Genomic DNA, 107,083 nt, shown 5'->3' on the forward strand with positions numbered 1-107,083 from the left:
AATAATAACGGAATGAGGTCACAATTTAAGACTGAAATTCTATACTACAATGAACTACAACCACACTCTTGAAAAATATAAATATAGATAGTATTTATAACAATAATAGGGTTTTACCTGTAAAATATTTTTAAGAATCCAAAGAATGAGCATCATTTTTGCTACAGCACTGATCTAATGTTATGAACGCAAGGCTGTAGTTGCACATGTTCAACTGTAGAGGGCACTCAATCTCACCTTTGTCTTTTCCCAGCCTGCTGACAATTAAGTTTTTCACCACTGAAGAAGTACAGACAAAAGTATTTGTCATCAACATATGTTTAGATGGATGGTATTTCTAAATTCGTTCATCATTGTACTCTGCTTATGGCTGTTTATATTCAAATATCACTGCATTTTATGTGTTGTTTTAGTGTATTTATTACATGTTTCTGGATATGACCTTTACATCTGCGGCACATCTACACATTGTGTATTGCATTGCATATTTACGTAAATCAGTTGTAGTGAATAAACATGACAGAATCATCTGCATCCTAACAAAGACTTTTAATAAGAGTCGCTAATAAAATAACCCCACCACCCATATTTTACATATATGTAGTATGGTTATTAACCACTTATGTTCATGCATGTGTCAGTATATGACGTCACAGAAATGCTGTCAGAAAAATTGGCAAATGGAGGAAGTGAAACAATTCTCGCGCATGCGCAGAACTGATTGCATTTCCAATATGGAATGCGTAATGACAGACTGGCTAACTTCCTGGTAGCTTGGCTAGGCAAACTTCGTGTAGCTAACTTCTTAGTAGAATGGCTAACTTCCTGTTAACCTGGCTATAGGTTAACGTACTATTCGACTGGCTAACTTCCTCTTAGCCTGGCTAACTTTCTGGTTTCCTGGCTAGCAAACTGGTAGCCTGGAAATAAGCTAACGTCCTAGTAGACTGTCTCAGTTCCTGCTGGCCTGGATAACAATCTGGTAGCTTGGCTATAGGCTAACTTTCCCGTAGACTTGCTAGCTTCCTGGTAGCCTGGCTATAGGCTAACTTTTAGACCGTAGACTTGCTAGCTTCCTGGTAGCATGGCTAGAGGCTAACGTCCTTGTAGACTTCTTGTTAGCGTGACTAACTATCTGGTTGCCTGGCTAACATCTTGGTAGCCTGGCGAGGCTAACTTCCTGGTAGTCTCGCTACAGGCTAACTTCTGAGTAGACTTGCTAACTTTCTGGTAGCCTTGCTAATATCCTGGTAGTCTGGCTAGGCTACAGTACATTTTTTATAACACCAGATGAGCATTATGATGACAAGTACATCAACAGTGCTGAGCAGATAGTTACATCACATTAAATAGGCCACGTGCCCCCCTCTTCCAACCTGGTCAAGTATGGTTCCCAGAGTGTACAGAACTCTTTTGGCCTTTGTGCATCATGCTAACAGCAATGCTAACTATCATACTAATAAAAATGCTCACACAGACAGTGAAAGACGAGTGAGCTATGGCTTGATTGACTGTAAGTAGGCTTGAGGACATGTGAGGACATTAGAAGTCAAGAGGGGAGGGTGGGGTTACAGAAAGAGATGTACATAGACCAAACATGAGGCCACCTCCGAGTGGGTGGTCCCTTGGCATCATTGCAGACTGTCCCTTGAATGCGTCCCAGTAACACTCATTGCGTGTACTTTCTATTCAATGAGAATGACTGGATTCTTCTGCGATGAAAACACTATTTCACCTGTATGGATATTATGGAATTTGAAAAAAGTCCAAAGCGTGCCATCTTGTCAGGAAATCACGTTTTTGTTCATGTTGCGTACATTTAACAGCAGATATGAGCATTCTATCGGTGGCCCTTAATCTGTTCTGGGGGGGGAGGGCACTTTAATAAGCGTGCATTGAGTGGGATGTATGGGAAAGTGTGGAAAAAGAGCCTCTGTATGCAAAGACAGTGGATCTTGACAAAATGATTTCTCAATGGAAGAGGCTCTCATTAGCATAACAATTGTGGGAACTGCATGGCTCTACTTTTTCATAAAGAGGACTGTACAAAAAACCCTATTATGCATCATGCATAAGGGAAAGGGCATGTTAGGATCACCCACATGGGTTAAAAAAAATATGTCAGAGGTGAAATTGTATTGTACACGCAGCAAATTCAAACATAATAATTACTTATTTATTGAACAATACAGTGATTTTGTTGTTGAAGTGAGTTTCTAATATTTATATAATATACAACAGCTATCACCAAATGGCGGACCGCGGTCCGGATACGGACCGAGTGATGGCCCTTTAGGGACCGTGACCAATTGAAGTGACTGGTAAATATAATCAGTGTTGTGCGAGCTATTAATTCTCATGAACTATACTTCAAAGCTCACTTCACAGAGTATAAATATGAATACCTTGCCTTCATAGATCATGAAATTGTTCAGTTCATTTCATTTTTTGAAGTGAAACATGGGAATGAAAAACTGACCACCAACAATTGATGTATTGTCCTTGTGAATTGGAGAACAATATTGAATAGAAAGTGTTTTTTTGATTGATGCTTTTTAGCATAACTGATCGTGTTCAATTAACACAATTGCAGCAGCACTTCGGTTACATGACAGCAAATGATGACGGTGAAGTCATTCGAAATACTGTAGTTTGTTTACTTGCTGAAAGGTTGAAAAGGAGGCGTTTTGCCTTGTCTCGTCCCTGAGCACATTCCAACAGTAGCCAGCAAGGTTAGATGGATTCCACTTTCCCTGATATCTTCTCTCCATGGCTTCCATGTCCTGGTGGAATCCTTTCCCTGTGCCCATCACTTACTTCTCCACACTTCAATGGGAAGAAATCAAGATGGGAATGAAAATTGTGTTTCTTCAGTGACACATTCCAGCCAAGGTCTTTGTAGGACTTGAGGAGGCTTGCCACCAGCTGCTTATAATGATCTGCCTAGTCGAAATTTTTATACAAAAGTAATTTTTTTGCTACCGTTGATGAAATGTCTCTCTATGCATCTGATAAACTACCCTTTTTGCTTTATTTTGCATACATTTTCCCATTATTACTACTACAATTTCCTATAGCCAATCACATTGCAGCCAAGGGATTTGTAGGACTTGAGGAGGTTTGCCACCAGCTGCTTATAATGATCTGACTAGTCGTTTCAAATAATTTTTTATGCGAAAGTAATTTTTGCTACCGTTGATTAAATGTCTCTCTATGCATCTGATAAACTACCCTTTTTGCCTTATTTTGCATACATTTTCCTATTATTACTACTATAATTTCCTATAGCCAATCTGCACTTTTAAGTTACTTTCTCTTTATTAGTGACCTGAACCAAGAAAAATGCCACTACAATACTTTTGTTCCGAAGCATTTGGCTTGTAGACCAGTGTAGTGCCCAGTATGAGAGTCATAACATGAATTTAAAGGACAGCAGCGTGAAAATGAGTGTTCACTAAGGACTCTATGGATATTGGTCTTTCACTTTCAGGAGATTTGTGAAGGAGTTCAGAGGTCTTACTCAAAGCTAAACAAAACGAGGACAAATTCAGGCAAATTCCACTGGCAGCTACAACAATAACAAAAACTTCTGAAACTTTAAGAGGGTGTACTGCTGCAGTTTTTTTTAATCAAAATGTTATTATTTCATATTATTTTGTATGTTTGATGCAATTTAAGGCAAAGGATTGGTTCCAAGGTTCTGCCCTTTGCTGTGAAAATAATGGCATAAAAGTCCCTGGGTGTATAGTACTGTATTTCTCAGTGTACTATGGTTTACTATGTTACTTTGTGATGAGTATTTATTAGGCATTGTTGACACAACACATGTGGCATATTTGTGGCTCACTTGTAGACGAACATTGACTCCCCCAGGAATACCATTTGCATACTAGTTACACCAAATGCTCCACGATGAGGTGAAGAAAAAAAAAAACGTCCTCGGCACATGTGCCCGAATACAGTGTACCTCATCAGGTGGCTCCTCCCCCTGTATATTTGGCTTCATGATCATTCATTAGAATAAATCAACAGGTACACTTGGTCAAATCCTCACCTGTTCCAGTGTGCACGAACTAAAATATAATATGTTTTTAGGCCCGTTGTGTGATTGCTGTGTGGGGCGGGGCCGTGCTAACCACTCGACCACTGTGCGTTGTGTGCTACAATTAACAAGAATATGTTAACAATATGCTAACATTATTATATGTATTATATATGTGTACATTTTAAATACAAATAAATATAATATGTATAGTAATAATTCATAAAAATATTTCTACTAATGAAATTGACTGTTGACAGTGTTAGAACTCGTTACCAAAATGTTGCTCAGTGTTGAACTACTGAAATAATGAAGTGAAGTCCGAGCCACCCCCACGAACCCCCCCTCGCTCGCGCTGTGCCTTTAAAAGCCCCTGTCCCGGTTGGAGGCGAGCTCCGCCCCTGGAGACATCAACTTTTTCATGTCCTAAACTTGAATAAAGTCCACAAAGTGAGCAGCAGAGATTTATCCTGCCAGCGATGATCCGCTAACAAGATTCCCTACACTGAAAAAAACATCTTTTTTGGAGTTTTTTTCTGATTATCGTTGGACGTTTACGGTGTTTTTTCTTGTTTTTGTGTGAAGTTTGCAGATTGGTTCCAGTTGTGGAATGATTTGCTTTGTTGCTTTGTCAAGAATGCCAGAAAGAAACAACTTTGACCAAACGTCGATTTAGACTGCAAACTTGCTAGCAAAGTTTTAGTGCGAGTTTAGGATGAGTCCGGACAACTTTTACTGACTGGCTTAGATTTTCGCATTTCCTGCTGCGCCAAAAAGTAAGGAAAAACAAGTTCGGGATCGGAGAAACTTTTTTTTGTGTTTTTTTTTCTGACTCGCAAAGTTGGAGACACACTTTTCTCGGGACAATGGATCCGAGCCAGCACAACCCTCCAGCCGGACACCAGATCGTCCACGTCCGGGGCGACTCGGAGACCGACCTGGAGGCTCTGTTCAACGCCGTCATGAACCCCAAGAACACCATCGTGCCCCCCTCCGTGCCCATGAGGATGAGGAAGCTGCCGGACTCCTTCTTCAAGCCGCCAGAACCCAAGTCCCACTCCAGACAAGTAAGTCCGGCCTCGGCCGCCTGGTTCCGACCCAGACAGCAGGCCCCGTCCTGTGGGGGGTGAAAAAGGGAGGGAGGGAGGGGGCGTCCCATTTCTCTTGACTTTACAACTTCACTTCTTCAAAGTGACGATGGCACCTGTACGCCACCTAAACTTGTTATTTCAAGACAAGGAAATGACGTCATCAAGAACCAGTCATTAATTAAAGAGGATGAGTCAATCTGCACAAAATGTTTCTTCCAACAGCAAAACATCATAAAAGTCCCATTTGCAGCACACTTCCTAATGTTTTGTCCTATTTTTCTTTCTTTTCCTCCCCCACCCTCCTCCTGGCTTTAGTCGCAAGTGCGCATGCTCTGACAGCCCCAACCCCCCAACATCCCTCCCCCCCTTTTCCTTCCAGAGGCCTTGCGAGCTTGCCTCCACACGCACAGCCTCCTAACTCCTAAGAACTTGTAATTACAACGTAAAGAATGTCTCTTTTTTCCACCACATTCTCCAAAAACAAATACAAGCAAGCTCTCGCTTGGCTTTTTGTCTCCGTCAAGCAACATTTTTGGTGCTTGGGATGCAAATGGACAATGTGTTTTCTCCCCAGGACAGAAAAAAGTGGAAAACTATGATGTCACGTATCAAATTGTGTCCCTGCTAAATAATGTCTAGCATTTTACTCTGACACTTGAGCACCCACAGTCACCCAGGACCCTTGTGGACCCCCAAACTTCCACAGGCATCTCTTTCAAAGTACCAAAAAGTAGGGGTGTAAGCGTCTAATATTAATATTAATTATATTAATGAATGAAGATGAAGTGGCTAATCAATATATTACCATGTGCATGTGTGTCCATATTCCTCGTCTCTTGCTTCCACACAGGCAGTAAGAGGGTTCACTCTGTGCATTGCTTCCAGCACCTTGACACAGAGTGCAGAAGAGTGTAACATAGTAGACATTCAATTAGTACATGGCGAGATATTCTCTTATCTTTGTCATTGTACTTGTACTTCAAAGTAATGTAAGTCTTGCTCCTCTAGACTCCATCTTGTATCATTCCGTCTCTGAGTGTCTAATGACACCCTAGCAAAAAGGTAATAAAGGTTTTTGAGGTTTGGTGGTGCACCTCAGTACGCTTATACGGGGTGAGGGTAAACAGTCCCCGTCAACTGGGTGGTAGAGAACCTTGAGAGCCAATGGAGGCGCACCCCAAACTAGCGATGTTCTTGGACTGTTTTCACATTGAGGAAACCTTATGGTGCATCTCGTTTTTTGTCCACCCATCCAAGGCGAGCACGGATGCAGGGACTGGCAGCACGCTAACCCCCCACCACGTCCGCGCCCACTCGTCTCCAGCCTCCCTGCAGATGGGTGCCCTCTCCGGGGGCTCCCTGCCCGGCATGGCGCCGTCGGGCGCCTCTCCGCAGCACCTGCGGCAGTCCTCGTATGAGATTCCGGACGACGTGCCCCTACCCCCGGGCTGGGAGATGGCCAAGACCACCTCGGGCCAGAGATACTTCCTCAAGTAAGAGCGTCACTCTCTTTACTGTCTTTGGATAGACCTGATGACAATTTACATCTTTGGCACTTGTCTCTATAAGGATGTTGTAGCGCCCCCTGTGGCTTGTGTTGAAAATGCTTTGTAAGACATGCTAGCTTATATGTAATACACATAAAGTTTTATCATCATTCGATAAATTATTCATGACTTATGGACAATTAGTCGCTAAGTCCCGCCCATTTGATGTGCTTGTGAGGGGTGTGTATCAAATGTCGCAGTGATTGGGCTAAACGATAAAGTTACATTGGATGTTTTGTATAGCTGTGTGAGAAATTTCAAGTCAATTGAAGTTATGTGGTCAAACATTAATAACAGCACCACTATGTGGTGTATTTGTACTAAAAAGAATAGCAGGGTGCATGTTTTCATACGTGTTCACTCTTGTGTGTGCAGTGCTCCCGGAGTAGAAGACTAGACTTTCATGAGTGTTTGATGATGTCTTTCTGATAATGCTCAGGCTATTGTTTCTGCGCTACCCTGCTCTGTGGTAATCTTGTATTGACCCAACAAAACCAAGCAAGGCGAGTTTTGGATTTGTGTGCACTGCTGCCGTACACGATGTGGACGGTCCACTTGCAGTCCTGCTGCACAATGCGCACAATGACCTCAATTGCAGCTTATTACATTTGCGAGCGAACAAGACCGGGCTTCAGTGGGCCGCATGTAGCGTTCCTCAGGTTTCAATGGGAAACAAAAGGTCCACTGTGGCCTCAGCAGACATCTCTGCAAACTTCATCTGCAAAGTTGAACATCTCTGAGCACCACAGAATGAAGCCAGGTAGCTTCAAGCATTTCGTTTGGCATCTAGATCAGGGGTGTCCGGAGCTTTTCCCAGTGGGGGGGGCACTTGTTTTGTAAAGGTATGGTAAGAAGTTATATACATTTCAGGAAAAAAGGGCCTCTCAGCTTTGTTATATAGGTGAAAAAGTGAAAAGCCTATTATTAATATCAGCTTCACTTTTTGCTCCTTTTGCCCATTGTTTTTATAGGTTCTAAATATTTCAACTTTTCTCATAAATCATCTTCAGAAATGTTCTTCTTAAAATATTTTGACATCATTCCCACAATAAAGCCACAGCCTCATAACGTTCCCACTATCTAACTATTTTAACATTGTTCTTGTAAATCTTCCTCTCATAATATTTTCATTCCAGTCTCATCACATTATAACTTTTACCCAACAAAATTTTCCCAAAAAATTATTGCGTTATTTTGCCATGATATTATGACTTTTAAAAATCCTGCTGCTAAAATATCACCAGCGTATTCTCATAAAATTGCAACTTTTTTTCTTTTAATATTTAGACTTTATCCTTGTAAAATTACAGCACTTTTTTATTTTTAAAAATGTTCCAAATATTTCAACTTTTTTTTTGTACATTTTCTACCTGTAATGATGAGGTTATTTCCATAATGTTTCAAATCTATTCCCGTAACACAAACTAACTTTATTTGTTGTTTTGTTTGCTTTTTGTTATGTTTATTTTTTCATATTTCAACTTGATTGGTTATTTTTTTGTCATAATATTTCAACTTTATTTTTGTAAAATTATTACTTTTAAAATACAACATTTTTCTCCTAATATTTTGATTAAATTTTTGTGAAATTACTGCTGATTTTTAAATTTTTGCTGTTTTCTTGTTAAATTAAATTTTTGGAATCATCCACAGGTTAATAAAAGTTCCCAGTCCCAGGCTGCACTCGACACCACTGGTCTAGATTGGTTTAGGTTTTTGTTATGAATGTGTTCCAAAAGTTCAGACAAAAGCATAAAGTCTGTCATCTTCCACTTGGCCATCTTGTCTAGACTTAGGATAAAGTGGAATTACTTCTGCCAGTCATTTTGCAGTAAAAGACTAAAATATCAGGAGATTGTCCACTGGGTTAGTCATGCTGGTCCAAATATTCCGATGTAATGTCGGCTTGTCCCCAAAGGTCACTTCTGGTCATGTGAATGGTGACAGTGTGGGAAACGGGCAGTGATGTCATCCCTTACAAGACACCATATACCTGTTAGGTGTACATATATTGTACGTAGTATTGTAAATTGGATATCGCCAAATGGGCTGTGTGATACAACATGGCTGAATAAACATGCAGTGATGGATCGTTCACTTCACATCTAACTTTTTAAACTTAATTTTGAATCTTTGACAGCTCTTTTTGACGCTGGAGGTTCACTTTAACAAACACGATCAATTTAGTTGACATTAAAAAAAAGAGATTTGAATGGCAGATGTTGGAAGGGTTCACATCTGGACGACATCTGTAGCGTTTCAAAGAAGCGTGCGTGTGCCTGTGTATAGCAGACTCTCCCAGGATCGTTGGCGTTGTTAGAAAAGGGACAATTATGCAATTTGGTGAGAAAAATGAAGGCTTTAGTGGAGTAAAAGCCAGTCTTGTTTTTAACGTGTTCTGCCCATGACAAAAATGCAACTCCCACGTGGAGCCAAATAAAGTTTTGCTGCAGTAAAGACAAAAAGAGGAATGTTCCTTTGGGTGCATGTCTGATGTGGCTTGTAGGAGGTTCTATCAGTCCAAAAATGTCACACAAGTGAAGGAAATGCGCCGACATTTGATCTGCAGCACAGACGGCCTTCGGCAGAGCTGCTGGAAAAGACACTCCCCTATTTATAAACACGCCGAGTCTGACACAGAAGTGTTGAGGCAAAGCCCGGTGAGGGAGTGTTTGGTGGACAGGCAGGCGGGGGTTGGGATGATCGGGGTGACAGGCGGTTGGGCGGCGGCTCGCATTTCATTCAGTTGTCCTGACGGCCATATCAATCCCCACTTGAATGCTGTAGTCAGGAATTTCCTCCTCAGTTGTAGCACACTTTGGGATGATGGCAAGAAGGCGGGGGTCAGGGGGTGACGGGGCTCTGAGTCATCACAAGCCCACAGATGCCGATGTCCCGCTCCTGTAAAGAACCAGATCGGGCTGTGGCATGAATGGAAACGTGGTAAAATGGCAACCATGTGGAGACCAGAAGAAGAGCGACTCGGGCCCTCCCTTTGTCCCAGCCCTGAAACAGTGATCTTTATTCAGACCGCAGGCTCATGTGAGCCTTCCTAAAATAGACAAATGGCTGACATGGAGTTTGAAGATGGCGCTGAGGAGCTCCGCTTGGAGGCACTGGTGTAAATCCAAGAGGTGTTGCTTCAGTTGTCTGTTGCGTAGTGTACAAACTCCCAGTTGTGATTGCTTCTTTCAGAACCTCCCCTTCAGACCTGGTAGAGCAGTGTTTCCTTAACGCTTCACTTTTATAGATCTAACAATACTCGCTCGGCTGATGAAAAAGTACTGCGTGGAGTTTGGCCTCCAGAGTGAAAACAGTGCTTGATGAATCATGAGGAAGCTCATTCCAAAAGCAATTATGTTGCAGATAAAGTTGCACAACTGTTGCATGAGAAACACATTTGAAATGTAAAGACGGCCCCAACGTAAACACGGTCTGTTGACCTTTCCTCCTCTTTCTCCCAGCACTTTGCTGTGGTCTTTGATTTACGGCAGCGGGTCACCTTGCTTGGTGCTGGTTGGCTCGCTGGGTGGGGGGGACTTGGGAGTCGGGGGTGTCGTGGCTGCGTCATAAACTAATGTAGGTTTCTAATGTAGGGGCTACTAGCCACACTGAAAGGGTTCTCGGGTCAAAAGGGTAAAGTATTTTATGGTTTCAGCCTTTCATCCACACGGAAACAACGTCCTGGGTGACCTGAAACGCTATTTTTTGAAACATGCGGGAAAATGTGAAAGCGCCTGCTTGTCATTTCTGTGTAGACAACAGCCCATTTCGAAAACAATGATGTCACCGTGATGTTTTATGCCCAAATGATTCACAGAAGTAATTCTACTGTGGACTTATCCATATGCGCTCTTTCTTCTATAGTTTGTTGTGTCATGTGCTTCTGTATGCGTATGTGTTTACAGCGCCACATATTGGTGTGCCATGTGAATTACAGCCTTTATTTATTTGTTTGTTTATTTATTATTATTATTATTATTATTATTATTATTATTATTATTATTATTATTATTATTATTATTATTATTATTATTACAGCCAAATTTTAAAAATAAAAATAAACCCAAATAAGTTTGTGTGAGGACAGAGCCTCAACCCTCCCAGGGGCGTTGTCAGCTGTATTCTTCATTTGCTAAGCTGTATCATCCTGTAGTACCTTGATATTATGGTGCAGTGCTCTATTTTCCTCCCTAAGGTTTTTGACTGCATCATGGATCTAAGAAAATCTCCTGAAGCTGTCATTCTGTGGTTGTACTTCCAATCTGTGTTTTCAGGCCTAAGATTTTTGCTACAGTTTCTGAATGTTGCTTTTTCATGACACCCTTAAAGGTGCCACATAATAACATTTGCCTTTATTCGTCCAACAAGGGGAAATGTGATAGTATCAAATCCTTGTCACTCAACAGCATATTTGGTCCTATTTCTGATTGTAGACCCCGAGGGCCAGTATCATTTAGTTTTTTGCGTGGCATTGTTGCTAGGCAAAATGCAGCTTTCAATGAGAGAGTCAGCCTGAAGCTGGAGGGGGCTCTGGTGGGAGTAGTTCTGGTCTGCCCTCAGGGGCAGGTAGCGCCATGTGTTAATGGCCACTTTTGTCTCTTACCAGTTGGATTTCAACCACACTGGAAGGGGCTACATTTTCCCGCGTCCACAAAGTGTAGCTTGCTTTTCGTTAGGCGTCACTAAACAATTAAACATTAGGTTGTGTTCTGCTTTGAGGCGATCATTACTGACTTTTGTTTCAGGATGTTGATGAGTATCGTATTGGTGCACAGAAGAAGACAGACAGCTTGATGGTCGGGCTGCTTTGACCCCATGGCTTCTCGGGGCACAAATGGTGCTCGGGGAAGATGGCGTTGTGGTCCATGTGTGAAGAGCTCATTTGGGGCAACTTTGTGTTTGACAAACTTTTGCTTTATTGACCACACACAGACAAGCCCCTTCCTGTTCAACTGGAGGCCCGTCAGCTCAGTACACAAATGGGACTGTGAGAAAGTGGAGTGCTTGTGTTGACCAAAGTCTTGATGTAACACCTCCATCCCAGACATCAATGCCTCCACTGTCACTGCCACCATCTTTGCAGGGATGACGGGATACACGCAGGTGGGATCAGGGGTTAAACTCACACCAGGAGCTTAACTTTTGTCAGTAGAACTGAAACCTTACAAGTCACCACAATTCCTGCCAGAAGTTGCTTAATGCAATTACAAGTCTGTTAGAGTGGTCATAAAAGCATATTACTAATCTTTCAACTTACATATGAGTAAGTCAATACCTTCATGTAACTTTGTTGAATAATCTCTATTTGATTTATTTAGACCAAAGTCACGTTTTCAAAACCACATACAGTTTAAGTGAAGGTCCATAAATACTTGGTCCTGTTACGTGTTATTCCTCGCTGTTAGAACTGGGCTTCCATGTGTTGCCAAAAGGTTTTAGCTTTCTCGCGAGCACTGTTGTGGGTGGACACGTAGAGTGGCACCAAATGTGGAGACGTGATTGAGAAGGAAACAGGAGTGCAGGATAAGTGGCATAAAGCAACAAGCAACCACCAATGAACAACATCTCAATTGTTAACAACAATCACGTAAATGGAATAATAACAGAATAAAAGTTTTTTCATTATTTATGTTGCCACTTGAGTGCATCTATGAGCATGTTGCTTTGTTTTTACTAAGATAATATTTATGGTGTTGTGACATTAGGTGCAGGATGAACAACATCATTGATGAGTACATTTGATTTCTAAATGATTCCTCAAGAGTTCGGTCACTTGGTGTTATTATCAATACATACGTTCCACTTTCATCGTTATATTATATGGTTTCAAAATGGCTGTTTTGACTTTTTTCTTTTCAATAAAGATATTTCAAACTAACTCACCACATTTTAGAGCTGTAATTCTAATAGCGGGAAACAGTGAAAACGTGATATTTTTATTATGTTGTTGAATAAGCTTTATTGGAATAATACATTTCTCATGACTAGGGCTGTCACAACATCTGCCAAAGTTAAAAGACGATGACATCACCGACCCACTACCGTCACGTGACCAGAAGTGAGAATTCCCAAAAAGCCAACATAATATGGGAATATTTGGACGGGCATTCTCCTGATATCTTATACTCCTTAAATACTTATTGTTTCTTTTTCTATGGCTGGAGTGCCACATGGTTCCATAGGAGTGTCTGTTCACAGCGCCACACATAGGTGTGACTTATGTATTACATCGTTTTCACTCAGTGATGCGTCCCCGTTTGGAATCAACTGCAGTATTTACTAATGTGGCACAGTGACAAAAATTACATTCCCGTGTGGGCTGGGCCTTTAACTGCGTCTTGTCGCTACAGACGCCCCTTCAAAGGGAAGCTTCAAGCCACAATGGGGTCATGAAGGTTGCCCCAATAATCTCTCTTGATGATGTCCTGCTGATTGAGAGGCGACCAGGCATCCCCGCCCCACCACAGCCGAGGGGGTCATCCTCATCTCAGGGGCCTGATTACATCTGGCCCCCCTTGGTGGGCTCTTTAGCCACTGGCTTCAAGCGCATACTGAGCATGTACACCCCCACAGGGGGAGCTCCTTAGGACACCTTAGGACCTGACAGGTCATCTATGGGGGTATCAATTGTCTGGCTGGTCTGATGTTTGTCATGTCATTCTCAGAGGTTTCAGACTAGACACTCGCTTATTTTTAGCAGGATGAGCTCCGTGGTTATAACGGTGTTCCATTTAGATCCCAGACTTTTGTTTCCTGACCACCACTGAATAGCAAATATCCGCCAGTAATTGATACGTCCTTAAACACACAGCTCACTCCTCCCCCTATAAACCCTCCCGCGAGCTTGGTGTTGGCATTCTCCTTCAATTTCAGATCAACATTTACAATAAAGTCAGTGTTGCAATGATTAGATTAAATTCAACTCCAGAACCCTTCCCTTCTCTCTGCAATTTGTCATTGTTGATTTGTGACAGTATAGTATAGTGTGTATGTTTTTTTAATATTAGGTGAATTATTACTGTGTGGGATGAATGAAGTTGTTATCTTAGCCATGTGAGAAGAGAAAATGAAATACATAGTTTTTGGTTTTATATTAGTATTAGTGCATGTGTGATTGTGTTGAAATGAAGTACATTTACTTGTATTCACTTACATTACATATATTCAATATGGCGGCGACGTTGACATACATACACTCAGTGCTACATAGTATATACGGCGCTTCCTGTTTGCCAGCGTGCTTTGCTGTACAGTTGTTGTAAATATGGAGCTCACATAGGTGATGTTTATGAATTATTAGCTCGTGTCTGGTCTGTTCTTATCTACCTGTTTTGTTGCTGTGTGTTATTTTCTTAAGCTCCTTCTTTAAAAACACTGTGAGTGATGTTTAACCACACCCGTAATTTCTATGCAGCTGGTAAATTCATAGAGAGCTCTGTTATTATGTTGCTGGCTAAGTAATGTGTTACCTCTTCCACGCGTTCTTGTGTTAACTACAACATGCAGCAATTTAAACAATGTCCGCCACCGATTGTCATTGGCCGATATCGATATTGGCCCATATTTGCTTTAAAACACTGATCAGCTCCGCCCCTTGCAGCATCCAGAACAAGCATGTCTGCTGTGGGTGTGATGTCCTGTCTTTGTGAGAGAGATAGAAGTTTTGCACACTGCAAAACATGCCTCAGAAAAATAAAATCTTGGTGAGTTTGAGGCTGGATATGTGATCATCTGTCAGGTGGCAGCTGTGAAGCTCCGGTCCCATCACGCTGTACTTGCAAGTGTGGGCAAAATTTGGGGATAAGTATGCATGCAGACATTATGTAGCACTTTTAGTGCAGGAGGAACTTTGGTTGTGTGCAGGGCTGTGTCAGACGTGTGAGGACATTCACATCTGACTCTGTGAGCATGTGCATGGTGCGTGCACATCGGTCTCGGTACTTCCCCAGTTCGCGTTTGAAACACGTGTGATGCACACTGGTTTCAGCTGTGGTGCCAAGCTAACCAAAAACTGCCGTATATATTTAATATCATGTCATATAGTAAGTCGGGGTGCAATATGTAACACTATATTATCTATAGCTGCACACTTACGGTTGCCCCCTTGGTGTCCGACCTCCTTAGCTGCAGCTAGCTGCTGCTCATTCTGTGGTTGGTGTGCTCAAACTGTTTGTTTGCACTGCAGTGATTGAAATACTGAACTGATTCCATTGCTGTTTGCACTACTAACCATCCACTCAGTGGTGAGTAAACATTTATTTTTACACAAATATATTGTTGATTGGCTGCACATTCGAAACCCTATCAAGCCAACTGAATTAGATGAACTACAAACATGGTCGATGTGACCCATGTAATCGGCATATTTTGAAAACGGCCCCATCATTACAGCCCATTATATTGCTAAAAGACATAGAGTTATCATGACCATTTGTTTGGGAGTTTTCCTATTTTATGGGGGTTTTATGGTACTTTATTGATACCTCCCCAAACTGAAAGGTGGATTTGTGATCTTGGTCAAAGTGATTCATATTGAGTACATTCATATCGATGATGCTGTACAAAATGGACTCATCAACTTGATGTCACTAACCAAATGGATTTGTAATATTGATGGATTTCCATCTCCATTTATTTTCATATTCGTCTTACATGCCTTTAACATAACATTCATGCAGAGCTTCTGGGAATGTGAATTTCTCTTGGAGATGAATAAAATATCTATCTATTGTTATTTCTTTGTTACTTTGCTACTGAGGCTTTGTGGATGAGTCTCTTGAGGGACGCAAGGGTGACAAGGGGGAAGCTAAAGAAAGCAGTAAAAGAACTGTCAGAGAAGGCGGAAAAGGCCAGCTTTTGGCTCCGGTTGGAGGAGGGACAGGTGCTGGGGAAAGAACAACTAACCCCAACAACAGCACCTATTAGCTGCATGCAGGGACATAGAGACGTCCCCGTCACTGCTCTCCACCAGGAGAAGTTCCAGGATTAAAGGGGCAAAATGTTGAGGATTGGTGGTTCCTGACTGATGACCCACAGGCACCGGAGGAGTTGTGATAGGCAGAAATGCTCAGGAGGAAGTTCCACCCACCTGTACGTTTATTATCTGTTGTTAGCTGCCAGGGGACTTCAGATGGAAACTTGTAGTTGTGCTATAATCTGGCATATTGTTTTGCTTAATACAAATAATTTGGTTTTGTAGCTGGGATAGGCTCCGGTGTTTCATTTCCGAGCATTGATTCAATCCATTGATTACCTTTGAAACCATGTTAGATGGATATATGTCGTCTGAAATGGCGACTTGCTGAACAAAGATGGATGTAGTTGGATCATCGGAATAGAAATGCATATATAGAATGGATCATTGCAGTTCTAGTAGCCACTATTTTGACTTTCTGTGTTACTTTAGGAAAGCAAAACCAATAAAAACTCATGTCATCTTGTTTTGTCAGCTCTATAATTTCCGCAAAGTCAAGCTCGGATGAAAACAGTCCCCAGCCCTCCTCCTCCTGCTCAACAAGACATTATAAATAACACACGCACAATAAACGCCACCTTGATAAGTGGGCCATCCGTCAAGGACATGTCAGGACTTTGGGTGGATCAAGACTTGTTGCTCAGCAGTGGATGATGGCTTAACGTGCACACATGTTGGACCCATGCCCGAGACGATATTCCCTAAAATGAATAACACGGGGGGTCCATGTGTTAACAATCATGACTTGCTTGGTCCACAACAAACAGTCCTTTGGGTGTCCAGAAATAGCGCAAGGCCATCTCATCTGCCAGCTTAAATATGATTACCATTGTATGTGTAACATTTCCACTGAAAAAAAAACACAAATAGACGGGACTAAGTTTCCATCGATGCTCAGCTTCTAGCTGACTTTTCTCATACTTGTTATTAGTTACCAAGCTAACCTGCAAAGATGACTTAGAAAGTTATGCCGTCTTGGCATGGTGTTCAGACGCAGGACCCAATAGCATAATAATGAATCATTAACAATGAATAACAGCTGCTGTGCAGCGGCAGGGATCCAGCAAGAGACGCGCTACAAAGCACAATGCAGCAATACACTAAGATGCTCCCAGCCGAACTAAGTAGAACTCATCAGCACCAGGGGTGCTTCAAAAAGAAAATGTGATGACAAAAAGATGTTCAGCAGGAAACTGCTATACCAAAATAAGAGTAACAGTGACAGGAACTAAAATGATAGAAACCCAGGAAAATATGAATATATTGTACTCAGAGCACCTGACGAGGCTTAGCCATGCAGCATTAACCAGTTGATGCTAAGAGTAGATAGGAGAGCAGAGCCAAGGTATTAAACATTAGATTGAATCTTGACTGTTCAAGCTAAGGTAAGCTTAACTAACTTACGCTTGAATTTCCTCTTTTATGGCTGTATTTTCGTAGATCAGGTGTGCTACGCCTACGCCGTACCAACGTGGTGTGGCCAGCGCACTTTGCAATTTTTGTGAGTGGCAGAGCGCACCCACGCCTCCATCCCTCCCACCGGCACAAGTGGCAAAGAGGGAACAGAGAAGGCGTGAGAGGGTTTAACACAGCCGAGTGTAACCTTAACCAATCAAATGAACTCTCATTGCCTTTAAAGGTGCAGGGCCCACTGGACTGCACATCAGAGGCCATCATGCGTGTCACCATGTAGACCAACTCTGTTCCTGACAGTCGCTTGAAAAACAGCAGCAGGCTAATCCAGGCATCGTGCTTGGGAGCCGCCAGCATTCTGTCGTCACCAAACAGGAGAACCTTTGATGGTATACCCTTGGGATCTCCTCCTCATCATCCTTGAGAAAATGAACATTAAAAAATATCCAGAAGATCAAGATTATGAAAAAAATAGGAGACCTTTGCAATTTTCATGACAGGAAGTCAACAAATGAGGCTATAAACATGCCACAAACAACATTATATAAATCCAAGACACGGTGGAATCTGGAGTGTGCTAGCGGATTTGTTGTATCTTCAAAACCTATGGAACTAGATCCAGAAGAAAACGGAAAATAACAGTTTTATGAATAACTACTGAACTAATATTCATATCTTTTCAGGGGGGAACTATGGCGCTAGTCCTGTGCTCGCTGAGTGCTTTTCTAGTTCAAGCGAATAACAACTTCAGTCATCATTTCAACTGTTAAGTCATTACCCTAGCAGAGCTCGGCGGTTTGTCAACCAACAGCTGCTTGAGGTCTCCCGGTTCGATTACAAACAATGGCGTGATTTTTCTGTAGCTGGTCTCAGGCTGTGGAAGGTCTTACCTGTTGAACTGCGGACCATCAAAGACTTTTTTGTCTAAGGCAAAACTTAAGACTCATTTGTTCCAAACTGCATTTGGCATTATAACAATTTTATTTATTTTTGATTCTTCGATTCTTGTATTATTTTATTAGTTCTTTCAGCACTTTGGTTGAACTACAGCTGATGTAAAGGGCTATAAATAAAGTTTGACTCATTGATTGTCAATTGAAATTTGGAAATCAGAACTGTTATGACGGCAACTCTAGCCAGCATGTTAGCATGGCTTTGTTCAAGCTAAGAAACCTGGGAATGTTTTCATTAATCCATCATTGTATTCTCAGGGCGTTGCAACTGGACTGTGCAGGCTGACTTACACAGCCTGCATTAGTTCATGCTCAAAGACTAGATAGGACAGCTCTAGTGCTCCATTTATCTACCAAAGGCTAAAAAGAACACCACTAGTCTCATATCTACAGTAGCGATCTAAGACTAGACAGGACAGATCTAAATATCAAAGATTACACATTCTAGTTCATTATCTAAATATCAAAGACCAGATAGGACAGCCCTGAATATCAAAGATTACACACTCTAGTTCATTATCTAAATATCAAAGACTAGATAGAACAGCTCCAGGACTAGATTGGACAGCTCCGGTGCACTACTTACCTATCAAAGACCAGATAGGACAGCCCTAAATATCAAAGATTACACACTCTAGTTCATTATCTAAATATCAAAGACTAGATAGGACAGCTCCAAGACTAGATAGGACAGCTCTAGTGCACTACTTACTTATCAAAGACTAGATAGGACAGCTCTAGTCTTCTATGTATCAGGGACTAGACAGGAGAGTCCATTCTCATATCTACCTATCAAAGACCAGATAGGACAGCCCTGAATATCAAAGATTACACACTCTAGTTCATTATCTAAATATCAAAGACTAGATAGGACAGCTCCAGGACTAGATAGGACATCTCTAGTGCACTACTTGCTTATCAAAGACTAGATAGGACAGCTCTAGTCTTCTATGTATCAGGGACTAGACAGGAGAGTCCATTCTCATATCTACCTATCAAAGACCAGATAGGACAGCCCTGAATATCAAAGATTACACACTCTAGTTCATTATCTAAATTTCAAAGACTAGATAGGACAGCTCCAGGACTAGATAGGACATCTCTAGTGCACTACTTGCTTATCAAAGACTAGATAGGACAGCTCTAGTCTTCTATGTATCAGGGACTAGACAGGAGAGTCCATTCTCATATCTACCTATCAAAGACCAGATAGGACAGCCCTGAATATCAAAGATTACACACTGTAGTTCATTATCTAAATATCAAAGACTAGATAGGACAGCTCCAGGACTAGATAGGACAGCTCTAGTGCACTACTTACCTATCATAGACTAGATATGATAGTCTTCTATCTATCAGGGACTAGATAGGAGAGTCCATTCTCATATCTACCTATCAAAGACTAGCAAGAAGAGCCCTACATATCGCAGACTGGATAGGACATCTGTAGTCTCCTATCTAGTCGTTGAGCATGTATGAAGTGCTTGATCCAAACAAGTATATGAAGTAGAAGTCCAGTTGAGAATACAATGAGTGAGAGAATACAATATTAGCTTAGGTTATCTTAGATATAGGATCCATCAGTTAAGAACTGAGAGTCAATATGAAGACTAAACTATTGCTATGGAAAAGGCAAGCTAGCAGGTAAGATTCAAGCTAATATGAATATTGTGCCCTCGGGTGGGGGAATGGAGGTCGGGGGTAAAGACAACACCTAGCAGTTGCGTCCGCCGCTTTGGGTTTTGTGGATCATCAGCAATTCCTCACGGCAACTGGTGGCCCCCTCCAACCCCCACCCCGTGCCCCACCCGGGCTGCCTCCCCGACAGTTGCCGCCACGTTTTTTTGTTTCATGTGGGGCCAACAGGAAGCGGCCATATTGGGCTGCAGGCGGGTGGAGTGAAGGGATTATCTTTTTCAGCCTGCTGATGAATTACTGACCGCTGGTAACTCATTGACCCGTTCTCCGCTGCTCAGGTGGACTTCATCACAAACTTTGTGTTTGTTGCTTTGAGTGTAAGGAAAGTGCTTGATGGAAAAGTCAATATGATGCAAGGAGAAGCGCTAAAGTGTAACGTGGAAAGGAATGAATCATATCTGTACTTTTTGCTACCAGGATGTGCTTCTCTCCCGTAGAAATGAATAAATGTCACGCTTTCTATAGTGGGAAAGGGGCGGAGCATAAAGGACCACAACAACGCACGCAGCTAATCGGAAGACAGATGATGTTTTTTTTATCTTATTCGTTGTATCACGCCGCTCCCCGTGACCCGTCTTTCTCAAGGGGGCCCCTCAAGTCTGTGCGTGTGTGTGTGTGTGTGTGTGTGTGTGTGTGTGTGTGTGTGTGAGGGCCATGGGGGGGAGGTGGGTCTGGGGTCGGGGATTTGGCAGTTCCTTTGATCAGTAAAGCATAAACAAGAGGGGGGCTTCAAAATGGCTTGCATTGTGCAGGGGAGTGTTGGGTGGGTGGTGTGTGTGTGTGGGGGGGGGTGCTGAGTCAGGCCCTTTCTCAGGGACGTAGGGCCAAGCGGCAGGTTGGGGTTTGGACGGAGGCTAAAGAGAAAGAGGTGATGTCGCTTTAGGATCGACTTAAGTTAGCTTGTCCGCCATGTTGTAAACATAAGAGCTGCACTCCCCAACCCCTCCCAAGAATCCGCCGCTTGTTTTGTTTGAGGCGAGGGGTGTGTGTAAAAAAAAAAAAAAAAGAACAAGTGAATGGTGGGTTTTTAGGTCGTAGCTCAGTCTGCGCCTTTGTCAAGCAGGTGAAAGCTTTGTAAATGTGGCGCCAGATTGTTAAAGCCCCCGACACTCCACACAGTCCAAGGGGCTTCCAAGAAAGAAAAAAAGGGGGACCCCCTGCATTGAGCCCTGGGACTGACCCTCCCTCAATAGACAGAGTCCCGCTTGGGAGAGGAGGGCTTCCTGTATTAGCTTTCCATCTTAATCAAGCAACAAGGAGCAACAAAGCAGCAATATCAATGGAGGAGCCGTGGAATAACAACCTTGTTTTCAAAGCATCAGCTTCACCTGGGGCATGTTACCTCCACCAAGGCAAGACGGACGCTTTTCATTGACGTGTGGCTTTGTTACGCTCAATCACAACTTGGTGAAGGGGGGAAGACGCAATGTTTTGCTTTTCACTTTCTTTTTTTGCCACAATTGCAAGTCAGCTTGGGGGTCTTATCACACACATTCAGTAATAACACACATAATAACGCAATGCATCCATCCATAATCCATAACACCCATAATGTAAAACACAATATACCACTTAAAATCTAGCTTTTGAGGATCATTTGGTCTACTTGACTTTGTGTTTTAAGCGATTTCCTGATTGAGACCATGTGTGGCAGTAATCAGGCCTGAGTGTGGCGAGAGAAATTGAGGGTGGAGGGGGGACCACTTGTTCACATAGGGCCATAGAGGTTTGGGTTTTTAATAATAAAAGGTGTCGTTTGAAAAACAGTATTTTGTGTTGAGTTGTGTAATACTTCCATTTGTTTGATGCATGGGAAACATTGAAGTGTGACAACAAGTGTACATGTGTTGGCGAGCGAGTGCCAAGGCGCCAAAGTGTAAATTGAAGAGGAACAATGAACATATGGGATCCTATAATCAAAAACACATTTTCTTCACTGGCCAATGCAAGCTGACTTTCGGGTCTGAGGATTTTTGTGAGCCATCATCGACCTCAACTTTGAACTGATTTTCTTATCTTGTCTCCTTGCAGCCACATTGATCAGACCACCACTTGGCAGGACCCCCGCAAGGCCCTCCTTCAGATGAACCAGGCTCCCCCACCCAGCTCGGTGCCGGTCCAGCAGCAGAACCTGATGAACCCGGCCAGCGGTGTGTGCTTAACTTATTTCATCTTGCAGCATATGGTGCACATTTGGTGCACATTACCCCACATCCCACTCAGCTAGTTGCTGCACGTCAGCAAGGCTGTGCCGAGCTCGCTTTCAGTCCACCCTGCTGGAATTTGCCTCAGGTGAGGTGAGACTGAGGTAGAACGTGACAGGTCCTGTCTAACATGTTTTGGAGCGCTGCAACTCTCAGATTTTACACGTGAACTATCGTCATATATCCGCACAATGTCTCTGTTCCATTCTTTCTGCTGGTGTTGGCAGCTGACAAGGATTTTGGAGCTAAACATTTGTCTTGGACACCAGGTTCTCGTTTTGTTTATGTTGCTGGATGTGTGCGTCAATGTGCTGTAAAATAACTAGCGCCACTTCACCCATTTCAATTCACAACCCGACTGTGTGTACCAGCTCATCTAGTCCTATTCCACCAAGTCTGCGTGGACACACAGGAGGCACTCGGGTTACCGATGAGTTGCTTTCCTCGACTGTGACTGTTTTAGTGTACACTCCCGGTCAAAGGTTTTAGAACACCTCGGTTTTTCCAGTTATTTATTGAAATTCAAGTTGTTCATCGCTTGAAATGCCACAAAACTAAGTGGTGAAGTGCCAGAGGTTCAAAAAGGGGTAGGTTACCCAAAACTGAAAAAGAATGGAGATTTCAGAATGATACAAAAAGGAAGTACAAAACGGGTCGACAATTTCAAGCTGCTGTGCAGAAATGTAGGTTGATCAAGCCTTGGCAGTTGGTGCAACTCATTCCTCCAGGTGTTCCAAGTCCTGCAGCGCTTACGACCTCCTGTGTCTTCATGTGGTCCTATATCCTTGTGAACGTCAGGTGAACAGTATTATATATCGGAGAAAGTCATTTGTTGCTCCAAAAATGGAATTACCAATGGAAGAGAGACAAACCAGCTAAACATTGGAGACATTGGAGTGTTCTAAAACCTCTGACCGATAGTGTATGTGCTAAGTAGTAATATACTAAGTGGTAGTACACTGTACTCGCAACACATGAAGGATGTGTGAGATACACACAAAAAGATTAAATATAATAATCATCAGACCAATATGAGGAATTATGACAGCACAAATCCAATAACATTAAAAATTGAGGCGAGATTGCCCAAGCTGCGCTGAAGGTGACCTAAGGTGAACAAATCAAGTGCTCCTTTCCTCCTACATGGATAAACGGTCTGTCATAGCTTTCTCTCATAGCTCATCATAAACAAACATGGCGTCAATCATGAGGGACCCCTTCAGAGGAAGACATTTTACCAAATGCTCTGCAAAGGAGCTTGGACACTATTGCTAGGACGCCTGGGGCTTGTTCCTATCACCGCAGTGGTTGAAAGTTTGTCAGAGACAACCAGATGGATAAAGCCTGTTTTATGCTTTTTGCATGTGTGAGGTCCATACGGCTCCGTGCAGACAAATTACGTCATTTTTGTAGCCACGCCCCCTCCCCCACGGCCCCTGTCAGGCTGAATATTTCCGCTCTGCTCACCTTCAAATTTTTCTGTGGACAGAGACGTGGGAAAAAATGGCAGACAAGTAGATTTTCACAGCTTTTTGTTTCTTATTTTTGTTTGCTGCGTTCAGTATGCCTTTTGGAAGGACGAGCTGCGATTGCACTTAGTTTATCGCGGTAGATGTGTGTTTTCGAAACACTGCCCCGTGCAGTTTGGGACCAGATGCTGCACTGGGTATTTAGTATAAAGTATAAAGAAAGAAAAATAATATATATAAAGTCACACACACTGTCTCTTGAGCGGTGTTCCGCCTGGCTTGTTGGTGCAAACCTTAAAGCCATCTGTCTAAAGCCATTCATCATGGATATGAAGTTATAACATATTGTTTTAACATACTGTACAATGTTGTGCAGTAACAAATATGCACATTCACACTCAGTAAGGTCACCAAATCTTACCGTTATGCATTCCCACGTAGCATCAGGATTTGGGAGCAAATATATGGTGAAAGAAAAGGCTAAAAATACAGTAATGTATATCATTTTTTAAAATAAAATAATGGCCCGTATTTGCAAAAATGCTTGTACCCCCCAAGCAGCTGGAATAGGCTCCAGCACACCCCCCGCGACCTAATGAGGATGGATGGATGGACCAACACTAGACTAAAACATTTCACATATAGAAATGACTCAAATGTGACTACAGCAAAAAGCATTTTCGTCTGAAAGACTAAGACAAAAAATAAAATGGCTGCCAAAAACAACACTGAATGGATGGACGTTGATTAGACTTTTTCATATCCAGTTCTAACGTGTTCTCACAGTGCACAGAGTTGGCTTGATTTCAACTGGAATAAATAAATACAGATAGCACCGACAGGCTGAAATGTTAACAAGAAGCGAGGAACTGGTTAATACATCACAGCTTATCTTAGCAATCTGTAGATAGCACACAGACATGACACTTTAGCAGTATACAGGTGACATATTGGATGATGATACCTTGTTGCTTTTCTTTCCTTCATCTGGCAAAACAGAAACAATTTGGGAGCTTCTATTTTGTTGGGTGTTTCTGATTTTGAATCACTGTCACTTTCATTATTGTCTCAATATTGGACAAAAATGTGTAATTACCCGGACATACAACAAAGTTGACATTATGGGCTCTAATTTCGTAGACCAGGTGCTACGCCACGTCACCGGGGTGTGGCCAGCGCACTGTGCAAATTTCGTGAGCAGCGCAGTTTGGCGCAGCGTAGTTTAGCGCAGCGCAGTTTGGCGCAGCGCAGTCTGGCGCAGAAGAGCGATGAGTGGAGCTGTTGTTTTCTGGAGTTTTCTTCTAAAATGTTGATTTCGGGGGGAAAGTCATTTATTTAGTGGGCCTGCGCTTCGCCTGCGCTTCGCCTGCGCTTCGCCTGCGCTTCGCCTGCGCTTCGCCTGTGCTTCGCCTGCGCCGCAAATAGACCAGGTCGGAGTGGTCGAGCTTTTTCTGCACCTTTGGTACGCTGTTTTGTCAAGAAATTGTCACAGCGCCAAGCTGAAAATGTGGTGAACTCCTCCCCACGCCCATCTCGCCGCAGCCCAGTCTACCAAATTACTAAATGGCTGTGCACAGTGGTGCACATAACCAATTTACCACTGAGTGGGCTGCACCACGCTCCGCCACCCTGTGCAGTGGCGCACCCTGCGCTGTGCCACAAAGTTAGAGCCCTACGTGTTATTGCAGACGTCAGCTCATTTGCATATACAATTGTGTGTGGAATACGCAGCTTATGTTTCACGAGGTATAATGTTTCATTGGAGTTGCTGTTTTGGATGCAGCAAAATGCGTTTGGTGCACAATGGTGTTATACTTCACAACAGCTGGAACCTTAGTTGCAGCATTTTGCCAAGTGTGTGCTGAAGCTCGTAGTAGCTAGCCGCTGTGGTGTGGCGTAACAATATTAATAACAATAGTACCAATGCTGGTGTTGCTGTGTCACATTATGTTAATGAAGTGTTGTTGACTTTTTGGAGTTTTTTTCAGAAGGCTTTATAGGCAGAATTGGTGTGTCCCATTACGTGCATTCTTAGCTGCCTCTTTTTACCTGTTTTTATATCTTTAGAATGCACAGAAAAGAGAATAAGGATTGTGGATGATGGTGAAAATTAAGGAAAAGTGCACTTTTCCTTTTAAGGTAATGATGATTGTCTGCCCCCCCTCCCCACTCAGGTCCACTCCCTGAAGGCTGGGAACAAGCCATCACATCAGAGGGGGAGATCTACTACATCAACCACAAGAACAAAACCACTTCCTGGCTGGACCCACGACTCGACCCGCGTTTCGGTGCGTTGTTGCTGTTGTTGTCATAGAAACGTCCCTGCGATTTCATGTGATATTGAACCGCTTGTTTTTCTGAACTAGCGTACACTCCAAAGCAGCACCTCACCCTTTGTCAGCCATTTTAGCGTTGGAACAACAGCTGAGTTGGCCATTAACCCTAACACACACACGCACGCACGCATGCACACACGCACACACACCAACCCCCTTCTCCTCCATCCCGGCTTGAGCTAAAGTTTGACAAGAGCTTTCCAAAGGGGTTAGCAGATAAGTGACAGGATCAGGTAGGTGCAATAAGACTTCACAAAGAGTTTGCCTGAAGTAGTAGATCCTGACCTGGATGGGATTTTATACCAATATTAGGGGCTGAAAAAAGCCAATGTATGAAATAAGATCATTGATATACACAGGGTATATATATTGTACATCAACATACTGTAAATTCTTATAATACCCAAATTAGGATTCAACGCAAAGAAGCAGAAGACTACCAAATGAAAATAAGGAAGTTTAATTTGTAATTTGTATGTGTGTGTGTGTATATATATATACTGTATATATACTGTATATGTACATATATGTATGTATATATACACTGATAAACAAAATAATAGCATGGTGAGTGTGGCTCCACATCTTAAAATATACACATTTAGTGCAACATGCTCATTAGCATATAATTTGATATTATAGTTGAGCATTTTGAAATCAAATTAAGTGGCTGCATTGGGCTGACTGTAATAATACCCGTTACAAGTTAAGACATGAGTAAGGTATGTTGTTACATGTCTTACTTAATAACATCTTACCAATATCAATTGGTCATATTTGAAAGGTTCCATCTGCAGCCACTGAGTATTTGCAAACGAATGATTAATTAAACATTAAAAAGTGGGAGGAAAAATTCACTACAAACAAGATAAGAACCAATCAAAACATTCATAATGTGATGAGATTTAACACAAGGGATGAAAGTACTTTTATGTTACAATGTATCGTCGCTGCTTTCAAAACATGCAATACTGTATGTCATAATACAATGAAATACATTCATGGTTTAATTTATTTGGCACATGCATACAGTTTACATTGAATTCTTCACTATATAAAACTATCAAAAATTGCATAAAAAGCTACAAAGATTAAGCCATATCATAAATTACACTTGTCATCTAGCCTGAGGAGCACTTTGTTCATTCGTGGATTCTGATCCATTTCATCAATTATATGTTTCATTTGCTCAGTGATATTTTCTTTTGCTACTTTCTCCTCCTCAAGAGTGGAGTACAAGGCAGTATTATCTTCCAGTAATGGCTTGATATCATCCTGTAGAACCTTGATACCATATCATAATGCTCGATTCCCTTCCATAGGGGTTTTAGCTTCTTTAAAACTTGTGTACAAGGCGTCTTGTTGCAAAATTACACTTAGACCCCTCAACCTTCGAGACAGTCTTTCCCAACCCCCCACTCCCCCATCCATCCACTTCCACAAATAGATTGCAGTCCTTTTTGGAAACAATGGCATCCTGAAATATCAACCTGGTGTCACAGCAGTGGTTTGTGATATAAGCTTATTGGTCTCCAGACCAAAACAAAAGTTGTAAGGGAGCAGCTGGAAGGAGAGGACGGCTCTTTGAACATATCAAAGTCATGAACACACACACACACACAACATATGCATGGGTGCTAGGCGCCTGAAAGTGACTTTGACAAAGTCAGCCCTTCACGTGCCACCACACACAATTTAGCAAGCTAATTCCTATTCCTTTGATTGGAAATGCATCATTTTTTATATTATTAGCTTAGCCTTCTGACTGTCTTACTTGAAAATACTACCTGAAATATGTAAATATGCTGCATTACAAGCTACTTGAAATATGTAAATATGGTACATTGATGGCGCATTTTATAGGGTGTATTTTTTGACAATATTGGCAGGCATGTTGTAGTTGTTTCCCTTCTGTAGTTGGAGTTATGAGTATGAGTTATGGAAATATGAGCCAACATGGATTCTATGATAGTATGATGGTATTGCAGGATGATTTTGACAGGCTGAGGTGTGCTAAAAGTAGCAGTAAAAAGTGTTGTCGCATGTAGAGATTCTTTGCCATGCAGGATCTGCCTTCATAATGGAAGCTCATTTCAGCTTGGAGAAGAAACACAGGCCGGCTGCCTTACACATACACACACACACGCATGCAGCCCCACAACACTTAACCCCCCCCAAGTACACATAACACACCCCTCCCAGCCCTCCGTGAGGCCCAGTGCAGGCACGGCCTCGTTGTGCCGTCGCTCCAGACAGACTTTGAATCTCTGCCAGGCTTCTTTATTCTTAATCTCTTCCAGACCTTTTCAGTCAAACAACTCCAATGCGAGAGGGGGAGGGCGCAAGACTTGTGTGTGTGGGGGGGGGAGTGGGGTTTGAGAGAAGAAAGGGAAACTGAGGAACTTCTCGACGAAGCAAGCATGTATCCTCTCAAGGATCCATGAGGCGAGTTGTGTGTCTGCATGCGTGTGTGTGGACGTGTTCCAAGGAAGAGACCCGCACCGCCACTTGTAGCTTGTGGAGGCCGTCATGTTAAAGCTTGTCTTTGTCAAACGCGGCCTACGTGTCATGTGACGAGGAAAGTTGGTGGCTAGAATGATGTCATCTCCCAAACTCTAGTGGGATTTTCACTCTTTTTTTGTCATCAAATACTAAAGTATATTGACTACATAACAAAAATTGTATTCCAGGATGAGCAGGCTGCAATGGATGTGGAGTGGGCAACATATGACACATTATAAGTATTTACAAAGTTCATTCAAATAACATCATAGTCCAGTTCACCATTGGTCACCATGTAGCTCCGCCACTGCACCCAATTTATTTATGTACTGTGTATACCGGGGGTCTTCAGTAAAAAAAAATACTTGTCCAATTAAATTCCATTATTTGCTATTATCTGATGTTTAAAGTGCTCCTGAAAAAGGGACACATATAACAGATTGTATGATGCTTTAACAGATCAAATTGGACAAATTATCCATTTGATGATAATAATCATCAAATTGGACTGTTAGAATTCTCAGATTAATCGGGTCATCTCACCCCATTGGAGCTTATTTTTTACATGATCAATCGTCAGAGCTACTTTTAATGTTATTAGATTTCTCTGCATCAGACCGATAATTATCGTTCATTCCCAGTAAAAACATTCATTAATTCATTTTCTACCGCTTTTCCTCACGAGGGTCGCGGGGGTGCTGGCGCCTATCCCAGCTGTCTTCAGGCGAGAGGCGGGGTACACCCTGGACTGGTCGCCAGCCAATCACAGGGCACATATAGACAAACAACCATTCACACTCACATTCATACCTATGGACAATTTGGAGTCGCCAATTAACCTAGCATGTTTTTGGAATGTGGGAGGAAACCGGAGTACCTGGAGAAAACCCACGCATGCAAACTCCACACAGAGATGGCCGAGGGTGGAATTGAACCCTGGTCTCCTAGCTGTGAAGTCTGCGCCACTCGACCGCTGTGCCGCCCCCCTAGTAAAAACATCAATGAGAAAAATGTAATATATTTGAAAAGTTGAAAAGGGTAAGAATCTATCCATCCATTCTCTATGCTGCTTATCTTCATTAGGATGGCTGGGGTATCCTGGAGCCTATCCCAGCTGACTTCACCCTGGACTGGTGGCCAGCCAATCACCGGGCACATATAGACAAACAACCATTCACACTCACATTCATACCTATGGACAATTAGGAATTAACCTAGCATGTTGTTTTGGAATGTCGGAGAAAACGGGAGTACCCGGAGAAAACCCACACACGCACGTTGAGAACATGCAAACTCCACACAGAGATGCCCGAGGGTGGAATCTCCTCGCTGTGTGGCCTGCGAATAACTATGGAGGACATGGAATGGTTTGATGTGGAGCCACAGGTGGGAACAGATATTGAATGGAGCCTTAGCAAATGGCTCCAGAGTTCTTTGTGTCTGCTGTCGCTGGGAGTTGACTTGTCACCGTCTAGTCTAAAATGCCAGAGAGAAGAGAGAAGGTACTGGAGCACTGCAGGTATTTTTTATTGTCATTTATACAGTGGTGCCTTGGCATACCAGTATTGTTTAGATTCCGTCTAATCTCTGAAATTATCTGAAATTTGGGTTAGGAGCTGCTATTTACTGGCAGGTGCAGCCCAGGACAGCTATGTGGGGGCTTGTGTTTCTTGAAGACAATTTTATTTGAATGATGGACAGTTTACCTTACTACTGTCTATGTGTTGTACATTGTATGAGTGTGTATGGGTGTGTGTGTGTGTGGTGTAACATGGCTGCTGGGACTTAGTGTTGCTGTTGTTGGGGTTGTGTTGCTGGCGTGCGTGAAGAAGACAAAAGGCAGACGGCATTAACTTTGTGTCTTATCTCCTCCCCAGCACCTATAGATGCCTTCATATATTGCCAACACACACACACACACACCTCCTTGCGTGTGCTATCAGGCTGGCCCTGAAATGAACCTCAGACCCTGCTTCCATTTTTCTCATTGTTGGTTCATACTTGTTAGCTTTGCCGTACTGTTTGGTCTACCGGGGAAGCTCAGGCGTGTACGTTTGAACTCCTTTCATGACATTGTCTAGCTCGGAACGCACCATGATTGCTTGGTTGTGGTATTGCTGCAATCAAGCACCAAACAAATTGTTTCAAACAAACTTTCCTTTGTTCTAATTCCTTTGGCTCAGCACCAAATCGTGCTGCTCGGTAATGTCTTATGATGCACGCTTATTCACACTTCTCACATTTCTAGCAACACCTATGACACTTATTTACCATAAAACCCAGCATTCCAAAAGATTTCAACCCTCCTGTCACTGACAAAATATACTTCATCAAATCATGAATTTATATATGCTAGTTTTATTTAACTTCAATGGTCATACAATTAATTCCATGAAAAATCGCCCTGACAACCCATTATTTCAAAAGCGCTCCAGCAAGGCAAGATTACGCGTGCCGTGCAGGTGAGCAAATCAAGTTTCTGTCAGGTTAACTTCCTCTGAGCTCACTCGGAAACACACATTCACTTTAAGAGGGAGGACGTTGTACCAAATGCTCCAACACATCAAGCACACAACAAACCTTATCAACCACTTAAAACGCCAGCACTGCAGGGCTGGAAAAAGTACAAAGGGTTCACCAGAGACCTCCGTGGCGGCACAGCGGCTGCTCGGAGCGTGTGCCCGAATACAGTGCACCTTACTGGGCCACAGCTGATGGCCCCTCCCCATATACTCTGCTTCTCCTGGTAGTAGTCATGTTATGATATTTCATTAGGACTCATCAACACATCCTCATTTGTTCCTTCTTACCTCTAGCTTTGCCTTAACTAACCATTAACTAACTAGCTACACCACTGACTAACTAAGCCACTAACTATTTGCATCTAAATGGGAATAAAGTACATATAAAGAAGCTATTGATTATCAGTACCATATTGGTCATAAGTAGCAGAAAGTTGTTATTGGTTTGAAAATAAGATATTGTGCGTCTGTAATATCAAATTCCTAAATGATAACTGCTTATTATTAGTCCATAAATGTGCATATGTAAGCAAGGTGAGCTTATTCTTGGCCTAAAGAAGCATCTTGTATATCTAAACAGGTGTTCGATACCACAACTATGACAATATCCCATTTATGATTATTGAGCCCAACCCTACACTGGAAGCAATCACCACAAGGAAGGAGGGACTGTTGTTGTATGTGTAGGAGGGAGGAAGAACAATGGAGGATAAGTCAGTCGCACAACAAATTCACTTTTTTTTTTGTGCTACTTTTTAGCCTTTTGTTGTGAGTGCTTTCATACGGGGGAGGGGCTTAGCATATCTGATAGAAAGCCCGCAGTTGATACTTTTGATGTCTGTGTTTCACTGCTAATGTTTTCCATAGAGCATCAAAGGAAAAGTGCATTTTTTTAAATGTTGCCTGTCAGAAACAAACATTTCTTTTTTCTGTGTTGTGAAGATACCAAAAGAGGTAAAAGAGGCAGCTAATGAGTGCACGTCATGGGACACACCTAGCTCCAGCAAGGTTCTCTATCCATGCCGTAAGCATGTACAGCTACATTGACGATAATATGTCATACTTACTTCCTGGATGCATTAATTTCATATAGCAAGATATGTAGCATTAGCTTTGGTTAGTAGCCTAAGGCATTGGGAGCCAGTGTGTGCTGAAGCTAGTCGATGTGGTGTGACCATACGATGACATATGATGAATCCCGCACCTTTCCTATTGGGTATGTGGGGGCCAGAAATGGTCCTGTACAAGTCAGTAAGACGTCAGCCATTTTGTTTCTACTCAACTTCCTTTGGTTTCTTCTCAAAAGTGTGACGTTTCAGCAACTTCATGTTGATAATATGCATCTATGGTCACATGGGAGCGCTTCTACTTGGGGGAGGGGTTAACTGGCGTCTTAGCGGGCGGAGGTATACGTCCACAAAAAGCCTTCAGTGTGTGTGGCGCTGATAAGAAGTGGAGAGAAGCAGCACTCTCTCCCATGACTGCATGTGTGGGAGGGAGAGGAGGCGGCTCATGTGTAAGCTGGGGGAGGGGGCTGGCTCGGACGGATGGATAAGTTCTGGTCTGGCCCCTCCCAGCTTCCCAGGGAGCGCCCCGGGCCGCGCTCCATTCAGTTGCAGAGGTAGTGTAAACATTGATTGAATGGTGATGAGGAAGGTGCCGGGGGTGCGCAGGACAGCAGAGGGGAGAGTGACACACAAACACCCCCACCCCACCCCACCCCACACCCCCGGCAGGACTTTTGCTCTTACACCTCTTGTTGTCTTCCTGATAAAAACTCAAGGAAAAACTTAGCATGCATGCCCCCCCCCCAAAAAAAAGATGTGCCTCCCATACACCCTGACTTGTTGTCATACAGTATGCTAGCAGAAGAAAGGCTAAAAAACATCAACATCATAGGATGTGCTAGTGTGCCTAATGAAGTGTCCTCTGTGAGCGCTTGCGGCGTGAGCTTCCATAAAGACACAGTGGGTCCAATGAGATCGAAACAATAACAGGATAAGGCACGACTGATGCAACGCAGCAAACCAACAAAGCCGGTCTTAGTCAGCGTGTGGGAGGGGATCAGGTCTTACAGGAATTGCGCTTGTTCAGGACAGCGGGGACAAAACTTGCGTCGGGACTTCCTTTATGTGACACAACCTGCTGCACTGGCGCCGCTCCAGCATGCTTGCCTGCCAGTCAACTTGTAAGTCCTGTTGTCGCTCTTTTCTTCTTTTTGGTTAAACACGTCACCCAGCATTGCAGGCTGCACGCACACACACACGTGCACGTTGAGTGAAACAGTCTAATTCTGTTGAGCAGAATTAAGGTGTACGCAACAACGTGGCTTTGTTTACATGTCAATATTCACGATGTGCACGTTCTTCCTGTGTGTATCAAGTAACACTTAGCACAGTTATGGCAGGTGTTAGCATGCCAACATTTTCATGTTAGCATGGTAACATTAGCATAGTAGCATTTTTTGCTGTTTTTATAAGTAGAAGTCATAGAATTAGTTCATGCTCTCATGCTAAGTGTTACCATGTTAATGTTAGCATTGGTAGTAGGGTTGGGTGATATGAACTCAGGAAACCTTTAGTATGTATCACGATATGACGATATAAAATTAAATAAAATTTGAATTCAACAGTCTTGTATAAAAAGATAAAGCCATATAATGAAATACTCAAATTGTATTCAGTCGCTTTTTTTTATCAGTTTTATAGTTAAAACTCATTGAAACACTATCATGCTAATGTTAGCATGTTAACGTTGCTAGCATGCAAACTTGTTTCAACTCTTAGTCCCTTTTAATCAGACTTCATGCCTTCATAAAAATATGAAAACATGGATCAAATTAAATTCAGGTTTGTGTCAAATAGTACGAAACTCCTTGGGCAAAACAACAACAAAAACTATGTAGGCCTAAAGTTTCTTTTTTTAATAATGACCCATTTGCCAGGAATTGTGTAATGGCGGCCCTGGCCAATACCACCCATCCTCATTGTATCTACAGTTAATCCATATGATTGGGACTGGTGGATCTTACTTATGGATGATTGGTATCGGAATCAGCACCATAAAATCTTGATTTATAGCATCCCTAATAACAACAATGCATTTATGTGGTTTTGTGCATCTCATAAAGGTGGTGACCTGTTGAATTGACAAGACAGCCATGTAAAACTGCTGTATTTCAAACACATACCCTCCTTCTGTCTTTGCAGCACTGAACCAGCAGAGGATCTCCCAGAGTGCACCAGTGAAGGGCGGCCAGCTGCCCTCCAGCACCCACAGCAGCGTCAACCAGCTGAGGCTGCAGAAGATCGAGAAGGAGAGGCTGAGACTGAAACAGGAGCTGCTTCGGCAAAGGCCTCAGGTTAGGATTGAGGCCATAACGTGTTTTTTGTTTGAGACTAACTTATAGTATTCTCGGGTCCGGGCGGTGATGTAGGTAAGTCATGTGATTCTGTTGTGTTACAAAGATGACAACAGTGGTCGGCTATTGTTGTTGTGGTTGTGATGCACCCACACGCACCCTGAGTGTGTTGTAAAGACTGAGTGGTTCTTACAATGTGTTATTGGACACTTCGCTTGTAGAACATCTGGAATATACTTTTAAATGATGACTCATCTCTTGGTGGATTACACTTTCAACCCCCCCCCCATCTCCACCGCCTTTGATCGACCTTAGCTGCCATGAAGTCTCGTGACTCATCGGCAGTAATTATACCACTTCCTAGCGGCGATGTGTCACGGTGTGTGGGGGCGGTGCGGCCCGAGTTCAGGAGTTTACTCAAGGCTGCGTCCTCTTAACAGCACAATCACAGATTTATGATTATGATGATAAATGAGGAACTTTGTGTGCTGTGTCACTCACGCACCCATTCTTTAAAGTTCATCGGAAGCGAGCTGAGCATGTGCACACGCTGTCGTAAAATGTGTTTCTACATTTCATCGCTTCCACATGCTTAGAAAACTGGCATGCTAACACACATGAAAGATGTACACAACATACTGTATGCTGGTCATGCTAACAGAGCATGCTAACACAAAGGAAAGATGTACACAACATACTGTATGCTGGTCATGCTAACAGAGCATGCTAACACAAAGAAAAGATATACACAACATATTGTATGCTGGTCATGCTAACAGAGCATGCTAACACATATTAAAGATGTACACAACATACTGTACGCTGGGCATGCTAACAGAGTATGCTAACACATGAAAGATGTACACAACATGATATATGCTGGTCATGCTAACAGATCATGCTAACACATACGAAAGATATACACACTGTACTGTACGCTAGTCATGCTAACAGAGCATGCTAACACATAAAAAAGATGTACACAACAAATGCTGGTCATGTTAACAGAGCATGCTAACACACATGAAAGATGTACACAACATACTGTATGCTGGTCATGCTAACAGAGCATGCTAACACATAGGAAAGATATACACAACATATTGTACGCTGGTCATGCTAACAGAGTATGCTAACACATGAAAGATGTACACAACATGCTATATGCTGGTCATGCTAACAGATCATGCTAACACATAGGAAAGATGTACACAACATATTGTACGCTGGTCACGCTAATAGAGCATGCTAACACATGGGAAAGATGTACACAACAAACGCTGGTCACGCTCCATTTTCACATTTTCCAGGACACAATAACATCCCTTCATCATGTGCTCTTTGCCATCCACAGGATCTGGCTCTAAGGAACCAGCTGCCCACCAGTATGGATCAAGATGGTGGCACCAACCCCGTGTCATCCCCCATGGCCCAGGAGGCCCGCACCATGACAGCCAACAGCTCGGACCCATTCCTCAACAGGTTGGTTGGTGGCAAATGGAGAAAAGGGAAGCTGGGAAGTTTCAGAAGCTGCGGGTTGTCTTCCAAAATGAGCTGAGCACGTGGTCCAGTCAGTAGACGGCCCGACCTAATCTCCCCCTCGATACCCCCCGACCGGCCAACCTCCCACACTGCTCTCACAATGGCTTCATTCATGACGCCTCCGCTCAACTCTGCCGACATATTTTCCCTCTGCTTATTAGCACAGCTCGTCATATGTCATCTCTTCTTGTCCCGTTTCAACCGCTGCTCTTTTTTCCGATGATAGCCCGATACACAGGAAGTGACGCACTTTCATCAACACTGTTTCCTGTTTGTGTCCCTCAGCGGGACGTACCACTCCAGGGATGAGAGCACAGACAGCGGCTTGAGCATGAGCAGCTACAGCGTCCCCCGTACTCCTGATGACTTCCTGAACAGCGTGGACGAGATGGACACAGGTGAGGTGCTCATGTGATCCTTGCCAATCAGGTGGAATTTTATCTTGCTTATATTGGTAACCAGGCGGCACGGCGGTCGAGTGGTTAGCGCGCCTAGCTCCTCACAGCTAGGGTTCAATTCCACCCTTCACCCTCGGCCATCTCTGTGTGGAGTTTGCATGTTCTCCCCGTGCATGCGTGGGTTTTCTCCGGGTACTCCGGTTTCCTCCCACATTCCAAAAACATGCTAGGTTAATTGGTGACTCCAAATTGTCCATAGGTATGAATGTGAGTGTGAATGGTTGTTTGTCTATATGTGCCCTGTGATTGGCTGGCGACCAGTCCAGGGTGTACCCCGCCTCTCACCCGAAGACAGCTGGGATTTCCTTCATGAGGAAAAAGCGGCAGAAAATGAATGAATGAATATTGGTAACCATGGAAACAAAAAGGATTTCCTTTATCCAAAAACTGATGCCTGAACCGTCATTGGATATTGTTCTATGAGGGAAGGCGGATCATTGATTTTAGATTCCCATCTAAGACCTGGGGCAGACCCAGGGCTCGTTGGAGGGATTATGTGTCACAGCTGGCCTGGGAACACTTTGGATGGACCTGGAAGAGGTGGCCAGACTCTGGGAAGTCTGAGACTGGGACTATTGAGACTGCTGGCCCACCTGAATCTATTTTATTTGATATTTACATGAAAATATTGTTTCTTTCTGTCTTCCATAAATAAATCAGGAGACCCTCTTCCGACCTCCATGGGAACGCAGCCCAGCCGCTTCCCCGACTACCTGGATGCCATCCCGGGTACGGATGTGGACCTGGGCACCCTTGAGGGCGAGAGCATGGCGGTGGAAGGGGAGGAGCTGATGCCAAGCCTGCAGGAAGCGCTCAGCTCGGACATCCTCAACGACATGGAGTCCGTGCTGGCAGCTACCAAGATCGACAAGGAGAGCTTCCTCACATGGTTATAGACACCCACACAAACCCAGAGCGCCGTGCTCCCTCCTATTCCCCCCCCCTCCCCCGCCTCCCCCGACACGCTGAAGTGCGGCGAACGTGTGAAGGATTCCTCTGTGCTTTGACGAGACATTTCAGCTCTGTGGCAGTATTCTCCTCACTCTTCATGTTGTCTGTGTCTTCAAGGCTGGCCCATGAGCAGACAGTAACAAAGCAAAGCTTTTCACACACAATCTCGGGCGTCTTCACCCCACTCCTGATGTCCCCATCATAGCTGATCTTGGCCTCTAGGACACGCTAGCTTTATTTCTTTAACGAGCCTGAGAAACCAAAAATGATGTATTTGACGCATTGAGAACAATACGGATTTGGAGTCAAGGTATCAAGAGGCCCCCGCTAGGACAGGTGGGATTGGGTGGCGGTCAGGAGGGTCCTGGGGGGGGCCACCGCATCGCTGCTTGGCTGTGCCAGCAAGTCTAAGTTTTAACTAACTTTTTTTTGTTACTTCAAGTGCCTTTGGCTTTTTTTTTTTTTTTTTTTTAGAGAAAGCGAGCAACACGAACAAGTTTCTCATCCCGCCACGCTTTCTCTTTCTCATCTTTTTCTATCATCAAAATGTATTTTGGATTTATAAACACATTTTAATGGGATGTAGGGATTTGTTAGCCTCTTTATATCACAGCTTCTAATTCATCTTTTATCTCTTTGACTATTTGGACTTTTAGATAACACGTGTATGACGACTTTGATCAAAGTTGCTTATGTTGTTTGGAGTTTTTTCAATTGCATCACATCACTTCAGATGAAGAAAAGGTACAATGATCCACTTTGGTGGCTCTGTGGCCCATTTCAAAGTTTGCAGTCTGCGTCTTTCTCCGACGCGGCTCCTATTCCTGAACATGAACCAAAAAAAGCCAACGGATTATGAATCATAAATGGTCATCCCATCCAGATAGGAATTGATGACCGGATGAAAAGGATGTAATACACAAGTCATGCCTACGTGTGGCGCTGTTAACACACAGAGGGAACTACCTGACGCACCCATATTGTCTGGTTTCATCCTGGCATCCACAGGGGTGCCCTGAGAAGGTTTTTTTTTTTTAATGGCTGTAGGCGTGACTTGTGTATTACATCCGTGTTACCCTTCCGTCTGGATGCAACTATTTAGTAATCCGTGTGGACTGGGGCCCAAGATAAAATATCAGGAGAATGTTGACTGCAGTGAGTCATGTCAGTGGAAATATTCAGAATTGACGTCAGCTTCTGGTCACGTGATGGCGATGGGTGATGTCATCGTTTTTGAAAGTTGCGGTTTGCTTGTCTACATGGCACCGGAGCGCTGTTTCCGTGGGGATGAAAGGAAGGATGAAGTAGGGATGCTCCCATCAAGGTTTTCTGATGCCGATTAATCCGTAAGAGAAATAGGCTGCCATCGATCACTTCCAGTTTATTATTGATGAGTGTTAATTTTGGAGATACTCTTCTTCAAGGAGAGTCCGGTGGCGCTCCAGGAGGACTTCCAGGGAGCACGTAGGTGGGCTGCAAGTAAGAAAGCAATAGATGAACTCGATGTCTTCCATTGCTGCTCATCTCTATTAGCTTAGCCTTATGATTGCCCCGCACTTACGGGTGAGTGTTGTTCAGCGTTTTTGACTGATGATCACATCATTAGCCGTATTCAATGAAAGCTTTCTAACCCCCATTACGTATTCTTCATGGCATGCGTTGGTAGGTAAGTTCCCCATGGCACGCCTGCACGGTGAAGGAAAATGGGAGATTGCCTTGGAAGGCGTTTATCGGCACCACATGCCATCAAAATGTGCCGACAGATTAGAGCATCCCTAGCTGAAAGGATAAATACTTGAAAACGTTCCCGTGTGGATAGCCCATGAGTCTTCCTGAGACGTTTGAGGACAGCTTGGACGTGTTGAAGCATGTTTGTGGACGGGCCAAGGTTGGACACTTTGGAGTTTTTCTTTCTTTTTGTGAGGATGAATGAAGAAACAATCACTTGTTATATCATCAGGACTTGTTGTGGCAGATTCCAAAGATTGTACTTTTTTTTTTTTTTTGACTTCCAGTTTGACAGTCCAGGAAAGAAGGTGTGATTTCTTGTGTGATCAAAGTATAAGCTAGCGAGGAACAAAGTGGTGATGGGTGGTGACACCAGGAGAGCCACGTCTTCTTCTTCTTCTCCTCCTTGGACCAGGTTTTAGAGCAGAGAAGTATGTGATTTGAAAAGATTTCATCATGGCGCAGATCTCTCATGGTTTTATTTGGGAATGATGTTCACGCCACGTGATGTCGGCCCGCAGCAGACCCTCATGGTCGGGCGAGATGATTTGAACGCTAACTTCAGTATCTTTTGGTAGCATTAACTTGATGGAACAGTTTTTTTTCCCTATATTCTATATTGTTTGTGAGAAAGCTCCTTTTTAGATTGATGTGCTGATGACTTTGAACAGTGTTGGTGACAAACAAGAGTGGTACACTACAGTGCTTGTATTGCACGGCATTTTTTTTTGTCACAAAAAAGCTAATTTTAATGCTTGTTTAGCGGAGCACATTAGCTGTTGACCGTCATTGTAGCCGTAGAACTAATCACACCCAATTTTGTATTTAGTTTTTCTAAATGCACATGGAATGAATTTATATTCAGCGATGATCTGTTCATTGTGTCTTTTTTTTTTTATAGATATGTGCATGTGTTTTAGAACCATACAATCTGTTACATTATATAAATATATATCCCTTCATATCAAAAACTCTGAAATTGGCTTGAAATAAAGTATATACTTTGTGGTAAAATGTTGATTCTTTTGTTGCACACTAATAATATCACTTTTTGCAAATATTGATCTGAAATTGGAGAATCATGTAAAAAAAAAATCATGGAATGTCCCCAAGTTTAATGTCCAGGCTGGTACTGGTGGATGGTGGCTCCTTATTCATTTAGTGCTTTTAATTTGATGTTCTTCCTGTCTTAGTGTTACGCAACACATCATCAATAAGATCAATGACATGGCTCTGTTGTACCCATGTTTTGCTGAGGTGTTGAAAATCTTCCCCAGTGACTTGCTAGTGTTGCTAATGCTATTTACACCCATTCTAGTCAGTCATGCTAAGTTACGGCGCATGCGTGACGGGCCAAGCGGTTGCTGGTACCTCCTGTACATCTCCGCAATCCATTCATCTATGACGTCATGTCTAATTCTTATCGATAATCATTTCAATTATGGATGAAGTAATTTTTTGATATATTTTAAACTACTGAGGTAGCGGGATGATTTACACAGTATATCCAAGCTAATATAAATATCAAAAGAAAAAAAAACAGGAAAACATGTAAAATGTAAAAATTGTACTTTCAGGAAAAGTGAGAATTAGAATGAATTGAAATATTTCATGTTAATATTTCATACAAATTATTAGCAGTTAATATTTTTATATCTGGTTACATTGGTGAAGGTTAAGGATAATTAGGACGATATATAAATGTGTACTTACCGCTGCTTACCGCCGTTGGGCCAAGTCAATTATGTGACGTGACTATTTGGCGTCCTCTAGTGGTAGCAGGAAACTCGTTCAACCACTTCCGGGTTTAACCTTGAGCCCATGCAGCATAAAGAACATAAAAACGATAAAAAAAAATGTATTTACGCCAAAGATGTATTATGTTAATTATATATTTGATTGAAAGAGTGACATCTGTTGTCTTATTAATGATTATGACAAATACGTCACGTCAATCTTGACAAAAAATAAGATTTTGGAATGAGCTAGCTTATCTGACTCGCTGCCATTTTGGGAACAGATCCTGGAATAGTCACATGACTGTCACATGACAAGCACAGCCTTAAAAATAGCACACGCTTAAACACATTTAAATCTTGGAATAGGAAAAGGAGAAGAATAACTGCATTGGCAAAACAATGTCATCATTTTATTTATCGTATTATATTGTCTTGCTAATATCCCAATATTTGTTCAATTGCACAGAAAAGTCACATTTTAAAATCATAAAAAGAAGCTCATATGGAAAAAGACATGTGGAGGAAAAGAATGAGGCTGGACAGTGAATGCAACAGCACAGCAGCGTGTTCACAGTGCCAGTTGGTTTTGTGTTGATGTACATGAATCCTTTCACAGTAAACACAACATTGACGTAAAGATGGCAAACCGAGCATCAGCACGTTTCACACGCTCGCCACGTCCTTCATGCTTCAAGTGTGGTTCCCCAGAATCTCGTCCAGGTTGATATCTTTCATCCAGTCGTCGTTCCCCGAGCCCGACTTGAGCAGGGAATCTATGAAGTCTGAGTCCGTGTTTATCCCCGGAACCATGTTGTCTCCTTCGGGGAGGAAGTCAAAGGTCACGTGGTTGGGGCGCCCGCTGTGGTAGCTGCTACAGGCCGCCTCTGGGAAGTTTCCCGCCGGCACCCGCTGTTCTGGAGAGGACTGGTTCAGATTTGGTGCGGACTGGGAGCCCATCACTGGCTGCATGAGTCTGGAACCTGCGTCTCTTACAGACGGGTTCATTGGTAGCATCCTGATGTCCGGTGCGACATGGTTGGGAGGTCCTAGGGGTCTTTGAAGGTACTGATGCTTTGGCGGTTCCAACTGAGCTTGCCGTCTGAGTCCAGCCGTCCCGGGCTTGCCGGACGAGCACCAGCCCATGTTGGTCATGGTGCCCCCCAGGCCCTGCCCTGCTACCCCCGGAGAATGAGCGTCAGCTGTCGTTCTCGGGTGTTGCCCGAAGGAACTCCCTTGCGTGTTTGGACTCAGAAATCTGGGCTTGTTTGGGGAGATTCGGTTCTGGTTGTTGTGCTGTGAGAAATGTCCGATGCAGGGGGCGGTATGACCCTCGAACCTGAGGTCTGATGGCGACAAGCTCATCTCACCCGGAAGATGACACCGTAGGTCCTTCTCAGCACTGGAGGACTGGGATGAGGTTGGACCTGAACATTTAGACAAAACTGCATCATCATAAAGACATAAAAAAAATGAGTGTACAGTATATTTTTACAGTATATCTACGTTCCATAATGTCAATGGAAGTGTAGTTAAGCAACACCTGGAGGTAAGGAAGGAATGAGGATGTGTGGATGACAAGAAATACTATGACTTGACTACTACTACATCAGTACTATCAGGAATAACATTCACTTTAATTGGCCAACGATCATATCCATATATATAGAGTATACACACACAATGGAACTCACCTGGGAAGACGTTCCCGCCCACCACACTTCTTTTATAATCCGGTGGCGGCCTGGTGAGATGACGACTGAACTGATCCTGTGTGTTGTCTTTGTCCTGAAAGAATAAATACACATACTTACACACCACACTTACTGTATATATAGCAGGCTTCTTTTGTACTTACCAATTTAAAGAAAATACAAATATTACGATTCACATTTATTATTTTGTACAAAATAATTCATTCATTTTTTACCGCTTTTCCTCACGAGGGTCGCGGGGGGTGCTGGAGCCTATCCCAGCTGTCTTCGGGCAAGAGGCGGGATACACCCTGGACTGGTCGCCAGCCAATCACAGGGCACATATAGACAAACAACCATTCACACTCACATTCATACCTATGGACAATTTGGAGTCGCCAATTAACCTAGCATGTTTTTGGAATATGGGAGGAAACCGGAGTACCCGGAGAAAACCCACGCATGCACAGAGAGAACATGCTAACTCCACACAGAGATGGCCGAGGGTGGAATTGAACCCTGGTCTCCTAGCTGTGAGATCTGCGCGCTAACCGTATAAAATAATGTATGTGTAAAATTAACAACTTATGATATTCTCATTGTGTTTTTATTACTTTTTTTAGTGAATTTGAGTGTAATGTCACCGGGCAGGTCGATCATCAAAAGTCAGTGTTTATTTTTTTTTTTTATTTAAATGAACGATTCCAAAAGACTCACATGTTGTCCGATGTTTGTCCCAGTTCCTATCGATGCTCGATGCCCAAGCCTCAATCTAATGTATCTATATATATCTATGTCTAATGTATCAATCTAATGTAATTAGTAATCTAATTCCGTGCTAATTAATTCAACAAAATGAGTATTAAAACAATATATTATTGTACAATATTTGTAAATAATGTCCAATAATGTGAGTGAAAGGACCTAAAAATACTTCAAACATAACTGTAATGCCCGAGTTCAATTCCACCCTCGGCCATGTCTGTGTGGAGTTTGCATGTTCTCCCTGTGCATGCGTGGGTTTTCTCCGGGTACTCCGGTTTCCTCCCACATTCCAAAAACATGCTAGGTTAATTGGCGATTCCAAATTGTCCATAGGTATGAATGTGAGTGTGAATGGTTGTTTGTCTATATGTGCTCTGTGATTGGCTGGCGACCAGTCCAGAGTGTACCCCGCCTCTCGCCCAAAGACAGCTGGGATAGGCTCCAGCACCCCCGCGACCCTCGTGATGATAAGCGGTAGAAAATGAATGAATGAATGAATAACTGTAATAATGCTAACACGACAGAATGGTAACACAGCAGCAGTCACTATAAAGACAGAAAAGAACATACTGCATGGTGTCTCTGCATGGTGGGGGATTTGGCCGGGCCTTTAAGAGGGTGGGTGGGCGCTGGGGGTCGCAGCTGTCCAACACTTCCGTTTGCAGGCATCCTGGGCCCAGGAGGGACACCCTAAAACACGAAAACCTGCATTAGGGTTTGATTTTGCCCATTTTTCAACACATACAAGTGCAATGAACACATTTTGCCACCAGAGGGAGACATTCTACAAGACATTTCGGTGCAGGCATTGGTAACAGCTACTACCATCTGCGGATAAAAGATTTATTTTTAGAACGAGGTCCCCTCCTCATTTCTTAATTGGCTGTAAAGAAAGTGGGGAAAATCCCTGAGACAGCAAGAAAAATGTGACAAATTCCGTTTATTGAGCACACTTGCTCTTCTACCAGAACCCATTTGGTCCCTGACACTTTCACAGTATTGAAAAGCTGGAGTCAGCAGCCTTAAAATATTGCACTGATGCAAAAAAAATGGAACATTGTGTGTATGAAGTGTGGAGGGTTAATGTTGAAAGGTCATTGTTGTAAGAAGAGCCAATAAATGCTGTTTATGTTTGTACAACTGAGTAATCCTGATGTGTCATTAAGCTCTTTTCCATGTTTCCTCCCCCCTTTTTTCCACAAATGAAGACCACATGTGGCATGAGTGGGAGCCCAGTGATTCGTGTAGCGAGCGGTATACAGGCGCTGATCCGGCCCGGCCTTGCCCGCTCTCACACTGCACTTCCTCCACACTGGACGTCATCCCCTGGGAGCGGTCTTGCATCTGGACTTGGCCTCAGCTCGCTTTCCCAGGAAAAAAGCGCTCCCTTCACAGCCCCTGCCACAGCCACCAGGCGGGTCTTGGCCCGCCCCCTCCCCTCCCAGGGCCCCCGAATTTGATGCTAATTGAGGAGGGCTGTGTTGTCGAGAGTTCGCCCACAAACAGTCTAAGTCCAATGTGAAGATGATGCCATTGCCCCCCCCCCATAGCACAAGCATGAATTATGATAGGCGGACGACCCACGAATCCTAACCCACTAACCCAAACCTAATCTTACTTTGAAATCCCGACCCTAGTTTGAAACCCTTATCTGATCTTACTTTGAAATCCCAACTCTAGTTTTAAACCCTTCTTTTACTTTGAAATCCAGACTCTAGTTTGAAACCCTTACCTTACTCTGAAATCCCGACCCTAGTTTGAAACCCTTATTTTACTGTTTTACTTTGAAATCCCGACCCTAGCTTGAAACCTTTATCTTACTCTGAAATCCCGACCCCAGTTTGAAACCCTTATCTTATCTTACTTTGAAATCCCAACCCTAGTTTGAAACCCTTCTTTTACTTTGAAATCCCGGCCCTAGTTTGAAACCCTTATCTTATGTTACTTTGAAATCCCAACCCTAGTTTGAAACCCTTCTTTTACTTTGAAATCCAGACTTTAGTTTGAAACCCTTATCTTACTTTGAAATCCTGACCTTAGTTTGAAACCCTTATCTTACTTTGAAATCCTGACCTTAGTTTGAAACACTTATCTTACTTTGAAATCCTGACCTTAGTTTGAAACCCTTATCTTACTTTGAAATCCCAACCCTAGTTTGAAACCCTTATTTTATGTTTCTTTGAAATCCCAACCCTAGTTTGAAACCCTTCTTTTACTTTGAAATCCAGACTCTAATTTAAACCCTTATCTTACTTTGAAATCCCAACCCTAGTTTGAAACACTTATTTTACTTTGAAATCCCAACCCTAGTTTGAAACCCTTATTTTATGTTTCTTTGAAATCCCAACCCTAGTTTGAAACCCTTCTTTTACTTTGAAATCCAGACTCTAATTTAAACCCTTATCTTACTTTGAAATCCCAACCCTAGTTTGAAACCCTTATTTTATGTTTCTTTGAAATCCCAACCCTAGTTTGAAACCCTTCTTTTACTTTGAAATCCAGACTCTAATTTAAACCCTTATCTTACTTTGAAATCCCAACCCTAGTTTGAAACACTTATTTTACTTTGAAATCCCAAACCTAGTTTGAAACCCTTCTTTTACTTTGAAATCCCGACCCTAGTGTGAAACCCTTATCTTATCTTACTTTGAAATCCCAACCCTAGTTTGAAACCATTCTTTTACTTTGAAATCCCAACCCTAGTTTGAAACCCTTATATGTTTGTAACAAAAGCTTGTTATAAAAAAAATAAATCGTATGAGATTAGATCGGCAAGACTATAAAATAATTAGTTTGAAACCCAAACCGTAGTTTGAAATGACTAAAAAAACTCCAAGTCTAGTTTAAAAACCCAGTCTTACTCTGAGGCCCCCCCCCCATCACAATAAATGAAGTGATTCAACCTGGGGCAGCAGGCTAAGCCGATTACTGTCATTCCCTACCACTTGTCCCTCGCAGCTAACAACTTCCAATTAGCAATTCCTGCTGCACATATCAGCGCCCTGCCAGCCGACCGCCATGGAGAGTACGGCAACGAGACGACTTGCATGTTAATCTACTGTGTGCTGGCAATCTGTGTCATCGTCAGGAACAGAGACACTAAAAAAAGTGCTGGTCCAATGACAACAAAAAGCATTGTTACATTGTTACAGGACTTCCCATCTTCCAGTAAATGATGGAATATTGCATCCTGGTGATGCAACTAGGAATGGCGCCCTCACCTGGTGCTGTTGGCCCAACCTGAAGGGCAGCGCTCCGCCATGCAGGAGTGTCGTGGAGGTCTGGTGATTCTGGAAGTGGAGTGGCTGATGGTTTTGGGCGTCAGGAGGTGAATCCTGCTGGTTGGACGTCTTGTTGCCTGAGCTAGCCACCAAGGGCATCCCGTGATCCGAGGTGGCTTTTGGGGTGAAGTGTCCCCCGGGTTTGGCGGCGAGTGCCTTCATCTCCACGTGATGGCCGTTGGTCTTGAAAAGGCCATTGTTGACACCTTTGGTCTGCTGGGGTAGTCTTGGCCTGGTCCCTTTGTCCTGGGGGAAGGTGCTGGTGGAGGAGTGTGTGCTCATGGTGGGCGCCCAACTTGCCAGTCCCGCGGGCAATGTGTGGTGGTGATGGTGGTGGAGTAGCAAGCTGGGCTGGTGCTGGTTGGCCGCCATCTGCTTCAGCTGTTCCGCATGGGAGATCTCGGGCCAGCAGGGCATGGACCTGGGGGGCCCCACCTGAGTGTTAACCTTCTGTGTGGTGGTGGTGGACGCAGTGCAAGAGGTGGTCATTGTAAACGACGGGCCCGCTGAGGCCGGCCGGAGCTGCGAAGAGCCACCGTGGACCTGACCGTAATCTGGAGAGTGCTCCATCTTGATGGTCTTCTCCAGGGGGGAGCACATGCTGGCCACTGCTCCCGCTGAGCTGGGTCGACCCGGATCCAAACCAAAAGTGTCATCCTGCTTCAGCATCTTCTCAAACTCCAGGTCGTTGAGAGGAGGCACCGACTTGGTCAGCTCGTCAAAAAGATCCTGGAGCTCCGGGTCGATCTGACCTTCCTCTTTGAAATCAAAAATCATCTCCGCATGGGAACGCCCGCACGATTGGACCTCCACGGGTTCTTTCTTCATTTCCTTCAAGGTCATGCTGAAGACATCTGAGGCCACACCGTGCGGCATCATGTAGTTCTTCCTGTGCACCGCCATGGCCGACGAGGCTTGCAAAGAGTGGGCATGGCCTAAGTTGTGGTTGCCCTGGGCTCGCCCCATTCCACCAGCTTCTACACGGACTCGCTTGAAATCAGAAGTGGAGAAAGCGCAGGAGTTCTGCTTAGGCACATGTCCCTCCATCTTCCTCCGCAAAGACCCTTGAAGCTGGAAAACATAACGAGAAAACACTCAACACAAATTCCACAGACTTTTCATCTTCCTAAGACTCCATCTTACTTAAACCTCATATTCCTAAGACTCCGTCTTACTTAAACCCAATCTTCCTAAGACTCCTTCTTACTTAAACCTCATATTCCTAAGACTCCATCTTACTTAAACCCAATCTTCCTAAGACTCCTTCTTACTTAAACACCATCTTGCAAAGATTACATCTTACTTAAACCCCAACTTCCCAAGACTCCATCTTATTTAAACCCCATGTTTCTAAGACTTCAGCTTCCTAAGACTCCATCTTACTTAAATCTCATATTCCTAAGACTCCTTCTTACTTAAATCTCATATTCCAAAGACTCCTTCTTACTTAAACACCATCTTGCTAAGATTACATCTTACTTAAACCCCAACTTCCTAAGACTCCATCTTATTTAAACCCCATGTTTCTAAGACTTCAGCTTCCTAAGACTCCATCTTACTTAAATCTCATATTCCTAAGACTCCTTCTTACTTAAACCCAATCTTCCTAAGACTCATCTTACGTAAACCTCATATTCCTAAGACTCCATCTTACTTAAACTTCATATTCCACAGACTCCTTCTTACTTAAGCCCCATCTTCTGAAGACTCCATCTCACTTAAACCCTATCTTCCTAAGACTCTAGCTTCATAAGACTCTATCTTACTTAAACCTCATATTCCCAAGACTCCATCTTACTTAAACATCATATTCCAAAGATTCCTTCTTAATTAAACCCCGTCTTCCTAAGACTACATCTTACTTAAAGGCCATCTATCTAAGACTCCATCTTCCGAAGACTCCATCTTACTTAACCCCATCTTCCGAAGACTCCAACTTCCTGGGACTCAATCTTACTTAAACCCCATCTTCCTAAGACTCTAGCTTCATAAGACTCCATTTTACTTAAATTTCATATTCCTAAGGCTCCTTCTTACTTAAACCTCATATTCCTAAGACTCCTTCTTACTTAAACTCCATCTTCCTAAGACTACATCTTACTTAAAGCCTGTCTTTCTAAGACTCCATCTTCCTAAGACTTCATCTTACTTAAACTCTATCTTCCTAAGATTCAATTTTATTTTCATATTAAAATGGATTACAATTATTTTCTACTATTGTAGAAAAAGCTGTTTGATTCTCCATGTGGAGTTAGCATGTTCTCCCTGTGCATGCATGGGTTTTCTCCAGGTACTCCGGTTTCCTCCCACATTCCAAAAACATGCTAGGTTAATTGGCCACTCCAAATTGTCCATAGGAATGTGAATGATTGTGTGTCTACAGTATGTGTGCCCTGCCATTGGCTGGCCACCAGTCCAGGGTCACGTGGCTCCAGCATACGCCCGCCTTCCTAATAAGGATGAGCAGCATAGAAAATGGATGGATGTTATATTTAGCTATGAATAACTTGAAACCCTAGTTTAAAACCCACTTACTTTGAAACCTTAACCCGAGATTGAAACCCCAGTTTGAAATAACCCAACCCAAAACCCCTCCCCTGGTTTGAAACCCCAGTGTTACTTTAAAATGACCCAGAATGCTCATAATAGGATTATTTAGGCATTCATCAGGGATCCGAATAGTTATGTCAAAGTTGGGTTAGGTTGAGGTTTTGGTTTGGGTTAGTCTACTGCTTGTTTCAAATGTAACCACGCCCACACTGACAAGAGATGGTTTTAAAATGGTTTTTACCAAGCAGGAACACATTCAGCTGCAAAGCAAATGCAATTTCCAACGCACGCAAGAGGGTTATTTCTGATGTATTCTGGGCGCTGTGGATGGGCTCAGGCGATAACGAAGGAAGCTGATACTGTCGGCGCACCGCGGGGGGAGCACAAGGGGGCCTTTGTCTGCTCGGTTCATTTGCATACATTAAAAACCTTCCTCCATTGCATTTCTCCTCGCATGAACACTCATTTACAGCAACGGCGCTAATCACACCCAAAAGCGGATCCTTGCCTCTTTTGCATATTTCCAGCTGCAGATATTTCCCGCCATAGCAAGGCAGTAAAAAGCTGCTGGAGTCTATAAAGTGTTCACCCGTGGTGGCATCAAATGTTATCTGATCAAATGTAGAAAGCCTCACGCTCACGGTGGGAACAACATTCCCAGCAGCTGGCACACGTTACATGAACATGCGTCACCGCCCGCCGGCTTGAGGAGCCGCAGCTCTGTTTGTGCTCTTAACAGTTACTTGGAACCACATCCACACGTTTTAATCAAGGTGCAAGGTGACGCACCGGCAATCATTATCATCTTCTTCTCTCAGCTCAGCACAGCAGGAGAAACTACTGGAAGGGTGGAAAACTATGAAATATCCTCGGAAAAGCCAGCAAATAAAGCACTCCCGTGATGCGATGCAAAGGTATGAATGTGAGTGTGGATGGTGACCTGCCAATCAATGTGACCTGCCATTGGCTGGAAACCAGTCCAGGGCGTACCCCGCCTCTCGCCCAGATACAGCTGGGATAGGCCCCTTGGCTGTCTAACTCAAAGATCGTGACAACTAATATGTCCGGCCATAGTACCGCGGTCATTCCAGTACCGCACAATGCTAGTGAGGCAGCTAACAATATGCTAAAAAGTCTTTGCACCCTTTCTGATTTTTCCTTTTTTTGGATGTTTGACACACTCCAATGTTTCAGATCACCAAACATGTGAAATATTAGTCACTGACAACATATGGTTTTGGTCTGGCAATTTTTAAAGTGAGGCATGTACTTCTTTGGATGTTGTTGTGGGGTCTTTTGTGACCTCCTCGATGAGTCATGTTGCTGTTGCTCTCTTGGGGTCTTTTTGGTTGGCCGGCCACTCCTGGTGAAGGTTCACCACTGTTCCATGTTATCGCCATTTGTGGACAATGGCTCTCACTGTGGTTGGCTGGGGTCCCAAAGTTTACAAAGTGACATCTCAGTTAAGTTATGTTAGTTTTAATGGGGGGAATGTGGGAAAATCACTTTTTCTGTAGATATTTTCCTCTACTTCCACCTCAAAAGTGAATGTATTTTTAACTTGTGTTGTCATTGGCTGATATTTCAATGTGTTTGATGAACGGGATGACACAACAGTTTCATACCGTGGTTTACCTTGGAACCGCTAACCGGCCTGTGCCTGATTGTGATTACGTTGTTTTTCCTCATAATACTCATTGGAAAATCGTCACCTTCTTTTCAATTTCTGCTGTTATTATTTTTTTACATTTCCCCACTATTTCAAATTTCTTATTGTAATTAGAACTTCAATGCCATAATATTTGGATTTATATATTTTTCCACAACAATTTGTTGAAAAATGTGTGTTGTCAGAAAACAGCGTTTTGGAGCCACAAACAACAAGGCCAACTACTGGCCTGGCATTCGTATTCCAAATGTTTCCAGGTATTTTTCCAGGATTGTTTTTGACCATGTGGTACTTCCTGTCCACGGTATTCCCGTGTCTGGGTGTGCAGGCTTTTCCCGGTGGTGCTGGGAGAAAAGGCAAACATGAATAATGCAGGAGTGCATGTGTGGCAAAAAGCCATCCAGAGTACAAGGCCCGCCTCATAAGTCCAGAATAGAGCTCTCGGTCTACAATGACCACTTTGTGGATGCTATTTGGTAAGCTCAAACACAGTATGTGATAGAAAGATCAAACACATAGCTCCCGTCAATCACCAGAAACGCTGCAAGCCGTGTCCTCCTAGCCGGCCTCCAATCCTCAGGATAGATCTGTAATCTGAAAATAGATTTTTTTTTGATGAACATTTAATGAGCCTAGAAGCTGCAGCGTGTTCGTTCACTCTCTATACTCAAGTCCGCCTGTCTTTTATTCATTTTCATCAGTCATATTTTCCATACGCCTTCCGGTTGGGGAAAGGATCCTGACTGTCATTTATGCGTACCTGGCAAACGGAGGTACGTATGCGTATGCGGTCTTCTTAGAGTCCATCAGAGGGTGGGTGGTGGATAACGTGAGTGATGATGAATTATTGAAGGGAAGGAAAGAGAAGCCGAGGCCAAGCACAGTTTGTCCAATCAGATCAGGGACGATAAGGATGCAGATAGAAAGAGACGTATCATTATCTGTCTTTCCTTGGACTTTAACGTGCACAACATGTACCCCAAGATGGCTGCCATGTTCCTCATTTCAGGACACACCTTTAGAAGTTCTTGCTAGAGGCTTTGCTAATCAGGCCACGGCAGAGGTGGGCTACTTTTGGCTCATCAGCACTTTCTGACACATGAGGCGGCCTTCGGCAGGGAAGGATGAGCAGCGGCAGCGCAGCAAAAAAAAAAAAAAAGCGAGGGAGTAAGGCGGCTTTTCGCCAGCCTCCGGGAACTGGAAAGACGATAAGAGCGGCTTTGAAGAGAAATTGTGTATTATATTTACGGAAATGATGAAATATTCCGATGAAGAACATGGCTGACTATTTAAAAGGCAGCGTTCCAATTACAGTGAGAGTCTTTGCTGGGGGAGTTTACAGTCCCTGAAGCTTACAAGGGACCACATCAACACTGACCTTGTTTACCCGCGCCATCTGCTTTCACACTTACATGCTGGAGGCGAACGCTTGGGATAAACGCCTGCAACAAGCGTCTGACCTTTCACTCGGGTTGGAATTGAACAATTCTTTTTTAAAATTATTTTTTATCAATACAAAATGATTCCGGTTCTGATTTCTCGTTTTGATTCCGGTTTCTCAGCAGGGTCAGAAACGTTTCTTACAGGGCGTAGAAGAAGAAGTCCAGGAACTGGGTCTCGGCCCAGAAAACAAACTGGGACTCCACAGATGAGCGATCCACCACAGGTTGCCGGCACGGTGGCGACAAGCCGTCGCATCGCATCAAGCCGTTTTGCGGCTCCTGATGCCGAAGTCGCCTCTCATCTGAAGAGAAGGCCAGACGGCCACGTTTGTGCGACTGCAACTACAAGCTAGCATGACTGCACACGTGCCCCACACCAAATGAGGACGCCGTGTGTGAAACCATACACCACATGGTGGCGCTGTCATTAAAACACTACAAAACACTCACCTAACTTGGATCACCAGCAAATGTGGAGCATTTGACAAACATGGCCGCCATCAAGTACAACAACTAAAAAATATGACAATCATTCATTTCATTTCTACGTTACTCTATGAAAATGCTTCTGCACTCTATTGGTCTAATTGTCCCTGGGGTGGGTTTATCCCTGCCACAACCAAATGTCATAAAAAAAAAAACAACCACACACAGGCACCGCAAAACACAAGCTCCGCCCCCGGTCCAGAAACAGGACGGGGAGGGGGGAAGAAACTCCCTTCCTGTTTTCAAAGAATACTCCTACGGCACACTGACTGCCCTTTCCTGCTCGCTCGGCCATCTCCGAACATCTGTCTGCCGCTCCTCTTCGGTGTGCAGCTTTATGAGAGGGTGGGGGGGGGGGGGTAGAGTTTCACTTCCATGCCATCTTGGTTTTGTTTCCAAAGCAGGATATGAGCTCTTTAGGGCCCAAACGTAGATCCATTTGGAGTCCCAGGGGAGTCCCTGCTGAGTGCTTCATGCCGTGCTAATATGCTAATGCTACTTTTAGGAGATGGAATCATAGATGTGGACAGACAGCTCTGGGATGGGGCTCAAGTGTTGTCTGAGTTTGGCTCGTCGGGTCTGAAAAGGCAACTCCTGCAGCAGCTGGAAAGCAAAAAAGGAAAAAAAAAACCTTTGTTGGACTCCCACTCCTGTCAGTCCTGACATTCCAAATAAGGTCTGCAAGGAGCAGCGCTGACAGAGGGTCGCAGAAATTACTTCAGCACGCTTGCCGACTCACAACCGGGAAAAAGCAAAAGGGGAGGGACCATCTGGGATGGTGGTGCAGAAAATATTTGACCTCTAAAGATTCATCGTAGTCTGACATTTCCCACAGGCTAAAAGGCATCACATGATGCTAATGTACGCAACGCCGCAGCAACATCAGAAGTATAACGCTTCTCTACTAACCACCTGAATTCTGCTTCTTAACACTTGACTTGACCAAGACATGACGGACAGCCACGGAACGTCTTTCCAATAAAGTGTTAGTCCAGGGGGCTGATAAACTGGCTGATATTTTCCGTGCCATTCCTTTCCACGGCGAACACAAAGTACTCTTGCAGCATGCCGCCTGTACAGAGCGTTTCCCGCCCAGTTCCTTTCCTTCAGGCCGCGCCAAACAATCCAGTCTGCCGTGAGTGACATCCATTTTGCACCAGCAAAACATGCCATGTGAAACATCTGAGTACGGTTTGACTTTTCCAGACTCACGGTGTGATCAGCACTCAAACGGCAGCTAATGTAACGTTCAACAACACTCGCCTGTATGTGTGTAACACTCACAAGAACCGGGTTTGCCAACCGCTCACGTGGATATGGATATGGATATGGATATGGATATGGGTATGGGTGTGGATATGGATATGGGTATGGATATGGATATGGATATGGATATGGATATGGATATGGATATGGATATGGATATGGGTATGGGTATGGGTATGGGTATGGGTATGGGTATGGGTATGGGTATGGGTATGGGCATGGTTATGGGTATGGGTATGGGTATGGGTATGGGTATGGGTATGGGTATGGGTATGGGTACGGATACGGGTATGGGTACGGGTATGGATATGGGTATGGATATGGGTATGGGTACAGATATGGGTATGGATATGGGTATGGATATGGATATGGTAATAGATATGGGTACGGATATGGGTATGGGCATGGGCATGGGCATGGGCATGGGCATGGGCATGGTTATGGGTATGGGTACGGATATGGGTATGGGTATGGGTATGGGTATGGGTATGGGTATGGGTATGGGTATGGGCATGGGTATGGGTATGGGCATGTGTATGGGCATGGGTATGGGTACGGGTAAACTTTCTCTGTATTTTGTTTCTTATATTTCAACTTAAAAAAAAAATATGTTATATATATATATAGCCATTTTTCATCTATGAGTATGACTTTTTTTGTAAATATTACAGCTTTATTTACATTTTCTTGATAATTTCTTGCCCATAATATTCCAATGGCCTATCAGATCCAGCAGATGAAGACGTTCAAAGCTTGCTCTGCGTGACACTTGACACCCAGTTTTAAAGCACATGACCACCACCTACAGGACTGGAGTAGAACTCTATCTCTCTCTCAGCAGTATCTCTTAGTCTTTTCCAGGTTCTCCAGGAAGGGGTTCCCTATGAATTCAGAGCTCTTTGCCTGAACATCCAGCAGCAGAACAAGTCTCATCATGCAGGCGTGTGTGGCGTGTCTGCTAAAAACCATCTTCAGACCTCATAGGGAATGTGTGGAAAAAGCAGACAGGGAGATCATCCTCACCATAACAAATATCTCCAAGGCAACCAAAAGGAAGGGGTCTGTATCCAGTAACACCGTCCGTTGCTTGGAAGTAGACCAATAAAACATTTCTGACACCGTTGGTATCTTCCAATGAATTAGGAGCACAGAATGAGCAGTGTTGCTCCAAGTCGACAGACTGTGAACTCAACACACACATCAAAGTACTCTGGAGGGATGCAGGCATTTAAGTACTCCTGGAATTCTACCTTCCTTATCCAAGTGCTGGAACTTGCAACATTCTTTGGCCCCATGATGGGTTACTTTGTAGATGTACTCAATAAGAAAAAAATTGAAAAATGTTAGCATAAAATGTCTGATAATGTTAAAAATCATATTTAGAAGGTGGTAAACAGCTTGTCTATGTCTAATGTGTCCTATTTTCTTATTTCATGTCTACTATATTGGGTAAAAGGAGTGTAAAGATGATTGTAGGGGTGTTATTTTATGACTAGAAGGCTCTATTCGTGTTAAACAATGTAATTAGCAGGTCGTAAATAGGTGTTCTATGTCTAGTATGTCTTATTTTCTCTTATTATGTCTACTATATTGGGTAAAAGGAGTGTAAAGATGATTGTAGGGGTGTTATTTTATGACTAGAAGGCTCTATCAATGACAAACAATGTACTTAGCAGGTCGTAAATAGGTGTTCTATGTCTAGTATGTCTTATTTTCTCTTATTATGTCTACTATATTGGGTAAAAGGAGTGCAAAGATGTTTGTAGGGGTGTTGTTTTATGACTAGAAGGCTCTATAAATGACAAACAATGTATTTAGCAGGTTATAAATCGGTGTTCTATGTCTAGTATGTCTTATTTTCTCTTATTATGTCTACTATATTATATGATATATGATTGTAGGGGTGTTATTTCAAATCTAGAAGGCTCTATTAATGATAAACAATGTATTTATAAGGTTGTAAATAGGTTTTCTATGTCTAATATGTCTTATGATGTCTACTACAGTGTATTGGGTGATAGGAGCATAAAGATGACATAACGATGAAAGTGCTATTTCATAATGCATGGAGAAGTCTGATGACATCATAGACGTGTGATGGAGACAGTGATATTATGGTAAAGGTATTATGGACAACAACACCTTGTCATGTGGAATACTGGGGGAGAAGCGAGGCAAAGACTGTACCGGAGTTGCCAGTGTGACAAAAAGAGGTGATTTTCCAGCATGGAAGCAGGGTGCAGCTCACTTTTAGGAAGGAATGTTCCTGAAAGGCAGAAGCTGAAGGGATTATTTCTTGCTTGTGTGGATTTCACAGCTCAGCTGGCCTTCACTGACTCCAGCTGTTTCCCTCCTCCGAGTGACTACTTTGGGCAAAAGACATCAACCCACCGCCGCCGCCGCGCCAGCTCAACCCAGGCTGCGTGACTATGAGGATGATGAAGATGATGATGGGAAAATTCCTGCTTCGCAAAGGAAATTCGTACAGTGGGAAAGACTGTAAGGACAAGCATCTGTGTTTTCTGTTGCGATAGCATCGTGACGATGCTTGCTTGCTACAACCTGTCTATTAGGGGGCGCATAGTGGTGGGCAGAACCGGATCATTCCGGTTCATTCAGTAAAAAGATCAATTAATTTCGTTCATTTCGGTCAATTGGTCGTGATCTCCCCCTGTGTCAGCCGTGTCGAGTCAGTCCGTTCGTTCATGTTCACGTTCGTTCCGACTCAACAGCGCAACAACACGTGATGACTAGTGCTGTGTCAGTCATGAACGAACGGGTCAAAAGAACTAGTTCTTTTTTTGTGAACGAAATGTACAAGGTCATCGACAGTGTCGGTCAATCTCTCGGGCTCGGCCTATCAGTCAGCTAAACCCATCCACCCACAGAGCGAGACGCGACGATAGGATAAGACGGGCAAGCACGCAGATAGCCCCGCCCTGCAAAAGTCAGTTCAACGGTGAACTGACTCTCCAGCCAATCAAAACAAGCATTTGCAACTGAACGGGTATTTTAGGGGCGGTGACCTCGTTCATTCATGACCGATACACCACTAGAGGGGGAGGTGTCCACAGAGGTCAGGAACAGGTCTACCATGTGGTCTACATGGTAATGCGCATTGTGGCCTCTGATGGGCGGTCGAGGTCTGGGATGAGAATAAACAAATGAATCACACAATCAATGAAAATGAAGTGGATGATCAATATGTTGCCATGTGCATGCTGTCTGTCTGGACAGACCATTCTTTTTGTGCATTGCTTTGGTATGAATGGAGTGAGCCCTTTGTCAGCCATACAGTCTTTTTGTATGGGTGGGTGGAGGCGGGGCCACTAGCATACACACAGAGTACAGAAGAGTGTAATCTAGTAGAAATGAAATGATTAGATTTTTTCAAGCCATGTTAAAATCTGGTCTTGTAGGCCCAATCAGTAGGATCATCATCGTGAGGAGACGCGTGGTCCACAACAAGGTGGATCCCCTCATCAGCGCCACGGGGCCATGGCATGACTACCGGATGTGGGGAAAAAACATCCAATGGACTCTAAAAAAAGCACAGGAAGGAAACCGGGGGCGGGGTGGGGTGGGGTGGCAGAGAAGTCACACCGGGGGTGTTCTGCTGGGGGAGAGTGGGCGAGTGAGAAAGGAATGTTCTTTCTTTCTGCCTCTCGTTAGCGTGCACGCTCGTTCATAATAACCCCAGAGTGCACATCTCCTGTATGAAAACATGCAGCCATACGCTTATTTTGCAGCTTGCAGCTTTGACTGCACTTTTTCTGGGAGCTTTGCCCATCATCCACAATCAAACATCAAATCAAACTGAAAATCTATTGACCTAAGACTGGTTTCTGTGAGAGCTGAATGTTTCAGTCAGACTTGAAGTGTCTTCATCCAAGCAATGAGGAGGTGCGTTCAAAGACACCACCTTGACCAAAGACTTGACCAAAATCCATTAGCTACCGCCGTTAACATTAAATTTTACGAAAATTTAAAAGAGAAAATTTTGCAAGAAAGGATCTGTTGACTCCTTTTTGTAGATACATGGATTCTTCATCGACAGAAAATTGACATATTAAAAAGGAAAAGGTGTGGATGATGCCAAACTCTTTAATTTGGAAATCTCATGCAAGGATTCTATCTGCACCTTGTCTCTAGCCCAAAGTCAGCTGGGATAGGCTCCAGCATACACCCGTGACCTAGTGACCCAGCCATCATCCATTATCAATCCATCTCCATCCATCCATCATACACTCTCCATTCATCCATCACCCATACATCAATCTCCTTCCATCCATTATCAATCATCTCCATCCAACTCCATCCATCTCCATCCATCATCCATCCAGCCGTCATCCAACCTTCCATCCATCATCCAACTATCATCCATCCATCCATCCATCCATCATCCAACCAACATCCAACCATCCATCCATCCATCATCGTCCAACCAACCATCCAACCATCAATCCATCCATCCATCCATCCATCATCATCCATCCATCCAGCCATCATCCATCCATCATCCATCCATTCATTCATCCAGCAATCCATCATCCAACCAACTATCCATCCATCATCCATCCATCATCCATCCATCCATCCATCTATCCATCCATCCATCCATCCATCCATCATCATCCATCCATCCAGCCATCATCCATCCATCATCCATCCATCATCCATCCATTCATTCATCCAGCAATCCATCATCCAACCAACTATCCATCCATCCATCATCCATCCATCATCCATCCATCCATCCATCCATCCATCTATCCATCCATCCATCCATCCATCCATCATCCAACCATCCATCCATCCAACTATCCATTCATCCACCCAACCATCCAATTATCATCCAACCAACCATCCATCCATTCATCCATCCATCCATCATCCATCCATTCATTCATCCAGCAATCCATCATCCAACCAACTATCCATCCATCCATCATCCATCCATCATCCATCCATCATCCATCCATCCATCCATCTATCTATCCATCCATCATCCAACCATCCACCCATCCAACTATCCATTCATCCATCCAACCATCCAATTATCATCCAACCAACCATCCATCCATTCATCCATCCATCCATCATCCAACCATCCAATCATCATCCAACCAACCATCCATCCATCCAACTATCATCCATCAATTCATCCATCCATCCATCATCCAACCATCCAATCATCCAATCATCCAATCATCATCCAACCAACCATCCAACCAGCCATCCATCCATCCCTCCATCCAACATCCATCCACTTCTCATAAAATTATTGTTTTTTTCATATTTGGTGATGTTTTTCTAGTTTTCTTTTTTAATTGTAATTTTGGAATATACCAAGGGTCAATTAAAAAAGCATGCATTCATGAGCTGCATGGCCCCCAGTCCACACTTGAATCACCCCTGGACTAAAGGTTGCTAAAGAGCTAAACGGCAACGATAAACAAAGCTGTCAGTTTTGTTGTTGTACTCAAAATGCAAAATAATGTTCTGTACCCCCCCCCCCATTTATTCCTCTACTCCTCACACACAATGTTCCATTCCAGTTCAGCTTCTTTCCCAGCAAGATCCTCTCATACTTCTCATCTTTTAGCTTCAATGAGCGCTTGACACTCACACAGCATAGTGCTCACTAGGGATGAGCGAGTACACCACTATCTCACTATCTGTATCTGTATCTGTATCTGTATCTGTATCTGTATCTGTATCTGTATCTGTATCTGTATCTGTATCTGTATCTGTATCTGTATCTGTATCGGGATCTGCATCTGCATCTGCATCTGCATCTGCATCTGCATCTGCATCTGCATCTGCATCTGCATCTGCATCTGCATCTGTTCACCCATCCGGAAGTGGGCGTGGTTTAAAGGGAAATGTGTGGGGCTTACATCTGTACATGATTTTAAGTCTGAAATTGATTGATGAGAGGTTGTGCTGTGTATTTAGTATTATTATCCCGCTCTTTGTGTACTGTGTACGTGTGTAAGTGACCTGTAAGACATATTATTTAATTATTTTTTAAGTCGTTGATTCATGCAAACATGAAATGATGGCAAATAAGGGAAATAATCTGTCAGCCTTGTGAGCGTTCAGTACTTAAAGCAAACTTTTCCGAGTGACTTTATATCACCAGCCAAAGAAAGCAGCAAGCAGCGAGCCGTATACAGCTTCGCTTCCGAAACAAGTTTATGATTGCAGCGTGCATACTGCAACATAGCACTCCTGTTTTATGATGACTTGGTGGAATAAGACAAAAATACATTTCAAGGAAAATAGCGCTCATCTACCCTGATTGATCACACAGGCCTGCATACAAGCATACGTTAAACTGACAGAGAGGCGAGATGAAGAAACTCGGAAGTGGATGAAGTGTGACCAACGCAACACAAGTCCTTTTTAACTTGCCGAACGAGACGCCGCTCCTCTGTGACCACTGCTTGCAGTGAGAGGCGGTCGCTGTGTCTGACTGGCCAATCACAGAGCGTGAAGAGTGAATACATAATGAGCATTTTGTTTCAACACGAATACGGATAATGACGAAATCTACTCATTTCATACTCGTATCCGGTAAAAATGCATTATCTGTAACGGATACTCGTTTATAACGTACATACTCGACAAAAAGCAAAGTGTGATGGCTCCCATGGAGTCACGTGTGAAGAGAAGCCAACGACTTTAGCTTCCATGTGCATGAACTCTGACATGCAGCTCGGAGGCGGGAGGGAGGAGGGGACCAAAAAGCCTGGGAAATTGTGCAGCTTGGCTCTGAGAAATATCCTGATCCTGAAATGTAAACACGTCTGAACTCTGATCTGGCATCTCCCCCTCCCCCTCGCTTTTTCCCAGTCTGCATTCTGGGCCCTGCCGAGGACATCGGGAGCCCACCTTCTCATTTCCTTTTCGGGGGGAGCACATAGCTGCCTGATGGACTCCACTCCGTTTTCATGACGGTGTTCAGTGTAAAGAATGAGACGGAGGTGACTCCAACACCTACTACAGTCACATCTCTGATGGGAGAAGACTTGAAGATAAACTGCACGCTACTTTGCCTTCTTGCTGACTCATGAAAAGACAAACATGTGTGTGTGTGTGTACGCTGGTACACAAAACACACACCTGGTTCCCACAGGGTTCCGGTTTCAACCATGAGCAGCAGGACCGCTCTCGTGGAAAGACACCACCTCCAAACTCCACCAACGTTCCTCACACTGCCGGAAAAACCTGACATCAACTGTCCCGCAATGCAAACATTGACCTCAGCAGCCTCCAAAAGTTAACACACAACACACACCTAGCAGGTATCTTAACAAAAGTAGACTTCCTTCCTTCCTTCCGTCTGTGCCCTCTAAAGATAGAAAAACTGGTCTAAAAAGAGGCAGCTAGGAGAATGCATGTCATGGGACACACCTAATATTACATACTATCATAAAAGTACCTGTTACTACATGCTCACAATATGGATAAAAAACCTCTTTGGAGCTTTTTGGAGCTCTTTTCAAAGCGGCCTTTGCAAGTGGAATGGGTGTGTCCCATGACGTGCATTCATTGGCTGCCTCTTTTTAGGTGTTTATAAAACACAGAAAAGACAAAGATGTGTTCATGTCTCACATAAGGATTGTGGATGATAGAGAAGTTGCACTGTCCTTTAATAGCTGTGGCTGTAGGCGACCTCCCAATGTCATTTTTTTATGAACGCCATTCATTTTCTACCGCTTATCCTCACGAGGGTCGCGGGGGCGCAGGAGCCTATCCCAGCTGTCTTCGGGCAAGAAGCCAATTAACCCAGCATGTTTTTGGAATGTGGGAGGAAGCCGGAGTCCCAGGAGAAAACCCACGCATGCACGGGGAGAACATGCAAACTCCACACAGAGATGCGGGGACTGCAGTTTGTGGGGACTGCTGGGGTGCTGGACACTAGGTGGGTGCACTCAGGAGCTAGGGGGGTCGGGGCCAGGTGGGTTGGCTGGCGGGGTCGGCAATGTTCTGGGGTTTTGCTGGGGTGTCCGATGTTCCCACTCTTCTTTTGTTGTTTTGTCTTATGTAAGATTCTGTGATTATATGTGTGAAAAAAAATGACTTCTTGAATTGGTAACTGCTCTGGCGTGGAGAAGGGGTAAGATTTAATAAGCTTTGCTTCTTCCTGCTCCTTTTCAGACATGTGTTGTAATGACGTGTTGTGTATGTATGTATGTGTGTATATACGCATATGTATGTATATACGTATATATAGTATGTATATTTATGTGTATGTACTATATGTATGAATATGTGTATGTATGCTGCATGTATATATATATGTGCGTGTGTGTGTGTATATGTGAGTATATACGTATATGTAAGTATATAAATAGATATTGTAAGAGTATTGTATTGTAAGTGTATATGTGAGAAACATTAATGTAACATAGTATGCATGTCTGAAATAAATTAAGAAGAAAGAAAGAAAGAAAGAAGGAAAGATGCCCGTGGGTGGAATCAAACTTGAGTCTCCTAGCTGTGAGGCCTGTGCGCTAACCACTAGTCAACCGTGCAGCCCACCACGATTCAAATTATTAAATTTAAAAAATGATCCCCACTTTTTGTGGACATGTCCATAGAAAGAAGTTGGAGGTAAAAAGGAAGAAATGAGGATGTGTTGATGAGTCCTAATGAAATATCATGACATGACTACTACCAGGAGAACCAGAGTATAGAGGGGGAGGAGTGACCTGCTGTGGCCCAGCAAGGTGCACTGTATTCAGGCACTCACTCCAAGCAGCCGCTGTGATGCCACGGAGGTCTCTGGGAAACCTTTTGCTCTTTTCAAACGTTCCAAGTAGCTAATGAGGTTCTTTGTACTCCATGGGTTTGGTACAACTAGCACAGGAAAAGTCTCAGTGATGTCAGACAAGTGAGCTTAGGGGAGCTCAAGGTTATTAACATCATATGTATATTTTAGACTTTCTCACAGAAACGATGCTGCGTTCAAGGACTGGCCAACAATGTGTAAAAAGTGACAGCTTGATGAAAGCAAGATGATCAGTGAAGCATGTAGGAGTTAAGATTTGTAAGGGTACATGCATGTTTACTTGTGAGATGTGGAATGAGTGTTTGGGAACCCCCAGGTGTCAGGTGAGTGTGTGTGTGTGGAGGGGGGGGGGGGGGGGGGTATTGTGTAGGAGCACCTGGACTGTCTGTCCTAGATAATATCCCGTCTTTCCTTGAAGACGGAGAGCGAGGCGGATCTGCGACGCTTCAAAGACGAGCACAGCCATCCCATGGGCGGCTGAATAAAAGATGAACTGCAGGCTGTGAGGGAAGACGGTGGAAGGAAGGAAAATGACAAGTGGAGATATTGTACAAGTAAAACATCAACGCAAACCCTCACTGGCCTGCAGGATGTCTGGTAATATTTTGTACTTAGCATCCAGCATCTTTTGGGGAGGTTGACAAACATCCCACAACACTGTACACCCTGGACTGGTCGCCAGCCAATCACAGGGCACATATAGACAAACAACCATTCACACTCACATTCATACCTACTATAGACAATTTGGAGTCGCCAATTAACCTAGCATGTTTTTGGAATGTGGGAGGAAACCGGAGAAAACCCACGCATGCACGAGGAGAACATGCAAACTCCACACAGAGATGGCCGAGGGTGGAATTGAACTCGGGTGTCCTAGCTGTGAGGTCTGTGCGCTAACCACTCAACTACCGTGCAGCCCAACAGCATACATATATAATACAAATACACAAAGAAATGATAAGTAAATTAGCGTAACTTTCATTCATTTTCTACCGTTTATCACCACGAGGGTCGTGGGGGTGCTGGAGCCTATCCCAGCTGTCTTTGGGTGAGAGGCGGAGTACACCCTGGACTGGTCACAGGGCACATTCATACCTATGGACAATTTGGAGTGGCCAATTAACCTAGCATGTTTTTGGAATGTGGGAGGAAACCGGAGTACCCGGAGAAAACCCACGCATGCACGGGGAGAACATGCAAACTCCACACAGAGATGGCCGAGGGTGGGATTGAACCGGTCTGCACGCTAACCACTCGACCGCCGTGCAGCCCCTTAGCGTAACTTATATTACATAAACATAATGATGAGCCAAAGACACATTAAATACAGAAATCAACAAGGAAATTAAGTAAATATGAACAATAGTTGGTCAGACAGTTAGCTTGAATGCTAATGTTAGCACCAATGAACAAAAGAACCCATGGAGCACAAAGAACCTCATCAGCCACCTGGAATGTTTGAACCAAGTTTCCCAGAGACCTCCGTGGCGTCACAGCGGCTGCTCAGAGCGTGTGCCCGAATACAGTGCACCTTGCTGGGCCACAGCACGTGGCTCCTCCCCCTCTATACTCTGGTCTGAAGTTGTAAATGTAGGTTAGTGCTTCTGGTTCAGCAGATAACTCCAAGACCTGGTCCCTGCTGGGTACTGTAAGTGAGATGAGGCATCACATGATAGAATTATGGGAAATCATTGTGAGCACAAGCTCTCATCTCTCCTTCCCTGCTTCTCAGATTTCATCCCAAACAAACATCCTTTGTTAATCTGCGCTGGCTACTCCAGTGTGAAGCGTCAATACTTCCCGTTGCTTGCTCATGGAGGTGAAGAACTTCAAGAAAGGCTCAGCTTTATTGATCATTACCAAAAAGAATCATATCTACCTGGTAAATGTTGGATGCGTGACAGTGGCCAAATGGTCCAAACTTTGCCTCAACCGCTGGGTGTTGTTAAAAACAAAACATAACCTGAGGGCCTGACGACAACACGCACGCCAGCGGCTGCGTTCACGCTCACACATCTTGCTGCGCTCATCGCTTTTGCTGTCAACACAAACACGACACGACAGTGATGTTCCATGACCTCCTCTACGTTTCATCATCCATCCATCTTCTACAGCGCCTGTCCTCATGAAGGTCAGGCTACGCAGGAGCCAATCCCCTTCTCAACGTGTCGGGATGCCAAGCAACATTGCTGCATGTTGTCGAGAGCTGCATGGGGCTTTGTTGACAATAAATGAGCTGACAGCCACTTGCTTTCAAACACACACACACACACATGCACTCACACGCACACACATGGTGTTTATCTCATGTTTATGTCACCCTGCTTTCACTTGATCAGAAATCTGTTACTTCCTTTTTCATGTGAGGGTCATGTTGAATGGGATTGGATAATAAATGTACACAGGAAGTACTGATACTGTCACCTACTATCACAGTAGTAACAGAGGCAGGACAGCGCCTGTGTGAAAGGGAATACAGTTGTGGGAAAACCAGGGCAGGACTGTCAAGTTGATATGTCAAACCGGTACCATGGAGGGCAGACACTGCAGGTGTCTACAAATGGTTTCATCCACCCAGGCATCCACCCACCCACTCATCCATCCATCCATCCATTCATCAGCCCATCCATCCAACCACCAACCCACCCACCCATCTATCCAACTATCCATCATTCATCCATCCATCTGTCCCACCCACCCATCCAATTATCCATCATCCATGCATCATCCCACCCACCCAACTATCCTTCATCCATGCATCCACCCACCCATCCATCCATCTCTCCGTCCACCCACTCACCCATCCATTCATCCATCCATCCATCCATCGATCAAAATATACATCCATCTCCATCCAACCACCTACCCACATGCCCATCCATCCATCCAACCACCCATCCATCCATCCATCCAACCACCTATCCACATGCCATCCATCCAACCATCCAACCATCCATCCTTCCAATCATCCAACCATCCATCCATCCATCCATCCAACCACCTACCCACATGCCATCCATCCAACCACCCATCCATCCATCCATCCAACCACCTACCCACATGCCATCCATCCAACCATCCATCCTTCCAATCATCCAACCATCCATCCATTCAACCACCCATCCATCCATCCATCCATCCAACCATCCATCCTTCCTTCCAATCATCCAGCCATCCATCCATCCAACCACCCATCCATCCAACCACCTACCCACATGCCATCCATCCAACCATCCATCCTTCCTTCCAATCATCCAACCATCCAACCATCCATCCATCCAACCACCCACCCATCCATCCATCCATCCATCCAACCACCTACCCACATGCCATCCATCCAACCATCCATCCTTCCAATCATCCAACCATCCATCCAACCATCCATCCATCCATCCATCCAACCAGTCACCCATCCATCCATTCATCAATCCAACCCCACCCGTGCATCCATCCATCTTCATCCACCCAACATGCCCATCCATCCATCTCTATCCACCCACCCATCCATGAACAAACCCATCCATCAATCCATTCATCCATCTCCACCCACCCATCCTTCCATCCACACACCCACCCGTCCATCCATCCAAAACTGCATTGAGAGTATTTTATAAGTATTTTATGAGCACAAAGAAAAAGGATGTTTTTTTCCAAGTGGTAATATCAAAAAGAAGAAAGATGCAACGTTCAGAAAATCAGCCGGGATAAAAGTTGTATTGTGAGAATGAAACTGAAATCTTGAAGTCAAATGAAGTCATAACACAATGTTATGAAATAATGTTGAACGCAGTTAAATATTTCTATGCAAAATGAGCAAAAAATGTCAAAGTAAGCATCATATGGAGGCTGTTTTATATGTAAGCTGTATGATAGGTCATATATCAACGTGGCCCCTGCTTCCTTTCATATTTTAGGATGGGGGCCCTTTGTAGAAAAAGTTAGGGCACCCCTGGTTGATATGTAAGAAAGGAGGACATGGTCAGCAGACCACTTGCAGCCCAGACCTGGGGCATATTCTAAAAATATGATATCATAAAAGTGTAAAACATCATAATCCAATATCAAAATATCCTTTAATCTGTCAGGAGAACCTTTGGACAACATGCATGACCTTCAGATGGTGTCAAGTATCTCCAGTATCTCCTTGCACCAACCATGTGGGTCTAGCACATGTGGTTTTAGCAGGCACGCTGCCTGTGCTTCTAGCATATGTGGGTCTACCAGGTACCCTACCTGTGGTTTCAGCAGGTACCCCACATGCAGGGGTCCACTTGTAGAATGTAAGTGTAGGTGTGAAGTTGTAACTTGAGGTTAAGGATGGTTTTACTGACCGCCATGCGTGTGGACATCTTCTGGTCCCCCTCCAGGACCCTCTGGCCCCCGTTGGCCCTGCCGCCGTACTCCGGAGGCTGCTGGCCGGAAGCGCGACTGCCCTTGCTCTTGCGGTTCCCCGGTCCCTGCTGGACGACGTTGAGCAGGTGAAGCGTGCTCTCGTGCTCCCGGTCCGAGCTCTCGACCTGGCCCCTCTGGTAGCGGTCCTCACAGGTGGAGTGGTGCCGCCGGCAGAGCTCGATGCGGGCGCGCAGACGCTCCACGATGGCGCTGTGCAGCTGCGGCACCGCGGAGCCTCTGGAGGGGCCGTGCCCCATCGGTCCCGCGCCGATGGAGCTCAAACCGACACCCAGCATGGGAGCGAAGGCGCCGGTGGTGGACTGAGCCGGGGTGGCCTCTCCCATCCCAGCCTGGTCCCCGAGGTTAGGGGGGTTAGAGGCGGTCGGCACAGTCGTGGAACAGGACTCGGTTAGGATCCCATGAGAACGAATTACCAGGTATTTGAAAGATGTAATCCAAGTAGGTGACACACAGCATCCAAAGTGGATCCAAAGTGAAGTTCAAAAACGGCAGAAAGCCATCAAATGCGGACTTGTCTCCATCATAACGATGATTGGATCATCCCTCTGCAAACATTGCCCACAAGTGGACGGACGTGGGCTTAAGTGTCCTATTGATCGTCTCACATGACCACAAACACACAAAAGACTCACGAAATCCACTTGAGCTACTTCTTCTTGCTTCTTCCTTGTCCGTGGATTGAGGTCCTTCTCAAACAGCCCATTGACAGTGTGAGCGTGTGCGCGTGCGTGTGCGTGGCAACAGAGCTTCATTGTGCGAACATTCCTGCAAGGACGTGACGCACACTTGTTGGAACAGCTTCAAAGTGCTCTGGCGTCCTCTGGTGGATAGAAAGGGAAGTTGTTTTTTAATACTTCATGTATTGATTGAACTGACGTGTTTTATTTCGAGTAGAAACTTTAAATGAATGATTTTAGTCACGATTTCAATGAAGAAGGCCAAGAATACAGCAAAAAGTAAACCACATCATTCAGTACACCTACACGAGAAAAACATGCCTTGTATTTGTCAGTTTTATACACAAAGGTGTATGTATTGAAGTACAGGGGGCCTCATACAGGTTTAGATGGACCTAAGGAAGTACAGAGGACCTCGTACAGGTCTAGGTGGACCTAACAAAAAACAATTATATTTAAAAAAAAATGAAATATTAATCACTGGCCATTAAAAAAAGAGACTATTTTTTCTACTTTAGATTTGCCACTTCACTATCAATATACTGTTCGGGTAAATTAGACAACTTTCTTTTTATCTGCTTTTAAAAATGTAGATTATATTGAAGTGTAGTTAGTGCACAGCTGGACGGAAGAAGGAAGAAAGGATGTGTTGATGTGCCCAAATGAAATATCATGACATGACTACTACCAGGAGAACCAGAGTATAGAGGGGGAGGAGCCACCTGCTGTGGCCCAGCAAGGTGCACTGTATTCGGGCACACGCTCTGAGCAGCCGCTGTGACGCCATGGAGGTCTCTGGGAAACCTTTAGAGCTTTTCAAACGTTCCAGGTTCTATGTGCTGCATGGGTTCTTTCCCCTAATTTGGTACAACATCATTCCTCTTGAAGTCAGTGTTTCCAAAAAAGGAGCACTTCATTTGCTCACCTGCACAATACGGGTAACCCTACCTCATTTGGAGGGTGTTTTTCAAATGATGGGTTGTTTTTATTTGTATTGGTATCTTGATTCTCTCATATCAGCATAATAATTATTGGTCCAATAATTATGTTGCATGCCTATTTTACATATATATACATATTGGTGCATATGTAAACGAATAGTCTTAGGAGCACATACATGGTATTTCATTGCCCTGCAAGTGATGATCTGAAAGGATCTGCTGAAGAAGCGTTGTGTTGACGTGTTGGTTTATTCTACGTCCACAGTAGACATGATACAGGTATGACAAAGGCTTGATGAGCATCTTCTCTCATATTTCCTTCCACCATCACTGGACGCTTCATTAGGTACAGTGCACACAGTCAAACACCATGATGCCAAGACATGTCCCATTCAGCGCATGACGTTAGAGTGACAGCTGCTCCTAATATTTTGGCGCTTTTACAGTGTGCAGGTGTACCTAATCATTTGACCTGTGCGTGAGAGACACCTTGGACATTTGCCATGACGTGAATAAATTAATAAATAAAGACACAACTTCAGTAGTAGCAACAGCAGGAAACACAACACACAATCCTAACAACACAAAGTCACATCATCGCTTCACATCTGCCTTTTAGCTTTTTTCCTTCACGGCTTCTTTTGTCCTTTTGCTTCCCTCCTTGGCTGGCTCAGCCTCCTTTCTCCCTCTCTCTGACTGGCAGCATAAAACTCCTCCTACTGCATGGGAATACCACCTGCTGGCACTTAGGAGTACAAATGATGTCAAAAAATAGAAAAGCAGTAAAAATGTAGAAAAACATGAAGTGGAGCGGCTGGCCGGCAAAGGGTTCCAGTGGTTCCAGCCCACAATGAAATACTGGACTTCAGGCGTCCCACATGGCTCTTTCTCAAAAACACAACGGGACAAATTGCAATTTGACCAAGGCAACTCTAGTCTGACATGAGTAAGGCAATTACAACTCATGGACACAAGATGGCGTCAAAGAGGCAGTTAGTGCACGGTAAGGAAAAGTGCACTTTTTTTTTGGAATGAAGTCCATCTCCATCAGCCACGATACTTAAGTGAGACATTAACATATTAACACATTAACACACTTACTCTTTTCTGGGCCTTCTAGAGATGTCAAAACAGAACAGAAAAACAGAAAAAGAGGCAGCTACGTCATTGGACACACCTATTCCGCCTCCAAAACCTCCAACAAGGCTCAATAATGTCCAACACATCAGCTGCATATGAAGCACATTGTTATTATTATTCTTATGAACATTGTTACGCCTAAGAACTACTTTACCGGCGTATTGACACCTGGCCACACCACAGCTCGCTGCTAGCCGGCTAGCGCCTAGCGTCGGCACACACTGGCTCCCAATGCCTCAGGGTGCTAGCTAAAGCTAACGCTACATATTGGAGTTTTTTGTTTTTCACGCTAAGTATAGCCTTTCTTACTTACTACCTTCACAATAATAATATATGTTATTTCCTAGGTACCTAAAGACGTGTTACAGTAGAAGATAAAAGCTAGATAAGAAGCAGATGAAATGATTGCTAACTGGGTCATGTGAGGTCGTGCCTGTCTGCTGAAAAAATGACGTGTATGACTTTTCATTCTTACGGTGCTTGGTAGTAATATTGATGTTCATGTTTTGTTTAATACAAGACTGTCTTGTGACAGAAAGCGTGCGTTCATCGTCAGGATTGTGGAGGAGGGCAACATGTTAAAAAAAGTGAACTTTCATTTCTATTTCTTTGAAGTGGAAATGAAATAAGTGATGAAGAATGCTCCTGTTTGGCTTGGCCATCTTGGTGAGGTCAGTGCCGGCTCGCTAGCTTTGCAAGGCAACGTCATGGCTGCTTCTGCATCGTCATCTTTGGTGCCCTCCAGGAAAACTCAGAGTAAAACCTCTCCAGTGGCACATCTACTGTACACTCACATGCCCAGCAGCTCAGCATAAAGGGAGGGATGTGGCGCTTTATGGGGGAGGGGTGCCTTTTTCATCCCGGTAACAACAATGTCATAAGAGTGTAATAACAGTGTCATAAGAGCGGAATAACAATGTCATAATGATGCAAGGTCACAGGAGGTAATGGGTTAAGTTGCAAAAAATAGCTGCTATGGCTTGCTCATGGGCGCCTGGGTGGGTCACCCTTCAGTGTGTACCCGCTCATAGTGCAAGAAAAGAAGAGCTGGGGGCGGGGCGATGCTGATATTTGGTCCATAGATGCTTAAAAGTCACCTGTAAGTCTACTGTCAGAAGGGGGCTTGGATACGTTATGGCTTGGTCTTCGTTCTTGCTTTCTTTTGTGTGTGCGCGGGGTCAAGACTTGACCCCCTTGGCGGGCTCGGTAGACTGACGCACATCGGTCCACTCCTGCATGGTGTTCTGCAGCGCCTGAGTCTTCTCCTTGTCCACCAGCACGTAGTCCACCTTCTCGTCTGATGTCACCGACGACGTGGACGGCTGTGGATGCACAAGAAAACCATTCAACAGGACTGCAGTACTGGGGTATGATCCCACGGGTATTCAGACCTGCTGCCTTAACGTAGTGCCACAGGAACCAAAAGGAAAGGTAAACAGGAGAGAAATATCTGCTGCACAACTACTTTGAAGTAGAATATGAATACTGTACTAGTGGTACTATAGTAAAACTCATGAAGCACAGAAAAGACATCATCAGCCACCTCGGCGCATGTGCCTGAATACAGTGCACCTTGTTGGGCCACAATAAAAAATAGCCACAGGTCCGGGCCGCACAATCAGATGCCAGTTTACCTTTCGGTGTGCGCAGGGCGAGCCGGGCTGGAAGTCCAGCGCCAGGTAGTCCACGTTGCCGCACTTACGAAGAGCCGGGCTGCCGGTGCCGCTTACGGCCGGCGAGGTAGAGGCAGGGTTCTGCTGCAAACAAGATGGCTGCCAGTTAGCAACAAAGAGCGCTCCATGGCACAAAACGCCCGCAACTCGCAACTCTCACCATCGCCACGTAATTCTCCTCGCTGTCTGCCGAGTCGGTGCTGGTGATGCTTTGGGTGGAGATGGGTCGACAACGCTGTGAGGACATGGAATTCACAGCCGGCCTGCAGAAACGCCGGCAGCTATTTACCTCCTGACCTCAGGAGTAAACACACTGGTGTATGTGTGTGTGTGTGTGCAATGAGGCCTGATATGAGACTCACATGGGCCGGCTCCAAGACATGGTGACTGGGCTCTTAAATGGCAGCTCGTCAATGAAGCCGTTGTTCTTCAGATCGAGAGGTGTTGGCTTGGCTGGTGGAACACAAAGACGCACTGTCAGCACAAATGAAGTCAACAAAATAGACTACTGAGAAGGACGACACGGTGATGAAGTGGACTGTGCTGCTCAACAAAACTGTTGTGAGGTCAAAACCGGGTAATGCAGGTCAGGTTTTTCCATGTGTGGACTTCTTATTACATCGACATAATTTGTCTTCAAGTCCTTCTCGTCACACTCACATAGCACAATCACAGCTGTGTAACACTTTATGACAGATTTTGTTTTCAAAAATAGGCATGTTATGTTGATTAATGCTAAAGAAGCATGAGACTTGTTACAAAAATAGGCATTTTATTATATATGTTGATTAATGCTAAAGAAGCATGAGAATTGTTACAAAAATAGGCATGTTATGTTCATTGAGACTAAGAGGAAGAATCCTAAAGGCCTTTAATGTTTACAAAAACACGTATGCTATGTCTGCTGATGGATAAATGCCTTCAATGAAAAAAGCAAAATGCATATTGAGGAAATGGAATCTACGTTGATGTAAAGAACAAAGTGTTGGATTAGTTGAGCACACAGCTGCTTGTACATCCATCAAAAGTAAATCAAAGATTTTTTTAAATTTGGATTGTTCAATGTTCATTTATTGTATTCTATATTTACTTCATTTGACTTCTGATTTATCTATTCATTTCATATTTTTCATCTTTAACATGTCCATGGGATATATTTCATAATTGTATTTATGAACGAGTAAAACGTATGATTGATATATGATCTTTGTCTCCAGGTGCGTTGAGGAGAGTCTCGGAAGTTTCACTCACACTTCCTGTTGGGCTTCAGGTTGCGGTTGATGGGCGGCGGAGTGACGTCGCTGAGGCGTCCCGGTCTCTGACACGAGGAGGCGCCACTCCCCTTGCGGGCCGGCAGCGTTGCCGAAAACCCCGGGAAGTCAAAGTGGTGGGGGCCGGGGCTCATGGGGATGTAGACGTTCCTGGGACTGTCCCCCTGGGCGGCGCTCAGCGGCGACGAGCCGGGATTCATGGGCACGTAGTTGTCATCCGAGTTGCCGCTGTCCGAGCGGGTCAGCGGGGTTCTGGTCCTCTGGGGGGTCAGAAGTCCCAGGCGGTAGGAAGCAGGCGAGGATGTGAGGAAGGGAAGGAGGATATTAGGAAGGACAGAAGGACCTGAGGAAAGGAAGGCGGGGCAGGGCGACTCACCAAGTAGGAGCTGAAGCCGTCGTTGACGGACTCCACAGACTGGCCTGAGCTGCTGAAATGTAAAGGACGCTGGTGGCTGCTGGTCTGGAAGGAGGAGCCTGAGGGGAACAAAGAAGATCAACAGCGAAAAGCTAAAGAAAAAGCGCGGGCTAGTATGCTACCTCTGTGCAGCCTGATGTTCTCCACAGCCGGCAGAGTATTCCTTCGAGGGATGACTGTCACCGCTGCTGACGTCTCTCCGTTTTGACTCCCCAGCGAGTGAGGACTCCCCCACTGGCCATCCGAGCCGGGCTTTGGTGGTCTGGGCGGGGGGGCGCAGGATGACTCCGAACTGGATGGCGTCAGCGCATTGTGATTCTTATCAAACGTCCTTGGGATTTGGTAGAGGGATCCAGGCGGCGTGGGGAGGTCGTAGTTGTCGGTAGGCCGCTCGCTAGGGTGGGGGGCCAAGGTGTTGCAGGGCGTCTGGAAGGTGTATACCTCCTCGCTGTCCAGGTCCAGCTCAGCCGGGCCGCCGAGGGCCTCGGTGCCATAGCCCCGCGGGAGAACATAGCAGGCCTCCTCGGGGGAGTCATCGGGGGCTGGGAGGTGGTGCTTGCCGGGTTTAGGAAGGCTGTAGAAGCCGTGCAGCTGGGCCCCCATCCCGTTCAGACAGTGGGAGAAACCGTGGGACAGCTTCTGGACCGCTGAGTCGCTCCCCAGGAGGACGTTGCTTCTTGTGGCCTGAGAGAAGCTGGCGCTCCTGCAACACCCATGCATACAAATTTAGACATGCCCCAATGTCTTACTTGTGTTATTACTTCTCTAGTCCCGTAAGTCTGGTTGACTTGAAATTTCTCACACAGCGCCACAAAAAACGACTGTAACTTGAGGGTATTTTAACAAAATAGTGGTATACAAACGCCTTTGCAGGGACAGTGTACATACGCAGATGAAGACTGATGATACTAGCGTCACAGCGTTCTTCATCCGCTGTGGAAAACATACACAGCAGTGGACAAACGTATTACTCTTTTGAACGCATATTGTTTTGGAAGTCAAACTCTTTATTGAAGTGGAGCCACCGACTAACTGGGGGTATGTTCCACACCACCGAAATCCAATAGATTTGATAGACTTACACTGCTGAAAAATCTCAACTGGACAAGCATTAGGACCTAGCAGAAAGCGGCTGCTCATTCTGGACCACCCATACGCTCATCGATTGGCTCAGCTGATTAGGTGCTAACGTGTGATTGTGCATCAATGTTGTCACTCATTTTCTTTAGCTAGCTGTTAGCTAGCAAGGACGTCCTTGATAGCTAGTGTTCATCTTCCACTGTAAATTGCTAACGCTGCCTGAGTCAGCTAGAGGGATTTTAATATCAAATTAACATTTTGAGTCTGTGTGTGTGTGTGTGTGTGTGTGTGTTCCCCACCGCGCCCTGTGGATAACCTCCGTGGGAGGCTGGGAGCCACTAATGTCTTTTTTATGTAGTTACTCTAAAGTTGTGGGTACCCCAGCGGCCACTAGATGGCGCCACAGCTGCTCCAATAAAAGGGTCAGCTTTTGCTGCTATTATCGGGATGACTTGTTTATTTCCTGGTTGGGTCGTTACAAATAACGAGCTCCTCTGTGTTTTATCACCTTGACTATAAGATGTCTAATGTCTCTGTTTTTTTGTTTTTAGAGACTTCATGTTTTAGCGCCACGGCCGCTATAGGAATGTAAGGGTTTAACGCTGAGTCATCCATAATGTAACACTTTTAACATCCTACATCATCGTAACTCCCGTTTTATGTCAGGTTTGCCGCATGCCCACACGGCGGTAGGTGGGGGCACCTTTAGACATCAAGCCAGTGATGGAAATAATTTCAACTTCAATCAATCTTGTTTTGATTCTCATGGAATAAGCTTTCTGTATAAAGCTGATGAAACGACCTACGGCCACAGTCTTACTGATCATTGTTGGTATTTTAAATATTAACATCCCTGGAACATGCCGCCCTTTAGAACTAAACATAAAAAAGGTTCACTTCAGCGTTTGAAAAAAACACGACAAGGTGTTTAACCTCCTTTTATAAGATGTTTGGCTTACAGATGCCACATTTCCCCCTCAATTATCTTCCATGTTTGATGCAATTAAAACTCAGTGTGTTTAGGGTTAGCTTCCTTCAATCATCTGTGCTTAGGCGTGGCACCATAATCAATCATTCAATGTCCTTTGTGGATCAATAACATGTGTCTAAATGTAGCTGTGTGTGTGGAGCGCTACACCATGGAACACTTTCTCGGTGCCTGTGGTGTATGAAACACCATCAGCCTGTTTGTCATTCTTGACATGAAATGTTAGTGACAAGACAGTTATCGCCCAGCAAAACGTATTATCGTGACAGGCCTGGGTGTACTGAAGGTTGCACATGATCTTCTGTGTTTACAAAAACACCAATGTTGGCTTCATGTAAGAGCGCAGAAAGATCATCAAAAGAAAACATCCATGTTGAATTCATCCAATAAAAAACATTAGCTTCTTTACAAAAACATGTTGAAAAATTGTAATCAAAGAATAACTAGGATTCATCTTTTATGATGAAAAACATTCTACACTAGTCACCGAGTGTCAGTAATCTTAGCCAACAGAAACAGGAAGTTAAAAAAAAGAATAAGGAACTCTCCCACTGCTAACATGTGAGTATTATGTCTTATCAATCTCTTATTATGTCTACCATATTGGCTCATAGGAGTGTAAAGGTGACTATGGGGGTGTTATTTCATGTCTGCAGGGCTCTAACCATGTTTAATAGTGTATTTAGAAGGTTTTCTTTCCTCGCCCCCTCTCCTTTTTCTATAAAAGATGTTGAGTATTTACTGATTTTTTATGTAAAAAAAATGTTTTTAAATCATTGGCATGGTTGTCCCTATTTGTACATGTGTTTATGTGCTGTGTTTGAATTGAATTCTGTATTAAAAAATGTTTTTTCATATGTTAAAATCTATACACCTGTTAAATGAATGTTATTGCCCTTCAACAGGTGATACTCATCAAAACAGGTCGCCCTCTAAGTCCCCGAATTGGTCACCTGCACCCATCGGGGACATACATATACGTATGTGTGTAGGGCGGGGATGGGATAATATGTCTGATGAAGGTCAAATGGACCGAAACGTTATCTAAATAAACTAATGCATGAGAGCGACACAGTGTACGGGAACCTCTTTTTGAACACTTGGTTGGCTACGCCTGCTTCCTACGCACCTGTGTATCTTCAGGTGTGCTGAGACTCAAGCTACTAAAATATTACATTTCTAAATTAGAATCCTACTTTGCGGAAATGGACTAATCTTGGTGGAGCTATTATGATAAACATCACCACTGGGATTATTGGGGGGGGGTTTCAGCAGCCAGGAAGTGCTACCAGCCTGAGCATTGACCCCACCCGCTCCTCCCCAACAGGAAGCAGCACAGGACACATGCAAGGGTGGTGACCTTTACCGTGCGCTCTCGGTCTTCCTGCTCATGCACTGGTGGAGGAGAAGGTAGTCCTGGGGGGCGCTGTTGGACAGGGCGCTGTGGTGCGAGTGGCGAACCGGCACATCAAAGGTGAAAAGGACGGGCTGGCTGGAGTGGACGGGGGCCGATGACTTGCGATGACGCTCGCCGCCGCTCAGCGGGGCCACGGAGCCGCCCACTTCTGTTCCCACAGAACGTGGCAAATGTTGGAGTCGGCCATCTGCAGGCGGGAGAGAGACCACACCTATGGGTTAGTAAGTGTCACTTAGTCACATGACGTCCTTTCACAATAACAACACAATAAAGTATCAAGTTGCAACTTGATACAGTATGTATATAGTATGTGGAAATGTTTGGAAAAGTGCTGCTAACTAGCCACCTGAATGAGGGGAATATTTTGATGCTTAGGGTAGCGGTTTGATGTTGGAATGTAAAACTGGACAATGATTATGTTGAACGAGGATTGAACCAGCAACAATCATGTTGTGAGACGACCGACCTGAGCAAGGTCAGCCTGAAGGATTCTTTGAGCTGAAGAGTGGAAGCTTCCACATTCATGATTCAGCATTTATCACCCTGCAAAGTCACAGCTTTGGTAAAAAAAAATAATAAAATTAAATAAAGAGAAAGGCGGGGTTTGTGACTTGTCAATCACAGGAAATAAATGAGCATACTGGATTTATTGTGTTCTACTGCGATCTGGTTGGATGCTTGTGTGACCTTGGCGTGCATCAGTGTGCTGGATAATCAATACATAAGAGGGATGCGCCCCGAGGGACCACACAACGCCGCATGCCTCCTCCCCATGCTTTGCTTTTTAGGGGCGGGGGCTGCTTTCATCCTGAATACGCTTGCTATCTGGTAGCACTGCCTTCTGATACTGCTGTGTGATCGTATCTCCATCACATTATGCTGGCACAAAGCCAAGGGCAGCACGAGGGGGAGGGGGTGAAGGTAGGCGGCAGGACGATCCATCGACCCGTCCTGCTGAATGCAACTCGAGCCCAGGGGAACAAAAAAACAACTTATTTTCTTCCCTGATGCTAACCAGCCTCTGCTACTCAATCTACACTATTTTACTCTACTGTACTGCATTGTCCAGTTTGAGGTGTGGCGTTTATGTGCTGCAGCACGGTGTAAAGATTGGAGGCGGTGCCTGTGGGTTGTTAACTCCATGGTGGGATCTTCTGGAGAAGAGCATCCAATGGAGAGATGAATGTTGGATTCAGCGGGAGCAGTGTGGTTTTGTGGACCAAGTCAACACTCCCGGTAGGGTCCTTGAAGTGCATGGGACTTTGCCCAACCAGTCTACATGTGATTTGTGGACTTGTAGAAGGCATTCCACTGTGCAAGTAGTCTAGGAGTTTGGGTACCAGACTAGCTAACTCGGGCGGTTCCGTGTATGCCCGTTTTTTTAAATGTAGCTTTCATTGGAGAGAGAAGGAATGTTCTTATCAGCAACAATTGCATAACGTGATGTAATAAAACAATGTAGCAAGCTGGAGGGCAGGTGAAATGGTGGTGAGGTGCAGGACCTCAGGATCCATTGGGAAGAGCTGGATGAAGTAGCTGAGCAGAGGAAGGTCTGGGCCTCCCTGCTTCGGTTGCTGACCCTGGAATCCGACCTCAGATAAGTGGAAGAAGATGGATGGATGACACAGCTGGCCATTATTATTATTTTTGTTGAGTAAATAAGATATCCGTCTCTCTTCTTCCCACATGGAGTAGCTATGATTTACTCCAATACAAAGAGATCACAGCTCAGGTGTTTGCTTGGGGTAAGGCATTTATTTGAGGTGCTGACTTGATGCACATGGCAGCTCCTTGACGCAGGGTGTCGAAGATGACGCGTTGAAAAACACGAAAACATGACATTTGACCAAATATCTGCTTCATGTAGGACAACATAGTCAAAGCACAGCTGCTCTAATGAAACAAACAAGGGAGGTATCACTCTGCTTGTTTTTCATCCTCCCTTTACAAAGCCACTCAGAGGTCAAGCTGCTCTTTCAGAACACTCAGATGATGTCATGGTGTCGGCTCATCACACTAACGTGTGTGTGTGTGTGGAGGGGAGATGCATGCCTGAGGGAGTGAGGGTGGGATGTCCAGACGAGTGGACATCCAGACATCCACACATTCAGGGCCGCAGCACCCCCCTCCCCCAAATTATGCCATTGTTCTGAGTGATTCCACTCTCTCTGCTCCCTGCTCTCACCCCCTCCCCCCGCAAAAAGCTTTCATTCCAGACCTACTGGCATGGTTGGATATATTGATTGGTCATAGAGACACACTACCCCCCCCCCCCCCCCCTCCCCTCACACACACACAGAGGCAGAGAGTAGGAGAAAGTGAAATGCAATCTCAGCTGATTTTCCCAGAGTGGCGAAGGAGAGGTATGGCTAGATGAAAGACGGCCGGGTCGCTAAGATGGCCGACATGTTTCACGCCTGACGCTAATGGCGCTGATGATGGATGTCGCTGCTGGGATGCACTTTCATCAGCAGCACAACAAGCAGCAGCAGAGGGAGCACAGAGATGCCCGTGCACATACTGTGCAAAGTGGTGAAACAGAAAGTAGCACAACTATGCCATGAACACCAAACAAGATGATGGTGAGAGTCTGGGTAACAGTGCATCATATACAGCATTGTTTTGTTTTGACTAGGGGGTATATGCGTGAATGATGAATGTTGACAACTGACCTCACCTGGTAAAATAAAAGTGAAATAAATAACATAAAAAACCTAGGAGACCCGAGTTCGATTCCACCCTCGGCCATCTCTTTGTGGAGTTTGCATGTTCTCCCGTTTCTGCGGGGACTCCGGCTTCCTCCCACTTTCCAAAAACATGCTAGGTTAATTGGCGACTCCAAATTGTCCATAGGTATGAATGTGAGTGTGAATGGTTGTTTGTCTATATGTGCCCTGTGATTGGCTGCCGACCAGTCCAGGGTGTACCCCGCCTGACTCGCCTGAAGACAGCTGGGATAGGCTCCAGCACCCCCATGACCCTTGTGAGGATAAGTGATAGAAAATGAATGAATGAATGAAAAACTGAATGATCAATAAGACAAGATCACCCGTACTGCGCAGGTGAGCAAATTAAGCACTCCTTTTTTCTCCTGCCTGTGACGTTAATGGCCTGTCCTCACTTCCCATGAGCTCAGGTGGAAAAAAATGAAAGAATTCTCATAAGAATTCAGCATTCTCTAGGGGACGCCGCAGAGGGGGAAAGAAAACAAATAAGTTTACTAATGCTGAGCGCTCACCAAATCCCCCGAGTCAGCACATGGCAGACGGGCGCCCTCTACAGGCGTGATACTCCCAACCCCCGAAACGTGAGCAAACGTCCACCACGTGATGCAAATTAAACCAAGAAGTATAGCAAGGAGGCGGGTGCCACTGGGGTTCCACAGCATTGATCCGCACAGGTCATTATTCAAGCCAGAACCGCTACTGCTACTCCCCTGGGAAATTTGCGTCCCAGCGGCTGCTCGGAGCTTGTGCCTGAATACAGTGCTGGGTCACGACAGGTGCCCCGCCCCATACTCTGCTACTCCTGATAGTAGTCATGTCATGATATTTCATTAGGACTCATCAACATATCCTCATTTCTTCCTTCTTATCTCCAGCTGTGCATTAAGAACACTTCCTTCTACATTTAAAAAAGTGCCAAGGTGCTGAAAGAATGCACCGAATGAAACCTCTTCCTGCCTGACACTGGAACAGAGGAAGGCACATGGCATTATAATATATTGATGACCCTCTTCATGATCAATGATTGTGTGATTCATTCATTGATTTATTATCATCCCAGACCTAGCAGCCACCAGACAAGAAACCTTGTCACCTTTTAGTGGTGAGATGTGACAGCCCTACTAAATAAAGACCCGTCAGGCAATAAAGAGGGATTAGTGTACTCTATATGGTTATTTGCGATGATGCAGTGCAAACCATATCAAAGATATTGTTCAACATTGTCAACTTGAAAAGCAGCGGTCCTGCATGCATCTCCATTATTGGATGTCATGAGTGACGGTGTACCTAATGTTGTGGCCAAAGTGAATATATTCAAGAAGATTTTAAGAAAGATGCGGCAAAGTGTATGCGCCGTGTTGCCAGTTAGGCCGTGTAATCCATCACCTTCTGTCTCATCTGCTCCTCGGATGTCATCTAATAGAGCACGGCTGCTGGATCTCAGGGTTCCCAAAATTAGAAGCCAGCCGTTTGGCCGGGGACAGCGAGCGTCTTTGTCGCTTTGATGCTCATTTCCTCCCGGTCGAGGCCCGGAACTGGAGGAGGAAGACATGAAATAATCTCATCCGAGATGAGATTATTTCTTCTAATGAGGTATAAAAATAGAAGGAGGGAAAGCGGCTGGGAGTATCGCACAGACTGCAGTCACACTGCAGCAACTAACTTCCGTTTATACGCTAACCAGCTTCCTTATGCAAGCTATTTCCTTCATGCTTCCATAAGAGACTGCTTGTAAAAAGCCACGTAAATTAACGTCATTGGCCAAGTGGTGGTAGTGGTGGTGGTGGTGGTGGGGGGGGGCATGCACAAAAGCCATGCACACACACACACACCTGCAGGCAATCTGCCAGAGCAGGACTTACAGCAACACAGCATCCTCCCATTTGCATGTGGTCATTGGGGGAGAGGCTTGCGTCAATGTCATGTGTCACTCTCATAAAAGGAAAAAGAAACTTCCTGCTTCCCAGCATGCTTTGCTGGACTGCTTGGTAAACATTTGGTGGAAGTTATACGTCCTTTCCTTGTGTGTTCACTCTTCTTGCTGTGAAATCCTGGCAGCGTGATTGTTGTTGGTGCTCTTCCAAATGATAATTATCGGTACAATAAAATGAATGAAAATGGAAATGAAGTAGATGATCAATATGTGGCCATGTGCGTGCGTGTCTGGCAGGAAGAGGGTCCACTCTAGGCATGGCTTTCAGCACCTCAGCACCTGTGTTCCATAGAACAACGGCATGAATGGAGTAAGCCATTTAGTCAGTCTTACGGTCTTAGCCTGTGCCGGCGTCTCTTTCCAGTGGATATCACGTCCATCGGGTACGTAGTAACATTTTGGTCGTGATATTGATGCTGCCGTGTCCTCTCAACTGTTTTTTGTTTCATCAACACGACTTTCGAATTGTCTGATGGTGGCCGTAAGCAACAACACTCATCACTCCATCCGTGTGATCGGTATCAGTATCAGTGACCGGAAGGATGTCCCGGTGTTCTTGTGGATATGTCAGCTATTATGTACATAGGCAAAAGAAACGTGGAGCAAAGATAGAACAGACGAAGGTGCATTGATCAGACGCATGTGGTCACATGACCACCTCAGCCTGAAAGTATTTAGCGGGCTTTTTTTGCCTCATCAAGATGATGACTTCGGTTTGGATGAGTTTGATATGGAGGAAGGAGCTCTGGTTTCTCACAAGTCCAACATCTCTGACCTCACAAAGACCCCCCACGTGACATCTGGAAGATCTTCATCTTAAAAGGAGCACACTAGCGTCCTTGAATTTCCAGAGAAGCTGTGGGAAGTATGCTGGACCCATTCTTGCTAAAGGAAGCAAACATCATTCCAAATGAGCTCGTGTTTGGGCTGACATTTAGGGCTTTGCAGCAGGAGAGAGAAGATGGCATGATGGTGATGATGACGCTGGGGGCATGAGCGCCACCGAGTGAGGGACAAGGGAGAACAAAGGTTGTGATTGAGGAGATGACGGTCCATTCATTAGCTAGCACTCGCTGGTGGCGGGGGGGTTGGCTTTCCCCGGGGCATGGAAAGGCCCCCCCCCACCCACCCACCCGACATGACTGTGTGATCACAGCAGCGCACATGACGAGGACAAGGCGTCCTTTACTGAGTAATGTAGGCGAGTTAGAGGATGGGCGCCGGGCCTCCAGCGTTTACTGTCATACTTCAGTTGGTGTGGGGGTTGGGGGGGGGCAAAAGCAGGAAATGTCCATTTCTCTTGGGACGTTGGCATGGCAGCAGATATCTGACCTGCCACTGCCACTGTATCTTTACTTCAACTAATCAATGGCAACAATGGGTTGGGCAATGTATGTCCACAACAGCAACATCAGTTCCATATGCGGGAATTATGACGTCATAGCCATAAAGCCAAACTTAGCAATAGCTCCTACAACCCATCACAAGCACTCCTATTATTATTTATTCATTTAGCCTACTAAATATGGCTTTTAACATAATTAGAGCCCTCAAGACATGAAATAACACCCCTACAGTCATTTTTACACTCATGTTGCCCAACATAATAAGAGAAAATAATACTACATATTAGACATAGAAAATCAGTTTACCACCTTCTAAATACACTTAACATGATTAGAGCCCTCTAGACATGAACGTCACATTTACACTCCCATTAACCTATATACTAAACATAAGACATATTAGACATAGAAAATCTGCTTACGACATTCTAAACATGCTCTTTAACATGATTAGAGCAATGTCGCCATTAAATAACACCCCTATACTCAACTTTACACTCCTATTACCCAACATAGTAGACATACTGTAATAAGAGAAAATAATACAGACCCATGCATGCATGTGTTTGGGTGGCGCAAACAGGAAGTGACACTGCTACAATCACCACAACGTATTTGAATGCATCCTATGAATGCCTTATATTTGTACTTGACTTCATTTAGCCATTTTTTATGCTTGAAATGCTTCATTTAGGCAACAAGAATGTCAACCTCATTCTCTTTTTCGTCAGAGCCTTCCTCACTTCCACTTGCTCCAACCAAGCTTGTACTCATTACTGCCCTCTTCAGCATAACCTGTGAATGAACTGAAAAATATGGCATTTTGTCTATGACTTCCTTGAGAAATGGAAGAAACTTTGAAAATTCATTTTCAGTTCAGGTTTGCAGTGAGTGGTAAAAATCCACCTGCATACATGTTCTAAGAAATAAGAAATAAAGACATCTTCTATGGAATAAGAAATAAAGACACATTCTAATAAATAAGACATGAATGCATATTGTAATAAATTAGAACTAGAAGAGTGTGTATGTCAGGAAGTGAGACTTAGAGGAAGAAAAGTTGATTACGTAAGAATGAGTGTTCGTCATGTGCTGTTGTACTAATGCATGCCGTGGAAAATAATGTAGCGTGACGGGTCTGTTGCATTTATGGAAAAACAGGAACTAACTAAGTAATTTTTGTTGTTGTTTTCCCCCACTGACGAATCCCCCCCATGTCTTTCTAATGACAACAGCAGTTGCAAAAGAAGCCCAGTCTTTGTTTTGTTTGTTGTCCTTATGGATGAAGGCTTTTCATAAGACTGATTTTTTAAATCCATTATCAGCCGTGCATAAACATAAAACTATGCTACGTGTCTCATTAGCGCTTTTTTTTTTTTTACCAAGCGACAATACGACTCGCCCAATTGGACAGGAAAAAAAAGCAAATCTTTCCTGCCACATTGAGGACATGAAGCACTTCCTGGTTATGCAGCGAAGACGTTTGCAAGCAGGAAGCATTCATCACTTTTTCCATGTACTGTATCAATAATAGCTATGTGGCATTTTCAGTCCATCCTGGTGCGACCGCACCTGCTGCCACCTGCTGGTGGGGAGGGGCTTTGGCCTTCAGCCATTAATGAACATTTACTTCTCCAAGGTTTATGTTTCTCTTACACACGTGTTCTTCGGGCACTCTGTATTCACAGGAACAATGAGCCACACTCTTCTCATACTTTGGAGAGTCAGGTGTGACTTATACTGACATATGTTATAGCGAATATACAAGATGCTTTTTGTTTGGAGACTATGTGCCTGTAAGTCATGTGCAATTCCTTTACACAGCAGTGTTGTTTCAGTAGATAATATAGCTGCTGCGTCTGCTACTGCCTAACTATATACTCGAATATGACTGTCCCTCTATCTTCATTTTTTTTTCCAGTTTTGCTGTTCAAATGCGGCCGTTTGATAAAATATGACAATATATTGCAATCTACTAATTACATTTCTACTGCATGACAATCATCTGTACTCTGCATGTATGCTAGCTGCCCTGCCTCCACCCACTGAGACAAAGAGACTGGATGATGCTATGGAACAAAGGTGACAAGGTGCTGAAAGCAATGCCCAAAGTGCCAGAAACGCATGGACATGGCAACATATTACCCATCCACTTCATTGTCATTCATTTTGTGATTCATTCATGAATTCCTCAAAGGCAAATCTTTGCATCTTTTAAAACAGTACTATAACATACAGTACTATACCAGACCATACCCACACTATATACATAGTTGGTGTCCTTGCTGGTGTAAACATTGTACACAATTTTAGAGGGGAAAAAAATGTAAAATTTCAAATATCCCATACAAAACATCCCCCTCTCATTCTTTAGCATTGCATACAGTAGCACGCACATTGTCTTGGTAAGATTGTTATGTCTGACAGCAAACTAACAGCTGCTTTTTAGTTGTTTTAAGAAAAAGAAGAAAAAGTAAATATTTAAGAGGAAGACACGACCAGTATTTAGTTAGCGCTTCATGCTAACAAGCACAGGGATTCCCCTCGTCATGTCAACACCTTCACGCTATAAACGGGCTGCTGCTTTTATTTACACACCTGTACACGTTTCTTTTTTTACCCTGCATGATCAGCCACGCGGGGCAAACCATGTCAACAAACGACCAGATGGCAATGTTAGCATACATGCTAGCTAGCTGTACAGCAACTGCCTTTTCACCACTAAGACCAAAAGCTACTACTACTACTAATAGTAATACATTTGATTTATAATGCTAGCATGCTCGCTAGCAAGCAGCACAGCAACTGCCTTTTCACCACAAAGACCAAAAGCTACTACTACAACTAATAATAATAATAATGGTAATTCATTTGATTTATAATGCTAGCATGCTCGCTAGCAAGCAGCACAGCAACTGCCTTTTCACCACAAAGACCAAAAGCTACTACTACTACTACAACTAATAATAATAATAATAGTAATTCATTTGATTTATAATGCTAGCATGCTCGCTAGCAAGCTGCACAGCAACTGCCTTTTCACCACAAAGACTGAAACAATGTCACCACTCCTTCTCCTTTCCTCAGTGTGGCCTCCCCTCCTTCCTTCTTTTACTATTACTACTAGTATTAGTACTAGTAGTAATAATAGTATTAATAATAATAATAATACATTTGCACTAAGGTCGTTTTCCACATTATGGTGAAATATATCCAAGACAATTGTCTTTGATTTGTATTTATATTATTTATCAGGATGATAATTATGATCATTTTATCCCTGCTATTGTCAGTAACCGCTTATGTTGACATCAGTCAGCTAGTCCAGGGGGCATTAGTATACACGGTGTTATAATTACTACTATTATTAGATAGTAATATTTAGTAGATAACCATGTTCTCAAATAAAATAAACAACAAAGCAATACAACAATAACAAGCAGCCAAATTATGTAGGTGTATTTCTGATGAGTATTAGGATTATTAGGAGTTGTCTAGTTTGCTGTAAGATGGTGGAGATGAAGAAGTGACATTTGTATGTGGTTAAAACGCAGCAGGCGCCAAAGGTGAAGAGGAGGGCGGCCTCCTTACCGTGGTGGTTGTCGTCGGATTGGTTGAATCCGCACAGCTGACAGATGGAGCGCACCCACTTGTTCATGTCCTCCTCCGTCTCCGCCACCAGGTAGAAGGTCCGGTCCGAGGTCTTGATGTCGAAGACGAAGCTGTCCTGGAACTCCTTCCTCTTGAAGGTCAGGCCGGCGTCCACCTGCTCGCAGCAGTGTAGGTCAATGACCCGGATGGGCTTCTTTGCGTGGTCGTTCTTGTAGTACTCCAGTACATCTGGGTCGCCGCTCATGCGACCGCTGCGCAGGATGAACCAGCGCTTCTTCCACGCCTGGAACGGGAGATAAGAGCCCTGTGATGCAGTACTACCACAACAACGTACTACTACTCCTACTAGCGGTCCTGCATGTCACACATTCAGGTCAGCCTCACAGGAAGTTGACACTCAGCAGCTGGACTTTGTTTGTGGCGTCTTTGGACACTTTAGAGGCACTAAACTGCTTCCTTAAAACAACACGGCAGTGTGTGCGTGTGCATGTGCGTGCATGCGTGTGTGTGCGTAGCAGGTGTTGACACCCAGAACCAACGTATTTCCTGTGCTGCTATCTTCCACAGTGCAAAAACCAGGCTGAGTGACAGTTTGGGACCCACAGAAACCGCAGAAGCATGTCTCCACCACACATCACAGCATAGCATAGCAGTCCCTGAATGAGGTGGTTTGTGGAAACTATACGCCTCTTACAAGCTTCAAAGGCTGAATGCTTAGCTTTTTCTTTGGCTTTTTGGTGTCATGACACATCGGACCGACAGGCGGGGGTAAGCAACGCAGCATGCCGCAAGGGAAATCCTACATTTTTTGTAAAAACAATAAAAGATGGCCTTCTGCTTTGACCCTGGAACGGATGCGACATAGCGTTAGCGGCTAGCGCTTTGCTCAGGGACTCAAGAGGAAGCCCATGAAGGGAGAGGTTGGGAGGGGTGTGTGGGGGGGGGGGGTGTTTTGGAGGTCTGCCAGCGATGCACTTCCACCGGGCCGTGTCTCGCACATGCAGGCTCGCTGACACACAGGATCCAGCAGTCCCCCACCCCCAACGCCCACTCCCCGGCCCTCCATCAACAATGTGACCACGCCCCCAACCCTTCTTAGCCCCCCCCCGTAGCCAGACAACTGACACAATACAGAAGCAACTGACAAGTGTCCTGCTGGAGGTGATTCTCTGGGAAATGCTGGCATAAAAGACGCCGGAAGTACGGCCTACGACAGGATATGAATGGTTTCGGTTGCTGAACAAGTGGGTGAACGCAAGCCGAGAAAAAGTTTCAGCAAAAAGTTTGGATGTTAACCAAAACACACACTAACCGGGGTGGCTGTTAACCGAGGTACCACTGTATTTCATAGTTTTATATTTCAATATGAACTGCATTGTATTAATTAGGGTGCACATGAATTTAAATGAGGAAATTATGACATCATAGTAATGCTTATTGGCGGCACGGCGGTCGAGTGGTTCGCGCGTAGCTACCACGTAGCTACCTCCTACCTCACAGCTAGGAGGAACAGGGTTCGATTCCACCCTGGGCCATCTCTGTGTGGAGTTTGCATGTTCTCCCTGTGCATGCGTGGGTTTTTTTCCAGGCTTCCTCCCACATTCCAAAAACATGCTAATAAACATGCTAGGTTAATTGGCGACTCCAAATTGTCCATAGGTATGAATGAGTGTGAATGGTTGTTTGTCTATATGTGCCCTGTGATTGGCTGGCGACCAGTCTGGGGTGTACCCCGCCTCTCGCCCGAAGACAGCTGGGATAGGCTCCAGCAACCCCCGCGACCCTTGTGAGGAAAAAGCGGTAGAAAATGAATGAATGAATGAGTAATGCTTATTAAATCCTACCCCTAGATCTGTTACTTGAGAAGTAGAAAGTAATCACTATGTGTATTGGTTGGAAAAAAATATATGGTGCATCTCTACTGTGAAGTATAATAAATGTGTTTAGCATCCAGCAGCTTTAGATAGAGTGAACATTTCACATTTAGGAAAAAAGCAGCACTTGCTCGCTACTTCCTGCTTTCGGCTAAATGAAGGCCCGCATGAACTGGAGCATTTACGGTCGGGTTAGACTAGCAGAAAAGAGAAGATGAGGGTCTTATTAAGCAGCTCTTCGATGGTACGTGTCCCGTTGTCATGTTGTGCGTGCTGAGTGAACTATCTCTGAGTAAAAGTCTACTTCCTAGCGGCCGGCCGTGCTGATAAACGCTGGAGGCGGTAACCTTAATACTGTGGCGTGAGGAGGCGTGCTGCGCTGCTTGCTTGGAAGCAGACGAGTCAAGAAAGATAAGAAAGCGACTGTGGGAGATTTCTAGGAAAACACTCGTTCTCATCCAAAGCAACACAACTTCCTCAGAAACATGACTGCCTTTTTTTCTTCTTTAGTCCTCACACTACTGTAATACTACAACTACCGCCCCTACTACTTTATGTTACTTCCACTTATCATGGACGTCTGACATGATGGCTTTTATCTGGAATGAAAGTTTGACTGCTTGGTATTGCTATACTACTACTACTACTAACCACTGTCTTCTACTACGCCTACTACTAAACACTAACTACAACTGAGTACTACTCCTACTAACCACAAACTACTACAGTATGACTCCTCCTATTAATATTACTATTATATATTAATAATTATCAATTACATACTAATTAGATATTATCAGTGGCCCAATATTATCGGCCATCTTTAGTTGATACTGGTTAGTAGTAATAGTAATAGGAGGAGTCATAGTGGTTAATAGTTGTAGGAGTTTTCATATGATATGTGGTGTGTTATTGTATATACATGTTTGTTAGGTAGATTACTTTTCCTCTTCACTTTTACATCGGATTTAGACTCAGGGCTCTGCGTCACGCCTACGCCGCACCAACGGGGTATGGCCAGCGCACTTTGCGAATTCCGTGAGCTGCGCAGACTGGTTCAGTGCACCCACGCCTCCATCCTTCCCACCAGCACAAGTGGCAAAGAGGGAGGAGAGGAGGCATGAGATGGTTTAAAACAGCCAAGCGTAATCAATCAAATGAATGAATTTCATTGTCTTGTCATTATCTATATTAATCGTTGTTTTTAGTTGTTGTTAATTATTAGTTGTCTAATGGGTCACTTCCTACTAAAGTCCGTGCTGCGTGTTGGCTCATTTGTGATTAGATGGTTGCTAAGTGGAAGGGGAGGGTGGTGCGGTCTGGTGCGCATCCAGCACAGCCACGGAGCTGAGCGATGAGTGGAGCTGTTTTCAGTTTTCACTTCTAAAATTTTGATTTCGGGGGACAAGCCGTTTGGATCCCTTGGAGTCCAAAGAGCAGAGATGAAGCATGAAGGCATGTTGCTAGCTCGCTACAACCACAGTGGGAGAGCCAGGTGAAATGTGTAAACAAAGTGAGATTGTAGGGTGAGCAATGACGATGGCTGGCATTGATCATCGTCACTTGTCAACTACATACAGGATGCCTACTTTTCTTTTTCAAGCCAAGTTACTATCACACATTCTCCCCCTCACTTTCTTCTTAGGTACATATTAGGTGCATATGGAAATATCCATACCTTCAATATCCCATTTTTACACTTCGATTCTCTGTGTGGAGTTCGCATGTTCTCCCCCGTGAATGTGTGGATTTTCTATGAATGTGAATGTGACTGTACACATGTATGTGTCTTGCCATTGGCTGGCCACCAGTTCAGGGTGTACCCCGCCTCTCGCCTGAAGTCAGTGAGGATCAGAGACATAGAACATGAATGGGGGATTATAAGTACACCATGTTTCAAATTAGGTGTCTGCCTGAATTTTACCGAGTGTCGCATCAAAAAGAAAATCAGTATCGCACATCACCAGATTTTTACAGATGCAGTCTATTCAGTACTGTATTTTCTGGACTATAAGTCGCTCCGGAGTATAAGTTGCACAAGGCCAAAAATGCATAATAGGTAGAAAAAAACATACATAAGTCGCACTGGAGTATAAGTCATATTTTTTGCAGGTAGTTTACTTTACAAACCACTTGACCAAAACAGACATTACGTCCTCTTGGAAGGCAAGATCTAACAATAAAAGAATAGAGAACAGGCTGAATAGGTGTAAGATATGCTAACACAATGGTTATTCAGCTACACAAAAAATAAACAAAAACAGAAAAGGTGTCCAGTGTTTATGTAACATAAACAGTTTTTTCATGTATAAGTCGCTCTGGAGTATAAGTTGCAGTAACAGTCAACGTATGAAAAAAATGCAACTTATAGTCCGGAAAATACGGTATATATACATGTACAACTATCATGATAAGAGAGAGTATATACACAGTATATATAATAACAATACAGTTTAAGTACACAATGATGGCCTCATTGCAGCTTGCTTGTGTCCTTAACAGTTATGTAAGGTGTGTCTCTTGTAGAAGCAGTGTGTGTGTGTGTGTGTGTGTGCGTGTGTGTGTAGGAGTCACCCATAGTGTTTTCAAATGTGCATAAGCAAACATCCAAACTAAACACACATGAACACCCACTACCAATGAGGGGGAGGGTGGGGATGGTTGTTACCTGGGGCTAATACACACACACACACACACACACACACACAAACACACACACCTGGACAAACAGTGGTGCAGCATTAGCATTAGCATTAGCAGGTAGCTCCAGTGTGTGTTCTATTTCCAGCCGGTCTATCCCAGCGAGAGTTACCTCTGCAGATCAGGCTAGCGTTGGCAGCCGCGGGCTAAGAGAGTCTCGTTTGACCCCGGAGCGGTGGAACACAACTGAGCATGCTCACACGTGCACACACGCATGCACATGCACACACACAACACCCTGTTTTTATTTCACTTAGATGTGGGGTGCTTCGGCAAAGCTGTATTAGTACTGCTAGTCCTGATGATCTTTGTGAGACGACTTTCTTAACGAGATAGAGATAACAAGATTTGAGTGATGGACACATTATGTTACTAATGTCTACTTGTTGCTTCATACATTCAGCTTTAAAAGCAACAGAATGCAAGAAGAAACAGCCATTAGACAACCTTTAACATTTAGTCAACATGACACATGCAGCCCCGCCTCGCCTCTCGCACCAAGTCAGCTGTGATAGGCTCCAGCATAGCCGCATACCCCAGTGAGGATGGATGATGCATGCGGCCGTCAGTCAGTGCTGCTGGCAATGACTGATTGCAAAAATTCATTTCTCAATCCTTCGCTTTCCTTTCCCCGTGTGGGCGTTTTATGTTTATCCATCAACTGCAATTAAATCCGTCACAAAATATTTTCCAACACAAGCGGTGAGCTTCTCTGCCGTCACAAGGCCAATCAAATCACAGTCACATGATTTACATATGACATCTACTTTGGACCACCTGCTTGCAGACTCAATCGCACACCGCACCTTCCAATATTCTTTTCATACACTCACTCACTCATTCACTACAAAACACTGTTGGAATTACTGTACACTTAGAAACTATGATGGGTTACTATCACCTCATACCCACACATCCCATAATATCAAGTAAAAGTGCACTTTTACCCATCAAACACATTTTCACAACACCCTTTTCTGTGTGTTGTAAAGATAAAAAACAGGTAAAAAGAGGCAGCTGATGAATGCATATCATAGGACACACCTATTCTGCGTAGAAAAGTTGTTTGAGAACACAGCAAAGGCACAAGGTGACTGGCGTGCGATGACTAAAATATGTCATGGCCATGCTTGGACGGAGCATACTGAATTGTCATCATCACATGGAAGAATGCAAGCGGAACAAGCAGAAAAAAACGTCAATGCCTGTCAAAGCAGGAAGCGGGGAGGCTCACCAGCCTGACCTCCCAGGGCAAGGACTTCCCAACCCCTCCCCGTGCAAAACACGCTGGGAGCTGGCGGCTGGCAGCTGGCAGCATGACATGATCTGGCCGCCATCGTCCTTCCTTCCACAAGCACAGAAGAGCAGCTATGAACTTCCTGATAGCATCGGCGTGGAATGCATGCCACCACGCTTGATGTGAACAGACACGTTTATGATGTCACTTGGGGGAGGGGGGTGTTTTTTTTTTTTTTTTTTTTTGCCTACAGCGTCTGGATCCTGACGTGGGAACAGGAACAGGAGTGTTTACACGTATCATTCATGTGATACACACATCTTCACACTCCACACCTCATCAGCACACTTACTGACCTACATACTAACCTATCTACATATGTACTTACTTACCTACCTACATACCTCCCTACTTACATACTGAGCTCCCTACATAATGTACTTACCTCCCTACATATGTACTTACTTACATACTTATCTACCTACATACTTACTTACATATTTATTTACCTACCTACCTACATACTTATGTACCGACACACAGACTTACCTCCATACTCACTTGCCTCCCTACATACCTACTTATATACTTACCTACCTACCTACCTAAATACATTACATACTTACCGACCTACTTACCTCCCTTCATACATACGTACATTACTGACTGACTTACCTACTTACCGCCTTACTTCCACACTTGCTGACTGACCTCCATACTTACATACCTACTTGCATACATACTTACTGACTGACTGACTTACCTACCGACATGCTTACCGCCTTACTTACCACCTTACTTATATACCTACCTACTTACATAGAGTACTTACATATTTATTTTGACTACTTCAATTCTTACTTACCTACCTACATACTTACGTTCCTACTTCCATACTTATTTATTTAACAACTTACATACAGTACTTACTTGACTACTTACATACTTATTTGACCCATTAGCTAGTTAATACATGTAAACAGGAAGTAACAGTATGATGTCATCAGCTGTTGCCTGTGTAGTTCTTTGCTCGCTAATGTTACGCCACAAAAAATGTTTTTAAATGTTTTTATGGTTTTCCAGTGATAGTTCTCCATGCATAAAAACTCAAAGGCATATAAATGATATTTGAACATTTAAGGTTATTTTTACCTTCACTGAAGACCTGAAAGTTTTGCGAGGAGTGATTTTGTGAATGGAATAATAGTCTTTCTTACTGTCTTTGGGCAAATGCTGCCTCTTACAACTTTCCTTGGCTGCGTTTTGGCTTATTTTGCAGCCGTGATGAAAAGGAACGCAGAGAAACACTATTATTGAAGGGAAGAAACAATGGCCGTGCTGATATCGCTGCCACATGGTGTCCTAATCTTGCCAAGCATCACATCTTTAATAAAGGAGAAACAGTGTCCTGCATGTAAAAGTAAGATACAGATGTATCTGGAAGGGATGAATTTGATTGGCATGACTTGACCTTTTGTATTCATACTTTCATATTTAGTGTTATTTATATCCATTTATTCTGTGTGTTATGAACCTGTTTTGAGTTGTTTGTGTTATGTATTATCCCGCCCATGCCCATGGCAATTATGCAAATTAGACCATGACGGCACCCCAGCGCCACATGGGAAACCCTGCACATGACACATTCAGCTATGCCAACAAGGTGTTGTCAGCGTGTAGCAGCACTTCCCTGAGTCATTGTGTGTAGACGCATGCGTCAGCGCTGCTTGCTAATCACATTCGTCAACTGTTTGGAAACATCGGTGGCGGAGCGCCGCTCCAGCATCAACATGCCTCCCGGGCCTCAACGGCCGCGTCTGCCGTCTGACTTGCTTTGCATATTATTTGCATGCCTGACTTGTTATGGCACCTCCCGATCTTCGGCTACCGACCAAACCTAAGAAGGCCCCAAAACACCGGAGATGTTGAATGATGCTTTTCCTGCATCTCAAACCATTTTCTATGAAAGCAACATCTTGTCATAAATACATTGCGTACAGCTAACAGAAACGATCTTCCATTCCACAAAAGTGAACTTTGCCCACAGCTCTTATGTGAGACATGAACACATAGGTTTTTCTCTTTAATGTGCCTTATAGATATCAAAACTGATGAAAAGAGGCACCTTATTCATTTGGCCGCTATTAAAAGAGCTCCAACAGGATTTTGTGGTGTTCTATCCATGCTGTGAGCATGTAGTAACGGATACATTGACGATAACATGTCATACTTGGACTATTTTAGTATAATTTCCTTCCCGGGTGCATTGATTTCACATAGCAACATTGGAAGGAAGGCTACACCTAGCCTCCAAAACAAAAAGCTCCAATTTGGTTAGTGGCCTGAGGCATTGGGAGCCAGTGTGTGCTGAAGCTAGTTGCTAGCCGGCTAGCAGCTAGCCGCTATGGTGTGGCCAGGTGTCGCGACACCAACATTGTTCATAACAATAATAATAACAATGTGGTTTATATGACGTAAATGAAGCCTTGTTGGAGTTTTTTCCAGAAGGCTTCCTAGGTAGAATAGGTGTGTCCCATTATGTAGCTGCCTCTTTTTATATCTTATAACACACAGAAAATAGAAAGACGTGTGTGTTCATGTCTCACATAAGGATTGTGGATGATTTTTGCTTTAACATGAAATGTCCCCTAGGTATGACATCAGAGGAGTTGTGATGAGATGGATTTGGGAGATTCCAAATATTCCTGGCCAATCCTCCACTAAGTCAATATTTACCCCTGCCAGGGAGGAGGTAAGGTTTGTGTTGTTAAATAACAAAACAAGATATTTGGGGAGAGAGAACCAGTTCTATGATGATGCCTGATGTGAGGAAACTTTCTTTACTTTGGACTATCTTTCACACGGTACATCCGGCGTTTACTGCCCTGTGCATTTTATACAGTAAACAATGTGGTGGGGTGGGGGTGGCGGGGTCACGGGGCAGTTGGGTCACTAGATACACGACATTGGGTCCATGAGAATGAGACAAGGAGATGTTAATTTCTGCTAGCTTACACTGCTCTGTGGTCTATGCTAGCAGCCCCGCCCCCACCCACCCGGACAAAGAGATTGTAGGACAGACAAAAAGTCGCACACTGTTCATGCCGTTGTTCTGTGGAACAAAGGAGCTCTGAAAGCAATGCCCAGAGTAAATCCACTTTTTTACGACTTTTAGTAAATACAGTTTCTTCTTTCATATTCAACTTTATGCAACTAAAATTAAAATTGTCCTTGTGATTCTTTTTCAAAAACAGCTAAAATAATGCCGAAAGCTAACAATAATTGAAAAATACAAGGAAGAAGAGTCTTGAACGAGTCATGTTGTGTTTATTTGTTGTTGTATATCACTATTTTGATAATTAAAGTATCTATGATTATTATCTTACGGTTGTAAAGACATCACTATTATGTCACTACAGGTTTAGATCACCCTATAGTTCTGTGAGTATAAAAAGAAGGCAGTAAAAGTACCAGATGGAGGGGTAGGATTGAATAAGCTCTGCTTCTTCTTACTCCATTTGGACATGTGGAACTGTGAACTGATAATACGTATGATGCATTCTACTGTAACCTGATGAATGTTAAAAAAAATTAAACCATTGCCATTACCAAAATTGTCTCATTAGAACAATGGTTCTCAATTATTTTCCGTCATGCCCCTGCAAGGGACAGAACTGTTTTCACACCGCCCGATTAGAAACACTAGAGAAAGTGATACTATCTCGTCGTTCATCTGTACTGTACAGAACCTGAAAGCAGGAAAGTGCAAACTGGGGGAGTCAAACTGCATGTTGAATACCATGCATCCATCTATGCATCCATTAATCCTCCATCCATCCATGCATTAATTAATCATTCACCCATGCATTCATTAATCATCTATCCATGCATCCATCATTGCATCCATCCACCCATGTATCCATCCATTAATTCCCATGCATCATCCATGCATCCATCACTCATCCATCCATCATCCGTCCATGCATCCATCCAACCATCCATATTCCATCCACCCATCTATTAATCATTCATCCATCCATACATGCATTCATTAAGCATCCATCCATCCATCCATGCATTCATTGAGCATCCATCCATCTATTAGTCATCCATCCATCTATGCATGTATCCATCCATTAATCATCCATCCATAAATCATCCATCCATCAATCCATCCATTGATCATCAATCCATCAATTTTCTATGCCTCATTAGGGTCGCAGGGATATGCTGGAGCCTATCCCAGCTGATTTCAGGCGAGAGGTGGGGTACACCCGTTCTGGGTTGCTAGCCAATCACAGTGCTTTAGAACAAAAAGCTTTTTCCACTTTTCTGACCTATAAATGTAGTTAGAATGTAGTATTCTCGTGTTAAACCATGCCAGAGTTTCAGATAATGAGTTTTGCACATTTGGAATTGAGCCCTGAAAGAAGGGGGATGGCTCAAAACGGTCGGTTTCAGAAGGTGTGGTAAAACTGCCCCTTTGTGATGTCACAGAGGAGTGAATTTCCTCATATGGGTGTGGCTGTAAGCCAAATAAACTCTGTCCTCGCCCCAAGCGCTGGTTCTCTGTTGATGTGGCTAGCAATGGCTAGTAAGACACATTTTTTACAATTCCTAAAGATGCCACCATCAGGCACAAGTGGTTGGAGTTCCTGATTCCCTACGAGCAAAAGAAAAAGCGCTTGACTGTGCTCCTGTCAGCCAGTTTACCACTGCACAGGGTTTGCTTTGCCTGTACCAAGAATAGACCAAGTCGTTTGGCGCACTGGTTTGGCACGAAACTGTCACTATGCCAAGCTGAAAATGTGTACACCTCTCCTGGTGCGCCACCACGCCTATCTAGCACAGCCCAGTCTACCAAATTACCAAATTGTGCACAGTGGTGCGCTGGACCAAATTACCACTGCGCCACAAAATTAGAGTAGTAGGTCCCCTTTAAAATTAATTTAAATTACAGCTGTTTTCTGATTTTTTTATATGATATTATGGCTTTATTCCCATCACATTAGGACTTTTCCCCCAACCTATTTTTTCCCCAAAAATTAATACTCCTATTATGTCATTAGAATAGGTGCTTACTATTTTTTAAAGCTTATTCTGATCAAATTCCAGCATGTGGCGGCTAAATGGCCCCCATTGTTCCTGCTCTGACGTTTTCCAGGGGAAAGAATTCCAGGCGGTTAGATGATTGCCTCCACACGTCTACTCCTTGTGGACGTCTCATGACACTGTTTGCTGCCTGATGATGTCTGACTGCTGGGCTTATTGGATGGACGGATGTATACAGTATATGTATGCATGTATGCATCCATGATGTTGTTTTAAAGGGGAGCTAAGCGGGTGTCTTCCTGCAAGGACAGTGGAAGTGAAACGGTGGTGGTGTCTGTGTAAATATTGGCCAGCTCGGTGGAAGACAATGGGGAACAACACAGGATGAGTTGACAAGGGTGTATGTGGTGGGGTGGGCCGGGGGGCGTACAGATGACATCATGGCAAAGTCAGCTCAGAGGTAACACAACACCGTACATAAACATGGGCAGCTGTATTTATAGATTGTCTCATTGCCGTGTCCATAAATCCTATTACGCCAGTGGCAGCCCCCCAACCCCCCAGGCTTTATCAGGCTACTCAAGGCCGCCCCCCCTCAAAAAAAATCAACAGCGCCAGCATCCACTGTCCATCGCTGCTGTGACGTGGATGGAAAACTGCTCCCATCAGACGTGACCTCACTGTGATGGGATAACGTGCATGTAAGATGGTAGACAGCTGCAGGCCCGTTGTCATGTGACCCCCCCCCCCTTCCATACTGGGTGGCCTGTGTGAAATTTACATGTTTATACCTGGATGCCTCACTACTCCTGTGGGGATGTGGAAAGTGGTCCACATGTTTGTTTGTTTTTAAGTGTGTGTGTGTGTGGGGGCGGGGGGGGGGGCGGTGCACCTGCTACCACTTTAAATCCCCACCCACCAAAAGTACATAACATTAGGTACACCTGCATGATAGCATGATATAATGATCATCCAAGTAAGTTGAGTTATGTTGGCAATAATGATATATTTGTACAATGTGCTGACCTTATGTAGTGGCATAGAAATATGAGTCATGAGAAATATAGAAATATGGCTTTCTTGTTGTGGTTTGCAGTGGTATCCAAGTGCACCGCTTCATGCTTTCTAATATTTGGACTCACAAAGTTAGGGAAGTACAAGTGTAATAATGAACATTTCGTTAACCGAACAGTCTTTGGGGAAGTATGAAGTAGTGCACGTACATGTAGGACGTAATAATGTTGTTAGTGAAGATCTACTCACATATCTCCGCAGCTTCCTCTCCGGCGGGGACTTCCTCAGCCAGCCTTGCTGGATGACTTCTCCGCCGCTCATCTTGCCGACAAGTCCGTCTTCTGGTGGCCCAACAGGCGGCTTACAGTAGCAGGACACTCCCGGTCGGCGCGTGGCTCTCCGCCATCGGATCCGAGGGAGGGACGGAGGACAAGACGAGTCACGGTTCTCACGGAGACGTCAGCGGGCGATCCCTGGCTCCTCCGCGGGGGAAGCTCGACTGATGCGCGGCAGCGTCACGGGGCGTCTGTGGCTTGTTTTCCCAGCTCTACACCACGCCCACCGTCGGGAAGCTGCCTGCAAAGTTCCTTTTTTTAAAAAAAAAAAAAAAAAAGAACACCACAACTCAACATGTATACATCATACGAACTTTCATTTTATATTAATACAAGCACAAAAGTACAATCGTCTTTTAAATAACTCGACAACCAACACTAGTCAATGACTAGGAAACAGCACCATTTAGTGGCGGCTTGTCGTAATTGCAAGTTTCATTGCCATGTTTTTTTTTCAGACCGATACCAGTAACTTTTTATATGTCTTTTTATTTCAATTTAGATGTAAGTGTACTGTGTGCAAATGGAGATTCAAACCAGACTCATCCCAAGCTGCTAACATTTAGGCCACCATTGAGTCCCTGTGGCTGTGCTAATGAAATATGACATGATTACAGCACATCACTACTATCAGGAGAAGCAGAGTATAGAGGGGGAGGAGACACTTGCTGTGGCCCAGCAAGGTGCACTGTATTCGGGCACACGACCCGAGTGGCTGGTGTGACACCACGGAGGTCTCTGGCAAACATTTTGCACTTTTCAAATGCGGTGGTGCTGCCCAGACGCAATGGAAGCTCAGGATTAGGCATGAAGAGAAAGGACAGCATGGCACCTGGCCGGGATGCACTCTACTCTCATGCTGCTACATTGAATAAGGAAGTGCTGACCCACCTCGTCATGTGGCTCAATGAAATATGATATAAAAGTATTTCCACAGAGAAGCCCTTTGTGTCAGCTAGCATGACCACCAGCCGGCATCACCAGGCTTCCACGTCTACCTATCACATCAATGAACATGACAGCAGCAAACGACTTTTAGGACTTAAGATGGGGGTTTAATGAAGCAGCATCACAGGAAAAAGACCTTATCTATAGAAGACATGAGTGTGAACATCTGGGAAAAGGAATCACATCTTTGATGTTCTCCACTCCCAGAATGCACTGCAGGTATCGTTCAAAGCCCATGCCGAATCCACCATGCGGGACGGAGCCAAAGCGCCTCAAATCCAAATACCTGCAATTGAAAAAAATGTCATTGGACTGCGTCAATACGCTTCTTTAGACATGTCGAGAAAGCTTGTTTGTACCAGCTGTAGGCGTCTTCTAATCCAACCCTGGAAGAATGGAATTTCTAATTATTCAGGAGTTCTGAGGAAAATACTGTTTGAATGTGCCAGCATCAGGACATCATACGATGTGGTCCTAAACAGGTTCTTACTCCTCCAGGCGAGCTCTCAGCAGGTCCAGCCTCTCCTCCCTCAGCGAGCCCCCGCATAACTCCCCGACCCCCGGCACCAGAAGATCCACAGCGGCGGCCTGCACACACATCAACATTACACAACACAAGAGCAACAGCGAGGGCTACGTACTGCAGTCAAACATGAAAGGATGCAACCTTGATATAAATATGCTGAGATACTGTATATATTGTATATGTCAAGAAGCTTGTCATATCAATAAAAAGTTTAAAAATCATTATTTATTCTTCTTTTCCATTTTTCGACATTTTCCACATTTTCCACATACTTTTTTAAAGTATGAGACTTTGGTCTCAAAAAACTACCAAGTTTTTCTTGTTAGAATACAAATTTTTGCTCTTCATATTTTTTACTTTATTCATTCATTCCTTTCAGCTATTTTTCCCATTTCAGCTGTTTTTTTTAATAGTTCAACTTTATCCCCATATTATCTTAAATTTATTCTCATAACATTACCAAATTTTCCAAAAATGACAACATTATTTGTATTTAAAAATTTATTTTTTCTTGAACGTTTCAAATTTGCCACTAAAAACCTTACTAAAACTTTGTAAAACCTTATTCTCATAAAGTTCTGACTTTTTCTTCTTAGATTAAAAATGTTAAAATTAAATAAATAAATTAAATAAATAAATTAAATAAATAAATTAAATAAATAAAAATTATTATTATTTTTTTATTCGATTTTTTTTAAATATTTTAACTTTATTTTCCTGTTAAATTCTATTTTTGGAATGGGCCACTAAGAAAGACACCCCCAGACTAAATGACTGAAGCGACCGTGTGCTCAGGGCCGTCCTGGTTGTCTCTGGCGTAGAAGGGTTTGAGCTGGTAGGGGTAATCAGTGACGAAGACGGGACGCTGGCCACAATGTTTCACCAGGTACTTCTCATGCTCCGTCTGAAGGTCGCAGCCCCACTGGACAGAAGCAGAGCAAAGATCAAGGAGGCACTCAGGATGAACGACAGCAAAGGCGGCGAGGGGGCGCACATGTGTTGGGAAGGTGAACGTCTGGGAGCTGCGGTTCAGGATGTTTATGGCCTCGCTGTAGGTGATCCTGAAAGTGGAAGCACTTCTTTGAGCATTTGGAATATTTCACTTGGGATTTGATGAGGTTGAAGTCCCACATGAAAAAAAAACACACTTACACGTGGAAGCGCTCCTTCAACATGGCCTCCACGGCGTCCTTTCAGCAAGCCGGAGATGCGGTGGGAGCAACACAGCGAGACGATTGGACGATAATTTGTCAGGCGCACTTGAATGAATGAAAGACTCACCCTGTGACCCGCTGTCACGTGCTTATGGAACAAATCCACGTCAGAAGCACAGCGGTCCAACACGTGCTCGGTGGTCCACCTGAACACGTCCTCCATGACCTGAGGAGCATGGCACCGTCAATCATTGGCAGTGTGACTCGCTAACCGTGCACCAGGACAAGCACGTTGTTATCGTGAATAAAGTCTGCCAGCAACCAAAACCCAGACTGTACATTCTTGTCTTGATATGTTGATCAAACTTTATATCTACTCTTTCTATTTAAATTATTATTCTGTTTGTGTAATATTCTTTGACATGTTTGGTTTAGCATGGTTTCCGCTACATGGAATTGATCATGATCATTGGATACACCTGTGCTGCCTTAAACCTATACTCTCCATTTCTACAACAATATTTAATTTCTTGTATTTTGTTGTTCTCTTCAAGTAAAACATATATTATTGAACAACTAATTTCCAATGTATTAGTTGTACTCTAAAACAGGCATCAGATTAAACTGAGGTATGGGTACAAAATTTTGTACTTTTGAACTAATAGTCACATAGTACTACTATCAGACTTAATAGATCAAGTAACAAAGGAGGCTGCATATTTGACATTTTCACAGTGCCCTCAGCTACTTTGCCAGTCAATTAAGTTTTCAGTTAATCTTCTGCTGGTTGTTGAAAAAGGTTAAATAAATTAGTCAATAAATAGTTACTCTGGTTTCCTCCCACATTCCAAAAACGACCTTAGTGAGGGCACGCAGTATAGAAAATGAATGATTAGAAGACAGTAAACAACTGTGTATTACTGCCCTCTTCTGTCTGTTCTTGGTATTGCATTTTATTTCTATAATGCAGAAATGATGCTATGTTCGTTCATTTTTCTTCGGGTCCTGATAGATCATCAGGTTTCTATGCTAAATGTTGACATATAAACTGCTGCTTATTATTGTTAGTGTGCACTGCCATTTGAGGGTGTGGGTGTAATCACGCTGCTGTACCTTGATCAGGTCCTGGATGGACTCCGTGAAGGCCACCTCCGCCTCCACCATGTAAAACTCGGCCAGATGGCGCCGGCTCTGCGAGTTCTCTGCGCGAAAGGTCGGCCCAAAAGTGTAAACTCTGGAAAATGACCTGCGGGTGTAATTATGAGAGACATTTTTACGTGTGCATGTGGGATCTTCTTTTTGAATTTAATTTGATTTTGAATTAAAAAACTTTAAATAATTCAAACTAAGAAAAGGAAAAAAACAAAAAACAAGTCTGACCCTGACATGACCTCCAAGTGGAGCTGTCCAGACACCGTCAGGTAGGCCGGAACCGAGAAGAAATGGTGATTCTCACTCTCTGAGTCAGAAGGCTTGAGAGAAAGCAACAGCTTCCATTAGACACACACAAAGCAGACGCAACAGCAGCATGGTTGTAGACCACCACAATGCACCTCACCCACTTGGCTTTTCAGTAATTGTTCAGTCAGACAAGTACCTGACTTGATTGATGGAACAACAGGCTTTTATTGTCAGGCACACCCATCATCATCATATTAACATATGCTAATATTGCTCCCCACATCAAATCTTAAATGTTGTATTTCCTCTTCTTATGTCCACTATAGGCGGCACGGCGGTCGAGTGGTTAGCGCACAGACCTCACAGCTAGGAGACCAGGGTTCAATTCCACTCTCGGCCATCTCTGTTTCCTCCCACATTCCAAAACCATGCTAGGTTAATTAGCGACTCCAAATTGTCCATAGGTATGAATGTGAGTGTGAATGGTTGTTTGTCTATATGTGCCCTGTGATTGGCTGGCCACCAGTCCAGGGTGTACCCCGCCTCTCACCCCAAGACAGCTGGGCACCCCCCCGCGGCCCTTGTGAGGAAAAAGCAGTAAAAAATGAATGAATGAATGAATGAATGTCCACTATATTGTGTAATAAGGGTGTTAAGGTGACTATAGGGGTGTTATTTCATGTCAAGAGGTCTCTAATAATGTTAAAAAATATATTTGGAAAATTTTAAACAGGTTTTCTATGTCATAACCACATAAATATTCCACTTACAAAGAAAAAAATCTTACTTGAAGGAAATATTCTTATCACAGTTTAACTGCCTGAGTGCAGTAATCAACTCTCACCTCAACCTGGAAGAGCTCGCCTGCACCTTCACAGTCGTTGGAAGTGATGATGGGCGTGTGGATGTGCAAAAAGCCATTCTCCTAGTAGACGGGAAAAGAGCAAGAGCGAGTGTCACTCTGTGGCGTGATGGGATTGGGACTGGGCTCACCTTGAAATACGAGTGAACAGCTGAAGTGGCCTCGCTTCGTATCCTCAGCAGGGCGCTGAAGGCGTTGGTTCTGCTGCGAAGATGCGGGAACTGGCGGATGTACTCCAGCTTGTGTCGCTCTTTGATTTTAAACGGGAAATCCTGAAATGGGAGCAAGGCATGACAAGTTCCTGTGGGTGGGGGTGTCATAGTTGGGACTACATAGTGTGTAAGCATAGGACTTTCCTCACCACAGGGTTACATTCTCCAATGATGTGAATGTGCTCTGCTTCCAGCTCTACCGGCTGCTTTTGGTGCTGACTTTTCTTTAGTGTTCCTCTCACTTCCACGGCACTCCCAAATGTAAGCAATCTGCATTCCAGACAGGAATGTGCATAACACATGCTTCCAACAGTAAATACATTTCTTATAAGTTGTCATAAGTTCTTACGGGTCATTCAGCTCTGGACTGGCGACAATCTGCAATGACTGCAGGGAGCTTCCATCGTTCACATCCAGGAACAAATTTGCCTTCTGCGATCTGACAGAGCGAACCCAGCCCTGTAAAAATAATAATTTCTTGCATTTTTCCTCATGAATGTTGATGGCAGCATCAGTCGAAAGCATTGCAACCAGCAAAATTGCTGTGGGGCATTCAGGATGAATCGGAAATTTTGACTTTCTCGAGACCTCAAGAACATTCATTCATTCATTCATTCATTTTCTACCACTTTTTCCTCACAAGGGTCGCGGGGGTGCTGGAGCCTATCCCAGCTGTCTTCGGGCGAGAGGCGGGGTACACCCTGGACTGGTCGCCAGCCAATCACAGGGCACATATAGACAAACAACCATTCACACTCACATTCATACCTATGGACAATTTGGAGTCACCAATTAACCTAGCATGTTTTTTGGAATGTGGGAGGAAACCGGAGTACCCGGAGAAAACCCACACATGCACGGGGAGAACATACAAACTACACACAGAGAAGGCCGAGGGTGGAATTGAACCCTGAGGTCTGTGAGGTCTGTGCGCTAACCACTCAAGAACATTTACAAGACAAAATCCATCCATCCATTTTCTGTACCGCTTATTCTCATGTGGGTCGCAGGCATGCTGGAGCCTATCCTAGCTGTACAAGACAACAATGAAGGCAAAAGTTATCCCAAGTAACATGCTGGTTAAATTATATTATGGATTGTATGTATTACAATGGAAAAAGCAGTGAAGACTTATCTCAGCATTAGGCATCATGAGAATAATACTCCTAACGAGTCAAATTGCCTTCTTACACCCAATCAGTGTGTACGAATACGTTCTTGTATATGTCCTTCACCGTTGCACTGCACTGTTTGAGCTTCATAACCAATTTTGGGCCAGATTTAAGCGTTAATCCTGTATCGGCATCTTATTGAGATCAATACAAGCCAGGCTGCACAGAAGACGGCTCGTTTTGATAAAAACTGGGTTCCAGCTGTTTGTCTGTGTTGCCACAGCTGGAAAGAGTTGTGTTTGCTATGTAACACTAACAACCAGATTTTTGTGAATAGGCGGCGCCTGTAACCGGATGTGATGTCACATGAAACGCAACAATAATGTTTAGCGGGATTGTGCTAACATTTGAAAACACAATTAAAGGAAAACTGTGCTAACAAAAATAAATAAAGATTGTACGCGTTGCAGCTAAATTGAAGCATTCGCCATAGATAACAGTGCATGTTGGTGTTGGTGTTCATGTTGGGATATTTACTTACTAATACTTGGATATCGGCTCCCAGCACACAGCCTGAAATTGCCTCAGAAACTCTGAGCTTCCGTGGAGTCTTCTTTGAGAATTGCCTGAGAGTTAACAGCGTTCCCCTGGACACAGCGGTGACAAAAAGCGATTTTGCCGCAGCCCGCAGCATCTTAATAACATCCCGACCTCTAAATCTCTAAAATGCACAAGTGGTGCTAACTTGTAGAGACATAAAACAGGTTTAACTGCAATTTATTCGTCTACCGTGTCGGTCTTCTCTCAGTTGACATTCACGTTTGTGATACTTGCCCGGCTGTATTTACTTCCTGGTTACGCCTGCCTCCATTGGTTCGATTTGCTCACATGGGCGATGATAAGCCAATCACTGCTGAGCTTTCACAGCCACTTTGGCTGCTCACGGGAGTTGGAGTTTTCTTTTAAATTGACCAAATAAACAGGAAAACTATTTGTTCACATAACTGTTTATGTGTATATATAAATATACGGCAATAATAATAATATATAATAATAATAATAAAGTGTAAGTCAATTAAATTATTTTATTCTTAGTTGTTATTATTGTTATTACTATTATAAGTCCTGCTACTAATTTACCGCGATTATTAATATTACATATTGTATGATCAGGACGCTAAAGATTGGACAACATGAATATAATTTCATTAAGATATAATAAGAAACAAAGAGAAACCGTTGGTCATCTGCATTGGTTTATATGATTAACTCAATCAGCACCTATCCTACATAGACATTGATTTATGATATGGCTGAATGTTTTCATAAAGGCTGAGAACATTTCCTAGAAAGGCATCAAAAATGTTGAATGAGATAAACCACTCATATTTAAAGCTGTGAAAACCAAAAGTCACACAACCACATTATTTTGACTGCAAAGGGCTAATGTATTGTAAATACATTATTAACATCTGGGACAACATCCCTTCATTCATTTATTTCTACTTACCAGGAAATATACATCACTTTCTCTGTCATATTTCCAATCAGGGGGATGTGGAAACATTTATATGGAAACACAATAACTGGTGAACTCCTGGTTTATATACGTATACGTATATAAGTACAACATTGTTGCCGTTTGTGGAGATTTTTTAGGAAAGGAGGTGTGTCCCGTGTATGGTTAGCTCCCACACACCAGCCGTTTTTCTAAAAAGTCAAACACACGTGTGGTCACGTCACATAAGAACTCGGGAGGATTTTGCTGTCCACCCACTGAGGAGTGTTTTGACTTTCTTATGACTTTCTCTGATGGACATGTTGCCATTGGTGTCCGAGACTCTGCTTCCTGTGCAGACAGGATGTCAGTGGTGTGATAAGTATTGCTCCCGGCCTGTTATGTTGTAAGTTAAGGTGAGCAGTACACCGTGCACACAGGGAACTGCTTCCCCTTCTGAGGTGGGATAGTCTGCCGGAAGCCTCTTCAAAGCCCATCCATAATGTGCTCCAAACGGCGGCTGTCTTGCTGCTGTGATGAATGGCCGCTAGTGTGCAAACAATCATCAGGAGCCTGTCTGGTCACGCTGTAACGTAAACACTATCATCTCATTGTGCAGATAGGAGTGTTGAAACGGCATCATGAACCTCGCATGGTAAATTGGCCGCCAGCATGAGGCCCATTTGCACTAAAAGCCTGCCCATTCAGTACCCGCTTGGACGGCCGGATGGCCACCCTTGGGTGCCGTACATCAAGAAGCCAGCTTTGTAACAAGATGCCAGGGACAATCATTCACCTGGCCGGGCCCTGTCAGCTCTGCAGCCTGCTGGTCCCGGCCCAGGGAGAAGAGAGCTGGCTGTCAGGACACATCATCATTCCAAGCAATGTGATGCATCGCAGCTATTAATGATCTCCAGCTTGGAGGGGAGCAATTATGTATGCACATGCTTTCATCTAATGAGGAGCGGAACATTCATTGACCAAAGGACTGGAACACTATCCCAGGGGATTTGTCAAGAATGTCTCATGTGTCTTTATTT

General features: G+C 44.0%; 4 protein-coding genes across 8 annotated transcripts; 1 reads left to right on the forward strand and 3 right to left on the reverse strand.

Annotated features, from left to right (window-relative positions):
* The first annotated feature begins 4,448 nt into the window (after nucleotides 1–4,448).
* yap1 (Yes1 associated transcriptional regulator) lies at nucleotides 4,449–39,823 on the forward strand. 2 transcript variants are annotated; one of them, XM_058079135.2, is made up of 8 exons: nucleotides 4,449–5,109; nucleotides 6,391–6,626; nucleotides 21,753–21,871; nucleotides 25,569–25,682; nucleotides 33,964–34,115; nucleotides 35,470–35,597; nucleotides 35,943–36,055; nucleotides 36,776–39,823. In XM_058079135.2, exons 1-8 carry the CDS (start codon nucleotides 4,909–4,911, stop codon nucleotides 37,009–37,011), a joined length of 1,299 nt encoding a protein of 432 aa, XP_057935118.2. In that variant the 5' UTR covers nucleotides 4,449–4,908; the 3' UTR covers nucleotides 37,012–39,823. The 2 variants fall into 2 exon arrangements, with proteins under 2 accessions (XP_057935118.2, XP_078648820.1); XM_078792694.1 differs by lacking the exons at nucleotides 4,449–5,109; nucleotides 6,391–6,626 and adding an exon at nucleotides 21,143–21,682.
* Nucleotides 39,824–40,929: 1,106 nt separating this feature from the next.
* Nucleotides 40,930–67,639, reverse strand: maml2 (mastermind like transcriptional coactivator 2). The gene is made up of 5 exons (XM_058079134.2): nucleotides 66,818–67,639; nucleotides 46,211–47,341; nucleotides 43,560–43,679; nucleotides 42,225–42,318; nucleotides 40,930–41,957 (listed from the first exon to the last, which is right to left on the reverse strand). Exons 1-5 carry the CDS (start codon nucleotides 67,220–67,222, stop codon nucleotides 41,224–41,226), a joined length of 2,484 nt encoding a protein of 827 aa, XP_057935117.2. The 5' UTR covers nucleotides 67,223–67,639; the 3' UTR covers nucleotides 40,930–41,223.
* Nucleotides 67,640–68,291: 652 nt separating this feature from the next.
* On the reverse strand, nucleotides 68,292–98,387 carry gab2 (GRB2-associated binding protein 2). Of its 2 annotated transcripts, none has more exons than XM_058080207.2 (10): nucleotides 98,245–98,387; nucleotides 86,098–86,401; nucleotides 76,451–76,688; nucleotides 73,139–73,719; nucleotides 72,978–73,075; nucleotides 72,582–72,861; nucleotides 71,693–71,783; nucleotides 71,491–71,593; nucleotides 71,292–71,411; nucleotides 68,292–70,979 (listed from the first exon to the last, which is right to left on the reverse strand). In XM_058080207.2, exons 1-10 carry the CDS (start codon nucleotides 98,314–98,316, stop codon nucleotides 70,836–70,838), a joined length of 2,031 nt encoding a protein of 676 aa, XP_057936190.2. In that variant the 5' UTR covers nucleotides 98,317–98,387; the 3' UTR covers nucleotides 68,292–70,835. The 2 variants fall into 2 exon arrangements, with proteins under 2 accessions (XP_057936190.2, XP_057936189.2); XM_058080206.2 differs by having other exon boundaries at nucleotides 71,292–71,414.
* Nucleotides 98,388–98,449: 62 nt separating this feature from the next.
* nars2 (asparaginyl-tRNA synthetase 2, mitochondrial) lies at nucleotides 98,450–105,401 on the reverse strand. Of its 3 annotated transcripts, none has more exons than XM_078792696.1 (14): nucleotides 105,087–105,401; nucleotides 103,783–103,892; nucleotides 103,583–103,703; nucleotides 103,353–103,493; nucleotides 103,204–103,284; nucleotides 102,339–102,430; nucleotides 102,072–102,204; nucleotides 101,086–101,184; nucleotides 100,957–100,994; nucleotides 100,589–100,865; nucleotides 99,769–99,866; nucleotides 99,638–99,664; nucleotides 99,415–99,564; nucleotides 98,450–98,582 (listed from the first exon to the last, which is right to left on the reverse strand). In XM_078792696.1, exons 1-13 carry the CDS (start codon nucleotides 105,237–105,239, stop codon nucleotides 99,420–99,422), a joined length of 1,515 nt encoding a protein of 504 aa, XP_078648822.1. In that variant the 5' UTR covers nucleotides 105,240–105,401; the 3' UTR covers nucleotides 98,450–98,582; nucleotides 99,415–99,419. The 3 variants fall into 3 exon arrangements, with proteins under 3 accessions (XP_078648822.1, XP_057936191.2, XP_078648821.1); XM_058080208.2 differs by lacking the exon at nucleotides 98,450–98,582 and having other exon boundaries at nucleotides 99,364–99,564; nucleotides 100,589–100,726; nucleotides 100,799–100,865; XM_078792695.1 differs by lacking the exon at nucleotides 98,450–98,582 and having other exon boundaries at nucleotides 99,364–99,564.
* Between the last annotated feature and the right edge of the window lie 1,682 nt (nucleotides 105,402–107,083).

Source organism: Doryrhamphus excisus, linkage group LG8 (genome assembly GCF_037039965.1).
Source record: "Doryrhamphus excisus strain RoL-2023G ecotype Guam linkage group LG8, RoL_Dexc_Guam_v1.1, whole genome shotgun sequence".
Classification (NCBI taxonomy): domain Eukaryota; kingdom Metazoa; phylum Chordata; class Actinopteri; order Syngnathiformes; family Syngnathidae; genus Doryrhamphus; species Doryrhamphus excisus.

Excerpts from the sequence above, each read along its gene's own strand:
- maml2 (XM_058079134.2), bottom strand. The coding sequence starts at position 67,222 with ATGGGAGAGGCCACCCCGGCTCAGTCCACCACCGGCGCCTTCGCTCCC. Across the intron at positions 47,342-66,817 it reads AGATGTCCACACGCATGGCG|CTTCAAGGGTCTTTGCGGAG; the intron begins GTCAGTAAAACC and ends TATGTTTTCCAG. Across the intron at positions 41,958-42,224 it reads GGGCGGGAACGTCTTCCCAG|GTCCAACCTCATCCCAGTCC; the intron begins GTGAGTTCCATT and ends CTAAATGTTCAG.
- nars2 (XM_078792696.1), bottom strand. The coding sequence starts at position 105,239 with ATGCTGCGGGCTGCGGCAAAATCGCTTTTTGTCACCGCTGTGTCCAGG. Across the intron at positions 102,205-102,338 it reads CACTTGGAGGTCATGTCAGG|GTCATTTTCCAGAGTTTACA; the intron begins GTCAGACTTGTT and ends TTACACCCGCAG. Across the intron at positions 101,185-102,071 it reads CCATCCAGGACCTGATCAAG|GTCATGGAGGACGTGTTCAG; the intron begins GTACAGCAGCGT and ends CATGCTCCTCAG.
- yap1 (XM_058079135.2), top strand. The coding sequence starts at position 4,909 with ATGGATCCGAGCCAGCACAACCCTCCAGCCGGACACCAGATCGTCCAC. Across the intron at positions 5,110-6,390 it reads CCAAGTCCCACTCCAGACAA|GCGAGCACGGATGCAGGGAC; the intron begins GTAAGTCCGGCC and ends CACCCATCCAAG. Across the intron at positions 34,116-35,469 it reads TGCTTCGGCAAAGGCCTCAG|GATCTGGCTCTAAGGAACCA; the intron begins GTTAGGATTGAG and ends TGCCATCCACAG.
- gab2 (XM_058080206.2), bottom strand. The coding sequence starts at position 98,316 with ATGAGCGGCGGAGAAGTCATCCAGCAAGGCTGGCTGAGGAAGTCCCCG. Across the intron at positions 86,402-98,244 it reads AGAGGAAGCTGCGGAGATAT|GCGTGGAAGAAGCGCTGGTT; the intron begins GTGAGTAGATCT and ends CTCCCGTTCCAG. Across the intron at positions 70,980-71,291 it reads CGCCCTGCGCACACCGAAAG|CCGTCCACGTCGTCGGTGAC; the intron begins GTAAACTGGCAT and ends GTGCATCCACAG.